The sequence below is a fragment of the Ursus americanus genome, chromosome 25 (assembly GCF_024610735.1).
Source record: "Ursus americanus isolate L20-20 chromosome 25, mUrsAme1.1.p, whole genome shotgun sequence".
NCBI lineage: Eukaryota > Metazoa > Chordata > Mammalia > Carnivora > Ursidae > Ursus > Ursus americanus.
This window is the reverse complement of record NC_142151.1, coordinates 39,551,123-39,665,176: the sequence shown is the minus strand read 5'-3', so window position 1 is coordinate 39,665,176 and position 114,054 is coordinate 39,551,123. Positions and strand designations below refer to the sequence as shown.

Sequence of the window (114,054 nt, the reverse complement as noted above, 5' to 3'; positions counted from 1 at the left end):
CACCACTTTAGCCTGTAGATTTATTTCCATTTTCCAAATTTAGCTCTAGTGCACACAGATCCCAGCCCCTATGTGTAGGGTGTTTGTGGACTTCCTAATAATATTTTGAGGCCTGGGTGAACTTTGGCTTAGGGGTAGAGGTTACAGAGGGAGGCAAGATTTTCAACTGGAAAACGGGTGGAATTTGGACTGATCAACTTGAGACTAAAAAACTGCTATTCCTTTTGTTCTTTCTAGCATCTCCCCCACCCTCTGAGCGCTCCTCAGGCTAGATAGTGAAACGATCCAATGCCAGTGTCATTTTGTACTTAAGTTCCAGAATAGGAACGTTTTATACTTTTTTCTGTATTGTAATAGGTAGTTTTGTATGAAATATTTTCTCTTCTTCCCTTGTACCCCATCCTTTCCAACATTGTGCTTTCTCTCTGGGCTTATTTGAAAATTTTACTCTGTTTTATACCAAGCTTGTTTAGTACATTTTTCTATGTTTTACCACAGGTTACAATTTGAAAAGAAAACTATTTTTTTTAAATATTCCATTGTTAACTGAATGTTACTGTTTCCACTCCAGCAACCAGATGTCCTACCTTTTTCATAACTGCCTGCCTTTTTGGGGAAGACCACCGTTCGTTCGTTCATTTGTTCGTTCGTTCTTTTTTTCTTTCTTCCTTTCTTTCTTGTGTTTTTCGATAGGAAATAAATAGCTTTCTATTTATGAGTTGCTGAGACCTTTCCCATTCTCTTTTAGAAAGCTACAGTGTGCAGGCTCATTGTAGGACTCCTGCACATGGATTCTTGGTACTTAATGTATTTCAGTGACAATTTGAAAGGTGACAATATGGCATAGATTTGGACTATAAAGCAAAAGACCTGAGGTTTTCAGGTGCTCTTGCTGTTATCTGGGGGGGATTCAGAACAAGATAGTTGTCTGTATTTATTGTTTTTCCATTTAGATAACAACATCTGTCTTACCTTCCTCACAGACTTTTTGTACAGACCAAAGCAACAAATATTTATTGCCATGTGTAACAGAAAGTAAAACATGCAACAAAAGCACTTTGAAAAATATATAAGGAACTGTTGAGCCTGTTTGAACGTGGACCCCCTTTCTGACCAGTGCATTTCTGTACAAGGCAAAGTTAGTGATCCTGAGACCACCCTACATGGGTGGACCAAGCTGAGACATAGGTTGTGGCCCAAGGAGGGTCAGTGGGAACCAAATAATAGACTTCTATAGTGGGCCATTTTTCCAGAGAACTAGCCAACAAATTCAGGACTAGCATCTGGGAACTTAGTTTCTCCTTCATTTAAGGGTGGGCTTTGACGACCAGGGAGGGGAGCAGGGGGTTCCTGCATTCCATGGCCAAGGGCATGCTATCAATATCTTAAACACTTTATACTAAAGCCTCTTGCCTTCCTTCTCTCCTGTTTTTCCTTCTTCCCTGTGTTCAGTGCTCATAATCACCTACCTCCCCTTAAAAAGTAACACTTGAGGAATGATGAACTCTGTCTAGACACAGAGCCTTCAGTAGGAACCACAGTCCCACCAATCACTCCTGGACCCAGTACGGAGAAAATCAGAACATTTGAGAATACATGGTCCAAAGCATGGAGGTTAGTTCTGTCCCATTTGCTGCCAGGGTCGGACCCACTGTTGCTCCTGGGAGTCCCGTTTGGGGTTGGATACAAGAGTACTTTTCCCTCTTCCTCTCCTTCATGGAGGCATTGTGGAAATTGACTCCTCTACATATGAGGTGCTTCATACTTCTCTGTGGTATCAACTCTTCTCTTCTTTAGCTCCTGTAATTGTGCCAGCATCTTCTACCCACTGTCCCTAGCAATGTTAGCCCCAAGTTTTAGTGCCCTGGGGTAGAAACATGTGACCTGAAAAAGTACTGCCAGCAACCCCATCCCATGGTCCGTCCGTCACCACCTGGTTTTACATGGGTTATAAAAGGCCCAAGGAGATGGAGAGGATTCACTTAAGAACCCCAGTGTTTTTAATATTTCAGCCTCTGGTCCTTCTGTGCCATCCCTCCAGCTCTCAAATATGTCTTACTAAAGTAAGAGAGACTACTGACACCTGGACTTTGTCTTCTCCCTTGCTCCACCTGGATGGGCCAGGGCGAGGTGGAATATAGACTCTCGGGCACCGTTGTTGACTCAGACAGTCTACAGGCTGAGCTCCTGGGAAAGTTACCATAGTTCCCTGCCCAGAGGGAACCTACCCATAGCTTCAACTTCATCCTAAAATGTAAGGCTCAGCCCAGCATCTTTCCTTAGAGCCTGGAGCCTTATTTCACCTGTGCTGAATCCTGACATGTCAAGAGTCCATGACTATCATTCCCAGCTTTGGAGGTGAAGAGGACCATAAGGGTATGTAGGGTCATGCTGGTCACCCACTAAGATAAGGGAGAACTTACACATGGATCCCCTGTGGGATAGAAAAGAAAAACAAAGACTTTGAGCCAGAAGATAAACCTTGAGCTACTATTAGTACAGGCTGCCTCTCTGGGCTGTCAGGGATAGGGCAAGAATAATTCTCATCGTGAGTGTTTGGACCGGATGCCTAGGGTCTTGTCAGAGTCCAAGGTTCTGAAATATGGAGAGCCATCATCCTGTTTGGAATAGAATTCAGTCAAGGTAGGGATTCAAAGTTCAAGTTTAAGGCCAGTGTTAATATGGTTTGGTCTTAGAATTAAGGCCCAGGTCAGGTCTTCCCTAATGGGACAGACCGTAGCTGTTGACTTCTCCATTCTCAGCTGACAAGTAGCCATCAACTGCTTGACTCCTGGAGATTGTCCTTCCACTCCACAGAACATCAGTATCCGGAAGGAAAACTGTGGGAAAGAGATGTGCAAGTCTTCGGTCTGCTGGGCACCCCTCATTCAGTTTACTCCTGTTTTCTTTCACAAGCATCTACAGAGCACACACACCCAAATCCCATCTCCCTGAAGCCTTCCCTGATCACATTATCTTAAAATCTCTTATCTGGACATCTGGAGCCCTTATAATCAGAAAATGTTTTAACTCTTACATGGTATTTGTAATCTGTCTTTTACATCGGGAATGGACCGAGACTGGTCGTCACAGAGGGCAGGTGAATGATTTGGTGCTTTTTCCTCTAGCCAGGAGTGCGAGCTGCTTCTCTGGCTGGCCAGTGAGGAGTAGGGGTAACTGCACTGAATATTGATTGAGAAAGACAGAATTTCGAGGGCTGGGGAAGGAGGACTGCTTATGGCAGCCTGCAGTGGGGCTGCAACTCCTTCCTGGTCCCAAACCTAATGCCCCACTCTGCCCTTAAACATCTTCCATGGCAGTTTAGCATGCCCTTCCAGGGCCTTGGTCTTTGTCCCAAGGAGCTAATCACAGTATTTTTCCCCCCCTAACCACACATCTTTGTAGTCTTCGCCATCTTTTTTATTTCCAGTGCTGTCGTTCATCCCTTGTAGATTGAGACTGAGTCCCCTTCTGCTTTGTCCTTTAAATGGACCATTTTACATGCTGCCTGTCTTGTCTGTTGGCCAGAGCTAAGTTCCTGGAGGGCATTTGCCTCATTTGGTATTCTAGGGAACCCCTTACACTGGGTGTTTAATAAGCACGTGTTTAAGCACTGGACTTGGGGGCCCTGGAGGGTGGAGTGGAAAGATGTTTGACCAAGGAAATAAAAGCCACCTGTCCTCAAGGACCTTAGAGTCTAACTAATTTGGAGGCTAGGCAGACACCAAGCAACAGACCTTACCAGGAAGGCCAGCCCATAGGCACACGGTCCAGCTGGAAGCTGGGTGTGGATGAGGGACAGAGGTGGAGATAAGTCAGGGATGATGTTGCAATTATCTACCTGTGTGTAACTCCCTAGTCCTTCAAAGTTGATTTATTTAAAATAAATTCTGTGGATTTTGCTTTCTTGCTTTGACTGGAAACTCCCTGGTAAAAAAGGACTTGGTGGTGTTTGTCTCTCTAAGACTGTCTCTCTGTCTCTTTGACTGTTTATTCTGTCTCTGTGTCTATGTCTCCTGATCCAAGTGGGACCAGTGATTGGATCCTCAGTGTGGTCTGGATTCCTGAGTCCACCCCTTAACCAAGAGTCTGAATACTGTTCATTCATTCATTTCATTCCACATACCTGGAATTGAAGCCTGGAACGCAAATAACATGCAAATCCGTGGCTCCCTGGCACTTTTTAAAACCAGACCTGTCTGTGGAGCTGGCCAGAGGGCCCTCCTGAGCCAAACACACCAGTCAGGACTTCCGGCCCACTCTGCTAACAGCATCCCTTGTCTCCTTACCCCTCTCCTGCACCGCTTCCTCCTCACACTAACCCCTCTACCTGTAAAACTCACACTCCAGAGAATAAAACAGAAGAAAGCACCAGCTTCTGAAAAAGCTTCCACTATGTTGAAATGGTTTTATCTGTGTGAGTTAGAAGAGTCCCTTGTAGTCTCCAGGACATTCTTGGGTTCTAATATTTTTCTAGGCATGGTTAAGATTTTTCGGCCATTTGAAAATGATTTGAGCGAGGTGGGAAGCCTTCAAGTTGTTCTTATTTTCTGATTCCTGAATGTGGTTAAAGATAGCTGATGATTGCCTGGATCTGCAGGTCCGTCACCAAACAGGGAGAAGACTCCTTCCAAGTGGGACCTGGACTAGATTGTGAGTTACAGTCAGCCTCTGTCCCCAACTGCTCCGGGGGGCCTGGTGTGGTCCCACGCTGCAGAAAGTTACAGAGGGCCCGGGGGCGGGGTAGGGGAAGGTGGGGAGGCTTGTCCTGTTCCTCAAGGAATTCATGTTCCAGACACTCTTCTGAACTCCAGGAAAACTGTTTTGCTTCCTTGTGTATCTGTGCCCCATTTCCCATCAGCCCATCACCGTCCAGTGATCTCTGCCTACAATGGCCAATGGGGCCCTGCATTGTGGGCCCACCACCTTTAGCAGCTTCCCTTCCCACTCATCCCAGGCTCACCACACAGGCCTCCTTGTTTGTCTAGCAAACCAAACTTGCTTCCATCTCACGGGGCTTCTACTTCCTGTTTCCTGTGTCCGGAAGGCTTTTCCCTGGATCGCTTCCTGACTGACTCCCTCATCACTCCGGGTGCTGGTGCAGTATCACCTCCACACCTCCATTCTCACACTCCCTAGCCCCATTACCTTCATTTCTTCACCGTAGCATTTCATATCTGACTATATGATTTATGATGTGGGAAACAAGAAACAAATTTCCTTACTACTTACAGCCCATTGACAAGTCCTTGAAACAGGCAGAGTGACCTTCCTCTGGGAACTCAGTGCCTTGATGTTGACACTTTGCTAAGGGTAAAAAGCAATCGGCCCGACTCCTCGGGATCCTGTGAGTCTACTCTAACATAGAGAAATTCCTTTGGAAACTTCCTTTATCTCTACCCCCCAAGATATGTGTTAGCAATCATTCTCCAAGCATGTGGCCTATTGATACACATCTGAGGGGTCTCATGACTGAGTTTTTACTAAACAGCAATAAATGACTTTTTCCTAACAGTAGCTAGCCCCCTCAGGATCCCAGAAACCTTGTTTCCAAAATACCATGGAGGCTTGTGCTATCCCTAGCCCCCTCCCAACTTGAAAGCCTATAATCAGTCACCTGTCCCAACCCCAGGGCAGCTCGTCCTGCCCACGGGTCCTGCCCCCGTGCTTTAATAAAACCACCTTTTTGCACTGAAGATGTCTAAAGCGTTCTTGACCACCAGCTCTGAACCCCAACATCTCTACCTCAAATGACTCCTGTGTTTTGTCTGTCTCTCACTAAAGTTCTGCTCAGTCCGTGTCCCACGTGTGTGTGCCTCCCTTTTTGCCAGCCTCCCCGCAGTTCCAGTCCTCACCTCATGTCTGCTTCACAGAGTGTCCTACCCGGGCTCCTTGGCTGCAAGAGCTCTTCCCTGGCAGTTAGAGCTATCTTCTTCCAATAATACTAACAATAAGAATAAATGTTTATTGAGGCCCTGGTCCCAGCCTTTTGTGCCAAACACTTTATATACATTACCTCATTTAGTCCTCACAAGTGTATGATGGAGGTACTATTCCTTATCCCCATTTCTCAGATGAGAAGACGAGGGATTGAATAAGTTAGCCCAGAGTCTCAGACTGTCTGATAAGAACAGGGACTCCAAGCCAAGAATGTATGTCTCCAAAGCCCCTAAAAGCCCCATTAGCGACTGCTTCCGCACAACTAGCATCATTTCGTCTCTAGACAGGGTGAGCACAGGATCTGGGGGCTCATGGGGGCTTTCTCAGTGTGCAACCAAAGAAGAGAACCTTTCATGAGGTCTGCAAAGGCTAACCCTCCCTCTCTTGTCTCATGAGCAGGATTGAGACCCTTGTCTCTTCATCTTAGATTGGAGGGTCAAGGAGAATGGTGGGGGCCCTCTGCCTTTGGATTCATTTCCTCTGGGCTTCTCCAGAAAGGGGTACCAAGGGATTCCCTTCACCCCTCCCACAACAACTCTCTCCAACTGTCTTTTGCCCCCCACTCTTGTCCCCAACTCTGGGCTGCCCACATTAGCAAAACTTCCTTTGAGGCCTCTGGTTCTAACCTAGGAAGGGGGAGGGCTAAGGAGGGGAGAGTGGTGCGGAGGGAGAGACCCATACCAAGCAATAGAGCTCATCCCCACAGGAGCTCGGGAATCGATGATGTGTGTGTAAGGACGTTCGGAGACATGTGCTCCACAGTGTTCCATTGTTTCTTTTCACTTCTTTCTGTGTCCCCTGCTCTGTCCCCTCCGTATGGCATTTTCTCTGCCATTCCAACTGGTTTGAGAATCTCAGGAATGCGCAGGCCTGTGCCCGCCTGCTCCCCCACCCCCACCTCGTACACAGAGCCCCTGCAGAGGTGGGACTTAGTTCAAGCTAGAGGCTGAGGGGGGAGGGTCCTGCTCGTTTACTGGAAAAGAAAACACACACTCTCAACCCTTCCTCCCACCCTCTCTCCTGTTCTTCCCCAAAATCAGTCTGCCACTTTCAGCTTCCTCTCAAACAGACTGGCCTTTCCCACCCTCACCCCTCACTAGGGGCCTCTCTTGATGGTAATTACTCCTAATTGTTTTCTCTTGGCTCACGAGGCCTTTCCTTGCCTGCCCTGAGCCAACAGTTATGTGTCTGCTCAGAAAATGGGCTCAACTCAGACTAGAGGCAAGCCTCTTTGGTCTCAAAACCCAGGCTTTCTAGATCTAATTCAGAGGGCAGCTTTGACCATGGATGTGCTGTAAGGAAAGGCTGCTGCTTGCCCTCCCTCAAGGCAAACTGCAGCAAGAAATAGTGATCAAACTTCAGGAGCATGTTCCAGTAGGAAGGCTCCTGGAAAAGCTCTAAGCATTTCCTTCCATGAAGAGCTCAGCAGCAGAGACAAACCACAGGGCCTGGCCTGGGGGGCGGGACTCCTGAATGGGGGTCTCAGGCCTGCAACTGTGGCCTTCATGGTGTGGGGTTCCCATCTTAGCATCCAAACCCTTTCTCCTCCAGAGGACCAGCCCCTGCCCCCCACCCCCAGGAGCCCCAGCCCCGTACTCCGTCCTATGCCGGGGAGGAGAGGAGGCCTTTGGCCAGAGCCTCACACACATACACACATGCACACACACATGTAAGCATGGAGGCGCTGTGTTGCTCCCTCCTGGCGCCCCCAGCTTCTGAATCAACACCAAGGTACCTGGTGGTAGGAGGGAGCATGAGAGTGACTGGGGATGGTGGGGGCGCACAAACACACATGGCCGCTTTTTCTCTCAGCGGGGCTGCTGACCCTGATTGCTTCTACCCCCGGAGGAAGGTCCTTAGTAATCCAGGGCTCTTGAGAATCCTATATGCCCCTTGGAAAAGGGTTTTGGGGTGTAAGCCAGAAAGAACAAGATGTAGAAATGTTCAATTAATTCAAAAATACTAAATGCCTACTGTATGCCAGGTCCCTGTGTTAGGTGCTGGAAATGTCCTCAATCTCCCAGTCCAAGCACATAACACTCTGCTCTAGTCCCAGCCTAAAACATTTTGTCCCCAGGCCCTGTTCCTGGCACCACCACCATCAGCCTGAACCTCATCTCTCCCCACCCTCCACTCCTCCCTGACTCATTGCCCCTTTGCTCAGCTGCAGGGCACACTTTCTAGTGAGCACAGAAGCCTCTGCAAGAAGGGGACTGAGGAATAGACATGAGCATGGAGAAGAGGCCAGTTTCACTCAATCCCAGACCTCCAGGGGAGTCTCAAAGATGTGCTATGAAGGGTCTGAGCTCAGAGATTTCCTTTAGATTCTGGGGTCACATGGCTGTACCTTCTAGACCTAGGTCTCTCCTTCCTTCCTTCCCATGACTAAGCCAAGGAATCAAATTAGGTTTAGTTTTTTTTTTTAATTAAAAAAATTTTTTTTTAAATTTTAAGTAGCCTTTATGCCCAAGGTGGGGCTTGAAGTCACAACCCCGAGATCGGGAGTCACATGCTTTACCAACTGTGCCAGTCAGGCTCCCCCTGCCCCCCAAATTAGGTTTCTATTAAAATATCTACTTGGGTCTAAGAGTCTTCATTTATTTATTTATCCATCCACCCACCTACCCATTTACGTATCTATCCATCTCTCTCTTCAACCATTCCCTCATTTATTCTTTTCGGACCTACTCTGTGCCAGGCACTGGGAAGAGAGGGATGAATATGGTATGGTTGTGGGTCTCTGTGGGCCTATTCTTTGGTCCCTAGGGTATCCTCTGTGTCTCAACTACTGCCTCAGAAGCCAGATCTCCCTTCTCCCCTCACATGGGGTGCCAGACTCCATCTGAGGAGGTCTCCCAATAGGTAACTAGGAGTCCTAAACCAGAGGCCACTGGTAATCGGGCCCAGTCAGGGGAATGGGGGCCAGGCTAGCGGTCGGAGGGATGAGGAAGGAAACCGGCCAGGCCACTGAGCCCATCAGTGTGGTTTGGCTCCTTTGGTGAAAAAATAGCCAGTTTGGACAAGTGTCTCCCTGTGTCCTGAGCTCTGGGTTGCTCCCAGACCGGAGTCGCTCCATTAAACAAACCACAGCCAAGGGCAACAGGGGCCCAGAGAGGACTAGAAGGGGGAGTGGGAACATGGGGCTCAGGACAGCCAAGCCTGTCCATCCCAGGCGTGATGGTGTAAGGGAGGCCTGCTTGGCTGGGTTGGAGATACGAGCATGTATCAGGGGACTTGCAGGTGAGACTGGAGAGAGAAGCCAAACCCAGACTCAAGACACAGACAGATACATAGAGTATATCACTGAGACAGCCACAGACGTGAATAGGGTCAGCAACCTAGAATCTGTTTGAGGGTACCTGGGTTTGAGTACCCAGATAGGTAACAGGAGGTTAACGACAGGGTGGAGGACAGAAGGTTATGCCAGCCCCAGAGAGGGTGTGTGTGCGCTGTTCATATATGAGTTTGGGTCTTTGTAATTTCTTTCTTCTATGTCTTCTACTTCATTCTAAAATCAGAAGGACTCGGAGTGGTTTGGGCTTCTCCGGGCCTCTCCTCCCCTTTCCACATGTGGCTGAGGCTGAGTTAATGGGACCTGTACACAGAGAGGCTCACACAGCCTTGAAGACAGAGGCCTATTCATACCAGGACACCGCGGCACCTCTCTCCCAGGCTGGCCTGCGGTCCCGTTCCTGTGGCACCAACACGCGCAAGTGAGAGACGTGCGCCTTTGCACATGCAGCCTTGCTCTGGAGCGCACACACAGAGCCACACTCAAGCTCTGTTAACCCTTCACTACCGCATGCAGGGCCTCTGGGCTCTTGGCACGAGCTCTGGCTTGGCCTTGCTCCATCCCTTTTAGCCAGTGCAGGACCCACCTGAGTTAACCCTTGAACAACCTGCTGGGGCCCCCAGGGAGCCCACCGTGGGCTCGCAAAGCCTACCAGTGCCCAAGGGGGAGAGTGAACACAACCTCAATCAGAGAACAAGATGGAGGCATTTCCTTCAAGAGCAAGGACTATCACAGTCTGAGTTCAAGTCACAGCTATGCCACCTGCAAGCTGTGGGTCCTCAGACAAATTATTTAACCCCTCTGAACAGTGAGACGAGTAGAGATAAACTTGAGGTCCACAGACAAGCCTACTAAAATTATATGCAAAATGTAGAATTCTACATTTTGCTGGAAAGAGGTTTTGGAAGTTTAGCCATCTTATAGATCCATCAAAACTAAAAAATCAGTGAACTTATTTATTTTATTTTTTTATCATTTTATTATTTTTTCATCATGATAAATATATCTTTAATCTCCATCCCCTATTTCACCCATCCCCCCACCCACCTCCACCCATCCCCCCACCCACCTCCCCCCTAGTGACTATCAGTTTGTTCTCTATAGTTAAGAGTCTGTTTCTTGGTTTGTCTCCCTCTTTTCTTTTTCCTTTACTCGTTTGTTTCGTTTCTTAAATTCCACACATGAGTGAGATCATATGGTATTTGTCTTTCTCTGACTTATTTCACTTAGCATTGTACTCTCCAGCTCCATCCATGTTGTTGCGAATGGCAAGATTTCATTCTTTTTTGTGGCTGAATAATATTCCATTGTGTATATACACCACCTCTTCCTTATCCATTCTTCTGTCGATGGACACTTGGGCTGCTTCCATAGTTTGGCTATTGTAAATACTGCTGCTATAAACACAGAGGTGTTTGGAAGTAGTATTTTTGTATTTTGGAGGTAAATATCCAGTAGTGGGATTACTGGATCAGTTGCAGGGTAGTTCTATTTTTAACTTTTTGAGGAACCTCCATACTGTTTTCCACAGTGGCGGCACCGGTTTGCATTCCCACCAACAGTGCAAGAGGAACCAGTGAACTTCTTGAACATTCCAGGACTCTATATGAGTTGAGTGCTTGTAAGTGAAACAAACGTGGCCATTGAAAGTCCACTCAATCATCTAAGGTCAGTGTCAACCTCACCCTGTACCTAGTGCCTGCAGTTTTCTTACATGACTTCCACTCCTGTCCCCCCAACTTGGGGGACTGCACACCCTATTCACACCTATGAAGAGCCCAGCTCAGGCTCAGCTGAGGCTTTCTCATCTGATGGACCCATTTGCTGGGATGGGGTCAGATTTGAGAGTCAAGCCTAGAAGGGGTCAAGAGGAAAGAGAAAATGGGGATAGATATTAGTAATAATAATCATGATACTGATGTCCACTGAGTGCTTACCATGTGCTAGGCATTGTGTAACCAGCCAATGAAGTGAATAATATCCTTATTCCCATTTTACAGATGAGGAAATAAGTTCAATTGAAATTGTCAATTGCTCAGGATCACTTGACCAGTAAGTGGTAGAAACTAACACTGAAAGCAAGTCTGTTTGACTCCAAAGTCTTTTAAAAGAGAAGGAATGAGAGGGCATTGAGGGGATGGCCTCATCCCTGGTGACATTTCAGGTGAATTGAGTACCTCGCTGCAGCCTCTGGGGCACAAAGCTGCATCAGAAATCCCCTTAGGGGAGAAGGGGCCAGAGCCAGCCGTCTGCCTGAGCCAGTCCTTGGGGGTATGAGGGCAGTGAGCAGGCTGGGCCCAAGGCACTGGCTCTTCAGGGCTTTCGCCAGGGCTCAAAGGCTCTTTGTTTACTGCTCCGACTTCTACAAAGAACTCTCCATCCCAGGGTCCTCAGGGACCTTCGCCTGCTCCACCAACATACGAGGGGCTCCAGCCCCTCCTCTCCCACCCTCAGCCAGAGAATAGCTAGCCCCCATGATGCCATGGGGTCTCTAAAAGGGTGGGTGGCTCAGGGACCAGGGCAGGACTGCCAGGGAGAGGAGGTGCAGGAGGGATTGGGTCAGGGAGAGTGAAAGTCTAGGGGCTGCTTGCCGGCTGTTCCCCAAGCAAACACATCTTACGTCTTTTGAGGCCGAGAATCAAAGAGCTACTAGCTGTTTATTTTTACATTACTTAAAAGAGTTTTGCACATTCTTACCAATCGCTGTTAAAGAGTTCAGAATTCGCCCAACCTCTTCTTCCCACTATCCTTCCCATTGCCCCCTCAGCCTCAGCAGTATCACAGAGAGCAGGGAAAGGGGCAGCCTGGCTGGCTCAGTCAGTGGAGTATGCCATCTTGATCTCGGGGTCAGGAGTTCAAGTCCCACGTTGGGCATAGAACCTACTGAAAAAAAAACAGGGAAAGTGGGAAAATATTCCAGTTGGATTCTTGATGGATACTCTTGCACTTAGTTCCAGCCTCCTTTTCCCAGACTGGAGTCTAGAAAGAACTGGAGAATACAAGAAGGAACCCTGGTCCCAAGGAGCTCTGGAGGATGGGTTGAGCCCCTGGGGAGGGGGACTCGGGGAATCTCCAACTTCTTTCCTTGATCCCCTGCTGGACATTCCTAACACTCCTCTCTGCCATTCTTCTCACTCTTTCTGCCTTGTCCCTTCTGGATTTCGACTCCGCCTCCTTCCTGAAGGTGAAGATGGTGGTCATTGTTGCATTTCCCAAGCCCAGGGAGAATACGGCTTACAGCTCCGTCAGAGCCTCCGTTTCTGTGGCCTTGTTTCCTTGCCTCCCCTTGCAAAGGACAGCGTGAGACTGTTTCCAGACAGCCTTCGTTCCTCCCCACTCATGGAACACCTCCCTCGGGTGCCCCGGTCTCTGCTTGCAGTCACTTCCTGCTCCAGCACAGGCATCTTCCCAGCCTGAGAGCCTGGCCCAATTTCACAGACAATTCCAGAGATTTCCTCTCAGCACAGAGCAGTGCGGCCTAGGGCCCAGGGACCTGAGATAGGCCAAAGGCAGGCTAGAAACTACTTAGGACACCAGTAGGGTGGTGACACCAAATAAAAAATCAATCATTTAATTTCCAATATTTGACTTATTTTAAAGCCTAGAAGTAATCATCATGAAGAAAGTCAAAGCTTTGATGGGCTTCTTTACATTTACTTTACCATCGTTAGAATTGCTTCTGTTCCAAATACCAGTCTTTTCAAAGCTGGCCCTTGTGATGGTTTTAATCCTGCTCCAAGGGCTCTGCATTGTCCCTAAGCAAGAAAAAAAAGCATCCCAGAAAAGTCAGCCCTCTGTGGCCCCCAAAAACAGGGGTGGAGGAATGGCAGGGTGCCCTAGGAAAAGGGCATAGTATTGGGGCCCACGGCCTCATGTTCACCCCCAGAGCCATCATCTGCCACCTGAGTGACCTTCGGCTTACCCTCTCTGAAGCTCCATTTTCTCCTCTCTCGATGGGCGTGAAATTATCCCACCGTCTACTTCAGTGGGTGGTAATGAAGGTCACACGGGGCTACAGATGTCAAAGCACATGGAGAATAGTCCCAACATCAACATAATCAGCATTAGAGCAAAGAGTGGAGGGAACACCCCAGGGAGACAGCCCAAAGCTTTATGGTGGCATCTTGTCCACCCCTGGGTGGAAGGCCCCCCCACAGCTGTGCAGGGAAGGAGAGCCCAGGCCTCCCCTCTCTCATTCAGGCCTCACAGCTTTGTGAGAGTGGTCTCTCCGTTGCCGAGTAAGCATCTTGTGGTTACACGAACAACAATGGTTTTAGTTTAACCAAGGCGCATTTCCGAAAGGCCTCCCTCTGCTAATGACAAACACAGCTCTCCCCAGTCTCCCGGGGAGGGGAACCCACGTGAGGGAGCCCTGACCAGGTAGGACTTCTTGGTCCCTGTGCTGTTGACAGGGACGGTCACGGTCACGTCCAGATTCATGTCTTCCTTCTGGCGGGGGCAGAATGCGGTTTCTATCCTGCAGACACACCATCACAGCCCACCAGTTGATAACTGGCTCTCCTTGGACGGCCCTCAAGCCCCGCATTTTTTTCAGTTGCTCTCACCAGCCCCACAAATGAATTTATCTTCCCTGCTTGCGCCGTTTGGCTGTTTCTGTTTCAGGGAACCGTGGGTTCAATAGGCCCCACTGTTCTACCCAGCTAGCCGAACAGCCTTTCTCTGTTTTCCTGGCCAGACCCTGGGGCCTGGAGTCCTGCCTCCGGGAATTCCAGAATTTGAGAATGTTAGAGCTGGAAGAGACCTCAGTCCTCACCCTGTCCTGCCCTAACCGCTGTACAGATGGGGAAACTGAGGCCCAGGGAGGGGAAGGCCTTAGAATTACGGAACATCAGCCTTTCCTTCCAGCCTCGCTCGTGCAGGCAACAGGCCTCTCCCCCAGCCCTGGCCTGCTGGCCTGCCCACCTTGGAGAGCTCAGACTCTCCCAGGCAGCCCAGCCCATTGCTGGAGCAATAGGGACGGTCTTCCTAATATTGGGCTAAAATTGGCCTCCTACCTCCCTTTAATGCTCACCTATCTGAGCAATCCCCATGGAGATATGACCAACCCGAATAAAACAACTGGAAGTCAATTCGCCCTCAAAGGGAGTGGTATAGACTGTCGGGAACCATCGTCGGGCAGCCTCTGCCCACAGGGCGGGAGAGAAGCCCAGTACCCTGACCGCTGGGACCTGGATTCAGTTCTGCTCTGTTGTTTCAGAACTGTTCGATGAGGAGCAAATGGCTTAAGCTGTTCAAGCCTCAGTTCCGTTATCTGTAAATGCAAGGATAACGGAGGCTGCCATTTCCGAAGGCTGCTGTGAGCATACAGTGAGACTCTGGGGAAAGGCATTTGGCATGGAGCTGGTGCGTGGTCAGAGTGCAGCCACTGTGGGGTTCCTTGATGCTGTTGGAAGCGCACAGGCTCTAAGTTCACATGCTTTCATTTGAGTCCCAGCTCCTTCGCTTATCAGGTAGCTTACTCGACTTTGGACAAGTGACTTAACCTCCCTGGGCCGCATATTCAGCAGCAGTTCGGATACTTTCAGTTGTAAGTTACAAAAAGAAGGAAAAGAAGGAAGGGAGGAAGGAATCCAACTCAACTATCTTAAATAATAGTGGACCTCATTAATTCACATGAAAAGCCTAAAGTCATGAGAGTTTCAGGAATAGTTTGATCAGGGCTTCTGCTTATTCTCCCTGCTTCTTTTGACTTTGCCTTCCTGATATATTGATTCATCCTCAGTATGGCTCACCTATGATCCTAAGATGACTGCCGGCAGTTCCAGGCCTCACACCTGCATATGCCACAGTCTAACATAAAAAGGAGAGAGGGGTCTTTTCTTTCCTCATTATTAACTCAAGTTCTAGTCTACAGTTGACTTGGATCAACCTGAAGGTGTTCCTCTGGCATGGGTTATGGGGTTACCCTGATTGGCTCAAATCTACCAGGGCCTACCCATGGAACTAGGACTGGCGTCAACCCTGTCCAGCCTGCAAGTCGGCTACCCAGTGGGGGTGGGGTGGGGTGTGATGGCTGCTGGGGGAGGACATTTGTAAGGACTAAATACAGTAATGCATGCAAAGCATTAGAGCAGGGCCTCGCACACAGTAAGTGCTAACCATCTGTATTAACCATTAATGTTATTAGCATCCCGAGCACATGCCATCAGTTACTTTTCAAATGCATTGCTGTCGAGGGCCAGTTGGAGGGACAGTTCCAGTTGCATCACCAAGCCCAGTCCTTTCTACTTCCCAGCAGCCACGCTGCTACAGCCCTACCCCTGTTTCTTTCTCTCTGGGCCCCTGCTCAGCCTCAAGCCACTGGGGATGCTTTAGGCCCTGCAGTGCCCACAGGCTGCTCTGGATAGTGGCTGCTGTAGCTCCCTAGCCCTCTCCCAGCCTCAGTGGACAGCTGTGCTGCCCAGCTCTGTGTCCCCAAAGTAGCGTTTCCTTTGTAGTCTCTCCCCATGTTAATTTGTACCTCTAAGAGTTGCTTTATTTTTTTTTTTTTTTAAGATTATCAAGACTCTGGCAACTTGCAGGTCAACACCAGCCTCTGGAGAAATGTGTTCAAATGGCTCATCCTTCTCATCTCGCCGGCACCATACGACTTAGAGAGCTCATGTGGATGCCCTTCCATGGATTTGCCCGATGGTGCTGCGAGGTGGGGGGGGGGGGCTTATTATTTATAGTTACAGGTGAGAGAGCCAGGCTGAAGACTTTACATAGCTCACTGGGCTAAAAAGTGGGAGAACTGGGACTTGAATGCAGGCCTCCGGAATGCAATGCTCATATTCGTTCACTGCAGCACGTTTCCTTCTTGCCTTTGCCCCTGGCCCTTGGGAAGGCATACCCTGAGAGACCCGCATCAGGCCTGTGTCTTCAGACCACCCCAGCCTGAGCCAGAGCAGGAGCTGGCCAGTGCAAATGGGCAGGGAAGCGCCCTAGAGCCCAGCTCTGACCCGGCCTGGCCTCGTGCCCCAGCAGGGAGACACAGTGGGGATCCCGGGGATTGGGCCAAAGCTTTAGCTCCATCTGTAAACCTGTCTCTTTCTGATCCCTTGAGCTCCATCCACATCTTGCTGGGTGAACAGCTTTCTGTTTTCTTTCTCCTTTGGCTTCAGTCTCTTTCCTGTGTCTCTCCTCTCTGTTGGATTTGATTTTCCTCTCTCTCCTGGCCTGTTTGTCTCTCTCTTGATATCCAGTGTATCTTGGTTGGTTTGTATCTCTTGTTGCTGCCTCCTTCCTTTCTCTGCCTCAGTTCCTCCTTCTGAACTTCCTGGGTCACGCAGGCAGGGGGGTGTGCTTCAGCAGCGCTGTGGGGGAGGGGCTGCGGAGCTGCCTCCCCCGCCCCTCCCCCACCCGCGCCCTCCACTGGCTGCCGCGGGCACACCTCACTTGGGCCGAGGCCCGTCATCCCCTTAGCCAGCTCCTCCTTGATGTGTGGGGCTGAGACGAAGGCACAGGGAGGCCGTTAGAGCCACTTCTATGGATACAAAAGCCTCTTTCTCCCCCTCGGAGATGAGGTTTCCAGGCAGGTTATTTTTATAGCAGGGCTCAGGCAGGATCCTTCAGAGAAAATAAACAAAGTCACACACACCAGTCCTTCACACCCTTCGGCCCCTTCTCTGGAGAGGGGCCCGGCCTGGCTGCGCCGACACAGGGACGCCCACCGCCCCAGAGGGGCCACAGGGGCTTCTGCGGGGCTGGGAAGAGGCCAGGAGGTCCGGTGGGGGGAGGGGCGCCTGGGAGGGAGAGAGACAAAGATCCTCTGCAGCTGGCCCCAGGGGGTTGGGGAGAGAGGGCTGGACCTCAGGGGGGCCCATCTCCCAATCTGGGCCAGGGTCTCCATTCCACATGTGCAGGGGAGGATCGAATTCAAATTCAGATTTAAGCCTAATTTTTCTAAATGCCCAGGGGCACCGCGCTTAGAGGTTTCAAACACATTTCACTTATTCCTCCTGGTGGAATCCAGTAGAATTCCGCTGGACAAGTTGCCGTTTTGTGTCCACTGCTACGCGCCCTGCTTTAGGCGCTAGAGAGAAAAGAACAAACGAGATGCATGGGGACTGTCCTCAGAGACCCTTCCAACTGGTGCGGGTCTCGACGCCTCAGTACAAGAACTTGAGGCAGGTAGTGTTATACTCATTTTGCAGATAAGAAAACTGAGGCTCAGTGAGGTGAATGACTCATCCAGGGGAAGCTTGGGGCTCAGAAGTCAAGGGCGTCACGGGTCAGGGATCCGAGATCTCTTGGGGCAGGTTTCAGCTAAGAGGCTGTGAAGGGCAAGAAGCCTGAGCAGGGACAAGGGAACACGGCACAGATCCACACCCAGGCTTCCTGGGGTCCCCGGCGCCCATCATTCCAGACCTGGGCTAGGACACACGAGGTGCCTAATCCTTGAAGGCAGCCGGGCGGACAGTGATGCCTCATCTAAGAGAGCCCCAGAAAGGAAGGCCTTTCATAACTAGGTTCCCTGGAGTCCCCTCAAAGCTCCTTTATGAGGCAGCCTGAGGTTAAAAGGACTTCATAAATCATGTGCATTCCCTGTTAGGTGACAAAAATACCCAGCCCTGCACGTCCCTGCCCAGCGGCGGCAAACAGAGCTCACTGAAGCAGAGCAGGAGTGCACACAGGCAGCCACTGTCCTCACCTCCCGGACTCAGGGCAGCCCCTCGCCCTCTGCGGACAGGGACTTCCAGACACCAGCCATTCACACTAATCACCCTTCGGGGGGAGTGAGCTTCCTCAGCCCCAGTGCTCCTTCAGCCTTTGTATGACTGATCGTGGAATGAAGGAAATGTGTCCCCGTTCCGAAGTTCCAGGTATTGGTAGGTAGAGTTCTAGAGAGTTCTTGAAGGGCCAGAGGAGCCCCAAATAACACATTCTGGTATCTATAGTTCTGTGTCTTTAAAACGGAGCCGACAGTACTTGTGTTGTCGCCTTATGACGAGCTTGTGCACAGGCAGGTTTAGCACCACGCCTGACCCGTAGTGAGCGCCCAGGAAGCCTGAGCTGTGGCTGGCCCTCCTCCCTGGGAGCAGGCTAAGCGCTCATTCGTCCCCCCAGTGTTTGCTGAGGGCCTGCATGTGCTGAGCGTGTGCTGGCACTGGGCGCTCAGAGTCTCCTGAGGCCCAGCCTCCATCGTCTGGGGGTCCACATCGTAGAGGCTGGTCAGACTTCACCCCTGGGACTCCCAGGACCAGGCAGGGCCCTCCCTTCCCGGCCTGAGCACGGGGCATCCCCTTTCCAGTCCCCGGTGTCCTTCCCAGCCCTCCCCCGGGTTGCAGTTTGTTGTTTTCGTCCTGCGAGGGGCTGACCTCAGCATGGTTTGATGGCCTCGCCTCCTGCCGCCCCTCTCAACTGACACCTGGAATGCCAGTCCGCCAGCGGCCTCGCTGTCTCTGCTAATGAGGTTTTCTAACAAAGCCCGCCCCGCTGGAGTCTGCTCGGAGGGACTGCTGGACGGCAGCCTGGGGACCCGGCTCTGTGGGAGGAAGGGGATGTGGCGAGGGGGGAGGGCCGAGGGAACACACATTTCTTTCAGAAAAGGCTGAGGACTGGATGGGGGAGGGAAGGCCCGCTGCTAGTCTAGGCCTGTGGCTGCCGGCTGGTCACTGGAAAATGGATGCTTACCCCCGGAGAGCCATCTCTGTAGTCAACCAGAGCAAGGGCTGAAGGGGCCAGGGCCAGGGGCAGGGGCCTGGGTCTCGAAGGCTGCAGCTCGCACAGTGCCTGGCACCACGGGGCCCTGGGTCAGTGTGTGCTGGTGGCCTCTCTCTAGTCTGGAAGATGGCCGTGTGTGTGCCCAGCCACTGGCCTCTCTGTCTCCTCCCGCCTGTTCTGGGGAAGCTTCACGCGCCGCCTCTGCTGGCCTTGGTGCTTCCTGGGAAGACTCTAGCTGTTCGGCCAAACTTGAAGGAAGAAGAGGCAGCTCCACAAGGAGCCCTTGAGACCAAAGAGGACTCACCTGGAGAAGAGAAGGCGGGGAGATGGCCCAGGAATCCATGCTTTTCAGGGCTGCAAGGACCCTTAGACCCAGGAAAGGCGACACAGCTCGCAGGATCCCTGGAGCCTCTGATCGAGGGAAGAATGTAGAAAGCAGCACAGAACGTCCACCATCAGTCGACAAGTATCTATCAAACACCTACTCTCTGGAAAACGAGCGCCAAAAGGCTGCTCTTAGCCAGAACTCAACCCCAAGTTCATGGATGTGCGGGAGATCTGGCTGCGACATTGATCGCCCCATTGATCGCCAGGGTTGATTCGGCTGATCTGGCTGGCTAGGCGGGTGTCCCCTTCCTCCCTCACCGCTCCATGTGCGTCCCTCCCGAAGCTGCGCGCTCGGTCGAAGAGGACGACCTTCCCCCCTAGAGGAGGACCGTTCTTCGGTCAAGGGTATACGAGTAGCTGCGCTCCCCTGCTAGAACCTCCAGACAAGCTCTCAACCCCAAGTTCAAGGAAGGTGCGGCCACCGCCATGCACTTGCTGCCACCGTGCGTCTGGTGCTGTGCCAGGCAGCATCTCGGTCAGCTCTCCCAGCCGCCCTGGGAGGAGGTGGATGTTGCTGGCAGTGCCCCTCATTTCAGATGAGGCAGTGGGGGACCAGAGAGGGCAAGTAACAGGCTCGAGGACACACAGCTGGTAAGCAGTAGTGGCAGAGTCAGAACTCACGGGCTGGCCTAGAGAGTTCTGCTGGACCGTCAGTCCTGCCTGTGCAAAGCAGGAGATGCAGGGGCCGGGGAGCAGGTCGAGGAAGCACAGGACAGGCTGGAGGTGAGTGGACAGCTCACACTGGCAGCGCAGCTGGAGCAGAGGCGACACCAAAGGGAGGACCCCAGATGTCCAGGCAGTGTGTACACGGGCCTGTGGCAGAAATGGAAAGATGGATGGAGAAGGGCTTTGAGTGCCAGGCTGAGGAGTCGGCCTCTGTCCTGTGGGAACTGGGGAGTTACAGAGGGTTCTTGAGCAGTTGGAAATATGAGAGTTGGTTTGAGGACAGCAAGGCAGGCCAGGTGTCCGTGTAGGGGACAGACTCTGAGAAGAGACTGTGACAGTCACTGGAGCTCTTTGGGCATGGAGCAGCCCTTCTCTCTGGCCAGCCCAGCGCAGGACCATCCTGTTGCCATCGAAACCATGTCCGTCAGTCTGGCATGTCCAGGAAACTTTCGGTGAGCGCTGAGAGCAAGTGCGCAGCGTTCCCAGAACTATCTGTCACGTCTGAGGACCACCTAGACTATTATTCATTTAATAGTTTTCTTAAATCAACTCTTCCATTCTCCTTTGCTTTACTCAAGTTTATTTGAACTGAAAACTCTATCGTGAGATCGATATTCTACCTTTTCGTCCAATCACATTAAAATAAATACATTTAACAATAAATATGTAACTATTAAAATGAAAAACATTTATCCAGGTTCCGCCTAAAGTCACCCCAGGGACCTCTGCACTTTGGAACTATTGCCTTGGTGACCCTCCCCTCGCTCCCTCCCCAGTTGAAATGACCTCATTCAAAGATTTCACAGTTGGAAAAAGCAAGTCAGAAGTCATGCAGAGCCAGGGGAGGGAAGGAGGTCGGGCACCAGGGGGGCCTCTGCACTCCAGGCCCAGTGGGTGTGCGACGGAGGGGCTGGGGCAGCTGAGGGAGCCGCATGGGGAAGTGAATGAGGCCTTGTTGCGAGCCGTGGCAGCTAGGCAGTGTGCAGAGGTGAGGCTGCAAACGTGTAGTTTCCAAGAACTGTTGTGGATGGTTTCTCGATAAACACGTGTGCTGTCTGTCCGGACTGGGACATGTGCTGTCCCAGGTGGCTGCCGTCTGCAGTGTCAGGCCTCGGCACCCCTCCCACCGTGTCCCCTCTCCCCAGCCCCGACTTGTCCCCTTGTTCTTTCTGCTTGTATGATTGGAGTAGCTTCCATCGGCTGAGAGCTGCCCGTGAGTTCTTTCCACATTTTGTCTCATTTAAATCCTCGTCATCACTTACCAGGCGGGCGCTAGCATCGCGCCGCTTTCGTAGGTCAGGACACGTGTCAGTGCACCGCGTCAGACAGCTGTTAGTCGGCGGAGCCCAGGTAGCCCTTTGGACCCGGACACGTGGGACCCCAGAGCCTATGCTCTGAGCCACCTGCACCCAGACAACTTGTACTCCGTCGCTCTTCATTGCCCTCGTCCACATACAGCCTTCCCTTTCCTGCTCTGCGTCTCTTCTCAGAGCCAGTCTCAGCTTGGAAACATCGCTAACGAGACCCCCCTCCGAACTGGCACCCCTCGTGAATACAGCACGCTGGGCTGCCGCTCAGTTGGCCTTTCTGAGATAGGATTGATTATTCTAATCTGAGAAACCTCTTTAGCAGTTGAAAATTATTTCGCTTATTGGCTCTAGCTTCAGATGAACAGAATAAATAGGCCTCTGCTGAAAGGGAAATGGTTTCTGTGGTCTTTCTCTGAAGCGGGTACGTCAAAGCCAAGTTCTATCTCTGGCTGGAAGCGTAAGCTCAGGGGCATCTTCCAGTGGCGTCCTTGCTTTGTTCGGTTGACCTATCGCAGGGCTCTAGGAATTGGTATTACATCTTTTTCTTTTTTTGTAATTGTAGATGCACAATGGACTCGTTGGGTCTATCCAAAGAGAGAAAGTTAAAGGAGAGGAAAATATTTCACGAAGAAAGTTTCTCGGATGTCAAGAGACAGAAATGGCGGCCTTGAAGCATTCCAGCTCCGGCCCCAGCAAACACTCGGGCCCCCGTAGCTTATAACGAATCAATCAGCATGTTGCATTAGCTCCGCTAGAATGGGCCAAACTGACTTCAATCCTCTATTTCTTGTACGGCCCCGTTGATCTGGAAATACACAATTTTCACAAACTCCCAACATGGAAGCAGTCAGCTGGTATTTATAACCCATGAAAAAGAGTTACTCTGATCTTCTGTGCACAAAAAAGTCCATTAAGATTATTCAAAACCTGGGTTAGTCGATGCATATGTGTGTTGTCGAAAGCACCCAAGTAACAGAAGTAAAGCCAAGGTATCACCAAAGTAGCAATTAGCAACCATTTACTGCGCACACACGAAACAGACAGCGAGCCAGCAATGATAGAGCCAGACTGTGGAATGAGCTGCTAAAGCAGCTTAGAGAGGAGAAAGCAGCGACTGTGTTCTTCACCATGATTGGTTACAGTATTAGAATTTTCTTTTCTTCTTTTCTTGCAATATTAGAATTTTCTTAAGATGGGGAACTGGTCAGTGGTTACCTCCTATCAACCTTGGGAAACAGTTCTTTGCCCAGGATTTCCAGAAGTTCCGGAGGCACAAGCAAGAAATAATTCAAGTCAAGTTGGGTTCTGCAAAATAAGGTGCATTCAGCTTTGCTTGTGTGAATCAACTGGTTTCCACTGCTTGGGGAGTTTTCAAGATCAGTCTCGGTGTTTTATCTGAACCGTGTGCTCTCAACCACAGCCTCACGGCCTCTCTGATTTTGTGCCTGCGTGTAGATGATAAGCTCCCTGAGGGCAGAGACCACAGACCAGGGATGGGATGTCCTTCTTGCAAGATGAAGCCTAAGACAGGGAGGCCGGCCTACTGGGGGCCTCAGGCTCCGGGGGAGCCGCGTCCACACTTCCCGCTCGGCTTCAGCATCTGACTCACAGTGCTGCTGGGCCCCTGCTTGGAGCATCACGCTTGCTCTTCTAGGAACACAAGCACGACGGCTTGCAGCTACCCGGCCGCAGCCCCGCTGCCCCCAGCCCCCATGGGCCAGCACGAGGACCCCTGGCCTCCGCCTCGATGGCCACGCGGCGGGAAGCAGCGCCCGGGCCCTGGAGGGCGTCACGGCGGGACAGAGGGCGCCTGGGCCCGGGGCTGGCGTTCTGCTGCGGGTCTCCGCACCTACGGTCATTTTTCTTCCTTATTTATGTTTCCTGTGGAAAGTCTGAAGCAAAACCGTGGAGCGTCTTTCGAGTTTGCATTTGGAAGGGAGAAAAAATGCTCCTTCTCGGCTGGGCAAACAGGGCAAACATTGGTGCTTTCACAACCCAAACACAAGCCGGTTTTCAAAGCCTCCCGCTTGGCAGCCCACGGAGCTGTTGCTGTCAGGGGGACGATGGGGCTCAGCCACCTGGGCTGGGGAGGTTTGCTTTGGGAGCCGAGCTTGGAATTTGTGAATTTTCTACTCCAAGCACATCCAAACGGGACGGCAACGGCCCCTTCTGCACCACCTCGCTCAGGCACCGGGCACCAGCTACCTGGGCTGTGGTGGGGAGCCAAGGGCCTCGGATGACCGGCTCCCTGAGCCAGGGGTTGTGGACGGACCCAGACGGCCTCAGGGACCCTGGTCCCACTCCCTGGGCCACGCTGAGCATGTGTGGTGGAGGTGACAGTGAACAGGACACGCTTCTGCCTCCACACATTTTCCAGGCTCCCAAACACTCATCAGGGCAGAAGTGGTTTCTGTAAAGCTGAAATTGTGAGAGGGCGGCTGCACACTGCGGGCCGTCTGGTTCTTTCCATTAGTGTGGAAAAGGGTTTCCTTCCTTCCCTCCTTCCCTTCTCCCTCCCTTCCTTCCTCCCTTCCTCCCTTCCTCCCTTCCCTCCCTCCCTCCTTTTCTCCCTCTTTCATGAGAGAATAATAAACTCCCAAGCACCCATCCATAGCTTTTACAATGATCAACTCCTGGCCAATCTTGTTTCATCTCTGACTACACCTACCCCCACCCACTCCCTGCGATCCGACTGGAATGTTTTGAAGCAAATTCCAGGTATCTATTTATCTGTAGATAACTAGATAACATTTTTTTAAGTATTGGATTCTTATGAACTCCAAGGACCCTCCTCTCCCACCACATAAAAAAGTGCTCCCCCAGGCTTACCTATATATTTTGCAAATCACTGCAGGTGTTCAGGAGACCTCTGAGGCACATCTGAAGACCTTGAATTGAAAATCTCTGGGATGTAGGATGATTTCTACCTCCAATGGAGAACTTTCCCTTTGGATAGCTTGGAACTATTACCTACTCCTTCTAAGGAGATTTGTTCACTTCATGGTATTTGCAGTAGTTATTTACTGATTGCATGGGGACCATGCTGGGTTAGAAAAGCGGCCCAAGGCAGCGCGACCAACTGCTGGCAAGGCGAGTATGGTCTGGTCTGGTCGGGGGCACGATGGGGAGGAGCCCAAGGGGCCGAGGGAGCGGGAGCCCCAAGAGCTCGCAGAGGGAGGGAGGACGGTGCTGCATAATCTCTCCTGGGGATTTGTTTATTGGCCGGTATTAGTTTAGTCTTTTAGTGGCTGTTAATGTGTTTGTCTAGGGTCTGCAGTCATGTCTCTAAGATAAAGACCAGCTCAATTTACACCCCACGGGCAAGGGCTGGGTTTGAGACTCGAGGAGTCTGTGGGAGAAGCCACACCGTGGTCAAAGACCTGCTTCAAGGCCTCCCCAAGCTCCTAAACTTGGAATGGAAGCCCCCCTCCCCTGAGAACAGCAGAGTGAACAGAGAAAAGGGGGGTACCCTCCAGGCTGGACAAATAGTCAATTTTTTTAATGAGGAAAAGAACTTCTTTGTTCTCTTTTTGTTTTTCTTTAGAGAGGGAGTGTGAGAGCAAAACCATTTTAGACGTGGGGAGGCTTTGGAGAAAGCCTAGAAGTTTTCTGATGTTATCCAACCCTTTTGCTATTCCTCCACCCCACCCCATCCCAGTCCAGTGTCTGCAAACCCAGGGACCTGTAGTCAAGTCCAAGTGACACCTAAAGGAAAAGAGAGGGCCCGGTTCTGGCGCACGGGTACCTAGACCAGTGAGGCACCAGAGGAAGAGCCCAGACAGGCACAAACAAACTCTGGAATTTACGACATACAGAGACGGCATTTCAACCAAAAGGAAAGTCAGACTTCTTCATAGGTATCCTGGGTAGACACTTGGGGGAGAAAATAAAGTCAGATTCATACTTCACACCTTAAAAGGAAATGAATTGCACGTGGATTAAAAGTTTAAATGTAAAAAATCGAACTCTAGAAGACCTCTGGAAGGATTTTGAAATCTGTGAGTGAAACCAGAAATCATAAAATCATGATAAATTTGATGATAGAAATAAAAAGTTTGGCATGACAAACAGACAAAGTCACCATAGGCAAAGTCAAAAGACAAGATGTCAAACCACAGAGTACTTGCCTTGCCTCTTACCACGGACAGGGTCTGACGTTCTGTACAATGAACGCACGCAAATCAGATGTTATAGCACATACAAATATATGATAGGAAAGCGGGCTGAGCCTATGAACAGAGAAGTCCTAGAAAACAAAACAAACCTGAACAGAAGGGGGAATGAGCCACGAGAGACTATGGACTCTGGGAAACAAACTCAGGGCTTCAGAGGGGAGGGGGGGTGGGGGACTGGGCTAGGCTGGCGATGGGTAGTAAGGAGGGCACGTATTGCATGGAGCGCTGGGTGTTATCTGCAAGTAATGAATCATGGAACATTGCATCAAAAACTAAGGCTGTACTGTATGGTGACAACATCATAATTAAAAATCAAAAACAAAACAAAACCCAATCTTAATAAGGGAAATGCAAACCAAACCACACTGAGATACCATTTTTCACTTTTCGGATTGGCAAAGAAAGGCTGGTGACCGTACAGGGGGCTACTGTGAGAGTTCTCCTTTAGAAACCACGGTAGGAACAGCTGGGAAAGGTGGGCTCAAACGGGCACTCCTACGCTGCTGGAGGGAATGGCATGCGCTCGGTCGAAGGGGACGTAGCAGTACCTGTCAAGCTTTTGAATGCACATCAATTCTGACCCAGTCATTCTGCTTCTAGGAAATAATCCTGCAGGTAAATGCGTGTCTGTACAAAATGCCATACAACTTTTATTACAGCACGATCTCAGCAAAACACTAGAAAGAGCCCAAACGTCCATCAAAAGGGAACTGGTTAAACAAATTGTGGTAAGCCGTACGACGGAGTACTAAACCACCGTTAGAACAGCGAGAACGCTCTCCATGGGTTGATAGGGAGTCACCTCCAAGATCAAGAAAATGAAGTCCTGTATATACCTTCCCGTTTGTGGTAAGAGAGGGGACGGAGGATTTCTACCATTTGTAATGGGAGTGGGAGATTTTGTAGACAGTTGTTTGGGTATGCTTGGACTCTCTCTGGATGGGTACCTGAGAACTGGTGAATTTGGTTCCCTCTGGAAGGGAGAGTAAGTGTCTGGGAGGAGACTACTTTCTGTACCTTTGAAATTTTGAATCGTGGGGACGAATTGCCTATTAGAAATGATATTAAAATTATGATTCTTTTTCTTTAAAAAGAGGGAGGTGGGAATGACACAATAAAGGGAGAGAAGAAAGACCTTTCTCTGTAGCCAAAGCAAGGCTGACCCAACTTGGTTCATGGTAAGATGGCTCACCACCAAACCATGATTTCCATAAATTTCGGTTTACAGGTTTTCCCTTCAAGTGGGGCAGCGTTGGCCCTCTGATGGAGGACATGAACCACAAGAAGCGCTGATTCTGGGCAAGGAACATGGACTCTATCTGAGAAAACTATGTGCATTCCATAACCCTGGAGGAAAAAAAGGGGCTTATCCCCAGCCCCAATGTTAGGGGGAGAGAAAAAGAGAGCCGGAGAGGGAAAGGCAACAGCAGGAGAGGGAAGGAGAAAACAAACAGCACAACTGAATGTCCATCAATGAGCAGCTGGTACACCATGGTAATCCACACAGAGGAATATGCCACGTCATCAGGCATGGCGCGGAAAGAAGAGGTGAGACTCGGTGCTCAGCTGCTGACTGTTGTTCATTCTTCCTGTACCTAGGGCTGTGCTCTGTGCGGGGAGCATGGAGTGAGTAACAGAACTCTTGAAGAATGTCATCACCCTGGGTTTGGAAAGAATGGAGGGGCTTCCTCAGTTGGAAAGTAGTACAGGTGAGAGAGGGTTGGGCTGGGGAGCTGGTCCGCATGTTGGCATGTGTCCCTATATCTCTAATGATCTCACTGCAATAACAATATTTTGACACTACCATCAATAGCAATCCTGTATTTAGGGAATGATTTCGCAACGTCTTGAGTTTTCAAATATTACTTCTCTGGCCGGGCAATAACCTTGCAAACATGTTATTATTCCGCCAATTCAGCTCCCTGCCCACAGGAACTCTCCACTTACTTGGAGAGATAGAACTCTGCACTTCAAGCCAACAGAAAAGAAGGAAGCTTGTAGATTTGGAAGACCCAAGTTCTCCTTTGGCCTCTGGTCAAAGGTAGTGTTGTCTTAAGTAACTCTCCACCCTTCCTGTCAGGGCCAGGCCTAGAGTGAGGTACCCACCTCAGCTAAGCTTTAAGGGGCACCAAAAAGCTCAGTAATTAAGATAAAGAGACTTTTGTTCTTCCATGATGAATAAAATATCAAACTTTTCAGTAGATATGAAATCAGTATTACTGATTTCTCCTTTAGCTTTGGGCTCCAAAAGGGCTCACAGCACTGCCCTCTAGGCCCCATTTCCCCCATCTCTAAGTCAAGAGGGTCGGACTATTTGGCCTCCAAATAGCCTCCTGGGCCCTGAAGCTTTATGACATGCTAATGAAGTGCCCCGGAAGAATTAGGGAGCTTCTGGCAAAGTGCTAATTGCACAGCCCAGACAACATGGCTGGTGGGTGACACGGACTCTTCAGAGAGACAACAGGACAGCAATAGAGTTGAGAAAGCTGGAGGTGGTGACCTTTGGCCGGATTTCTCTCATTCCACTAGGCACAACCTCACCTATGCAGCCATGGAGGGGAGAAAATCCTCCCCGGCCTCCTTTCTGATCTTCCCCAGGAAATGGGCTCTTTTCTGTCAGAGCACAAAGGGAGTCTCATTCAGATGTCGCTTGTGGCCTAGGGGCCTGCTGGCTGGGAAAGTTTTCTAAGGCTATCTGGGGATCTGCAAGACACTTGCTAACCTGCAGGTGGGCGTGGAGACAGGTGTGGAGGGGACAGCAGAGAGGCATTTGCTCTGGCTGGCCTGGGACACTCTCAGGGCTGGACCTCGCTCCTCCCTTGCCCCAACATTGGCAAAACATCACGGCTGGCTCTCTCATAGCCTGCCTGAGGGCACCCTTGTATTGACTGAGTCTCCTAAGGTCAGTGTGGAATGCATGAGAAGAGCTATGGATACAAAGCTGAAGAAATTCTACGGACGTGTCAAGACAAATGAGCTAATCGTCTATAGTTGGGGATCTCATTTCCAAAGCGAATCACTTGCGTCTCCATAGGACCCAAGTCAAGGATGATATTCCTCAGTGAGACTCTGGAAATGAACGCCCCGTGCAGGGGCTGCCGCTCCATCCCTTGAGACAGGCTTCGTGGGACCCAATGTCCTCAAAGCCTGACTTCAGACGTGCTTTTCCTGAACTTTTGCCCGCTGGGAGATGAAGACTCATCTCCGCAGATGTCACTCATCTCTAGAAAGTGGCTGGGGCCTCTCAGGTCCTGTTCAGATCAACAGGATGACAGTCTGGCTCTTCAGGAAAACCCACCTTTTCTCTTTGGCCCCAGTGACCCTGGGACACTTGCTGAGCTGCGGGAAGGGGCCGCTGAAGACAAGTTGCATTGGAAAAACTGGCCGCCTCCACCCTACATGGGAAGAATAGCTCCCTTCACGGGGCTGCTCTGGGATGCCAGGGGATCCGGGCCCCAGAGTGAGGGAGTGAATCAGCCCTTCCCAGGCTTCAGTCATCCGGCTGGCTCAACACCCTTTGGTGCTGTGGCATTTGGACGTGTTTTGTCAAAAACTAATGAACATCTCACTTAGGTGCTGGAAACAAACATAAGCCCCAGCCAGTTCTTACACTTGCCGAGAATGAATAACTCCCTTTGGCTTTCCAGCCGGCAGGGCCCAACAAGTGAATTTAGAGGCTAAGGCTGAGTGGCTGGCCCTCACATGGATTCATGCATCAGAGTGTGACCCGGGCTGGCTGCATTCGCCCCAGACAGTGGTCTCAACATTAGGTGTCCGCTGGAATCACCCAGGGGCTTAAAAACACTGGTGTCGGGGTTTCATCCCCCAGAAATACTGGTTAAATCTGTCTGGGGTACAGTCACAACATTGGGAGTTTTAAAAAGCTTCTCACTATGCAAGTGATTCTAATATGCAGTCGAGTTGGGAAGCACTGCCCTAGACTAGTTTGCTTCTCCAACTTAATGTGTAAACAGATGACCTCAGGATCTTATTAAAAGGAAGGTTCTGGGGCGCCTGGGTGACTCAATTGGTTAAGTGTCCGACTCTTGGTTTCTGCTCAGGTCATGATCTTAGGTCATGAGATTGAGCCCTGTGTTGGGCTCTGCGTTCAGCAGGAGTCTGCTTGGATATTCTCTCCCTCTATCCACCCCTGCTCTCTCTCAAATAAATAAATCTTAAAAAAAAAAAAAAAAAGAAAGGTTCTGATTCAGTAGGGGTGGGGTCTGAAATTCTGTATTTCTGACACGCTCACAAGTGATGCGGTGTTCTGGTCTGCAGAACACACTCTGAGTAGCAAGGACCTGATGTGTGGTCCAGTATGATAACTATGGCCCTTTGACTAAAATTAAATAAATTAAAATTAAATAAATTTAAAAATCCAGTTCCTCAGTTGCATTAGCCACACTTCAAGTGATCAATTACCACATGTGGCTAGTGGCCGCCATATTGAACAGCGCAGGTATAGAGTATTTCCATCGTCACAGAAAGTTCTATCAGGTAGCTCTGTCTTAGAGCAGCTCTTGGTCTGTGACACCCCATTCCAGCGGCCATCTCTTGAAATGTGATTGAAGCCTTCTTGATGGGAGGGACTAGACCACATTTCTTTTGTTCTCCTCACAGTGCCCATGCATGGGACCCGCGGTAGGTGCGCATTAATGCACGCTCGGGGTCGAGCACTGACGCTTTTGTCCACAGACTACCACTACATAAACACTGGCTGCTTAACTGATGCCTACGAGAGAGAGAGAGAGAGAGAGAGAGAGAGCGCACAGGAGTGGGGAGGAGAGGGAGAAGCAGACTCCCCATCGAGCAGGGAGCTGGACGTGGGGCTCCATCCCAGGACCCCGGGATCATGACCTGAGCTGAAGGCAGATGCTTAGCCGACTGAGCCACGTAGGCGTCCCATCAGTTGGCATTCTCATAGAGTTGTAACCAGGACAGCTCAATGGGTGTAGCAGAGGTTAATGACCGGTTGCACCGAGAAGACTTCCCTACCCCTGACTGGCCCTTGAAGCAGGCAAGAGAATGCAAGGCTCCAGCTGACCTCTGTCAGAGCATGTGTCATCATCAGTCATTATAACCCAGAAGATGGGCCGAGATGCACGGGCGCAGCGGACGGGGCTCTTCATCTCCTGAGCCCAGTTCAGAGGAGACAAATCTGGACATGTCCTGTCTCTCGAGGCCTTTTTTTCTTGGGCCCTGGGGAAAGGAGAGGGCCTGCAGACAGCCTGCTTCCTATTTCTAGGTAACCCCTCTGCCTCTCCTTGGACGACAGACATGAACCCAGGAGACAAGTGGGGCTGGGGGAGGGGTGCTGAGTCCCAGAGACAGAGGAGCTTCCCTCTGATTCAGCCACACTGGGTGGGAAAACTTTCAGCCAGTTGATCTCTTTCTTTAGTTTCGTGGTGGCTGATTTTCAGATTCAGTTGATGGGTCGTTGACAGTAAAACTAAATTCTGCTAGGATTAGGGTAAAGGGGAGAAACAAACAAACTGGAGCTAAAGCCTCTCCTCACAAAACCACACTCAGCCACCCACTTTCCCGATGGACCATCCGAGGCCCACAGAGTAAAGCTATTGGATCAAGATCACGTACCAATTTAGATGCACAGATCGGTGTAAAGTTAGAGTTCCTGACTCCAAGGCCAATATTCTTTCCACTGCTCCATGCCCAAGAGATTTGCAAGAATGTATAAGCCATTCAAGTGAAGAAATAGAATATTACATAAATCTGTGTCTCTAGTACAATACGTAATACAGGTGTTCTTGAAATGTTTGCTGGAAAAGATGGCAATGATATTGCTTTTTTCCTGCCTTCTCACTCCCACTCACCACAATCTGCTGCTGGATTCACCTTACACACACTCCTTCTGGGATGACTAGCCCCCCTCCCCCACCTCACATATCTCAGTGCTAAAGCAACGGCCTTAATGAGTAACTCACCATGCAGAGAGAAAGGAGACAGGAGGAGCACCACCACCACAGGGAATGTTTCCAAGCTGGCAAGGTAGAGAAAGGTAGCTCCCTTTGTGAGCCTACGGACGCACCACCCCGCACCTTTGCAAGCCGTGCAGCCCAAGGCACCAAAGTGGTAGATAGTCTGCTCTTAGTAAACACATGGACTTATACCCACCAGCGTGTCTAAAAATCTCCTTTCTTCCTCCTGCCCTGGCCCGGATCATGTTACTTATCAGTTCTCAGGCTAGACAACTATCCCAGAGTAATCACCACTCAGTATCACCTGCATTGGGAATCTGCGCTAGACAGAAGTAATCCCTGGCCTTTAGCTTAATGCCAAGACCAAACACACCAGAATGGACAGGCCCTCACAGGCATTAATATTAGGGGAATCTAACGTCTGCGAAGTGCTGTCATTTAAAAAGCACTTGGTAGGTGCTCAGCAAGGGTAAAGACAGTAACCGCATTCACAAGGAGAATGCTGGGTATTTACAGCCCTCACAGAAGAGTAGAGTGATGTGACATTTGCTGCGAAGTGCACTTGCCAAGTCGTGCTCCAGGTTTCTGGGCGCTTTGCCTGCAATTCAACCCTCTGCCACCAGGCGGACACTCGGTTTTGTCTGTGGACAGTTTGAATAGTCTGGCACAGGCGGGTTTTTTTTATGTAAGTCTATCTTTCCTGACAAAATAGAACCCTTTGTTAATGCGTGAAGTATAAAGATCACAGAGAATCAGAATAAGCAACTTAGAAATAAAACTACACAACTCCAAACAAGATTTGAAGACACAGAAACACCTGGCCACGAGAGGTGTCGTTTTCGTTTATTTTGAATTGTTCTCCCAGTCCGGGAAACACCACATGGGTGCTCTCCTGACCGGAGAAGCAGCGGCTTCTCCCTCTCGTGGCTTTGAGTTACATCCTCTCAAACTGCTCATCAAACCGGATCCACAAGCCTTGCACGTGGTTTCCCTCCCGTCTTTATCTTCCCACAGTTCCATTAAACTTGTGTTTTTGTTTAACCTGATAACTGTTGAGAAGGTCAGTTGCTATTTTCGTCTTCCCTGTCTCCAAGACAACGTGACGATCTCCTGTTCTCCTTCTTAGGGAAAGACTGGGCCCAAGGATCAGGTCCATGTATTCCCAGCGCCAAGGGTGCTTTTCAGGGAGTATCGAAAGTTTGTGCACCCAGAGTTTGTGTTCTTGATTTTAAAATAATTAAAATGTCTTCAACATTTTCTGTTTATGGCCTCAAATTCCAGGATCTTCATCGATCAGCCTAGATTCCATCGGTTGTCACCCGAAGTCGTGGAAACATAACGGGTAAGACAAACATGTTAATGGGACTCAATGAAAAACAAGGTGAGATTGTTTTTTCATGGTGCGGCAGGCAGGTGGGACGAGGGTCGGTAACCAGGGTGGTGACCAAGGAAAGCAGTGCTGAGGACGAGAAACACGGCTCCGAGCCTCTGTCGCGCGCCCCGCGGTTGCTCCACATCTGTGACTCCGTTTGTCCTGATGACGAGCCCGTGAGCAAATGGCTGTTATCCTTGTTTCACAGACGAGCCGGGACGCCGAGGAACTGGCCCGCGGGGAAAGGCGAGGAGGTGCGCCTCCGTGCTGAACCTGAGCCGCTGAAGGGCAGCCCTCGTTTCTTCCTTTGTTTCCGCAAGACCACAGGAAGGAAACGTGTGTTCGCAGGCACTGCAAGGACGACGCTAGACCGACATCTCGACGGGCGGGCACAGGTGGCGACACAGGTGGGACTCTTTACTCTCTGGTTCGCATGCGAAGGAAGCGCTTGTACCTCCAGCTGAGGACTCCGGGGCAGGGCTCCCACGCGACAGGGAGCAAACGCCACCGCCACCGTGGGGGCGTCGCCTGTCACATAACTAAGCTGCCAGAGGAAGAAACTTACAATCGGGGCGAAGGTGGGGGTGGAAGAAGGCAGATCTCTGGAGGGCCTAACGAGATTAGTAACACCGTGGCGCGTGTGCGGCCACGCTGTCCCCACTGCCCAAGGCCGTGTCAAGAAGGGCTCCGACAGGTAAAGGCCAGAGCCGAGTGTCTCCATATGCGGCATTGCATTGTGCCACGTCGCACCTCGTCACAGCCCAGAGCTCATTTACCTCTTAGTGTGGCTTTTTACATGAGCGGCTCCTCCGAGGGGTGGCGTTCCTGAGGGTAGGCTCCGTGCTGCATAGGCCTCTCTTTGTGTCCCCCACACCGCTTAGCGGCGCCTAGCGCATTGTGGGGGCTTAGCCCGGCCGAGCTGAAGGAATGCTGGCGAGCTGGGGAGAGACGGGAGGGGGAGGGGACAGCAAGGAGGACAGAGCCAGCCCCCCCCCCCGAAGAAGGACTCCAGAGCGCTGGCATCTGCCAGGGCCGGGTGTGGAGGGCCACGGGTGGGTGTCCGCGTGCCGAATACAGTGGTGCTCCGGCCTCCCTGGGCAGGTGCCTCGGGCAGGTCAGACAAGGTGCTCTCCCGGGTTTGCGGTGTGGAGAAGGGCAGCACACGCTGTCCTGCTCCCTCAGAGGTTGTTTTTGGCAGGGGAGCCCACGAGAAGCTCACCACACGTTCCCTTGAGCTTTTCAGGGACTTCCTGGAGGGCAGGCCCACCCCACCCACTGGGGCAGAATAAACTTGGTTTCCAGGCACCTGGCTTTCTCTGAAGGTGTACGTGCCCTGACGGGCCCAGAGGCCTCCCCGTATGGCTCCTTGCTTCCCATGATACTTCCTGGGTGAGGAAAGAGTTCCTGGGTGAGCAGCCCCGGAGAGGCAGGGCCGAGGGGCTGTTGGGAAAGAGGTAGGATGTCGGTCTCCGCTCGGCTCCCCGTTCTGCCCTGACACTGTTCCCGCAGAACCCAGGCTCTGCCTCGCGCTGATCCCATTTCCAATCGGGGAAATGGACCATAGGAAAAGTGGCCTCCCACTTACTTCAGGAGATGTCCTTCGAGAGTTCACACCCCCCCCCCCCAGCAGCAGGCTTTTCTGGGTCATGCCTCCCCTACAACCTTCTGTCCATCCCTTTCCCTCAACTCGTTTCTCCTTTCCGCCACCCTTACCTCAGCCCCCCCCCCATGCCTGCAGATGCTGTGACGTGTGACCCCAGCCATCTGTAACTGCGGACCACAGCACCCCGTTCGCCAGGGCCACAGAGAGCTGGCCAGCCACCAGTGTGTCGGCCATGAGTGATCTGGAGATCTTGGTGAAATACCAATTCTGATTTTGCAGGTTCTGCTTTTCTAACCAGTTCCCAGGGAGGGGGCCCTGCCTGTCCGTGGACCACGCTCCCAGTAGCAGGAGTTTAGAACACTTTCTCTGTGACGGCACCCTGCTACAGAGACTCGACGTGTCTCAGTTACGGGCCCTGCTCTCAAGGAGGTCTGAGAAGAGATTCACACAGCATTTCTCTACCGGTTTGAGGAACAGACCAATGGACGGAGGAACGAATGACTAAGGGCACAAGTCCGCAGTACAGGCTGCTGAAGTGTAAACTTCAAGGGAGGGAGACAGACGGGAGACAGAAGCCGGCCGCTTGCACGTGTCTGGAAGGGTTTTGGCCCCTCAAAGGGTGTCCCCGGAGCCTCTGCGCTGTGCCGTCCCTTGACATGTGCCCAGAGCAGATGCTCTCTGGCCCTTGGAGACGGGGAGATGGCGGTGGCTGGACAACCTTCTGACGTGGAAGGGGCTTCCCATGCAGCCTCTGCTGGGAGTGCTCGGACAGCTCTGCACCGAGGCTCTTATGCTTTTCCCTTCACCCCAGCACCATCAAGAGCTGATGAGAGAGACGCATGTTCCTTAAAGCCCGAATGCCATGCACTTTAAGAAAATGCAAGATTTTGGGGCGCCTGGGTGGCTCAGTCATTGAGCGTCTGCCTTCGGCTTAGGGCGTGATCCCGGCGTTATGGGATCGAGCCCCACATCAGGCTCCTCTGCTATGAGCCTGCTTCTTCCTCTCCCACTCCCCCTGCTTGTGCTCCCTCTCTCGCTGGCTGTCTCTCTCTCTCTCAAATAAATAAAATCTTTAAAAAAAAAAAAAAGAAAAAAAAGAAAATGCAAGATTTTGTATGAAAGGCTTCTGTAAAAAAAAAAAAGTGAAATGGGAAGATCATTTCTGTATTTCTTAAAAAATTAGGTCTTTAAAAAACCCAGACATCTCTCTCTTTTCCTCCCAAAGGCCTATCTACTAGGAGAGAAGTCCAAGAGGAAAAAGGAGAAGAAAGGCAGGTCTGAGCCAGACTCAGTGACAACCAGCGGCATTCATGGAAGCCTCCTATCCGGCCTTGATCTCATCCATAGGGCCACGTCTTCTTCCCAGTGGCCCCCATGGCTGACTCCACACTGTTCTGGGCCCCTCGCCCTGTCTTCCAGGTGACGGGCCTATTGGATTTGTCATGGGAGGCATCCTGTGTGCTCCAGCCCCATGCGTTTCAAAAAACCCCACCCATCCCGGAGCCTCACTTCGCCCAGGAGGCCTTCCCCAGCTCGCTCCGTGATCTTGAGAATGCTGTTCTTGCGTGCTCTGTGTGTGTGTGTGTGTGTGTGTGTGTGTGTGTATGCACACGCGTGCGTATGTGGTTTCTTTTCTTTTTTAGGAGGGTACCTTCCTTACAGCATTTTTCACAGTCTGTTTCTGTTTCTCTTACAAACTCAAAGGCAGTCCCTTACTCCTGTCTCTCTCCCCATCTGATAGGGCAGTAGGTGTTCAGTGTGAGCACTAAGCTGGGTTCGCACGGTGCTGAGACAGAGCCGAGGGGACTGAGGGGGATCCTTGACGCTGTTTGCGTTTGGGACTACATAGTGACACATTTATGCGCCTGTGCGGTGGAATGTACGCCATAAATCTGGAAACCCTTCCCGGGACAGTCCTGATTCTGTTACTCTGTCCCAAAAATGCCAAAGGAAAACATAAACACACCTTGAAAGGACGTCTGAACTGAGCCCAACCAACAGAAGCCGAATGCCACTGAGCGAGCCGGAGCCGCTCTCCCTCCACCACGGCCGTCTGGGGAGTGTGGCTGGAGTGCAGTGTGTGCATTCACCACCTGCCATATTTGGGCTGGGCTTACCTCTCTGGAATGCGAATCCTTCCTCACTCTATCACTATTTTTAAATGGAATTTGTGCAGAGGGAGAGAAAGATCTTTTCTTTACAGTCTACCTACAAATATCTTGCCCAGTGAGTCTGTGTCTGCAGAAGTCTAAATTTAATATCCCCATAAAAAGGAAAACACGGTGGAACAGTTCTTTCACAATACAAAATGACTGGTTGACTCCATCTGTCTCACTGGGTCAGTCGGATCCGAGGTAGATGCACGGATTGGGTCCGTTTACTTGCTCAATGTTCTCCCTACAGTGAGGTGTGCGCTCTTCTCAAGGGTGTGAGCAAATGATGAGGCCACGTGGGAGCTTCGTCCTCAGTCCCCAGCCACCCATGGCCCTTCCTCCACCCAGTTGAGCCCCGCAGTTCTGGATGTCACGATGCCTCCTCATCTATTCAGCACTGCTGGGATAGGAGATTTTTCACATTAAGTGAACAAACACTTATCTTCATTAAGTTTAACGCAGACCCTTCTAAAATGGAATGTGTCTTTCCCTGCCTCTTCAAAGAGACCATATTAAACTTCAATGAACATTTTATTGGACATTTAAGTTCATTGTTATGAACCACAGGACTGCAGCAGATGCTGTAAACCAGGATACTCTCTGGAGCCACTGAGGAGCACAGAGCATTCGCCCCCAGCCCTATGGGCCCTAGGCTACCATGTTGTTTATTCACTGCGTCAACTCCATATTGCTTTTCTGTCTCGTCCCTTCCTGCTGTTCTTACTGTGTTTTCATCCCACAACTGCTCTCCTATCTTACCTCTATGTTTCTGCATCTAATCGGTGAGGTCTGATGACATCGCCTGTTAATAGAATATCTAAACTATGAACCAACAGACACGGAGCAAGAGGGACTCTAGGATGCATAAAATGCGTGTGCTAGCACGTGACCTAAACCCCGCTGCTCACAGTCCTGAGTGCTGCTGCTTCTGCTCGCTGGTTTACTTCCTCTTCTTTTCAGCTTCTTGGCTGTGTTCTGCATAGTGAGATTGTTGGGTAAATAATCTCCAGATCCATGATTTTTTTTTTTTTTTGGCTACATACAGGTTCAATTCTAGTCTGAGTCACAAATTAGAGGTTTTTAAATGGTAGTTGTTTGGAATCACAAATGGGTAAAATATTAATATTGGTGTTTAGTTGACTTTAGAATTTAAATAATTTCCATAATTTATCTTGGCTTTGTTGATTTAAATTTTAAATTTTATTTTGCTTTGGTCAATTCTCATCTCTGATGAAAAAACTTTTGTTTTCCCACACAGGGAGTGGAGAACTAAACTGTATTCACAAATGAGCCATGATTACTGGGAAGAATCCAGAACTCTTACATGTAGAAAGAGTTCGCAGGCAAAGATGGGGACTCACAGAGTCAGAGGATGGAATCTAGAGCACCTGAGCTCCGAAGGATGTGGCACTTCGCTGCCCACCAAACTACGTCACTTTGAAACAGGCTTTAATTTTTTCAAATATTTTAGTGTTTTCACCAAAACTTTTTTTTGTTGTTGAATTTTTATGGTCACTTGCATTGGAGGTCAACTGTATGACTGTCTAGCTCTGTGGCTGCCTCTGTACTGCTTGTATCCTAAAAGAAATGTATTTTGCATTGACATGCACTAGTCCCCAGGGGTTTACCTACTTCCTCCTGTGGGCTGCCATTGTGCTAGGCACTGTTCTGGTCCTCACGGGGCTCCCAGGCTCATTGCTAAGATAAGACCAATGAATACAAAGGTAAAAAAAAAAAAAAAACAAAAACGAAAAGAAAAGAAAAAAAGAAAACCACACACAAAAAAGTAAGCGTAGAATATAAAAGTGGATACAGGCTACAAAATGCCAGAGGGACTCAAGCAGGGAGGCGGTGTGTTCTAGAGATATCAGAGAAGGCTTCTGGGGGGGCTTGCACTAGGGGGTCTTGAGAAACATGTGGGGTTTGGTCATCCTACCTTCCAGGTGGAAGACAGGACCCATGGCCCCAAGGAGGGCCTGGGACCCTGCAGGCAGGAGCCCTGCTTTCTCCTGGCAGCAGCTGGGGCTGAGGAAAGGCTCAGAGCTTCATGCTGGCTGTGAACAGGAGGTTGGGGAAAGAGCGAAGGCAGGCCCGTGGCAGGCAGAGCAGCTGGAAGCAGCGGTTCGATCCCTCACCCACCTCCACCCAGACTGCACAGAACATGGAGGCATCTTTTTAAACAGTGAGAGGTCTTTCTCTTTCTGGCCGGCACACGCACACAGAAGTTCTGCACACTTGGAATTCCGGGCTCCACTCTGAGAAGCTTCAAAGCATGAGGCATGGGAGAGAGGGAGGGGAAGCCCCGAAATCCCTATGGCGGCCTGAAGCCTGGGGGGTAGAAGCAGCTTCTTCCCAGTGCCCCCAACTTCCGGGAGGAAGCGCAGCAGAAACCCCACTGCCTGGAAGGGGAGATCTGGTCAAGTCAGACCCCAAAGTCGAAGTTTCATGAAAGTTTGTGTTTTTCCTAAAATTCTTTGAGGGACCCGACTGTCCTCAGGGAGGGAAGACCATTTCCTCAAGAGGAAGAAGGTCTAGCTGGAGTCCTTTCCTCTCAAATATCAAATGGAGACACCAGGAACCTAGAGAAGAACATGGCTTGCTCACCAGGGAAGGTGAGGTGAGGTGGGAAGCAGCAGAGGGCCAGGGGGCCAACTAGGAAATTCTGGCTTCTCCCCTGGCTCACAGAAGTCGGTCCAGCTGGAGCAGCCTCCCCGCGCCCTGGACAGGGCTGCAGCACTGACCAGCCATCCCTGGCCAGAGCTGCTCAACCCGGGGCGGCCGTGCCCACTCCCCCCGGGGCTCCCGGACCCTGGCCAGGAAGAGCAGACACCACGTCTGAGCCTGGAACTAGACAGTCCCCCACCTGGGCAGCGTGCACGGTTTAGTCTCGGCTCCCGCCGGCCTCTGCGGCTGCTCGAGCCCCCTTCCCGGGGCCTGCCCCGCCCCCACACCTTCACACAGGTCTCCCTCTGTGCTGTAACACACCGGCCCCTTTCCTGGCGATTGGCTCCGGCCAACGTCTGCCAAGGCTCCAGAGGACGCTCTTTCTTCGCAAAGCTGGATGGGGGAGGGGTCGGGGGCTGTTGTTCTGAACCTTCAGGTGGGAGCCCCGGGCCAGGTACTCCAAGAAGTGGCCAGAAGATAGGTCGGGGCATCTCCCCAAACCTGGCGCTGCCTGAGCTCTCCAAGATTTAGGATTTCAGATACCATCGCGAGCTCCCCCCGGGGCCATCCTTCGTGCCCTCCGCCCAAGGTCCCAACGCGGAGCCCCCCTAGCCCTCCCCCGCTGCTCCTTTCTACCACTTTGCGCGCTCCCTCCTAAGTCTTTTCCGTCCACGGCCTAGGGCTCGCGGCCTGGGCCTCTGCAAACACCCCCCGCCCCTCCAATCCGGGCAGAACTCCGAGGGGAGGGGCCGGAGGCCCCCCTTCCCGCCTGTGGTCGGAGGGGGCAGCGCCGCAGCCCTGGGTTGGGGGGAGGACAGCAGCCGTCTCTGCGCCCCGCCCGATCAGGCCACTCAGCACACTAGGGGTGGGGGGCGGGAAGCAGGACTAGCGGAGAGGGGGGTCCTGCCCAGGCAGGTGCGGGCTCTGGCTGGGCCCAGGCGGGCTCCGGGGGCGGGGTCTCAGGTTACAGCCCCGCGGGGGGCCGGGGGCGGCCCGCGGTTTGGGCGAGTTCGCCAGTCTCGAGAGGGGCCGGGCGCATATAACGGGCTCCGCGGAGGGGAGAAGACGCAGAGCGCTGCTGGGCTGCCGGGTCTCCTGCCCCCTCCTCCTGCTCCAAAAGCCTCCTGCATGAGGGCGCGGTAGAGACCCCGACCCACGCCGTGCTCCTGCCGCCTCGCTGCGCTCCGCTCCGCTCGGGCCGGCTCCGCCAGGCCCCGCGGTGAGCCATGATCCGCTTCGGGGCTCCCCAGACGCTGGTGCTGCTGACGCTGCTCGTCGCCGCTGTCCTTCGATGTCACGGCCAGGATGTCCGTAAGTCGCCCCACGCCCCTGCCTGCCACCCTTCTGTGCCATCCTTCCGCACCCTCCCCCCACGCCCTCTACCGCTCTGGAGCCGGCGGGTCCGGGTTAGAGCGGCTCCCGGGGTCACGGCGCGCCGAGACTTGGGACTTGGGTGCAAGATGCTCAGGAGCTCACCTAGCGGAGTTCTGCAAGTTAGGGGCTCTGTCCGAGGGTCCTCCCGTGCGGGTCGCAGTTGGAGGCATTTGCAGGTCTCTACATTGCGCAGGAATTTGAAACGTGCAGTGCCGGGTCGAGATGTTTGAGCACAGATTAAAGCGTGCTCTTTCCCCCCAGCTTTGAAAATTAGGCAGGCGTACACGCGCACAACTCACCTCGAAGCACTCGGAGTTCAGCAAAAACAGGTCTTATACCATCGATCTTAGGAGAAGTTGGAACGGGCACTAGCGAAGGAGTGAGGAAGCGCCAAAGGGTTGACCTCGCTATCTTGTCCAGGGGTTGGTGGCCGAAGGGTTCAAACGGGAGTTAGACAAAGGAGATGCTCTGAAACTGGTGGGCTGAAATCCGAGGCCACAAAGAGCCTTCGGAGACGCGCTCTGAGACCTCAGCGCTTCTTGCAGTTTCCTCCCCCTCCCGGCTGGCTCAGGAGCAAGGTGCAGCCCTCATTCTCATCTCGGCTTTCGCCCTGCCTCTAACGGGTACAGAAACTTCCCGTAGGGGAGGCCATCTGAAAGGCGATAACATTCCAACCAGACTGTGCTTTTCAAACGCCCCAGAAAATAGCGCCCCCTCCCCGCCGTCTTCCCCTCCAAACCCCAGAGGTACTACCATGAGTTCCTCTTCTAAGTTTCTGGAGCTCGCCAGCCAGGCTACGGGCTGTGGGTCTGTGTCTCTGTGTGTGTGGCAGGGGAGGGGGCCACAGTTGGTAGATTGCGGTAACAATTTCAACCCAATATAGTTAGAGATGGCAGTTTTACAGTCTAGTCCAAAGGCGGTTCGGATCGCACCTTTCCATCGCCTCCTTTGGTAAAGTCCCCACTGTCTGGGATTATATTCAGGATAAACGAAGCCTGGAAAGTGTATTAGGTAGAGAGGACTTTTTTTCCCCCCTCCACGTGTTTGGGCACGTTTCCGATGGCTGGGATTCCAGCCCTGTCTTTTTAAGTTACAGATTGTAAATCAATCTCAGAGGAAACTTTTTTGGGGGCGTCGGATGGGAGGGGGAATCAAAATCGCTGTGCCGACCAGGCTCTGTCTGGTCTCGCCTGCCACCAGGCTGTCTCCAGAGACGGTTTGGAAGGCTCTGGGCCCAGGAGGACTTTCCGTTCATTAGAGAAGCTGTCAGGCGGGGGCAGGACGGGCCCGCGGCGCAGCAGCAGGGAGCCCAGGGCAGGAGAGTCTGGCTGGGTGGTCGGGTGCTGCGCTGAACTGGCTGCGCGCTCCCGGACACTTGTTGGAATACGGTGTGTCTATAAGTGATCCCGGCTCGGACTGACTCTATTTTGTCGTCAATTTGCACGGACACCCACCTCTGCTTAGTGCACAATGAAATTAGCTAAGTGACTTTAAAATAATTGTCCAATTCTCCATCTGGTATTAGTGGCACTCATTTCAGTGGCAGAGGCTCTCAGCGCCGCAGCTTTGCCGGGAGTGAGTGAATTCCACAGTTTCTAGGGCCCAGATCTTCCGGTCGCTCCCCCTGCTCCCAGCGGGAGTGCATCGGGGCGGTTGACTTTGCTCCCTGGCGCATCCCAGCCCCGTCACCCCCTCCCCTGGGTCAGTGGACTCGAGAAGTGACATGGGGAAAAGCACGGTCTGCGTGGACGTCAGTGATGTCAGAAGCCTAGAGCTCGGGCACGCCCCTCCTCCCCATCTGCCCACGAGTTTGAGAAACTCATTGGAGGCGGCGTCTTTGACCCACATCTGCATTTCACAGCCCTGGCCTCCGAAAGTGCCCCTCGGCGGAGGGGAGAGACCTCAATCCTCCTTTGTGAGGCTTGTTTGCGTTGGGAGATTGGCAGCGATGGCTTCCAGATGGGGCTGAAATGCTGCCCGTATTTATTTAAACTGGTTCCTTGCGGAGACCTGTGAATCGGGCTCTGTGTGCGCTCGAGAAAAGCCCCATTCATGAGAGGCGAGGTCCGGTGGGTTCCCCCGGACTCCCCGACCCCCTCTCCACAATGCCCCCCTGTGCCCGCCCGCCGCCACCTCCGGGCTCCAGCCCTGCGCAAAGCGACGGCGAAGCAAAAACAGTTCCCCGAAAGAGGTAACTTTTTAATTGGCCTGCTACAAAGGAGCACTTTATGCCGCGCTGCGGTAACGAGGGGAACCGGATCAGGCGCGCCGGGATGCTATCGGCAGCCGCTTCGAACAGCAATTATGGTGGTGCTGGGCTCCTCCGTCCACACCTAGGGGATCCGGTTACGGGGCTGGCTCCTTTCTGGGGCAGTCATTTAATCCTACTTTTCACCCTCCCAGTGTCTGGGCGAGCCGCGGCCCGGGGAGTCATCCAACGGCTCCCGCAGCCTGAGCCGCCTGGCCCCGCCCCTGCGCATCCCTGGGCCGCGCGTCCGAGGGAAATCCGACCCGCATTCGGGTGCACCCCCTTTTCCCTGCATTTTCTTTTTTTCACCCTGAGCCCTCTTGGGTGAGAGTGAACTTTTCCTTGGTCCGGACGGGAGACCGCAAACCTCTCTTCCTGCCCCTGCCCCACCGCCGGCTTTCTGCATTTCCAGCAGCTTTAGCGGTGGGCGTGTCCCCTCACGGGAACACCGTGGACACCCTGGGATCCCCCTACCCTCGCCGGGATGATCTCGCCCAAAGGCTGAGCGGGTTCCTACTGGTGGCAAAGGAAAAATAAAAAAGGTTTATCTTTAGATTTTCAGAGTCTCCTTCCAGAGCAGCAGACAGGCCCCTTTCTTTCTCCGCCCACCTGGTTTGTGGCTCTCTCCTATGATTCATCCCCTGCAGCTGCCATTGCTTTGGGGATTTTGATGAGAAAAACAGCGCTGGGCGCTCCCTAGCACGTGGTGCGGGCTCTTCGGCCCTTGGCGCTCTCGGGAGCGCTCTTGTCAGCACAGGTTTCGTTTGCAGGGTGAATTCCAGACGGCAGGGCGCTAGTGGAGAGGGACTGGTCGTTGCCATTCTTGGTCTGCATTCTTGGACAAGGCCAGGCCTGGGCTGGCTAATCTTAGCCCAGGCCAGACGTTCAAAGCCCCCTGCGCCCTCCCCGTCCCCTACGTTGAGGTCTTGTCTTCTGATGGAGTTAGGATCTCTCCGGGGAGGGCAACGGCTGGAGGTCAGCAGGGGGGGGTGGTGTCTTGGCCCTTCCTGCCTCCCAAGGCATTCTGTTAGCCTGCTGGTGGGGTCCCAACTGTATTGTCTGAATCTGCCTATCCTCCTTCTCGAACTGGTCCTGATTCTAACAGGATTTAAATAATGGGTCATGATCCTAATTCTAACAGCTCCTCTTTTCACCCCCACCCCCACCCCATATATCCACTTTGGGAGTCTGGCTGTTTATAGATTCTAATTTTTGTGGGTAGAATTTTCTACATGCCTTCAGCATTTTAGCTGTCAGTTGTATTTAGCAAATCCCGTAATTCCCAGAGGAAGGCAGAAAAAAGGCCTCTGTTCCTGTGCTGGGGGAGGGAGGGGTCTCTCTGTTTTCTCCTCTCCTCTGTCTTTGCAGTCCCAGAGTTCCCATTCAGCGTCTCACCCCTTGCTCCCACTCCAGCTTGCCCTTGCCCCTTCACCTCTGCCCCAGGCTAGATGCTGGAAGAGAATAAACTACAGTAGCACCTCCCCCCCTTCCCTGCTGGGTCCGGATTTTCAGTGGCGAATAGAGAGCATAATTCAAGGTACACAATAAATGTACCTTGGTAACGTGGACGAATGAAGGATGGCTTAGAAAAATAATTTTCAAGTTCTCTGTGTTCGGGTGGCCGGAGCCCGCATTCTTCAGCATTTGAATTATGTCAAGTTGATTGCAACCTCTTTCTCTTTTTCTCTTCTGGCTCCCCACCCCCTCCTTCCCTTCGCTCTCTCTGCTTCCCCTGCCCGGCCCTTGGTGCAGAGAAGGCTGGCAGCTGTGTGCAGGACGGGCAGAGGTATAATGATAAGGATGTGTGGAAGCCCGAGCCCTGCCGGATCTGTGTCTGTGACACTGGGACTGTCCTCTGCGACGACATAATCTGTGAAGACATGAAAGACTGCCTCAGCCCCGAGACCCCCTTCGGAGAGTGCTGCCCCGTCTGCTCAACTGACCTCGCCACTGCCAGTGGTCGTAATTTATTTATTTCCTGTTCACATAAATAAATTACTTGCAGGTGCAGCAAATGCCCTCCCATGGATGCTGGTCCTCTCTGCGAAGCACAGGGACTGGTTATCCATGGGACCCCAGCAGCTGAGGCTGAAAGGAAAGGCCACTTCTTGCTTGCAGGTTGAAACTGAATGAGCCTGAGACACTAGAGGGGTCCCTCCTCCCCCGAAACCTCCCCCAAATGCACTTCCAACACACGGAAGGATAGATGTGATTCCACAGAAGTATCCTCTTTGGAATCACCCCTGCAAATCCCTAGAGCCACGATGGGGATCACATGCTCTGTGGGCAAGACCACAGATAACTTCCTCTGTGACCCACAGCTCGTCTTCTCTGTAGAAGACCGCTAAATATCGGGTCTTCAGTGGGGAGACAGAGGGCAGGCTCCCTCTTTGAAATATGGAAGCTCGGTGGCAGTTTCCTTTTGTTTTTACCTCTCTTGGAGTTAACTGCCAATTAAGAAGCAAGTTAATAAGAGAAGGCGGAGCTGGGTTCTGGAAGGTGGGGCTGGGCGAGCGCCCCTTGGGCCTGCACTCCGGTGGGTTTATTTACTCCCAGCCGCAACCGGTGCTGGTCCGTGTGTCCGTGACCCCTCCTCAACACTGGATACAGACCCCATCTCCCTGTAGGGTGGCGGGGTGGGGGGCACATGCCTAGGCCCCTTGGGTGGCCCTCACTCTCCCCCTCCTACTTAAACGGAGAAGAAAGTGGAAAGGGAAGCAAGGAGTTGCCCTTCCTTAACACTTTGCCAATACTGGTGAACTGCTTTTATGGTCCAGATTTCCGGGTCATTTCTGAGGCCCACGTGAGGGAAGTGTTGATTGCCTCACTACTTTGCTGCTACGGAGGGGGAAGGGGTCACTGATTTGGGATGGCCCTGGCTGCAATGCCCTCTCTAACTGTGCCCTCCTGTGTTCATGTGCTTGCTCCGAGGAGACTCAGCTTGGACGTAAGACCCTTCTGATCCCCTAACTCCTTCTGGGAGGGCTTGGGCTGCGGGAAGGGCTTCCTACCCTGTGGGGAGAGAAGAGGCTTGGACCTCCTGCCAGCTTCTGGTGCTGCCTTTCTTGGTGCTAATTAGGTCTTGAGCGTGTTTCCTCTTCATACGCCCTGCTCCATTCTTTTGCATGCTGACTGCTTTTTCAGTAACAAACTCTGGGTCAGCTCCCTTCCTCAAGGGACTTCAGCAACCCCAGGACCCCAATGACCCTAACATCCCAGCAGAGGGACAGGGAGTTGCCTCCTTCCGGGGTTGTGTCCTTGTCTTTGTTTAATCCATTAAAGAGTGTTTGAGTGACAAGAACTTGTACTTCTCCATCTCACAATTTTTCATTCTTCTCTGTTTCCATTTGCAGGGCAACCAGGACCAAAGGTAAGGGCTTTTCCTTCTTCTTTTTTTTTGGGGGGGGGGCTTTCTTCAGAAGCCGTGTTGTGTGCGCCCAGCCTGTGGCTGTTTTAGGGGCCCCTCCAGGTTTGGGCTGCAGGGCAAGGTTTTCTGCTTGGGGCTTGGTGGGCTTGTGTGGCTCCGTCCTCAGACTGTGTCATGTTGCAGGGACAGAAAGGAGAACCTGGAGACATCAAGGATGTAAGTAGAGATCATTCTCATACTGGTTGCGTCTCCTGCGCTAACGGGTCAGCTCCTTGGACTCCCGCTAATACGCCATCGTGTGGGTCTCTTTCTCTCTCACAGATCGTAGGACCTAAAGGACCTCCTGGGCCTCAGGTAAGAAAGGGAGAAATCGCTTCCTCCACCCCTTCCTCGAGGAACTGGTCTGCAGGCCCCCAGCCTTGCTGTCATCTCAACATGTTCTCCACCTTCAGGGACCTGCCGGTGAACAAGGACCCAGAGGTGACCGTGGTGACAAAGGTGAAAAGGTGAGTTGAGAAGTGCTCCCCGACCCCCCGTGGCCACCCCAGGGCCTCTGAGCATCTCCCCCTCCTCCCACCTCGTCAGGGGCAGCTGTGGATGTGTGGTTCTTGCATAAGCCCTGATTCACGCGGGTGCCCTTTTCTCTTTCTGCCAAGGGTGCCCCTGGACCTCGTGGCAGAGATGGAGAGCCTGGGACCCCTGGAAATCCTGGCCCCCCTGGTCCTCCTGGCCCCCCTGGCCCCCCTGGCCTTGGTGGAGTAAGTATCCCAATGTCCCCTTCCTTCAGGCCGTCCCTCCAGACATGCGGCTTCTAAATTGCTACTCACACGTACCTGGCTGGCTCCCAGGGCTGCCGGCAGTGTGTGCACAGCCCGTGCATGGGCTTCTCCCTGGGCCTGTAATTTAGTGGAATCACATATTAGGCCTGACACTCTGGCATGAAGGGCTGACTTTTTTCCCTCACGGGGTTTCTGCAAAGAAAGTCTTCAGTTCCCCGGCTCCCAGGCGTCTGTCCTCTGCGGTCGATTCCTGGGAGTGGGTGTGGGGGCCGAGGGAGAGGCTGACTGGGCACCTGTATTTCCTTGGAAGAAGAGTGACCACTGTCCTTGGAAGACATTTAACGCTTGTCCTTGCCAGGTACATTCCAAGCAACTATTCGTTCTCATGAAAGAGCCCCACTGAGTGCAGTTGTGCGGCTAAAGTCGTTTTTGGAATTAAGCCAGTCAACGGACTGTGTTGTTGTCCAGTTTTTGCACATTTGCCGTTTTGATATTTGTTAGGTTTTAAATTCTTGAACTTAAGTGGCCTGCAGATGCCTACCCCTTCCCTGCTGAAATATTTTAAGGCTGTTGATTTTAGTCTTTTGCTGGGCATTAAATCCCTGGGAACTAAACGAACAAACACTAATATCACTAAATATCACTAAAAGTGATATTTTGGTTCTCTTTCTCAATGTATGTTGAACAACGTATTTACTATTTTAGAATTAAAAAAAAAAAACAACTCTGTACAATGAAGTGCGAGTAACCAAAACTCCTCCAAATAGCACTTTATCTTCCAGGGAGGTGATTATGCCGCTGGCACCTCATAACACATTTCCAGAGGGATGTTTCAGGAATCATTGGCAATTCTGTTCAATGCTAGGTTAGTCTCCAACAATTAGAGTGTATCTAAAACAGAGTTTTTTGTTTTTGTTTTTCCTCTCCCGATTTATAGCTTACCTAGTTGAAAAGGAACAACCAGGGCCTCTCAAACTCCTAATGTTGTTGGGTTTATTTGCAGAACTTTGCTGCCCAGATGGCTGGAGGATTTGATGAGAAGGCTGGTGGCGCCCAGATGGGAGTGATGCAAGGACCAATGGTGAGAAAAGACACCAGTTTTTTTGGAGCCAAAATGGCAGGAGGTGGCGCTTAGCAGAGCCAGAGAATCTGACAACCTCACGTTACAGATAATTGCTTAGAGCAGCTCTTCTCCCGCAGTTATGTAACCTCCCGTGGGGTTAGCCCAAAGCCTTTGGTTTTTAATGGTGATGGATGCCAGTTCTAATGATGCGCTGGAGTGACCAAGAAGAATGAGGATGGAGAGACACATCTAGGCTGAGCTGCTAGAAGGCCGGTCGCTATTGCTCTTGGACTGAGAACTGAAGAATGCAGACAGCAGCCACTGTCCTCCAGCACCCACAGGACTTCCAGCAGGAAATGTCCGTCCTGCAGCTCCGACTTGGCACATGCTAAATGAAACTCAGACTTTAGTAAACATGGCTGCGGGCCAGGAGAAAGCAAGGCCGGCTTCTCTATCCAAGCGGTGCCTATAAATAAATAGATTGTTGCGTGGGGAGTGGGAAATGAGAGGGAGCAGCCACTGTAGGCCCCCTGCCCACAGAGTAACTTTCTGTCCTTTGTCTGGGCTGCTGGCTGGGAGGCGGGGGCATGCCGGTGGCCACTGGCGAATCATTTCCAGTAACCCTCTTCCTCTTCTGTTTCGCTGCAGGGCCCCATGGGACCTCGAGGACCTCCAGGCCCTGCGGGTGCTCCTGTAAGTACGGGTCTTTCTGCTCCGTGGCAGTGAGGATGCTTTCCAGCTCTCACGTGTCACTTTGTGGGCGAACGTGGTGTCCTCATGTTATGTTTTAGGGACCTCAAGGATTTCAAGGCAACCCTGGTGAACCTGGGGAACCCGGCGTCTCTGTGAGTACCCACACGGGCCCTGCCCTCCCCCTGGGGAGCCCTCCAGCGATGTACCATGCAGACCCCGAGACTGCCCAGAGCTTTCCCAGTGGATGGCCCCGAGATGCCACTTCTTAGCTCTGCGGGGTCTCTCCCGGAGAACCCAGGTGGCAAGGACCACCAGGAGCTCTGTCACAGCAGTCCCCTTTCTGGGTCCCCCCTGACCTGTGCCGCCTGCTGCCTGCCAGTATGATCAGCTCTGCACTCTTGCTTTCTCCCAGCACAAAGTGGGCTTCCCCTGCCCCCCACCCCCATCTTTCTTCCTTATGGGAGAACTTAGATTCCAAAGGTTACAGTCTCGAAGTTTTGTCCACTGATTAGGTATCGTCCCCCTCCAACCATCTCTTAAACTCTCTCACTTCGTTTATAGGGTCCCATGGGTCCCCGTGGTCCTCCTGGCCCCCCTGGAAAACCTGGTGATGATGTGAGTACACCTGAGCCGTCGAACGAGGGGCTGCCTCCTTTGAAAGGGTGTGTGGGGGTGTGGTAGGGGGCAGTGATGCCTAAGCGCCCTCAGCCTGGCCCAGGGTGGAGGTGTCCTTAGGGGCAGGACTGGTCAATCAGAGACTCAGACCCTGTCTATGGTCTACATTCCCACCTGCACCTTAGCTTGCGAGTGCCTGGGGACTGCTTTGGACCCATCGGGAAGGGAAATAATTAAAACATCATCAGCTCCAGGAAGGGAAATTGAGAAACAGGAGAAGAGAGAGAGAAAACACAGGGGGAAGGATGTAGAGAAGGGAAAACAAAGGGAAGATACTCAACAGCCTAACATTATCTTAATTGTAAATGAGCTGGGAACAGTGCAGCCTACGTCAGGATGCCCGCAAAGATGCAAACGGAGTGAGGAGACACGAGTTGGCTCTCGAGCTATTACGAATCCCATTAGACAGTGAACGTCTCCCGGTAAGGCCGCACTAGCCCAGTCTGCAGAGCCTAGGTGCGGAGAGAGGACTGTCCCCTGGAGAAGCCGCAGGCTCGTCGGGGCCGAGCTTGCCCATGCAATGTGCAGCTGCCCGAAAGAATACATCATGACCCAGGAAAAGCACTGAAAGTCCGGAATCCCGAGGAGGTGGGGGAGAGGAGTAAGCAGGTGGGCTAAAGGCACAGAAGACAGGGAGGAGAGACATGACCTGGAGCGTGCCAGCTGTGCTTACTTGTCTTCTGGGGAGCTGAAGTACATCTCTCTCCCTTCAGGGCGAAGCTGGAAAGCCTGGAAAATCTGGTGAAAGGGGCCCCCCTGGCCCTCAGGTAAAGTGCCCCCTGCCTTTTCCAGCCTCAAACCTTGTCCCAAGCCTCCCTCCTTGGCAGCCAAGGCAGTGGCCTCCCTCACTTCTAAATCAGAATCACAACAGCCCCTGCCTCAAGGCCTTCCCGCTCCAGTGCAGGCTCCTCGCACAGGCCCAAATGGGGGGGGGGGCGGGGGGGCTGGGGGCTGGGCAGCTGTTGTTTACACCCATTTTGCATAAAATGAAGCCAGGCTAGTGCGGTGGGGGGGGGGGGGGGCTCTGGGATCTCCTGCAGGAGCTGTCCAAGTGCTGGGCTCCTCACTGCCCTGCCGGCCCTAGGGAGCTGGCTCCGAAGGTTCTCTAGTAGAGCTGGGCAGCCTCGACTGGGCCCTCTGCTCCGTGCCTTGAACACTTCCGCTTTGCCCTGCAGGGTGCTCGCGGCTTCCCGGGAACCCCAGGCCTTCCTGGTGTCAAGGGTCACAGAGTAAGTATCATGGAGAAGGGTGTTGGAAGGAAGGAATCGCCCAGGGGAGGGAGAAGCATTTGTGGGCATGAATCTCCCTCTTAGGGTTTCCCAGAAGTGTGATGGAACATTTTCTCTTGTCCCCTAGGGCTACCCAGGTCTAGATGGTGCTAAGGGCGAAGCCGGTGCTCCAGGTGTGAAGGTAAGGACCGCGGAGCCCAGGGGGGTGGGGGACGGAGGGAGACGTCAAGCAGAGGCCCTCGAGCTGCTGGAGCTAGCACTCGGAAGAGCTTTGGTTGGGAACAGCCGGTCCGACATCCTGCTGGAAGAGCAGCAGGCCGGGAGAGCTCAGGGCGGGGTCCCTTGCAGAACTGAAGTCTGGGGGTCTCGGTGCAGCTGAGCTGACCAGAGCTTTCGGCTTCTTCCTGGGAGTTTTCTGGGGGCTGCCAGTGGGGACCCGCTCACTGACCCTGTGCATCTTTCCCCAGGGAGAGAGTGGGTCACCCGGCGAGAATGGTTCCCCAGGCCCCATGGTGAGTATGACCATCCCGCCGCTCCTCAGACACCTCGGGAGCCCAGCAGACGGTGCCGAGAATAAACACCACCGCTCGCTTTGCGCAAAGTAGATACTCGGCTTCGTAGGTCTGATCTGATTAGGATCCTACCATCGAATAGATGATTTGTTCAAGCTTCACCAACATTTCCCTGAAACAGCCTTCACGGTGTTCAGATGTGCCTCAGTTTATAAAAATTCCGCGTCTTCCCCACATCTTGGGGAGTTCGTCGACGGCACGAGGCGAGCCGCGCCGGCGACAAGGCTCCCGGCAGGAGCAGCAGCGGCTGGGTGTCTGCCTGCGCAGAAGCGCCTGGGATGTGATGCGGGGGGTCCTAGATGAGCTGGGAAGGCAGGAGCAGGGCAGCCACACCCTTGCCTCCCGGGCACACGCATGCTGCCCCCGCTGGTGTCTGGGGACGACTGGCAGAGTGTCATTGAGCCAGCTCATGCTTGTGTTGTTCCGGTGTGTTCCAGGGTCCCCGCGGCCTGCCCGGTGAGCGAGGACGGACCGGCCCTGCTGGTGCCGCTGTGAGTAATGACAAGGCCCAAGCCGCCCTTTGGCCCGCGCTTTGGTTCACGAGACACTTTCACATAGGGCTCTCCTTGACCCTCCACAACCGCACGCGGTGTAGAGAGTATTGCCGTCCTGCGGGCATGGATCCTGAGTGGGCCTGGCCCCAACTCCCAGGCCGAGTCTGCACAGATGGAGGACGGGGCTGGGCTGTGGAAGGGCCGGTTGGTGAGGGCCGGCGCTCCCTTACCAGTGTGGGTTACTCTCCTCCCTGTCACAGCCGCCACGCACCCCCAGTCAGTCCAGTTTGAGGTTATGGACAGACTCCAGTTGGCTCCAGTGCCGCGCTTTTGTTCTTCCTGCTTGTTGAGACGATGGGCTAGTAGAGCGTTCACAGTCTCCCATCAGCTCGCGGGGCCTTTATACTTGACACGCCGCGCGGCCGCCGTGGCGCAGGCACTTCCCGGGGACAATACCTCCTGTGCTTTGTCTCATCAGATCTTCCCTCAAATCCTGTGCAGTAGATTCTACTCTTCTCCCCGTTTTATTTTTTAAAGATTTTACTTATTTGAGAGAGAACACAAGCAGGGGGTGGGAGAGGGAGAAGCAGGCTCCCCACTGAGCAGGGAGCCTGATGCGGGACTCGATCCCAGGACCCTGGGACCTGAGCCGAAGGCAGATGCTTCACCAACTGAGCCACCCAGGAGCCCCTATTCTCCCCATTTTAGAGCAGAAGAAACTGAGGCCCAGAAAGGTTAAATCGCTAAAGACCGCGCATGGCCGCCTCAGACCCTGGTGGCCTCTTGTTATGTGGGAAGGGCAGGGCGCAGGGCTCCCCGGCGATTCACAGCCCGAGGAGTGAGCAGGTGTTTAGCTCTGACCCCTCAGCAGAGCGGCGTCCTTGCAGGCGCTCGGTCAGGCGAGTGATGTGATGAAAGCTGTGTGTAAGGAAGATTATGCTTTCTGTGGAGCTCATACCCCAGCCGCCCAAGCTCCAGGCCCCTCCTCGCAGGTCCTTGTGAGACTGGCCGTAGCAAAGCAGCTTCACTCGCTCTGCTGCTTTCCAGATAATGCGTCTGTTTGGCAGAAATTTCCCTCAAAAGCAGATCAGTGAAATAACAGGCAGCCTTGACCCTCATTTGTCAGCCTGAGCTGCTGAAGGGCCTTGTCCCGGAGTCACTTTGTGTGAGGGAATTAGAGAGTGCCAGGGCTGCCAAGACACACTGCTGTTTCTGCAGACTATTCGGGACTGGCTTGTGGCTTTTTGGCCAGGCTTGGAGCCACGGTGGTTGCACCATGGTGGTTGCCCCTCCGTGAGGGGCAAAGATGAGCGGCATCCCTCTTCTTCCTCCTTCCTGGCCATGGCAGGCCCAGCTTCTTGCTCCTCCTTGCTGGTTCCCGTCCCCACAGTAGTCCGGCTGGCAGGCCGTGCATAGGTTTTGGCATAGAAAGTTGACAACGTCACATAGTTCCAATGCAGGCCTGGTGTCAAGGCTGGGCCCGGGGCTGAGCTGGGTTGGCCTCTGCTGGCTGTGGTCACGTGCCCCCTTGGGCCAGACGGTGCCCTCTCCCAGCCGTGCTGCCGGCACAGCCACGGATGCCAGCCCAACACAGGCCTCCTGGAGCAGCGTTCAGCTTCCCTTTGCTCAGCCTGGGCCCCAGGCCTCTCCTGTGGCCAACCCCTGGAGGGAGGGTGCTCCAGAGTTTCCCGAAGCAGCCAGCCTGGCCCAGAAGGGGCTCTGGCCAGTGCTGAGGCTTTATGTGCCCTATGACGTTTTTTCTGTCAATCTTGTTTTCCTGTTTAATGCCAATCTGGAGAGTCTCCATCAGGAGAAATGGACCATAGCCAGGAAGAAGATCTGAGTCTTATTTAAAACATGAGCTCCCCCTAAAGCAACCTTCTTCAGCATCCCAGAAGAGGCAGAGGCAGGCAGGCGGGGCTCACCTTGGGAAAGGTCGCCTTCTGGCCTGCTCTGGTCCCCTGACAAGGCCCAGGGGCCAGGCCTAGCTCCGCCTGGCCTAATGGTTCCAGGAGTTTGGGTAAAAGTTCCCTAGATCCTGAGGGGCTTCAAGAGAGAAACTGGGGAATGCTTACCACAAACCTGGGGGGGAGAATCCTCAAAACTGGTCCTACGGGTGCCTGGGTGGCTCAGTCAGCTAAGCATCTGACTCTTGGTTTTGGCTCAGGTCATGATCTCATGGGTCATGAGATTGAGCCCCATGTCAGGCTCCTCACTGAGCAGGGAGTCTGCTTGAAGTTTCTCTCCCTCTGATCCTCCCCCCACTCACGTGTGGTTTCTCTCTCTCTCTCTCTCTCTAAATCAATCAATCTTTACCAAAGAGACACAAACTAGTCCTAGAGAGAAAGAACTGGCAGCCTTGTCTTACAATGTAAAGGACTCTCAGGGGTCATGAGCTCCGATGTGGTCCTCAGGCTGTGCCCAGTGCCCTGTCCCCATCACAGGGCTTCTTCCCAGCCAGAGGCAGACATCCTGTGGGCATCTGTGTTTCCTTAGGAACAGGTTGTCTGGAGCAGGTGGGGAAGGGGGCGGAGCGCAGAGGCATCCTGGAGCTAACCAAGGGGAGGCCTTCACCAAGCCTTAACTAAGGAGGTTAACCAAGCCCCCGAAAATGTTTCCCACCGAGAGCAGGTGGGAGGAATTGAGTTAGGTGTGCTGCTTGGCTCTTTCATTTTTCTTTGGCTCAGTTCACTGTCTTTAAATGATAACTTGGCCTTGAAGTTGGGGATATTTGGAGTCTAAACGAAAGTTTCAGAAATGATGGAATAGCAATGAAACCACCCGAGCTTTGCCCACTGCTGCCCCCCAGCACGCTTCCTTGCAGCCACCACGGAAGGGTTCCAGGCTGCTCCACCCCATGGGGCTGTCCTGCCCTGGTGCCCGGCGGCCTCCCCCTCCTCCCTGGGGCCCAGCGCTGCCCGAGTTTTCTGTGGGGGTGGACTGTGGGTGGGAGGGCCTGGCCGTGCGGGGCTTCTCACCGTGCCTGCTTCCTTCTCCCCGCTCACAGGGTGCCCGGGGCAACGACGGCCAACCAGGCCCCGCAGGCCCTCCGGTAAGTGCCTCTCACCCGTGGCCGGTTCTCCTGGAGCGGGTGGGAGGAGGAACGCTTTCTCCGTATTCCCTAGCATGTCGGTAATGAGCTTTGAAGCGGTGGCTCGTCTTTCTCAGCCACGCTTTCGGCATTTTTTTGAGGAGGGACCGATAGGGAGGCGGAAGAATCATCTGCTTCTCACCGTGTGTATAGTTAGATACTTCGCCTGGGGAAGCCAGACTCAGGGACACTGGCCGTGGGGACAGTTTCCATCCAGGGACCCGGAGGCACAAGGGATGCAGAGCCAGATCAGTACAAGGGTGGGGAGGAGTGTGAGGTGTGGGGTGGCTCACTCTGGGGGCTGGAGAAGTACTACCCGGAAACGGCATTCACCATCCCCCTCCTTCCTTCCTCCAGGGTCCCGTGGGTCCTGCCGGCGGTCCTGGCTTCCCTGGTGCTCCCGGGGCCAAGGTACGTGCCCTGCCCCTTTTCCCATGTTCTTGCCGACTGCCCCTGGGCGGCCCCCCTGCCCTTCTGAGGGGTGTCTCCCAGCTCCACCCACCGCTGCTCTCCATGGAGGCGGGGAAGGGCCAGGCGTTTCACAGCCCCCCCTGGCATGATACAGAGCTGGGGGTACAGTTACAGCTTGAGATTGGGGGAAGGCAGAAAACGATGGGGAGACACGGGAGATCTGGGAGGGAGCAGAAGACCAGGACCCAGAAGGGAGAAGGCAAAGCTCAGCAAACTCTAGAACCAGGAGGGAGCTGGAGGACGTGGGCAAGGAAATGGCTCCGAGCGTCCCCGTCCCCTGCATCAGTGTGGGGGAGTGGGGGTTCCCTAGGGTTCATAGGGGCCAGTGGGAGGCCAGCCAGTCCAGGAAAGGCCCCTGTGGCCCAAGCGGGGTGCCGGCACTCACGTTCCCTGGGAGTCCTCTCTGGAGACCGAGGCCGAGCCCCCATGTGCTCACTGGCATCGGGTTGCCTTCCCTCCCCGGCGTTTCCACGGCAACCAGACAGTGTCTGAGGCCCGGGAGCTGGGTGAAGGAGACCCATTGTGAAGGGGGACAGCGGAAGGTGAGGGGGCCCGACCTTTAGAGAGAATAATTACACAAGCGAGGGGAGCATGCTCCCAGGAGAAACCCGAGGAGGCTCTGCCCTGCCTCCAGGTCGGTGGTGCTCCCCAGGGCCCTCGGCGGGTCACACGCCGGAGTCGGCCACTCAGCCCTTTCAGGACAAAAGGGAAAGGGGAAGCAGGGGCCAGTTTGGGGATTAGAACCGGACCGTGGCAGAGCCGGGCCATGGCGAGTGTGGCGCTCGTCCCAAGTGTGGCTTGCTTTTGCCCTCCAGCCGCCCAGGCCCAGCCTGACGCCAGCGGCCTCCGTGTCCTCGGGAAAGGCACTAGGTGGCCGGGGGAGGTGACGGCTGCCCACCTTGGTTGCCCGTCCATCAGCCCACCCCCAGCACGGCCTGCCTGAGGGGCGCCCGGGGTGGAGGAGGAGGGGTGGGGGCAGGGGCGAGCTCACTCGGGGGGCTCTGTGGGAACACGCGGGGAGCACGCCTGCACACGGCACGGTGGCTGCCCCTGTGTGACTCAGCTTGCCAAGGCGTGCCTGTCGCTGGCCCATGAGGGGTCTGTGCCCCCGTCTTCTCCTGCTTCCACTCCTCTGTCTCCGCCCAGGGTGAAGCTGGCCCCACTGGTGCTCGTGGTCCCGAAGGCGCTCAAGGTCCTCGTGGCGAACCTGGTACTCCTGGGTCCCCCGGGCCGGCTGGTGCCTCCGTAAGTGCGGCTTCCCTTTGGCCCGGAACACCTGGGGTCGGTGGCCCAGGCACTCTTGACTCTGTTTACCTCTGAGAGAAGTGGGGCCCTGATCAGAGCCCCACCCACCAAACCTTCATTTTGGCCCAGCACTTGCATCCTGAGCTCCAGGGACACATCTCCCTTCAACCCCGACCTCCCCTTGACACAGCCAGCAGGACCACGTCTACAATGCACGGCCCTGGGAGGGCTGGGGGGTGGCTGGGGCGTATTCTTTGCTGCTTAGTTTATAATGACACCAACTCCTTTTCCAGGGTAACCCCGGAACTGATGGAATTCCCGGAGCCAAAGGATCTGCTGTGAGTGTGGCCCTGGGACTTGGCTCCCGCAGGTAGCGTCCGTCCCTCCTTGCCCCCTCCCCTGATGCCCCTCTCTTCTACTCATGCTGACAGGGTGCTCCTGGCATTGCTGGTGCCCCCGGCTTCCCTGGGCCCCGTGGTCCACCTGGCCCTCAAGGTGCAACTGGGCCTCTGGGCCCGAAAGGTCAGACGGTAAGGGCCAGAATGAACCCCAAGGCCTACCAATACCCCTGGAGTCAAACCCCGCCACCCTTCCTTCCTGCTCTCACACCAGTGTCCTTTGCGGGGGGGGGGGTGCCTTTAAGGGTGTCTGGGGTGGTGGGGGCAGGGTCTGTGGGGAAAGCCCAGTGCGAGAATCTGCTCTCTCTTTCCCCAGGGCGAGCCTGGCATTGCTGGCTTCAAAGGTGAACAAGGCCCCAAGGGAGAACCTGTGAGTATCTGCCCCCAGCTCTCGGGCCCAGGGCCACCCCCAGCCCACGGCCCTACTCCTCTGTAGCCCTGTCCCCTAACCTGGGACCTCTCAGGTTGTGCCTGGAGGAGGGGCAATAACAGCTTGAGAAACCGATGCAGCTTAAGTCCCATCTTTGGTTTGACCAATCTGAACAGCTTCAGCTTTCCACCCTCTCTCTTCCCACCGGCCACTTCTACTCTCCCTGGGCCGATCCTTTGTGGCCCCTCTTCCCCAGTCCCCCAGCTCTGAAACAATAGCCAAGGCTGCTTCCTCCACCTGCCAGGCCAGCGACGGACCGGGCGCCAGGTGAAGACTCACGCTGTTTCTCTTTTGTGTTGGTTCACAGGGCCCTGCTGGTCCCCAAGGAGCCCCTGGTCCTGCTGGTGAAGAAGGCAAGAGAGGTGCCCGTGGAGAGCCTGGTGGCGCTGGGCCCGTTGGTCCCCCCGGAGAGAGAGTAAGTGGGCTGGGAGTCCCCACTGTCTGTGGGGTGTGTCCTGGATGTGGACGCTGAGTCTCCATGGCTCTGTGTTCTGGCCAAGTCCGGTGGCCTTTCTGAGTATCAGAGTCCTCTCTTCTCCACTCACCGCCATGGGGACAGGAAGCCCTCCTTATTTGTGCCCCCCACCCCAGGATGGCATGAAGCAGTTTGAGCTACTGCCCGGGACAGGCCCGAGAAGTTAATCTCTCGGCGTCTCGCCGGCCGTGGCTACTGCCCCACAGAAATGGTTTGTGGGTTGGTGGGATGGATCCCCTGAAGCCGGGCGAGGCTGTCTGTATGGCTGGGTTAGGGCCATTTTAACTCACTACCCGTCCTCCTTCCCCTTCCTTCTAGGGTGCTCCTGGCAACCGTGGTTTCCCAGGTCAGGATGGTCTGGCAGGTCCAAAGGTGAGTGGGGGAAGAGGGACTGGGGTCCCTGCGTTGTTGGTCCAATGGCCTCCTGCTGACTCCCCGCCTCCCCTTGTGTAGGGAGCCCCTGGAGAGCGAGGGCCCAGCGGCCTTGCTGGTCCCAAAGGAGCCAACGGTGACCCTGGCCGTCCTGGAGAGCCTGGCCTTCCTGGAGCCCGGGTGCGTAACAGAGCTGCTTCTGCTCTGGGCTCTGAGCCAAGTCCTCGTACCCTCCCCCACCTGCTCCCTCCAACCCTGTGCGGCCAGGGTTGGGAGGACCTGGGGCCTTCCCTGATAACCACCCTCTCTCTCTCCCCTGAACAAAGGGTCTCACTGGTCGCCCTGGTGATGCTGGTCCTCAAGGCAAAGTTGGTCCTTCTGTAAGTCTCCCGTCTGGGGCTGTTGGGAGAGTTGGGCGGGCGATACCCGTGGGGAGGCAGGTGGTACGGGAGACAGGAGTTTGGGTGGGGGCAGCGTGTGAATTTTGAGAACTGGGGAGAGGGGCAGATGGTAGGCATCGGGCCAGGTGTGGAGCTCAGAAGATGCCACCCTCTTGTGCATTTGGGCCTTGCCTTGGAGGAAAGCAAAGCCTGGGGTGCGCTTCTAGGGGTAACACTTCTCATTTAAGCTGCACCTTGCTGCTCCCAGGGCCCGCATGTGTGGTGTGGGCTGCTGGTCAAAACCTTGGTCAAGCCCACATGCCGTGCGTCTGGCTGTTGCCCCGCCCTGTGCCTGCCGATGCTGTGGGCACTTAGGAGATGCTGGATGGACGGATGTGGTCGGAGTGTCTGTGTTCTGACAACGCTGTCCTCTCTTTCAGGGAGCTCCTGGTGAAGACGGTCGCCCTGGTCCTCCAGGTCCTCAGGGCGCTCGTGGGCAGCCTGGTGTCATGGGTTTCCCTGGCCCCAAAGGTGCCAACGTAAGTCACAACCTGCCCTTCCATTTCCTTCCACACTGTGCTACCTCCCTCCCCGCCCCCTGGAGAGAGGATTGGCTCCTTAATAGAGTTATCCCACAGGCAGTGACAAGCAGAAGCCCTAGGGCCATGGGCAGCTTGGGCCTCCGTGTCCTGCAGGAGTGCATGTGATCTGGGGAGACTGGGGCCCCCGAGAGCTCAGGGCCTCAGCCATAACATCGTCCCCCGGGGCAGTGCTGTCACACTCCCGAGCATAAGAGAGGGTGCGGATACTCGGCTCGAGCTTTCGCTGTCCATCGGGCTATGGCCCCAAGCCCCGTCTCCCCAGCCCGCTCTGCCCCCCACCCCCAAAACCCTCCCGTCATGGTCCTGCCCTCTTTCCTCCAGGGCGAGCCTGGCAAGGCTGGTGAGAAGGGACTGCCCGGCGCTCCTGGTCTGAGAGTAAGTAGCCTGCCTCGCTCCCTCCTGGCCGGACACGTGCGAGGGGAGCCGCATCCCTCGGCATGCTCCTGGGGCCCCTCGTCAGCAGCGGGGATTCCTGGGGCTGAGCCACACAGAGAGTCCACACGGAGAGACTTCTAGCTGCTGTAGGTCAGCAGCCCAGGGAGAGGAGGAAGCCTCCCATGCTGAGGAAGACTGGGAAAAGGAGGGGCCCAGGGAAAGAAGGGGGTAGAAATGGAATTCGGGTTGGGGGATCATGGAGGTCTGGAATCTCTGGGCCACCAAGTGTACTTGCTCAGCCCTGGGGTCTGCAGAACGGAAGGACGTGTGTCATGCCATCCTCCTTCATCTCCCCTCCAGGGTCTTCCTGGCAAAGACGGTGAGACAGGTGCTGCAGGACCCCCCGGACCCGCCGTAAGTACCTGGTAGCCTCTCAGGCCGCCCTGTGGGCATGGGGGTGGTGGCACGAGGCCGGGGCGCCTCAGGCCCGCCTCACATCGGGCTAATAGCTGAGGATCTGGGCTCCTCTGGGACACCAGACCCACCCTCAGCCAAGGCAGTGTGGACCCCACGCTGTCCCAGGGGTGCAGGCCATTGGTGGGAGAGCAGCAAGGGAAGCACGCGTACGCTGTTTCTTGGGCAGTGCCGGACGGGGTCTGGGCAGCCCTCCTGCTGCCACCGCAGTCCCCTCTGGCCGAGGCTCTCCGATTCTCCGCAGCACTGGCTCAGGTCACCTTTGCCTCTCTCTGCAGGGACCTGCTGGTGAACGAGGCGAGCAGGGTGCTCCTGGGCCATCTGGGTTCCAGGTAGGTGGCTGCAGTGGGCCCACTCTTCAGTTCCTTCCATGCCCAGGCCGCTGTGGGCAGCAGCGGGCGCTCCTCCCGAGGGGGACGGGGGAGGGGGCTTCGCTACAGGCCTGGCTCCTGTCCCCGTGCTGGGGCTCCCCGGGGGGCTGGGGCAGTAAACTCTGCTAATGCATGTCACTCTGCCCTCTAGGGACTTCCTGGCCCTCCTGGTCCCCCAGGCGAAGGTGGAAAACCAGGTGACCAGGTGAGTACGGGGCTCTTTGAACCTGCAAACCGTTCAGATGGGAAGATCTCTTCTGATGCCCAGGAGACGAGGGCAGGAGGGCACTAGGGGCCCCGTGAGGCTGGGAACGTCTGGGGCCACATTCCAGCTCTCCACGGAGAACAGTCTGAGCTCAGCCTCCAGTGCGCGGGGCGGGGGGGGGGGGGTGGGGGGGGGGTGGGGTGGGGGGTGGGGTGGGGGGGGGACAGAAAAGCTTATGCTCTCTCACACATCTTCCTTTGTTCCCCAGGGCGTTCCCGGTGAAGCTGGAGCCCCCGGCCTCGTGGGTCCCAGGGTGAGTGTCGGCCACTTCCGGTGGTCCCCTCGGGCCTGCCCTTTCCCTGTGCCCTTCTGCCAGTGCACCCTGTAGCGCTCTACCCGCCACCCCCCTGCTTTTCCCTGGGCCTCTGCCCCCTCTCTCTTGCTTGATTGCTCCACGGTCTCTGTCACAGGGCGAACGAGGTTTCCCAGGCGAACGTGGCTCTCCCGGGGCCCAGGGACTTCAGGGTGCCCGTGGCCTCCCCGGCACTCCTGGCACGGACGGTCCCAAAGTAAGTGAGGCTGTTGGGGTTGTATGGGCCAGCCTAGGAGGCCTGCTGAGGGAGGGGGAGGAGGAATGGGAGGGGCTCAGGAGGAATGAAGATCGGAGGGGCGCAGGTAGAAGACAAGACAAAGGTGGTCTGGCAGAGGAGGAAGGGAAGGAAAGAGGGCGTGGGTGCTGGGGTCCTAGGCAGGTGCTGCCCACCACAGACTCCCTCCCCCCCACCCGACAGGGCGCATCTGGCCCAGCTGGCCCCCCTGGGGCTCAGGGCCCTCCAGGTCTGCAAGGGATGCCCGGTGAGAGAGGAGCAGCTGGCATTGCTGGGCCCAAGGGAGACAGGGTGAGTACCAGCTTGACCGTGTCGCCCCCAAAACTGCGCTTCCCCACCCACACTCCCCCTCCACTCTCCCCGTAGCACCCAGGTGGGGAGGTCCCTAGCTAACCCTCTTGAGGATCTTGGAGACCCCTCTGGGCTTCTGTTTGCCTCCCCCCGCCCCCATCTCACTCCTCTCTCTCACCCTGAACCCACAGCGAATCCTGTTGGGCGGGGGCTGAGCTCTGCCCGGAGCCTCAGGGAGGGTGAGGCTGAGGCTGACTGGAGTCCTGAGGTGGCCCGTCTTCTCTATCCCACAGGGTGATGTTGGTGAGAAAGGCCCCGAGGGAGCCCCTGGAAAGGACGGTGGACGAGTAAGTGGATGCCGGTTGTGGGCGCCCCACAAATTCAGCGGGCTGCTGGGTCTCTAGCCCGGCACTCTGGGGACAGGAGGGCGGTGTGTGAGTGCAGACTGGGCAGCTCTGGGGACTCTCCCAACAAAACTGGGACAACAGGGCGAGAGGGCATTCTGGGGGCCGTGGGAGGGTGCGCCAAGGTCCACTGGGTGCGAGGGCCTAGACTCCGTGCCGGGCTCCCAAGGCCCTGGTCAACTCTCTGTCTCCCTCACCTTGGTCTCCTTTCTCCCCAGGGCTTGACTGGTCCCATTGGCCCCCCTGGTCCCGCTGGTGCCAATGGTGAGAAGGTGAGTTCCTCTCTCTGGCCCGCCTCCCCCTCATCTCCTGCCAGGGGTGCTGTCTCTCGTCCTCACTCAACAACTGGCACACTCCTGCCCACTGGGGGCTGCGAGCAGTGAGGGGCAGGGGTCTTCTCGAGAGCAGAGTCACTGGCTGTGCGCCCTGTCCCGTGGAGCCCAGGCGGGGAGCGGGCTGGGCGGCAGAGCTCCTGGGAAGGCCAGCCTAAAGCAACAAGGCGAAAACAGGCCATCCCTTGTGAGCCCTCCGGGATGCACTTTGCTCTTGAAGGGCCCCGCCCTGACCCCCATCCCTTATCCGTTGTCCCCCCCCCCCCACCTCAGGGAGAAGTTGGACCTCCCGGTCCTGCAGGAGCTGCTGGTGCTCGCGGCGCCCCGGTGAGTCTCTGCCCTGGAACCTGGCCCGCTGCGTCTGGGGGTGGGGAGGGGAGATGAGAAGGAAGGGAGAAGGCCTGTCCTCTCCATGGTGTGGTCGAGGTAGAGGGCCTTCGGGTCGCCAGATCCTCTGACCAAGAGAGGCTTTCTGACTCGGGTCCCTTGCTTAGGACAGGGCTTCCCGGAGGCTACTTTTGGGGGTCCTCCCTCTGGGGTGGCTCTGCAAGGGCTGGGCGGGGCCAGAGGGCTCTGGCTTAGAGGAGGGGACAGAAGCAGGCGGGCGTGGGGCCTTACCTCTCCTGGGCCCCTTCTCTCACAGGGTGAACGCGGAGAGACTGGACCCCCTGGGCCCGCTGGATTCGCAGGTCCTCCCGTGAGTGTCCACCCACCTTCCCAGCCCTCCACTCAGGCCAGCTCGAAACATGGCGGCACCTTCCAGCCTGTGGGGGCGGGAGGGGCAGAATCTAAAGAAGATGGAAGCGGCCTCTTCCTTCTCTCCTTGCACCTCCACTCTGACCTCACAATCCCATCTTAGAGCAGCCTTCAGGCCATGGTGGACACCTGCTCGCTGGCTTGCTCACTGTCCCACCCACTCACACACCCAGGGCTGCTGGCCCTTTTGGAAGAACCTGGAGTATTTGTCTTGCCTCTCATTCTCCCGCTTCCTCCTTCTTGGAACAGGGTGCTGACGGCCAACCAGGTGCCAAGGGTGAGCAAGGAGAGGCTGGCCAGAAAGGTGATGCTGGTGCCCCGGGTCCTCAGGGCCCCTCTGGAGCTCCCGGGCCTCAGGTGGGTAGCAGTGAGCTCCCCCAGGAACTATTCCCATGGGGCAGGGATGTCTGGGTGCAGGGTGAGGGGTGCAGACAGGCAGAGAATGGCCGGGAGGCCTGGGTGTAAGCCCCCCCCGAGTTTCAGCCTCTCGGCCTGGCAGACGCTGCCCCAGCCACAGAAGGGAGAGGCTGTGGGCAGGAATCTCTACTCAGGGACAAAGGTTCTAAAGTAGCTAAATTGACCTTCATTGTCTTGGGGGTAGGGTGTGGGGGCCAGCAGACAGACAGAGGGTGCAGGCTGAGGACAGAGAGCCTGGGACCCAGCAGCCAGGCTCCTGGGGAGGGACTGGGGAGACGTTGGCCCAGCTTTGCAGATGCCAGATGGGCCTTTCCTCCCTGAGGTCTCCTAGAACGTGAGTCTCTCTCGGAGGGGGTGGCAGGCCCATCTGTGACGGCTTCTCCAGGCTGGGCTTTTAGTGCCAAGAAGGCTACATCTTTGAAAACCTAGCCCTCAGGAGTCCGTTGTTGGGGGTTCCAACAGGCCCTACGCCCAGAAGCCCATAGCCCCTCTCTGGGTGACCGGTCCTCACTGTGTCCCTCCCTCCTTCCTTCCCAGGGTCCTACTGGTGTGACTGGTCCTAAAGGAGCCCGAGGTGCTCAAGGCCCCCCGGTGAGTGAGGTCCCCATGCCCACCAGGTGGGGTGGAAGGTACTGTGGGGACAGCAGGGTCTCATGCCTCCACTCTGGCCTCATCTCACGAAGAACGCCTGGCCAGAGGCTCCCACGCTGGTGTTCTGGGATTGGCTCACCTTCTTTCTCAGCATTGCTTTTGCCCCAAGGCTGAGCCCATCCCACAGCCTCGTGGGGGACAGGAGCCCTCTCTGCTGGTGTGCAGTGGTCCTGGGAGGTCTCTGGCCCTAGGCAGCCCCCTGCAGGAGCTGGAGGCAGGGAAGCTGCAGCTTCCGGACCGAGGGCCAGACCCACGGGCCCTCTTCCTTGCTAGCTCTCCTTGCCCCTTTCCATACCAGCCTCTGAGACCCTTCTGCCCTTCTGATCCATGGGCCTCCTGAGGGCCTGAGGGATTCAGGGCCTGTCTTGTCCCCACATAGGGAGCCACCGGATTCCCTGGAGCTGCTGGCCGCGTCGGACCCCCAGGCTCCAATGTAAGTGGCGTTCCTAGCTGGTTCCTACCTGCCTCCTGGCACGAGAGGCACAGATGGGGGGTGAAGAGTCTGGTACAGCCCCCCCAACAGGGACCCAAAGAGCCCAGGTCGGCTTCCATCCCTTCGTAGCTGTTCCCACTCCTGGGACGAGTAGTTAATTGGTCACGGGGACCTGTTCTCCTTGTAAACAGCTGGGAGCAGAGGGGCTGTGACCCTCTTGCTGGCCAAGGGCAACCGTCCCTGCTGACTTGGGCTCGAACCTTCAGACTTCTGGCTCGGGGGGCAGGACAGGCTGGCACCATTGCCTTGCACGTTCTTGAGCACGTTCCGTGTTCCTGGCCTGTACAAACTCTGCACCTCGCCCCGCGGGCTTTTGCTGCGGAGGGAGGAGCGACGGTGAAAAAAAGTCACCCGGCTTGCCACCAGCGAGTGCAGAGGGAGCGGGGCGGGGGGGGGGGGGGGCAGAGGCTCAGGGGTTAGTGCAGCCAGGTTTGAGCGGTTCCTCCGGCACAGTAGGATTGAGGCCGAGAGAAAGCAGGCAGGAGGAAGTCCAAGTAGATCAGAAACAGCAAATGCAGGGGCTGGAGAAGCCAGGGCTGGCCGCTCACAGCTCCACAGGGGAGAGAAGATGGAAGAGGTGCACTGGGGTGGAGGTCAGGCTGTCCTTCACGTGGGGGGAGCCCCGGGGGATCTGCTAGCCCTGGGCCACAGCAGCTTTGGCAGCCTGGATGGAGCAGGGTGAGAGTTCTCATTTCTTACATCTGCTCTTCTAGGGAAACCCTGGGCCCCCTGGGCCCCCTGGTCCTTCTGGAAAAGATGGTCCCAAAGGTGCTCGAGGAGACAGCGGCCCGCCTGGCCGTGCCGGTGACCCTGGCCTCCAAGGTCCTGCTGGACCCCCTGGCGAGAAGGGAGAACCTGGAGATGATGGTCCCTCTGTAAGTCCCTCACAGGCCCGGCCCAGGGAGTCTTTGGAGCTCACAGAGCCCGGAGTGGAAGGGGACGCCGGGGAGGGGCTGCTGCCGGGCGGGAAGAGGGCTGGTTCCTGCGGATGGCAGCCAGGCTGGGTGTGGATGGCTGAGCCCCTCCAGGTCAGAGCTCACATTCTCACTCCTGCCTCCCCTCTCTTAGGGTCCCGATGGTCCTCCAGGTCCCCAAGGTCTGGCTGGTCAGAGGGGCATCGTCGGTCTGCCCGGGCAGCGTGGTGAGAGAGGATTCCCTGGCTTGCCCGGCCCATCGGTGAGTGGAGGAGGCCCCTTCCTCTGGGGAGCCGGGGCTCTGCACGCCGTGCTCGTGGGGCGGTGGCCTGGCCTCCGCAGAAGCAGCGCTGCCCTCTGAGGCTTCCACCCACTCGGCACCCTCCGAACTCACCCTCTGTCAGCCCTTTCTTTAGAAAGGCTCAGCAGGTCCTGGGCCGGGGTTCTTTGAGTGCACACTCATCGTCCCTGTCGCTGTCCCTCCAGGGTGAGCCTGGCAAGCAGGGAGCTCCTGGTGCATCTGGAGACCGAGGTCCCCCCGGCCCCGTGGGTCCTCCTGGCCTGACCGGTCCTGCTGGCGAACCTGGACGAGAGGTGAGCAGCGGGAGCCGTGGTGGGTGACCCTTACCAGGGAGAGGAGTGCCGGGCCAACCAGGCCCAGTCCTGGTGTCCTGGAGGGGGGGATGGCGGGACGGCCTGCTAGGCCCAAGTGCCTGGTTGCGATGGGAAGTTGTGACGGTGGGAGGAGAGGGCACGGAGACTAAGAACCGGTGCAGGGGGAGGAAGGCAGAAGGAAGCTTCGGCAGCTGGATGGAAGGGCACAAGCCTGGGGCTCCCGAGGCAGGGATGGGCGAGCAGGATGGGAGCCAGGCAGGGGCAGCTTTCATGGTGTCTTGTTTCCCCTTACCCAGGGAACCCCTGGTGCTGATGGTCCCCCTGGCAGAGATGGTGCCGCTGGAGTCAAGGTGAATATTGGGGTGTCTCTGTGTGCAGTGGGGCAGGGAGGACATTCTGTCAGACCTACCAGGTCAGGCTGGGGTGGCAGGTTGGAATCAGAGTCTTGTCTCGGTTTGGAAGGACATTTTCTCCATGTCTCTCCTGGAACATTCCGCTCTAAGCCTGTGACCTCTCTCCTGACAGGGTGATCGTGGTGAGGCTGGTGCTGTGGGTGCCCCCGGAGCCCCCGGGCCCCCTGGCTCTCCTGGCCCCGCTGGCCCAATTGGAAAGCAGGGAGACCGAGGAGAAGCTGTGAGTATCCTTAATTCAGTAAAAGCTGGAAGTGGAAGAGGGTGGCCAAGTGAGCTGGGAGCTCACCCACTGTCTGATCCCCAGGCCCTGGAGGCACCCCTGGGCCCGGGAGGTCTCTGGGCCGTGGGAGCAGCAACCTCAGTGCCCAGCCCAGGACAGATGCAGAGGGGGCCCTCCCTGTCCTGGCTCTGCTCTGACGCGTTCCCACTCTCTCCCTCACAGGGCGCACAAGGCCCCATGGGTCCCGCAGGACCGGCTGGAGCCCGGGGAATCCCAGTGAGTATCTGCACGTCCTCTGTTGGGCTCTCGACGGGTGCAGGTTTGGAGGGCAGTGGGGGTCCCATGGATCCGGGGACTCCTTGGCTCAGGGGAGGCCAGCAGCCTGCTCCTGCCTGGCCAACCTGACCCGACCTGTGTCTGTCTTGTTCCCAGGGCCCTCAAGGTCCCCGGGGTGACAAAGGAGAAGCTGGAGAGGCTGGCGAGAGAGGACTAAAGGGACACCGTGGCTTCACCGGTCTGCAGGGTCTGCCCGGCCCTCCTGTGAGTGTTGCTGTCTGTGCATAGCTCCCCAGGCCTCCTGCTGCTCAGAGCCCACTTGAGTGTACCAGGGGCTAAGTCAACTTGGGATCATCCTGGGAAATTCCCAGGACTTCCTCCTCCCTCCAACCTTGAGGAAGTGGAAAGGGAATGGAGTAGGACATGTCACATGTATATTCGAGAAGGCCTCTTACCCTGGAAGATGGGGCCCTGTCTGTGCTGACCTCTGACCTTTGCCTCTTCCTTTTGCACAGGGTCCTTCTGGAGACCAAGGTGCTTCTGGTCCTGCTGGTCCTTCTGGCCCTAGAGTAAGTGAGATGGAGTGAGCCCTTCCTCGGGGGGTGGGGAGGGCAGGCACTGGCCAGGCGTTCTGGCGGGGAGGGAAGACTCAGGCTCAGGGGGTCTCACTCGGCAGCGGGGACAGTACTGGCTCGGGGTCACCGGGGCCAGAAAAGCACCAGAGTCCACAGGCTGGGTGAACATGACAACAGCTCCTGGCTGTCAGGCCCCCTGGGAATGGGATTTGACAAGGAGGAGCTCGGGATGGTAGGCGAGCTGCGAGGCCGCCCTGCTGGTTCTTAGCCAAGCGGAGACCAGGCTGGGCTCTGTGAGGAGAAGCGTGAAGCTGCGGGGCTTCACGTCAGGACGGCTACCTGAGTGGCCACTCCCAACCGCCCCTTCGGTGACGGCTCTTCTCTCCTGGTCTGCAGGGTCCTCCTGGTCCCGTCGGTCCCTCCGGCAAAGATGGTGCTAATGGAATCCCTGGTCCCATCGGACCTCCTGGTCCCCGTGGACGTTCAGGCGAAACTGGCCCCGCGGTAAGTGTCCCGACTCCTTCCCCGCTCTCTGGGCTGTCCCCAGCATCCAGGAGGCTTGCGTTCTCTGGGGCCAAGGGCCTCTTTCAGGGCATCAGCCGCAGCTAAGGATGATGGCGTCCTTTACCCTGGGTCTTCCTGGGAGGTTCAAAGGGTCCGTGCTTGGTACTGAGACACAGAAGAGAGGGGCTGATGCAGAATAGGGAAGCTGCAGGATTTTCTTGGTCCTGGCCTGCCGCACCCCTCCCCCGCCCACAGGACTGGAAGAAGACACTCTAGCATATTCTAGCAGGTGGAGATGTACCCAGGAGGGGCATATCCCCACAATTCCCGGCTGATTGTTATGTTTCCTGCTGCAGGGTCCTCCTGGAAACCCCGGACCTCCTGGCCCTCCAGGACCCCCTGGCCCTGGCATCGACATGTCTGCCTTTGCTGGCCTTGGCCAGAGAGAGAAGGGCCCTGACCCCCTGCAGTACATGCGGGCTGACCAGGCAGCCGGCGACCTGAGACAGCATGATGCCGAGGTGGACGCCACGCTCAAGTCCCTCAACAACCAGATTGAGAGCCTCCGCAGCCCCGAGGGCTCCCGCAAGAACCCCGCTCGCACCTGCCGGGACCTGAAACTCTGCCACCCTGAATGGAAGAGCGGTGAGCCTGCCGGACGGGACCCCTGGCCCCAGAGAGCAGGAAGTCAGCCCACGGGGTGGGTGGGAGGAGGCATCGCTTAGCATAGAGCAGAGCCAGGCCTGGAAGGTGCCAGCAGATGGCCACTCCTCCATCCCACAGCAAAGAAAGTGCAGCCCTGGCTCCTGTCCTGCCATGGCCACAGGGCAGATGTGACGTCAGGGGAGAGCTCCGTCCACCAGGCAGGCCCTGCTCCTGCCCTTTGGCTTGCACCCCTGTTTAGCCCTGGGCTTTCCCGCCCAGGTCTCCTTACTCCTGGATCCCTGCATCTCCCCTCCCTTTGGCTACACGTGGCCCTCACCACCTGTGCCTCTGCCCCTTGTGTCCCCGTAGGCCTTTCTGTCTCTCCCAGGCAGCCCTGGCCCTCTTGGTTGGGTCTGCCTAGCTGAGTCCTCATGGGGTATCGCCTCCTCCCCCTGCAGGAGACTACTGGATTGACCCCAACCAGGGCTGCACCTTGGACGCCATGAAGGTTTTCTGCAACATGGAGACTGGCGAGACCTGCGTCTACCCCAACCCAGCGAACGTTCCCAAGAAGAACTGGTGGAGCAGCAAGAACAAGGACAAGAAACACATCTGGTTTGGAGAAACCATCAATGGTGGCTTCCACGTGAGTGCCTGGCCGCTCTAGGCCAGAGACGGCGCCTCGAAACCTTTCTCTTCATGCTCCCTCCGAGTTGATGGCACCCCACCCACACTCTCACCCGCTTTCTTTGAGGCTTAAGAGGAAGGAGAGGGGAGGGACAGTAGTTCTAACCGTGATCCCAGTGGATGCTGCCCCTGGGCCTCTCACACCACTGCTCTCTGCCCTAACAGTTCAGCTACGGTGATGACAACCTGGCTCCCAACACTGCCAACGTCCAGATGACCTTCCTGCGCCTGCTGTCCACCGAGGGCTCCCAGAACATCACCTACCACTGCAAGAACAGCATCGCCTACCTGGACGAAGCCGCCGGCAACCTCAAGAAGGCCCTGCTCATCCAGGGCTCCAATGACGTGGAGATCCGGGCCGAGGGCAACAGCAGATTCACGTACACCGTCCTGAAGGATGGCTGCACGGTGAGTCAGGCTGGCTGGGGCCTCCAGAGACGGGCTGCCTGAGGCCTGGGGCTCGGGCTGCGGCAGGCCAAGGGCGGGTCCACAGCTGGTGTCAGGCCCAAAGTGATGGGACCCTCAGAGGTGTGAGCGTGAGGGGTTAGTCAGAGAAGACAGGCAGAGTGACCAGTGAGGGAGGGGTGCTGTTCCATCTTCTTCACTCCCTTGGCTCAGGGGAAAGAAGCCCTACCCGGCATGTCCAGTTACCCTTGTAGGAGTGTATTCATGTGGCGTGTGTGGGTCGGCCCACGGGCTGGAGGAAGAGAGGCTCGCTGTGGGGGAGGGAAGGACAGCGTGGAGGGGGCCTTGCTGGCAAGAACAGGAGTTGTGGAAGGGGCTCTGGCAAGCCAAGGAGAGGTCAGGGGAGCCCCTGAGCGTGTTTCATACTTTGTGCTCCATGAGGCTCAGCTTTGGGATCCTGGGCAGCTGGCACTGGACAGTGTCTCCTCTCTTTTTTCCCTAGAAACACACCGGTAAGTGGGGCAAGACTCTGATCGAGTACCGGTCACAGAAGACCTCGCGCCTCCCCATCATTGACATTGCGCCTATGGACATAGGAGGGCCCGAGCAGGAATTTGGTGTGGACATAGGGCCTGTCTGCTTCTTGTAAAAACCCGAACCCACAAACAACACAATCCATTGCCAACCCAGAGGACCCAAGTACTTTCCAGTCCCAGTCACTCTAGGGCTCTGCACTGAATGGCTGACCTGACCTGATGTCCATTCATCCCACCCGCTCACAGTGTGGACTTTTCTCCCCTCTCTTTCTAAGAGACCTGAACTGGGCAGACTGCAAAATAAAATCTCGGTGTTCTATTTATTTATTGTCTTCCTGTAAGACCTTTGGGTCGAGGCAGAGGCAGGAAACTAACTGGTGTGAGTCAAACGCCCCCTGAGTGACTGTCCCCAGCCCAGGCAAGAAGAGCCCCTTCAGGTGCCGGGCGCAGGAACTGTGTGTGTCCTACACAATGGTGCTATTCTGTGTCAAACACCTCTGTATTTTTTAAAACGTCAATTGATATTAAAAACAAAAAAATTATTGGAAAGTACATATTGACCTGTGTTTTGTTCTTTATTTTCCCTTAGTCTTTGATTCTGTAGGCGTGACCATTTGGTCATCCTAAGGCCTTCTTTTATTGACTTCTCAGCCAGGAGGGAGGACCCTAGAGTCATACTGCCTGGTTTAGGGACCTCACACGCGCACGCACACACACACACACACGCGCGCGCCTCTTTTTGTAACCTTCGCACTGCATGGAACCCAGGAGGGTACCGGGACCAGAGGCCAAGATTTGGGAAGGGGGGCAGAAAATAGAGGACTGGCCTTGTTCTTGAGTAAACACAAAACACAACTCTAGGGCCTGGAGATGGGACACTGTGTGGGCTGCCTCTTGCTGGACGGGGGAGATCAGAGATGCTCCCGAAGGAGGGGGGAAGGTGGGGAAGATGGGTAGGGAGCAAGTCCACAGGGACCTGGGATAAGTGCATGCGATTGGCCAGTCTTGGTGATCTGTTCGTCTGTGTCTTCCTCTGAGACTTTTAGGTCAAGGAGAGGGGGAAGTGTTACATGCTTGCCCCCACCCCTTATTCCATTTTCCTGCCCCCTCCTCTGGCCCTCCTCTACTTCCTGGGCCTGCACTTAAAGCTTCCATGGACATCCTCTCAACACCAGCCCTATGAATGGATAGCCTCCCATTTCTCCCTACCATCAGGAGTCCCCTGCTTTCCAATGACTCCTGTGTGGCACAACGAGGAAACAGTCACCTTCCCTACCAGAGGGCACGATGGTGATGATGTGTGAAGTGCGTGGGAGACACGAAACCTATAAAAATCAACACCAGTAGTTCATAAAATTCATTTCAAAAGTTACCTGGCACTGCTGATAAACCAGAGGACCATCTCTTTCTCTGCCCATCCCTGCCTCTCCGTTCCTCCAGGTGAAGATAGATGGCTTTCCTATTAAAGAAACAAGAAAAAAATACTTAAGACATTTTTGTTGGACTTGTTTGTATTAATATTCAACTTATAGTGTAAACTGTGTTCAACGAAGTATCTTAGGGCTAATTCATGACAAACTAAGAGAGTAAGATGAAAACGTAAGTGAAAATACCAAACTAGAAAAACCATCTCATAACTTAACCCTTCCAACCTGCCAAGAGAGCTAACGCGGGCAAGGGGAGAGCAGTGGGGTATCCGGCTGCTTCTGAAAACTTCTTAGACAAAGGTGGAGCTGAGAGGCGGCACTGGGCCCCACCCTGTAGCTGCCCTCCATGAACTCACACTGAAAGCCTGTGCCGGCTTCATCTGTGGTCGAAGCAAAATGTACAGCCTTGGCTGCCAGTGCCGTGCTACCTACCCCTGCTCCCTCGTCCCAACTTAGCCTAGAGGGAAGGTGAGAAAAACCAGCTTTATTACTAATTCCCATGATCCCTGATGCCCCAGGAAAGGCAAAAGCTCTCTCTGCTGAGAAGAGCCTCTCCTGACCCCGGCACAATTGAGTAGACAGACCTGGCTTACTAAGATGAGATCCCTCGTATCCATAAAAATGTATGGCATTAAAAGGCTTTAACTAGGAGCTGAAGCTCAGACTTCCTCAAGTCACCTGGATCCTGGGTAAATTACAGTTTCTGAAATTGGTTCCCCTTCTGACCATGTGAAGGAACGCAGAATGTTAAGAGTGCTGTCAAGGTGAGGAAGAATCTTCCTTATAGTTACTTCTGGGGAAGACTGCAGAGTAAGAGGACCCTAAGCTCACCCTGTCCCACAGATACATCTAGAAACACCCACATCACTGTAAATAACCCAGAAAATGACACAAATAGCAGAAGAAGAGACTCTCCATAGCTAAATGGAAAGAGGCCACATCGGAAATGGTAGAAAGGGCCAAGATGTGGTCCAGAGCTAAACAGATTTATAGGACTGTCCATGGGAGGGAGGGACACCAGGGGCATGGACAGGGGAGAGAACAGACCCTCACATCAGAAATCCCAGGCAGGGGAACTTGCAAAGGGAAAACAAATTCCCATAACATTTGGCTTTGAAAACCACAGGGGCAAAACTTTGTAGTTCTTACAAAGAACTTAAAGAGACACCCTTAAAGAGACAGCACACAAACAGCCCTGCTGAGATACAGCATAGAAGCAGTAGTTTGAAAGATGCCTGGGGTATATGGGAGGGAGATTTGTTCACTAATCTCAGAGCATGTGCTGGCAGAGCGGGGATCTTTGGGAGACTTCTCTAGGAACAAAGGAGCTGGCAGGCAGCAATTCCTTCCCCTGCCTCCCAGCCTAGACACAAAGACACCTGAGGGAACCAGTGTGACATCAACATTCTCCACCCAGCTTGCTAACAATGTCCCCACCCCAGTGTTCTCCTGTGGACATGCCCCCTCCAACCTGGCTGGCCTTGGCCAGAGTTTTGGGCAGCTACATATCCTCTCCCACAGTGGAAGGGTGGAAAAGTTACTGGCTATGAGCCCTGCTCCCATCCTGTCCTGTGGACCTGCCCCCTCCAATACACCCTTGGCCAGAGGCCATCCAAAGTGGTGCCTCAAGCCTGGCAGTGTGCAAGCAGTGCCCACAGGGCCCAGCATCACTCCAGAGTGACTCCTGCTCTGGGGGACGGGGAAGATAACCACACACACCAGTCCTACTGTGGCCTCAGTAGTGGGTTGGGGGCAGATAGCTGATGTGATTGCTGACCTCACCCACCAATGAAAGCTTCTCAAGGGACAACACAAGGAAAACACCCTGCAGTCTGGTGCTATGACATCTCTGCAAACATCTAGACTAACTTAAGGCCAAGGTGGCCCCAGACTGGCCCACTAACAACGCAGGGACCAAACCCTACCCATAACAGGCAAAGAGAGACATTGCAGATGACTGGGCTGAAGGCAAACGTGGCTCAGCCATAACAGCAGGACTCATGTAAAACACATAGGAGAACGCCCCCCCCCCCCCATGAAGCACCAGGTTCTGGTGAACAGAGGACATTGCACTGCAGGGCACTATAGGACCTCTTCTTCATAAGGCCACTCCTTTCAAGAGCAGGAGACGTAGCAGAAACAGACACAGACAGTTAGACAAAACGAGCAAAGGGATATGTCCCAAATGAAAGATCGGGACAAAATCACAGAAAAAGGGCTAAACAAAATAGAGATAAGTAGTATGACTAAGAGAGAATTTTAACTAATGGTCATAAAGATACTCACGTACTGAGAAAAGAGTGAAGGATCTCAGTGAGACCCTTAACAAAGAAATAGAAAACATAAAAAAAGAACCAATCAGAGTTGAAGAACTCAACAACTGAAATTAAAAATACACTACATGGAATAAATAGTAGACTAGAGGAAGCAGAAGAAAGAATCAGCAACCTGAAGGAAAGAGTAATGGAAAGCAAGAGAGCTGAATGGGAGGGGGGAGTGAGTGGGGGGGAGAGAGAGAGGGAGAGAAAACAGACTTAGGGAACTCAGTGACTCTGTCAAGCATAACATTCGCATTATAGGTATTTCAGAAGGAGAATAAAGGGTGCAGAAAAGATGAAGAAATAGTAGCTGAAAACATTCTGAATCTGGAGGAAGGAAACAGAAATCTAGATCCAGGAGGCAAAGAGAGCTCCCAACAAAATCACCCAAGAAGGTCCACACTGAGACACGTATTAATTAAAATGGCAAGAAGTAGTAATAAAGAATTTTAAAAGCAGCAGGAGAAAAGCAAAGCTATGTACAAGGGAAACCCCATAAGGCTATCAAGGGACTTTTCAGCAGAACTTTTGTAGGCCAGAAGGGAGCAGCATGATATATTCAAAGTGTTGGAAGAAAAATCCCTGCAGCCAAGAATATTCTATACATCAAGGCTATCATTCAGAATAGAAGGAGAGATAAGGAGTTTCTCAAAAAACCAAAAGTTAGGGGCACCTGGGTGGCTCAGTCAGTTGAACATCTGACTCTTGGTTTTGGCTCAGGTCATGATCCAGGGTTGTGAGATGGAGCCCTGCGCTGGGCTCTGTGCTCAGCAGGGAGTCTTCTTGAGATTCTCTCTCTCTCCCCCTTTCCCTCTCACCCCCACTCTCTCTCTCTAAAAAAATAAAAATAAAAATAAATCTTAAAAAAAAAAAGCCCAACCCAAACCCCAAAAGTTAAAGGAGTTCATGACCACTAATATTACCTATATAATACATTAGGACCTATAATAAATATTAAAGGGAACTCTTTGAGTGGAAAAGAAAGACCATAAATAGGAATAAAAAAAGTAGGAAGCACAAAAGCAATAAAAATAGGTATATCTGTAAAAATCAGGCGATTCACAGAACAAAAGAATACAAAGTAATGACACCATAGACCTAAACTGTGGGGTCTGGGGAGAGGAGTAAAGAATGTGTCCAAACGTAAGCAAACATCAACTTAATATAGACTCCTATATGCACAAGACATTACAGACAAACCTAATGGTAACCACAAATAAAAAACTACTGACAGATACACAAACAATAAAGAGAAAGGAATCCAAGTATATCATTAAAGAATGCAAGCAAACTGTGAAAGAGAGCAAGAAAGGAACAGAGAAGAACAACAAAAATAAATATAAAACAAGCAACAAAATGGCAAAACGTATATGCCTATCAATAATGACTTTGACTATTAACGGACTAAATGTTCCAATCAAAAGACATAGCGTGATGGAATGGTTAAAAAAGCAAGACCCATCTATTTGCTGCCTACAAGAGACTCAGTTCAGACCTAAAGATACATGCAGACTGAAAGTGAAGGGATGCAAAAGCATTTATCAGCCAAATGAAAGTGAAAAGAAAGCTAGAGTATCAATACTTATATCAGACAAAATAGACTTATGAACAGACCGTAACAAGAGACAAAGAAGGACGCTACATAATCATAAAGGGAACAATTCAACAAGAAGATACAACAACTGTAAATATTTATGCACCCAACACACAAAGTAGCTCGTAACAAACGTACAGGAAGTAATTAAGAGTAAGACAATAATAGAGGACGTTAACAACTCACTTACCTGAATGAACAGACCGTTCAAACAGAAGATCAACAAGGAAACAGCTTTGAATGACATATTGGACCAGATGGGTCTACCAGATATACTCATTACACACCATCCTGAAACGGCAGAACACATACCCCTTTCCGGTGCTCAAGGAACATTCTCCAGAACAGGCACATATTAGGCCACAAAGCCAGCCTCAATATAGTCAAGACCAAAGTCATGCCATGCATCTTTTCTGACCACTTTGCTATGAAACTAGAAAGCAACCCCAAGAAAAATATCTGGAAAGAACACAAATACATAGAGATTAAATAACACAGTACTAAACAGTGAAGGGTCAACCAAGAAGTCAAAAAGGAAATAAAAAAAATACATGGAGACAATCAAAACACAATGGTCCAAAATCTCTGGGATGTGGCAAAAGCTGTTTTTAACTTTTAAGATTTTATTGATTTGGCGGAGGGAGAGCATAAGCAGAGGGAGAGGCGGGCAGAGCAGGCGAGGGCCAAACAGGCTCCCCACTGAACAAGACGCCCAATGTGGGACTTGATCCCAGGACCCAGGGATCATGACCTGAGCCAAAGGCAGACACTTACCTGACTGAGCCACCCAGACATCCCCGCAAAAGCTGTTCTAAGAGGGAAGTTTATAGCAATACAGGCCTACCTCAAGAAGTGACAAAAATCTCAAATAAACAACCTAACCTTGTACCTAAAAGAGCTAGAAAAAGAAGAAAAACCCAAAACCAGCAAAAGGGAGGAAATAATAAAGATTAGAGCAGAAATAAATGATATAGAAACTAAAAAAACCCCAACAGATCAGTGAATTCAGGAGCTGGTTTTTTGCAAAGATCAACAAAACTGATAAAACCTCTAGTTAGAGTCACCAAAAAGGGAGGGAGGGAGGGAGAGAGTGACAGGCAACCTAAATAACAAAATCACTAATGAAAGAGGAGAAATAATGACCAACACCACAGAAATACAAACAATTGTAACAGAATATTTTGAAAACCTATATGCCAAAAAAATGGACAACGTAAAGAAATGGATAAATTCCTAGACACACATAACCTCCCAAAACTGAAGCAGGAAGAAACAGAAAATTTGAACAAGCCAATTACTAGCAATGAATTGAATCAGTAATAAAAAAACTCCCAAAAAACAAAAATCCAAATAACCAGACAACTTCATGGGTGAATTCTACCAAACATTTGAAGAAGGGTTAATATCTATTCTCAAACTATTCCAAAAACTAAAAGAGGAAGGAAATCTTCCAAATTCATTCTGTGAGGCTAGTATTACCCTGATACCAAACCCAAATATAGACACCAGAAAAAATGGGAACTACAGGCCAATATCTCTCCTGAATATAGATGCAAAAGTCCTCAACAAAATATTAGCAAACCAAATCCAACAGTACGTTACAAAAATACACTACGATATTTATTCCCAGGGTGCAAGGGTGGTTCAATATTCACAAATCAATCAAGGTGATACATTACATCAACGGAAGAAAGGATAAAAGCCATATGATCATTTCAATAGATGCAGAAAAAAAGCACATGACAAAGTATAACACCCGTTCACGATAAAAATCCTCTGCAAAGCAGGGCTACAAGGAACATACCTCAATTTAATAAAGGTCGTATATGAAAAACCCTTAGCCAACATCATACTCAATGGGGAAAAACTGAGAACATTCCCCCAAAGGTCAGGAATAAGACAAGGATGTCCACTCTCAGCACTTTTCTTCAACATAGTACTGGAAGTCCTAACCACAGCAATCAGACAAGAAAGAGAACTGAGGCATCCGTATTGGTAACGAAGAAATTAAACTGTCACTATTTGCAAATGACATGATAGTGTATACAGAAAACATGAAAGACCTCACCAAAAAACTACTAGAACTGATAAATGAATTCAGGAAAATCACAGGATACAAAATCAATGTGTAGAAACCCATTGTATTTCCTTTTTTTTTTTTTAAGATTTTATTTATTTATTTGAGAGAGTGAGAGAAAGCGCAAGCTGGGGGAGGGGCAGAGGGACAGGGAGGAGCAGACAGGGACCCCGATGTGGAACTTGATTCAGGACTCTGGGACCATGACCTGACCTGAAGGCAGATGCTTAACCAACTGAGCCACCCAGGTGCCCTGCCGTTGCATTTCTATACACTAATAATGAAGCAGCAGAAAGTGAAATTAAGAAAGCAATCCCATTTACAACTGCACCAAAAAAAATAAAACATCTAGCAATAAACTTAACCAAAGAGATGAAAGAGCTATACTCTGAAAACTATAAAGCACTGACAAAAGAAATTGAAGATGACACAAAGAAATGGAAAGATATTCCATGCATAGATTGGAAGCACAAATATTCTTATAATGTCTGTACTACCTAAAGCAATCTACAGATTTAATGCAATCTCCATTAAAATACCAATAGCATTTTTCACAGAACCCGAACAAACAATCCTAAAATGTATATGGAACCACAAACGATCCCAAACAGCCAAAGCAATTCTGAAAAAGCAAAGCAAAGCTGGAGGTTTCACAATTCCAGACTTCAACTCATATCATAAAGCTTGTAGTAATCAAACCAGTATGATACTGGCAGAATAACAGACACAGAGATCAATGGAACAGAATAGAAAACACAGAAATAAACCCACAAATATATGGCCAATTAGTCTCTGACAAAGGGGGAAGGAATATCCAACGGGAAAAAGACAGTCTCTTCAACAAATGTTGTTGGGAAAACGGATCAGCGACATGCAAAAGAATGAAACTGGACCACTTTCTTACACCATACACAAAAATAAACTCAAAATGGATTAAAGACTTAAGTGTGAGACCTGAAACCATAATCATCCTGGAAGAGAGGATAGGCAGTAATTTTCTCTGGCATCGACTGTAGCAACATTTCTCTAGATAGGTCTCCTGAGGCAAGGCAAACAAAAGCAAAAGTAAACTATTGGGACGACATCAAAATAAAAAGCTTCTGCACAGTGAAGGAAACAATCAACAAAACTACAAGGCAACCTACAGGATGGGAGATATTTGCAATGGCGTATTTGATAAAGGGTTAGTATCCAAAATATATAAAGAACTGATACAACTCAACACCCAAAGAAAAAATAATCCAATTAAAAAATGGGCAGAAGGCATGAACAGACATTTCTCCAAAGAAGACATCTGGATGGCCAACAGACACGTGGAAAGATGCTCAGCATCACTCATCCTCGGGGAAATGCAAATCGGAACTACAATGTGATATCACCTCACGGCTGTGAGAATGGCTAAAATCAAAAACACAAGAAACAACAAGTGTGGGTGAGGATGTGGAGAAAAAGGAACCCTCTTGCACTGTTGGTGGGAATGCAAACTGCGGCAGCCACGGTGAAAAACAGTAGGAGGGTTCCTCAAAAATTAAAAATGGAACTACCATATGATCCGGCAATTGCATGACTAGGTACTTACCCCCAAAATACAAAAACACTAATTCAAAGGGATACATGCACCCCTACACTGATTGCAGCATTATTTACAAAAGCCAAATTATGGAAGCAGCCCAAGTGTCCACTGACTGAGGAATGGATAAAGAACATGTGGTCTACATACACAATGGAATATTATTCAGCCACAGAAAAGAATGAAATCTTACCATTTGCAATAACATGGGTGCAACTAGAATAATGCTAAGTGAAATAAGTCAGAGAAAGACAAATACCATATGACTTTGCTCAGATGTGGAATTGGAGAAACAAAACAAACAAGCAAAGGAAAAGAGAGAAAGCAAGAAACAGAGAACTACAGAGAACAGACTGATGGTTGCCAGCACGGAGACGGGTGTGGGGATGGGGGAACAGCTGAAGCCGGTGAAGAGCACCTAGGCTGGGCACTCAGTAACGTATACAAGTGTTGACTCACTGCTAATGTCCACCTACAACTATTATAACACTGCCTGTTAACCCTACTGAAATTAAAACAAAGAATCTGACTTAGAAAGGGAAAGAATAAGAACTACTTTGCCCAGAGGAAGTATTTGGGGCCCTTTAGATTCACGTAGAGCTTTTATAAATAGGCTCAGCCTTTTATTTTCATTATTTTTTTTTTTTAAGGAGGCTCTCCACCCAATGTGAGGCTTGAATTCATGACTCCGAGATCAAGAGTCGCATGCTCTACCAACCGAGCCAGCCAGGGCCCCACCGAACAGGCAGAACTTTTAAAATAATTTGGTTCACACCTGAGGCTAGAGTTCCTGGAACAGCTGATCCAGGGATCTCGGGGATCCTGCTTTGGGGAAACTGGGGTTGCAGAATGGACTGTAAGCCAAACTGTGGCCTATAGGGGGCCTGGCAAATGTCAAAAGCTTGATAAACTTCTAGCTAGGATTCTCGACCAAATGCTTCAGACGAAACCCCGTCCTTGGTGAAAAGCAGGTGCTCAGTAAACATTTTTCTGGCTTGAGTAAGTGAATGGAGAGTTCCACCAGGTGACACGGAAGTAGTTTGAGAGCAAAAAGATCAGAGCATAGGCCAAGCCAGAAACTACAGAGTAAAGCCTAGTAAAGCCTCATCTCTGAGAAACATGTGCTCTCCAAATCTCAGCGCACTAGAGAAACAATAGTGACAGCAGTGATACCCTTCTATTTTGGTGTTGCTGACAGCAAATTATATGCATCTACTCAGTAACTGACAGACGGCATAATGAAACTGTGCAGAACATCCCGAAGGGTCCTTTGGGACGCCAGGGATAGAAATAGGCACGAGAACCACACCGCACTATGCAGTCAGCTGTGTTTAAACCTTGTAAGTGCTCTCATTTGAATATTGTCGCTGAATTGTAAGATAGTATGTAGTAGAAATGCTACTGAGGCACATGGCCAGAAAATGTGACTCAAAACTGAGTAACCTTTTCAGAATTACACGAAAAATATGCTAGAGGCTGTTTGGGAAACGGGAAGACGAAAGAGAAGACGTCTAACTGCGAACGTCTTCGTGTGTGCAGGGTGCGCTCTGTTTGGCCAGTGTTCTCGGATGGAGACGTGCTCCCGCACCCCTGCGCAGGGCAGACCTCACTACCCCGTAGGCACACAGCACTGAAGGATCCGGCAGAACGCGCAAACTCGGCTTCCAACACTCAGCTTTGGGTTACTCAGTCACGGTCAACATCAGCCAAACGGTCATGAAATGTAACCGTTCTCTGAAGATCCAGAGTGCGAAAATCATTAAGCAAATACTGAGCAGCGAGCTACAGGAATGGGGACAAAAGGGAGCCCACCTCTGCCGAGTTCTGGAACCTAACTACTCAACGGGATTCGCTGCTGTCACGGGGCTGTAGCCCACTCTTGGGGCGCCAAGGGGGTGGCCACACGTCAAGGAACTTTCAGCCTCAAACCAGCTCCCCTTAGCGCTACAGCTAGTTGGTGGGGGGTCATCCCTTCTTAGGAAAGCAGCTTCTCGCTGTCAGGCGTCTGCCCTACCGCTAGCCACCTCCAGGGGGAGCTCGGCACTCTGCCCCGGAAGAGCAGGGGGGGCCCCGCCTGTCACCACCAGGGCCCGTCGGAGACAAGCAAGGCTGCCGTGGCGGGAGGCTGCTTTCTGGGAGGGGAGCTCACGGGGACAGGGCAGTCAGGGCTCCTCTTCCTCCCTCCCATCCTGTGCTGACCCACTTAGCAGACAACTATTCTAGTCCCCCGGAGGTGGCTCCTAAGACATCCAGGCAATCAGAGGAGACGCAGGCGAATCAAAAGCCGGGTTTATTTTTCTACCAAATCCCCAATCCATGTTCCAGCCAATGGATGAAGGGTAAATCAAGCCTCACGTAGACTCTTGGTAAAAACAATTGTAACTTTCTACAGGAAAAAAGTTGTTTTTTTTAAGTTCCTAGGCATTTGTGAGCCGGTGAAAAAATCTCCCCAATTCAACGGTCTGTGCTTTCTTATGTATTCAAACGTTCCCACCCTGCTGCCTCTTCTGCGCAGATGAGGGAGACCATTCCGCAGCTGCCCTAACAGTCCACGCCACTCCATGGTCTGCTAACTAGAACCTCGGTAGGATTTCAGTGCATAATGCCCCACGAACAGCTGAAAAGATCGGAATTCAATTCTTCAAACTGGCTCTGAGTGCCTACTATTTGCTGGGCACAAGCCAGGCACTGGGCAGTGCTTCTGCTGGTTCTGAGAAACACAGACGGTGCTACAGAGAGGAGCTCTTCCCCCAAGTGGCAGGAGGATGTTTGCTGGGGATTAAGAGAACCGATTTCTCCTCTACTTCTACCACCCGGGACAGGTAGGACACTCGGGCCCTGGGAACAGATGCTGTGTCTCTTCTGGCAGGTGCTGCCACGGAAGAACCGAGAGCGGTTTCTAAACAGCTGTGGAATTTGCTCCACAATCCACATAGTGATGTGTCTCCAAGGAGCTCTGGGTCATGTGGCCAATGTAGGATATCTTCACCGAAGTTCTGGGGGGAAAAAAAAACAAACCAAGAAAAATAAATTCTGTTTTTGTGATGAAGTAGGAAGAATTGCCTAAATAACTTCTGGCAACAGCTCAGGCAACAGTATCCATGGGTCGCGGGCGCAGAGCTTCATGGTTACATAAGCAGGAGGCCAGAAGATCTCCGTACAGTCACAGAAAGGCTGTGCCATTTCTATCGCAATAAGCGACTCTCCACCCAGGACAATTCTACCCCACAAGAAACTTCTGGCACTGTCTGGCGACATTCTGGGCTGTTAAACTGTGGGCGGGGCGAAGTGGTGACTGGTGGTTGGCAGGTAGAGGCCTGGGATGCTGTTAAACATCTTGGAATGCATAGGACAGTTCCTCACAACAACGGGTTGTGAATCCTTTGCCGAGGCCGAGAAACCCTGCTCTAGACCCTCGTATTTCAAATGCCTGCAGCGGTGCTTCTCATTCTGCCCATTTAACAGTCATGGCTCTAGGCCAAACCCTAAAGATCCATGACATAGGGTAATTTATGTGGCTAGAAAGTAACCTAGTCAAATGCTCGGTACTTACACCTGAGAAGTTTTTCCATTCTTTACTAGTCTCATTAGGATTCTAAAGGGATCACAAAACTAGAACCCACTCCATGGAGAAAACTATCTAACTGCTGACTGTGAATCTGGAGATTTGTGACTTGGGTTCTGCATCTAGAGGATGCCCAAGGGTCCACTGTATCTGCGCCTGTAAGGCACTGGGTGTCCCTCTTTGGTTAGGTGCCTCTGCCTTGAGGGTCACACAGCACCCCCTGAGCAAAGGTGGTGAGGTCACACTGCCTGATGGTCCAGACGCAAACACAAAAGCCATGGGGACAGGGAGGAGAGCCACATACCGCATGAAGACCACTATGTTGTGCACCAGGATATCGGGCAATGTGCAGAAGAAGCTACCAGACCGCAAATAGGGAGACAGTTTGGTTTAAAAAAAAAAAAAAAAAAAAGACAAGAAAGAAAAGAAAAGAAAAAGAGATCATCAGAAGAGTGCTGAATTACAGGGTCAGTCCTGCTTGGGGCCCCTCCCCTCCCCTTCTGACCTAAGTGCTGCCAGGGCTCACTAGCTCTGTGTCCCCACAGTGTCCACACACCCTCCCACGTCATGATCCTTTTCGTTTTTTTCAGACCTGCCATATAAATGCTGGAACTTGGAAATGTTTCTAGTGGCTTAATGTTCTCTTAGAAATTCTAGCACATCAGCCGCATATCTAACAACACATCCCCCAAATAACCCTCAAGATGGCCAAAGCTCAGGGGACCTACGGGCCTACGGCTGGGACTTAAGGTAGGAGCAGCCCCAATCAACTGAGTACGCTGTGAACCCCTTTCACCCAGCAGAGAGCGCACATAGAGAGAACACTGTCCTTACTACACATAGGAGAACGGTCCTCCCATCTCGGCCTTCGCAGTAAAATTCACCTGAAATTAAGACACCAGAGTCAGTCTGTGGTCAGGCAGGCTTGACACAGAACAGTATTACTATCAGCAATCCATGGACCTGGGAGCATTCTTCTATCAGATACGAAATACTTCCCCAAGACTGTCCCTGACGCAGACTAGGTCCCTCTAACGATGCCTGCAACCTCTTCTCTTCTGAGAGGCCAACGAGCCTCAGACTGTAATACCTCCTCTTCCTGATTTGTAGCAAATCGTTTGCTCTCACACATTCTTGTGTCCCCCTAATACTTAAATGCCGATTTTCCCCCTAATTTCTCATAATTACAGGGCGTGTCAGATCTTCCTCACCAACTAGTTCCTACCAGTGGGAATGACAGGGAAAGCAAAGTCATGAGGCTACAGCACCCCACAGCCCCTACTCCTCCCTGAAGCCCGTGGAGCAAGGACCCTAAGAAAACAGCATACCAGTTGCTCGCTCCGAGGTGGAATGAGGGAGATGTTAGCGGTCACGTATGTGCCAACCACTGTGTTCATGTACTGAACCTGGCTGGACAGGCTGGTCACTGCCACTGAGTAGAAGTTGGAGTTCCTGATTTTCAGGGTGGCCTACATCAGGGCAAGTGAGGAAACAAGGATAAGTGTCCTGGGTCCAAGGCCTGCAGGTGCACGACCTGGGAAACAAAGCCCTCCGTCTTACCGTGATGGCAAGGATGACAAGGGAGTCCTGCTTATTAAATGTGACTTTCACCACTTTGATGCCATCATCATCCACAAGGACTGAATGTGGAAACAGGAAGAAAACCACCAAACCAGATGCCAGGAGACAGAGCAGGACAGACAGGAGGACGTACTGCTTCCTGCAAATGACACAGCACATGATCAGCCAAGCAGTCAGATATCAAGGTCCAGTTAGTCAAGATTAAATGCAAAAGCAGGAATGAAGGGAAAGGGAAAGTACAAAGAGCCAGGAACCAGAAACCAGGCAAGAATGAGTGGAGTGGGAGAAGACTTTAAAAACCCACTATGAATGTTGTCTGTCATCTGGGAAGAGAAGCTGAAGAGAAGAGCTCTGAGGACAGAAACATTCCCTCACCTCCCATGCACGATACCCCTGTTCTCCAACGCCTTCCAAGTTAACTCTTGCACTTGGCCCTTAGAATGTTTCTAGCAGTTTCCTTCCCCAGACTGTGATGGGGCAAACATATCTTGCTTGAGTACATAGTATTAAAGGAAATGGGAAATTCACAAGAACAGATAAAAGTTTTCCAAAAGTTGGCTGGAGCTCATAAATATACAGGACTAGGGGCAGAGGGCAGAAGTATGTATTGGAAGGAGAGAGGCACGAAACTCACGTTCTCTGAGGGCGCAATCTCTGATCACTGTGTGGGATCAAAGCCACCAACTCGTTTACTTGCTCTAGGAAAGAACCGAACAATTATTTTGGTATAAAAGTAAATTCCATGTGCTGGTGGCACTCTCCCTTACGTCGCACATCAAGCTGCCGCAACACACGCTTGTCTGGAATTAGACATTTCTATGATACAGGTTTCACAGTCTGGGCCTAAGGAACAAGAAACAAGTAAATCTATAGAGTATGCCAGAAATTACAAAACATCTATCAGTCCTACCAGGACAGTGACACTGAGGTTGAGAAATCTAGGATCCTGTTTTAATATTACTACGTGGCCTGGAACTGCCGGATGGCCTTGGGAAAGTAGTCACTACCTCTCTAGGCCACTGTCTCCTCATGTGTCATATGAAGGCTTGGGAGTAGATGGTTTCTAGAGTTCTCACCAGCTGTAAACAGCTGTGACTCTCCATCTAAACTGTTAAGACTTTCTGAGGTCCAACTTAGTGACAGGTGATCCTGTCCTTAATCCAGGCTCCACTCCTGAGCATATGTTTTTCTGTCCCCACTTGAAATATTTTCCAGACCTTAGGCGGTTAATGATTTACTACCTGCTTCCTTGAAAAGAAGCTTCCAAGATGGTTCCCCTGCAAAGCTGTGCCAGGCCTCAGGAGTGAGAGCAATAAAGAGATGTGCCTGTCAACAAACCCCACAGCGCAGAGCAAACTGAATGTTCCAAAGCAAGGAAACAAAGAACAAAAGAGTGGAAGTGAAGAAAGGCTTTCAGGTATAAGGAGACCAACAGAAGTTGTGGAACCTACCCAAATTTATCAAGTCAGCTCGACTGGCTCCTGTTCAGGGCACTGTCTCTGACTGTGGAACTACTGCCTAGAAGAAAAGCTCTGTCTGGGAGACAGGAGAAACCCTGTAGGTACCTTGGGAGACCTTCCCATGATAACCAAAGATTCTCACCTGTTGGAATGTAGCCTGTCCCCTGGCATGTGAGACAGGTGATGCTATCTCGACCAGTGAACTCCACATATGGGAACTGAGCAATGGCTTCTTCCTGCTCCCTGTCGGCCAGCAGATCCTCCCTGTCCTCTTTCTTTCGCCTGCAGTAAGAGGGGCGAGCAGAGGTGGAATGCTGGGACCCCATGGCCGGGATGTGCCACTGGTGTCATGTCCTAGGAGGTACAGAAGCAAGTGAAGGCAGGTTAGTGGACACACCGCGCCAGGAGAGAAGAAACTGCATCTTTCTATGAGAAAAGTGAAAACAAAAATAACCAAACTGCCGTCCCGTAATTTCAAACACCTGCACCATTTCTACCAGGATCATTATTTTGTAGCAATGTTCCCCACCTCCCTCCCACCCGCTACATAAAGCCAGAGGAACAACAGCCCCCTCCGCCAACCTGCCCAGCTCCTCACGGCCTGGGGACTCGGCGCACCCCAGCTCCCACCTGGTCCCAGCCTCACCCCTTCCTGTCCACTCTCTGCAAACTCTGTGCTCTCCTCGAGAAAACCCGACAAACAACAGGCACCAAATCAATAACAGGCCTTCGAGCTCCCCATCCCCCTCCTCTCGCAGCCCCGGGAGGCGGGCTCGGGTCACGCCCCCTGGCAGAGTGACGCTCCGAGCCCACCACAGTCGCCCAGGCGTGAGCGAACGCCAACGTCCCCGGACCTGCAGGGCGCCAACTCCTGGCAGCTCCTCTCCGGGCCGCACCCGCCGCCACCTGCCCGCTCCGGCAGGTTTACCTGCCTCTTCAGCCCTCGCAGCTGCCAGCACTCGCTGCGCACGCGCCGAAGGACAAGCTGCGCGGGGACTGGGACTGGGCGGAGAGGGGGAGGTGCCGGCGTGCGCGCGCGCATGCGCTCTTCGCAACCCAGCGGCGGCGCCGGCAGAGGGCGGCGGAGAGCGGCACCCTGAGCTGTTCCGGGGAGGCGGACTCGGAGAGGGGGCGACGCTCCGCCGTTCCTCAGAAACGGCAGGAGGGGCCCGAGTTAAGTTTCCGGAGTCGCGTAGTCTCTGCCTGGGGACGAGGAAGGACGCTGCGGCGGCCAGAGCCATTCTCAACTCCTGTTTGAGCGCAGGGGCTGTGTGGACGCGGAGGTTACAAAGATGCGGAAGACACGGAACCTGCCCCTCTGCTGCTCGTGGTCCTCCCGTTCGCTAGCCGTCCACACACACAAAGGCGTGCACAGAGGGATGAGAGTACACGTTTTAAAGGGTGGGTTTCTTTGTACGGACTACCAGGTTGAGCTTACCCTGCAGCGGAGGGCAGACATTAAGCAGGTGACATTGCTTAAGATGATGCTGGAGAGGAGAGATTCTGAACTGGGTGGCCATGGGGAGTGAAGCCTGCGACGTCCGAGGTCCGCCACCTCCCTCTCTCTCTCCTCATTCTATAGGGAAGGCTGGGTGCCCCTTCTGTTTTCTAGTTGCCTGCCCGGCTGCTGGTCATAGTCGGTCCGCTGAGCCTTTAGAGTAAGAAGGGCTGAAAAAAGACATATTGAATGACACTTGTTAAAAACAATAAGGCAGACTTTACTAAAGGGGGCCATGGGAATAGGTGTAGGGACTGCTGCAACGGGGACTTGCTGCGGGGTTGGGGGGGGGCTTGGGCACAGCTCTGTATGGGCAAGTAGGAATTTAGAGCCAAGGAGCAGGTTGGGAGTCAGTGGATGGAAAATTACTAAGAGGAAACATCAGGGGTAAGGAGGATTCTGGCTAAACCGACCTAACAGGATTCTTGCTAAAGACGGGCCAGGGTGATCAGACATTTACCTGGGGGATGGTGGAGAATGATCAGGTACCCAGGGTTGGGAGTTTTCTTGCTAAAACTGGATTTTACAATAAGCACACAGATGGGCCTATGAGAAGTTTTAGGAGCCTGACTAAAGTTTGGTCAAGCAAAGAATCTTTATCAGAAGCAGCAAGGAGCCATTGTTCCTCTTTTTTTACCTTCAGCCCATACCTTCTCCTTCTTGGAATCGGGTCTTCGCTTCTCTCTTTGCAAGCTCTATACCAATTTATATTCTTTATTTATACAAATCTGATTTTGTTTGGGACAACAATATTCTCAATTAAAAATACATCTCCCAACCTTTCTTGCCATGTGACACAGTTTGAGCCAATGAGATATAAACAGAGGTTGTGTGGCGCTTCCTGGAAAGCTCCTTAAAAGGGACGGAAACTCAACTGGTCCTTTGACTTTCCTCTTCCTGTTTGTAATTTGGGCTTGGTATTGGATACGGGGCAGCCATCTTGTGACCATGAGGCAAGAAATGCATGCTATGGGAGGCTGGGTAGAAGCATACAAGGAGCCTTGGTCCCTGTGGCATTTGGAGCCACATTCAAGCCCTGGACTACCTATCTTTTTTTTTTTTTTCTAAAGATTTTATTTATTTGACAGAGAGAGAGACAGCCAGCGAGAGAGGGACACAAGCAGGGGGAGTGGGAGAGGAAGAAGCAGGCTCATAGCGGAGGAGCCTGATGTGGGGCTCGATCCCAGAACGCCGGGATCACGCCCTGAGCCGAAGGCAGACGCTTAATGACTGCGCCATCCAGGCGCCCCTGGACTACCTATCTTATGACTTCTCATTACATGAGAAAAATGAGCACTCCCCACCAAAATTGTGTTTTTTGGCATGTCTCTCACCGTGTGATGTAATCCTAAAAGATACAGACACAGAGCTAGTTTAAAGCCTGGGTTTTAACACAAGCAGCGTGACAGCTTTAATCACACACTACGTAGGCCACGCTCTTCTAACGTCTGCTCTTAGTAGGAGGGAGGCCTCTTTCCTGTGTGAGGCCTTTCTTCCGAGTTCAGCTTTCTTGTCTGAGAACCTGCTTCTGACAGGGAATTCTCCTGAGGAATCCGGGGAATGAGTCCATCCTCTTGTCACACGGGTGTTGCCTCACCTTTCCACCTCTGTTGGAACCCTGCCAAAGACTGATGTCCACACTACAGCTGGACATTACAGAGGGTCCAGGCTGTCCCGGGAGCAGGGACGGTGAAGAGGCAGCAGCCTGTTTTATACGTGGAGACCAGAGGAAGACGGAGGGCTGTGGATGCCTTGAAAAGGGAAGGGAACAGGCTAAGCGCTTGGGTGAGGATGGAAAGGACTTTGGGTTGATAGGGGCTGTGAAGGAGGCCTGGGAACTTAACCAGCAGAACCCCTGAGGCGTCTGACAGTCTGCTTCTGAAGGTGGGTCTGGGACAGATAGACTACTCTCCAGTGTGGCTCGTCTTCTCCTCACCTCCCCAGCTCCCAGCTCCACACCAGCGTGGTAGGCTCTCAATCAATGCTTGCAGAACGGCTCAGCCTGAAGGCTGTGCCATCCGGGGGGCAGTTTTAATTGGGCAGCACATTCCTGAGGAGACACCCATCACTTCTCACCTTTGCCTGGCTTCCAGGTTTGTCTCACCGTCCTGGTTATGAGCAGTGAGGTTGCTGCAGACATGAGCTCACTGGGGCTCTCCGGGTGGGCCAGGGCAGAGTGGGGCCGCCTGGGGATCCCTGCACTTCCAGCCTCTTCGGTGTCTCCCTGTGCTCTAGGTAGCCCTGGCCTCCCAGGCTGAGAGCAGTAGAGTCCCAAGGGCTGCTGTCCTGAAAGGCCCTGAGGGATGGGGGGAGGGACTGGCTCTGCTCAGCTCCATACCCTCCCCTCACACCCAGGGCCAAGACTGTGCAGGCGAGCGTTTAGGACTCTGGTAACCTCCCTCCTCACTGACATGGAGGCTGAGGGGGTAGAGCTGGGAACGCTCTTCAAGGTCTTCATTCTGCTACCTTTATTCCACACTCGGGAGAACTTGCTTGAAGCTAAGTGACACCTGGTATGTAAAAGAGTTGGCACTTGCTTCTTTGAGCCCGGGAAGCAGGCCACCACTGTGTCATGCTCTCTTGTCCTCATACAGTGCACCACAGGCCTCTGGTTTGGGGATGTGACTGCTTTCCTGGGGCCCAGGAATCTTGGCCTGGACTGGCAGGGCTGGTGCCCAAGGACCGGCATGCCCGGGCACAGTGCAGCCATTCCCTACAGCGATGCCAGGACCAAGGTCTCAAATCCTCAGGGACCCTCCAGCGGGTGGGCCTGCAGGAGCTCCCTTCCCTGCCTGGCACAGGCCGCGTCTCTCCCTGCTCTCCCCGTGTTTTCCCCTTTCTCCTCAGTGGTACTTCAGGAATACCCGGTGTCATCTCTCCGGTGAGCTGAGCCATTGAATAAAGACAGTTGAGGAGATTTGCTTAAAGCAATCTTTTAAGAAATATTTCCACCCTACAGTAATCAAACCCAAAGGACTATTATCTCTTTGGAAGGCGGGACTGTCACACAAGGAAAACCAGAACACAAGCTAACATCTTAAAACAAACACCAGAACCAGATCCTCTTGTAGGGGGACTTGCAGATTGAGGAGACGAATACCTGGCCCCCGAACACTGGTAACACCTGTCCCCAGGGTCCATGTGATGGCTGTGCAGGCCTTGGGCCTTCGTAAACGCCAAAAGCCCCTCCACCGCTGACGACCTCCGAGGAACACGTGTGCTGAGTCACACCCGTGTGCCCGCTATTCACATGTGACGTACACTCCCCCCCGCCGCCGCCCCCGTGCCAGCCTCAGGGACAAACCTGGTGGCCAAACAGACCCGCACCTGATTGTCGTCAAAACTGCCATTACACTCTTGTCTGCATGTGGTGCTGTGCTGGGCGTTGGGCTTCTGCCCCCAGAAGCCTCTATCTGAGACCCACCAGACGAGTGGAAGAGGGACAAGCAGGGTATGAGTGGATACCCCGTGCAGAGCAGGCAGTGAAAACCGTGGGTGAGGAATGAGGGAGCCACAGGGCGGGTCCCGAGGACAGACGGCAGAGGTGACCTCCAAGAGGATTTGCATCCTCACCCCCATCCCGCAAGTCAGCTGTCTCAACTAGCTCTTGGTGTCTTCTCTTCTCCATCTACAGTCAGGCCATGTCCATCTTTGCTGAGGCGATGCGGTGGCCTTCTTAGTCGGTTTCTCGACTTAAACAAAGGAACAGTTTCCTGAGTATCTGTTATGAGTCAGGCAGTGTAGAAGGCTCTAGCTTCACATTTAGTTCTCTCCACAGCCTCTCTCTCTACAGCCTGGGTCTCAACACCCCCATCTGATGGATGGCGCATCCATGGCTCAGAGAAGTGGAGTGACCTGCCCAGTGTCACACAGCTGGGATACGAATACCACACCACCTACGGCCACCTGCCCTTCTGGCTCTTCCTTCACACTCGATTGAGGGAGTGGTCTAGTCTCGAGGCCCTTTAATAAAATGCAAATGGAGTCATATCATTCTGTTTCTTAAAACCTTCAGAGGCTCCTCACAGGCTTCAGGAAAAGACCCAAAACCCTTCCAAAGCTTGCAAGGCCCTTTCCACTCTCCTGCTGCTCTCTTCCCACTAACCACACGCTCCGACCACAGAGGACTATTTGCAGCTCCCTGAACACGCCGGCAACTACTCGTGCTTGCTCATTCTGTCCTCTCTGGGTAGGACATTCTTTTCTCCCTGCCCCACCCCACCCCACACCCCATTTCCTGCACCCAGAGAGTTCCTACACAACCATCGAAGCCTAGCCCGGATGCCACTCTGCAATCTTCCCTGCAAACCGATCTCCTGCTGTCCCTGCACACACACCGCTCAGCGTCCGGGCAGGTGCCGTCACATCCGTCCGTTGGACTCATGTCTAGCACCTGTGCTCTCCCTGCTGTTACACCTGCCTGTGAACCAGAGCGACTGTCCTCTTAGACTATAAACTCCCCGAGGGCAGGGATGGTGTCCCTGGAGCCTAGAAGAAAGCCTGGCAGAGAGTAGTTGAGTGAGTTGAGTGAATGAATGAGGGGGTACCTTAGGGCAGGGACAGTGTCATAGTCACAGGACACATTGTGTGTCCCCACCTCATGGCATGTGCTTGGTACCCAGTGGACGTGAAGTTATGGTGAGTGACTAGAGGCTGGAGGAGAGAGGACAGAGGGCAGGAGAGGGGAGGGAAGGCTGGACTTAGGTGGCAGTACAGGCCTGTGCACAGCTCTGTTCCTTCCGCCAGGGGGCGTGGGAGGCCCAGCACCGGAGGCCTCCACCCTGCAAGTTCTCTTCCCCTTGAGGCTCAGCCTTAAAACCTGCAGAGGTTTGGGGTTTTTCCTGTCCACAGGAGGGTCCAGGAGGTGGCCAGCTTCTAAGGGAAGGAGCCCACCCAAAGCTGGGTTACTGCAGCAGCAGGCCTGGGACTGGCTGGCCGGCCCTTGCCTGGTGGGACAGGAAGCAGCCAGCTCCTGGGATCTGGATGCCCACAGGCGAGGCCCACCTTGGAACAGATAGGAGCTTGCAGCTGGTGGCTCTGGCTGGGGCCGAACTGGTTCAGAGCTGGGAATGGGCTCAGAGCCCTTCACGCCATGGGCATGGGGGCATCTAGTTTATGGAAATTCCTGGACACTAGCAACTCGTTAGGACTCACAACGCTGTCTCCCGGCTCTACCCCATGCCAGTCAAGGCCAGCCCAATCTTTCAGGGAGTCTGGGCTCTAGCAGAAAGCGATGAATAGAACATAGTCCCCTCCCTCCAGGGGCTCCCCACGTCCTCCATGGAAGCTCTGCACCTGCCATCTTCCAGTGGCTTCTGGAGCCAGACTGCTGCATGGGAATCATGGCTCAGCCTGTCACTAGCTGTGTGACGTTGGGCACTGACCTTAACCCCTTCGGTACCTCGGGTTCCTCATGTGTGACATTGTTAAAATGATGGAATAATTTATTCCATGACAGCCTCTTAGAAGAGTGCCTGTCAGGTAGTAAGCATTCAATACACCACAGCAATCATCACGATAATGGTTCCCTATCAACCGGCGCTCAGAAGCTTACAGTTGAAGGCATATGGGAGAATAGCCAGACCAGTGACCTGGCAGTATTGTCACCATCTTTGAATTGGCTTTGAGCACCCCCAGCTGGTCATTCCAAGTCCTTAGGTGTGGAGAAGAGGACCCAGCAGGACTCAGAGGCTCTCAGCTCATGGGGCTTTTGGATCTGAAAGGGAGCACGCCAGACAGATCCAGAGAGGACTGAGGCCCAGAGACGCCCAGTGACCTGGTAAAGGTCACAGAGACAAGAAGAGGCAGGGCAGGGAGAAGGGTCCAGTCCAATGACCCACCACCGTATCTCTTGGGGTCTTTGGGCCACATGGCTGTGTGGCCACTCTAGTGGGCCATCCATCCCAACCGAGATAGCTTGGTGATTTTTGTCCAAATTAAATTGCACCAAACATTTGTATCAAAGAGAGTTTTTGAGTGTTCTTGTTTTGTCTTTCCCCCGTCCTTATGGACAGGTTTGTAGGGGACAGTACCAACAGTAAGAGTGAGAGAACTGGGCAGGTAAGGGAGGCGTCAGAGGTGAGAAGCAGCCGAAGGTGCTGGAGAGATGGAGCGTGAATCCAGATGACTGTCCACAGTGGCGGCCTGGCATCTTCCTCCTCTCCGCGCTGGCTGCTGGGAGGACAGCCTCTTGCGTGATGGGCGCCATATGTTGGGAGCTGGGCCTCTGGGGTCCTGTTTCTGCCCCTGCTTCTGCCTCAGCTTTCTCTGCTCTTACGGTTGTATCCCTGCCACTGAGCTTAGGCCCTCAATCGCCACTCCCCTTCCAGAAGCAGCACATATGTTACTTCCTCCATGAAGCACTTCTGTCCTGACCCTCTGCCGGGGACCATCTCGTGTTACTTTGTTTGTACTTCTCTCCCTGGGGTGGGGGGTGCCTCTCCCCTTGCATGATCCTAGAGAGGCAGCATAGCCTAGGGGCTGAGAGCCCGACTATTATACCAGTTGTATGGTGGTGTGTGAGTTTCTTAACTTCCGTGTGCCTCAGTTTGCTCCTCCGCAAGACGGGGATAACAACAGTACCTTCCTTACAGGGTTGATAGGGCTTTGAGTGAGTAGGTGTGTGTCAAGACCAGCACCTTTGGGTGGGAAATCCTCTCTCCGTGGAGGCTGTTGTCATTGGTACATTCGTGTCTGTGCCCTACTTCCTCCTTAAGCCCACGGCGCCTTGAGGGGAGGGTCCCTCTCTTTTACTTTAGCCGATTTGTGTCCCCCGCACGGTGGGTCCTTGCAGACTGTTTGTGGGACGAGGATGGGACCCAAGTGCCCTCTCCCCTGGTCCACAGCCCCACCCCCGGGGCCCCTGCAGAGCGGGGCTGTCTCCGTGGCTGGGGCCCTTCCTCTCACAGCCCCGCCTGAACTCCGGCAATTTTCCCTGGCAGCTCCCACGTTCTCCTCTAACTTTAGGGTTGGTTTCCAGCTGTGGTTGGATTTTTCTGTTTGAAAAAATATTTTAAGCAGCTGGTGGGGAAGGGGTGGAGAGGTGGGAAAAGAATAATAAATAAACTAGTGAAAGGAAGATTGTCTAAGTGATTTGAAGCTGCCACTGCCCACAGCTCGGTCCCCGGGTTGTGCCAAGGACTGGGGCGCCATCAGGTGATGGGGGGTGGGAGGGGACACCCTGGTGGCTTCCCGGGCTGAGGAGAGAGCCTCTCTGCTGCTCACAAGTGCCTCTTGCGCTCTCTTTCACTTTATGCCGCACGTGAATTCTGAAGATGCAAGAAGCAAACAGATGGAAAGGGTTGGCTCTGCAGCAGGCAGGATTGAGGTTAGACACTGAAAAGAACTTAATATCAGAACCGATCCCTGAAATCCACCTCTATTTCCCCCAAGACCTGTTTTTCTCCAGAACCCGACGTCCTTCTTAGCCTTTATCATACAATACCTCAGAGAGCCCCCGTGCACCCCAGTTGCTTTTCATTCCCCCAACACCACCCCACGCTCCTGAACTTCAAAGAGAAGTGCCTTCCTCCCGCAACCCCAACTTCATCAGCAGTCTCTTTCCTCTCAGTTCTGTTCTGCCTCTGAGGCCCGCAGGCTTTTTTCCAAAATTGTCACCTTAGTCACCTCCCCACTGGGGGTGGGGCCTCAGCCAGGGAGACCCCCCCCCCCCAGCTGGCAGAGGCCCAGGCCAAGGGCCAGGAGCAGGGGCCACGGGCTGCCCCCCCCCACAGAGGGAAGGTCCACTCTGCCCCTGTGCTGGCCGGGGAAGATTGCTGAGACAGAGACCCACAGAAATTCCAGGATGGGAGAGAAAGTAAATCATAGAGTCGAACAGAAGCCGAGTCAGAAGGAGACAAGGAGCAAGTCAGACGTGGGGGTAGGGAATTGACAGTCACTAGGCAGTGCCCCTGGCCAGAGCCACATGGAAATTCCTGTGGCCTCTGATGGCAGGGTGGGCTCAGCCCTGAGGGCTGCCTGGTGCCATCGGGTGCGGGGTGGGGGTGGGGGGACCCAGCATGGGGTCTCATGCCTGGGCCGGCAGGGAGGTCCTGCCCTCCACGCCACGTTCTCTGTTCTCCGGAAGGCTCCCTCCACTGGAGTCAGAGCCCGGAAGGGGGGTGATGCCCCCATGCAGACTGGGCTCTGGAGCCTGGAGAAGCTGTGGGGGGCAGAGTGCCTTGCAGTCTCGGGGAGCCAGTAGCAAGGGTAGGACAGGCTGGGAATCGGGGGGCTGACTTTTCAGGCATGAGGTGGGGTGCCAGCCTAGCCGGAAATGGCTGGGCCTGAGGACCAAGGAAGTGGCCGAGCTGTTGAGGAATAAGGGGTGGTGGGTGGGGGTGGAAAGGAGGCCGTCTGGGTTTCAGAGCACTTCGCTCTTTGCAGGGTGAGGAGTACTCTGGCCAGGAAGTCTGGGTGGGAGGGTGTGCCTGCAGTGCTCAGCAGTCTGCAGGGCCGAGGAGCCGGGGAAGAGCCGGCTCAGGGTTGTGCATGGACTGACAGCTGTCTTCGAGGCCTCCCTCATAATGATGCACACCCCTGAGGCCCATCTGCAGTCCTAGGTCTCCCCCAGTAAGGAAAGCAACACAGGTCTAAATTTATGACTGAAATTGCTGCTTATTAGGTGATCCTTACAGCCGGCTAACTTGGACCACAGCAAAATTTAGAGTCCCAGAGGCTTCTCAGAGGGTACAAATGGGAATTTGTACTTCCTAATATAATTTTACATTTACGCTGAACATGAAACTTGGCATTTTTTTCTTATTGAGAGAAGAAATATACTTCTATTAAACATATATGTAGAGTTTAATAAATAATTTAAATCATACACCCACATTTCCGCAGGCCAGGTCAAGAAATAGAATACCATCAACGTCCCAGAAGTCCTGAGTGCCTCCCTCATCAGCCCCACCTCTCCACCCCGGAGGGAACTGTCTCCTGACTTCTGTGATCGCCACTTCCTTGTTTATCTTCCAAAGCATTTAGTCTCTTAGATAGTATCATTTTTGAGTTTCACAGCAACCTTATTATTCCCACTTTACAGATGAGAAAACTGAGGCTCAGAAAGGTTAGATAACAAGTCCAAGGCCACCCAACCAGTAAACGGACAACCTGGAACATATTTGGATTGGCTGATGCCTGGGGCAGTTTCTTATCAAATCAGAATCCCCAGGACAACCCCTGTGTTGGAGAGCAGCACCCTAGTGCCCAGAGAAGGGGGAGGCCCTCTTCGCGGCCAAGCCAGATGTTCCCCTCCTGGATTTGTTGACTCACCTAGGGCCCTGCTGTTTGAGTACCTGGCAAGAAAGGATGGAGGCCCAGCGGAGAGTACCTGGAAGATAGGAAAGATACCCTCTAGCTAGAAGGAGCTAGAAGCCCATCTGGGATGGGATGGATGCCTAGAAAGGGCCCTGCCTGACACATGCCAAGCAAGCCCGGGGCCATGAGGATGTGCCTGAGCAAGGTGTGGCCCAAATTTTTGCCAGACCTACCAGGTGTGTCCTCCTCGGTGGGCCAGGTGCGGTTGGCGTGAGCACGCGTGTGAGTATGTGTGCCCCTGGCAGGTCACCTTTTGACCTGCCCAGCTCTATCTGCACACTTGGACTGCTCAGAACCATTCCCCCCGCCCTCAGCTTTTTTTTTTTCATTAAAAATTATTCATTGTTGTCGTAGGAATTTCAAATACAAAGTCTTTCCTTTTTTCTGTGATCCCAGACATAATTTCTTTGAGCGATTTGGCAGGTGTCCTCTGCACTTCTTTCTAAGCACATTCAAATGAACAGTTACTTAGCTATACATATCTAAAGGCAACCGTTAATTACTAGTTGCTGATTAAACGTAATTATTTCTAACAAAATAGTATCAGATTCTGCGTATTGTTTTTCAACTTCTTCTCACTCACGGTACCTCGGCCATCGTCCCTGTCAGTCTGCGTGGATTTCTTCCACTTTTTATTACAGCTGAGGAGCGCTCCACTCAACAGGTACCATCGCGTGTCTGACGGGTCGGCCCCTCTGGTTCTCAGCTGCCCCAGTCTTCCTGAGGTGGACAGTCTGGTGCGTGGGGAGCAGCAGGACAGAGACTGGCCTGACCCTGGGAGGCAGCCCAGTCCCGCTGCCTTTTGACCTCCAGCCGCCCCACCACCCCACCTGCCGCAAAGTCCACACTCCCTTCTCCTGTGCTCTGTCTCAATCTCCTTCCCTTTCTCCCTCCTGAGCCTTGACCTCTCCTCGCACTGCAGGCTCAGCGGCTGCTGGCTGAGCTCCGGGCCCCTGAGGCTGTCCATCCGTCCATCCCCGAGAGCCACTGGGGCTGGAAAGGCCTAGAGTTCAGAAGCCTGTGCGCGGACAACCTGCAAGGCCAGCAGCTCGCCTCCTGCCAAGGCCGCCCCAGGAGAGGGCGCCGCGCCCATGGTGAGGCTGGCTGTGCCCCATGCCCGCATGGTGGCTTCCTGCTTCCCAGAGGGCACGGGCCATGGGAACCGTGCCAGAGAGGCCCGGTGCCCCCGCCCCTGCCCAAGTGTCATGGAAAATCCGAAGCCTTGATCTTTGTTCTTGATGGCTCCTCCCCGATTTTTACAACTGGAAACTTGCGGCCGTTTTGTTCCCATCAGCTTGGGAGAGAGGTGTCCTGGGGGGGGGGGGGGATGGCTGAGTCAGCAGCTGGTACAGATCTCGGGGCTCCCAAAGACCCCATGGCCCCTCCCCTCTCACTCACACTCACATAAACAGACCACATTTTGTGCTGGGAGGCAGAGGGGACGGGGATGGGCACAGCCTTTGTGTCTGACCTGGGCAAGCTGCCTCCCTGTCGCCCAGGATCCACACCCCAGTGGTCCAGGCCCATGATCCCCCTTGCTCTACCTCTTATGATGTCCCGGTGGTGAGCGGTGCCCAGCCCTCCTCATTGCTCAGGGCCCGTCTAGTGGATCTGTTTACCATGGGATCCAATTAGAAGTTTATGGTAAGGAAACTACTTTGCGAGGTTGCTTCCCTCCCCCTGTTCTTGGCTCTGCTCCTGCTGCCCTCTCCCTCCCTTCTCCCCCATAGCCAGAGTTCATGGAAACTTCCCAGGTCAGTGATTCTCACCTGCTTTTCCTCCTCAGCAGAGAGGGGCCCAACCCCCTTCTCTGGAGCCTGGCACCTGCTTTCCCTCAAACCCCTGTTTTCCTCGGACAAGGCCCACTGCGGAGGAAGAGCAGACCTGGGAGCTGAACCCAGAACAGAACTTCCCCTCAGGCCTTGCTCATCTCCCGACATCGGCCCATGAGATGTGATCTTAGCGGTGAGCCCGGGCAGCCTGCACCCCAAGGTGAGAGAAGACAGAGGTGCTGAAGCTACGAGGGAGAAGGCCCAGATCCTGTCAGCAGCTTCTGCACTCCGGAAGCGGCCCACCGCTCCATCCACTCACAGCTGCTGTGAGGAGCCGGGAGGAAACTGCAGTCTAGCTGGGGGGCGGGAGGTACGTAACACAAGCTCAGGACCTCAGAAGACGGAGGCCTGTCTGCTGGGAGTTAGGACTTGAGCAGCTGGGGTGATTGGAGAGCAAGTGGCCGGGGGGGAGGGGGGTTGAGGGGTGTAGGGAACCGGAACCCTGTGCTTAGGCTCCTCTGCCTGGCCAGGGCTCAGGGCGGCTCTGCCCTGTCTATCGGTCTGTCCATCTGGGTGGCACGCTTGCCTGGGGTCTGGAGCAGGCAGTGGCTGTAGGGGCAGAGGGAACTGAGCTGGCTGGCCTAGGCACTGAGTGCGTGACCTTGGCTTGACGACGCTCTGCCTGCCAGGCCCCATCGCTTCTGGGGGCGGGGGGCGCAGAGTAAGACTGAGAAGAGCAGTGCTTGCCCTGTGGGCCGAGGAGGGATGCTGGGGGCTGAGCGACCGCAGGCTGGGCCTCTCCACCCCGCATCGGATCTGCCTCACTGCCCAAGCGGGACAGATTATTTCTGCCCCTTCGGTGCCTTTGCTCCCTGTCCAGGAGTTACTCAGTTACTGGTGTCGGTTTTCTATTTCCAGAGCAAGACAGGCCTTCCCTCCCAGCTTCCTTTACCCCAAGCCTTGGGCATTGCCCGTCCATCCAACTCCGGGGAGGGACCAGGTACCTGGGTCTGGGTCCAGGGGCAAGGTCGCCCTCATCTCGGTTGGGGAAGCCAGGGGTGTCTGAGGGCGGGTTAGCCCCTCTCTCCTTTGCATCTTTCCTCTCCAGCTTCCCGCCAGGATGTTCCCACCAGCATGCAAACATGCTGAACACACTGTAGCTCTCATCTTTAAAAACCCCTCCAAGACCCATGCCCTTCCAGCCACAGCTGCACGGCCCTGCTGCTTTCACGGCCACACTCCTCCCAAGAGTGGGTGACACTGGCTCTTCTTACCTCCTCTCTGCCATTCCCTCTTCACCCTCCCCCCAAATCTGGCTTCTGCCCCACCACACCCACTTGTAAGAAAGTCGCCAAACCCAGCTTCTTGGCCTCGCTTCCCCTCTGTGTGCAGCTTGAACTCAGCCGGCTCCCCTCTCTGGCTTACCATACATGGGGCTCTCCTGGTTTTCTTCCTGCAGGTTCCTCTCCAAAGTGGCTTTAATGCCGATGACCTTGGACTCGGTCCTGAGCTCCTCCCTCCATGGGTGCATTGCCGTAGGCACTGCCATGTGGATGCCAGTCCATGACTGGCCCATTCCTCCTCTTTGAGCCCTGATTCCTAGAAACAGACTTGACATTTCTTCTTGAGGACTCCCAGATGTTTCCAACATAACCCGTTGCCAGAAGAACTCTTGATTCTCACCCTGTTATGCCCCAGTCTTGCCTGCATCCTCTTCACCTTCCTAGTTGCGAAAGACTGCAGTCCTTGAGTCCTCTTTACCTTTTACACCCAATTCTCAGCAAGTCCAGCAAATCCTTCCTCCAAAGCGGGTTCCTCCTCTTCGAATTCCACCATGTCTCTCAACTGCCACCACCCCGTTTTCATTCAAAGAAACTACCATCCTCTCTTACCTGGACTCTGCGATGGCCTTGTAACTGGTCTGCCTGCTTCCAACTGAGGCTTCTAGTTTCAGTCTCAAGGAAGCAGTAAGAATCATCATTCAGACTATAAACCCTTTCCCCACAAGCCTGTCAATGTGCATGTGTGTGTGCGTGCGTGCGTGCGTGTGTGCGTGTTCAGAACAGGACCAGAGCCTCAAAGGCCTTAAGCATTGTTTTGTTTTGTTTTTCTCATTTCCAGCTTTGTCTTGTGTCCTCCCCACTGCCCCAGCACCTGGGGGGGGGGTGTCTTATTTGAGTCCGTGATGGTCGAAGTTCTTTTCCTGCCTCGGGGCCTGGAATCCCCCACCACACACACAGCCAGCCCCATTCTCATCCCTCAGATTAGCCTGAGTGTCTCCCCAGGGAGATTTTCCTGTCCTGTCGCCCTTTCCAAACCAGCCCTCCTCCTTTCATTTCAATTTCAACCCTCTCCTCAGTTTCTTTTCCTAATCCCTGGCTTACGACACTTGTAAACATTTTATTGCTTTGTTTAGCCTAGAGTATAAGCTCCATGAGGGCAGGGACTGTGGTGTTGTCACCACTGAGCCTCCAGCGCTTCGCAGAGGGCTGGGGGCTCGATAGACAGACGCTACTGTCTGCTGAATGAGGGGCTGAGTGTGTGAGTGGGTGGTCTCGGCTGCTATCGGCACTGGGGTTCTGGTGGGCCTGGAAGGAGGGTATAGAGGATGGGAAGCCTGCGGTTGGTGGAATGATCCTCCCTACCTAGCATCGCCAGATTAGCAAATAAAAATATGGAACACCTGGTTAACTTTATGTATTTATTTATTTATTTAAAGATTTTATTTATTCATTTGACAGAGAGAGACAGCCAGTGAGAGAGGGAACACAAGCAGGGGGAGTGGGAGAGGAAGAAGCAGGCTCCCAGCGGAGGAGCCTGATGCGGGGCTCCATCCCATAACACCGGGATCACGCCCTGAGCCGAAGGCAGATGCTTAACGACTGAGCCACCCAGGCGCCCCCACCTGGTTAAATTTAAATTTCAGATGAACACCAAATCATTTGTCGGTGTATGTCTGAAATGACAATGTAATTGGGCATCCTGCATTTTATCTGGTAACCTGGTGAGTGAGGAGGGGGGGTATGGAAGTGGGGTCAGAGCCTGACGGTACCATGGGGCCAAGGGACAGTGGGCAGAGTGGGGGGCAGGGGGTCAGCTGGAGCTGTCTGAGACCCCGTCAGGCAGGAGCAGAGCACGTCCGCAGCACACCAGCATGCAGCACCCTTGGACGGAGGTAGAGAGGAAGCTGGGAGAGACATGCACTGAGGTCTGGGTGGGGGGTGGGGGAGCTGGGTCCTGGCATGGCCGTGGGGACTGAGGTCCTTGACCTTTTAAGGTTGCAGGCAGAACCTGTCAGACCTTTCCTTTTCCATGACCTTCTGACTTGTCCTCAATTTTTGTTCATTTCAACACACGCTCTCCGGATACCCTAGGGCTCGCTGGGCGCGGGGCCAGGTCCTGAGGGCATAAAGATGAGTAAGACTTGTCCCTGAGGACTGGATGACATGATCTGGCCCTGGGAGGAAAGCCATCACCAGTACCCGCTGTCCCCAGACACAGGGCTGGGTGCTGTCCCTGTTCTGCCTCCTTTAATCCTCCGGACTCCCCCACGAGGTAAAGCACTATTGCTGCCATTTCATAAACACGGACACACATGTTCAGGCAATTCTGTAACTTAGCAAAGGTCACAGAGGAAGAAAGTGATGGGGCTGGATGCAGTCTGGGTTTTCTAATCCCCTGGAGAAGGATTCATCCCTCTTGGAGTGTCTCAGCCGGCAGAACCAGACCAGAGGCTAGTTGGGCAGGAGGAGGCGATGGGAGGGAGGACTCACCCAGACAACACTCCCCGCAACAGGGGGTAGGGCACAAACTTTCTAACAGCTTCTTTACACCGAGGCCCAGGGGAGCTGCCTGGACACATGATAGGGCAGGCCGTCAGCACACGGCCACTGGCATCCTGGTCTCACCAGCCTCTCCTAGTGACATTAAACATACTGTCTAGTGACCTCATTCTCCAGAGGTAAGTAGGCCCTGGAGGGTAGAAGCAGTATGGGAGAAGGGGCTGGTGAAATGTCAACCCCACCCTGACCTCTCTTGCACTCTGAGGGTCCTGTCCCTTCTACCTTGGGCCACAGCTTAGGCTCACATTTCTTTCCCTGAAACCCATGTGTCATAGATTCTCGGCTCAGGTTGGGTTCCAAGAGGGCATTCTTGCCTTCCTTCCCCCTCTGGGAAGGCCAGGCCCTTCCCCCACTTTGACAAGGAGGCTCTGGGGGCATCAGAGATTCCTGGGAAGGACAGACAGCACAGTCCATCTTGCTCACCCTCCCCAGGGCCTTCTATGCCTAAGGAGTAGAAACTTCCATCCAGCTTTTTCCCTCCCAGTGACCTTTGAGGCAGGTTGCTCTAGCCCAGGTCTCTGAGAAGCAAGATGACCTTGGAACCTGCAGTTCCACTCATTCTTTTTGTCTTTCCCGTTTCCCATGGTTCTACCTCTTTACTTTCCTTTGTGTCTATGTTGCCCCAAGGAAATACAGCTTGGATGTGGGGAATCCCGTCCTTGAGTCCTTTATGGGACTGACACATGGAATTTCCCAGCATCGACTCCGACACCTGATGAATGGATCTAGATGCACCTGACACATTTTCCTAATTGCCTTTGGTCTGATTCCCAGGGCTGCTCCCCACCTGTGCGTGCACACAGTCACACACGTGCACCCGTGCGCATGACCGTCCTCTCACTCATGCTTGCATGTACATTCACCCACACACTAACACCCGGACGCTGTCCATCTCTCTATTCTGTAACAGAAGGCATTGATGGCATCGGGAGAGGGTCCACGGTCACTGACAGTCTGCGGGAGAGTACATCCCGGGCCCTTTGTTGAACAAACATCATGACAGGCCATCTGGGTGGTGGAGGCAGTCGTGGAATGGGATGGCTTGCACTGAGACAAAGAGAACCCAGAGAGGGATTTGTGGGGGAGAGCTGTTTATCTTAGATGGAACTTGGCTGAAGAAGGAACCAAACATGGTAGGAGGTTGAGCCCAAGTCAAGACAATTCCCCACGGTGGGAATGTGGAGAAAGGGAAGAGCTGCAGGACTTTTAAGGACAGAGATTCTAGTAAATCACCATTATGATCTATTCTCTTGTGCAGCAAAGAGCTGCCCCTCAGTCGCTTCCACGTCTGTAGGGAAAGTCTACTACATCCAGCGGTCTTGGTGAGTGATGTTTTGGAGAAATCATGGAAAATGGATTAAATTAGATGTTTGATTCAATGCAAGTAGGGAGTGGAAATGTGCACAGGAGACAAGACATAAGAAGGAGAGAAACTGCCACAGAAGCAGGGACTGGGAGCCAGAAGTGACTGGGTAGGTAGGGGGACGTAAAGCCACCCCCAGTGCTATCCCAAACATTCCTGGCAATATTGAGAGGGACCCTGGGTATCCCACCAGCTGTGGGATGGGTGTTGGAGTTGATATTATTTCCTCTCAAAGAGCAAAATGACCTAAATGGAATTACATGTAAATGTATGTATTAAAACCAGCGTGCGTTCACACTCACATGAGCATTTCTTTCCCCTCGCTAGGGCTCACACTCGGTGATTTGGCAAGTATCAGGTTAACTTTGTAAATGGAGACAGCCAAACCAGAATATTTAGGTTAAAAAATCGACCACTGGCCTGAATTATCTGGTTTGGCCATCTAGACTTAGTAAATTAACTAGAAAATTGCCGAAGTCCTGCACTTGTGTTGGACAGACACAAGTTTTAGGGTGGCCCACATCTTTCAGATACATAGATAGCTCTTCACACATTATTATTAAGTGTATGTCTCCACATGTTATTATCTCTAATGTATATTTGTAACCAACCCAGTGATCGCCCCAGCTTCCCCAGGACCAATCCCTCATACCGGGCTGGTTTTCTACAGCCGCCAAGCATGTGACTGAACTATGGGTACAAAAACACTGAAAATTTAGTAGCACATACCAAGCAAAGAAAACACCATCATTGCTTTTGTTCTTGTTCTTGTTTTCATTTTCTAACAACATATGCTCCGGAAACGCAATAAAGTTTACCATTAGCCTAAATTGCACATCATTGGTGAAGAAAGCCTGCTTTTGAAACAGAACCCCAAATGGAAAACACCAGATATGAAAACTTAAGAAAGTAATAAAGAAATAGGAAGAGGGCAGGTGTAATGGAAGCCTTTTGAGCCCAAAGAGAGGAGACTCGGGTTTGTCACCTCATAGTTGCTGGGAACTGGCTTCTGAAAACACGTCCGTGTCATCAGTTTCACCTGGATGGAGTAGGGGCAGGTGCTTTTGAGAAGCGCCTTCCAACTCAAGACCACCGAGACTTCCCAAGCGTGTAGAACTCAAGCCGATCCTCAGGTGTTCAGGTGTTTATGAGGAATGGTCTGATAGGGTGGAAATAGTATTTCTCACATTTTCATGTGCATATGGCATGTGAATATCCTGGGAAGATACCGATTCTGATTCGCTACGTCTGGGTTTGAGACTCCCTATTTACGCTCCCACGGTAGGCTGATGCTGCTGGTCCTGGGACCACACTCCGAGAAGCAAAGGCATAAACGATGGGCGGCTCAGTGAGCAGTCCCAGCTCTGCCATAGTTTCTTATCTTTGCTGAGCCTCAGTTTCCTCTTTTGCAACGTAAAAACAGTCTTAAATACATACTTCCAGAGGATGTTGTGAGGCTTGAGCCGATAACGCATTTGAAAGCCCTGTCTCTGTTGTAAAGTGCCTTTCAAATGCGTGTTATTACTGTTTTGGGGTGGCTGGGCTTTACCTTCAAAGACTCCCCGCTGCTGCTGACGGGGCAGGTAGATGATGGAGAGATAGCTGCTTGCGCAGCCTGTCCACAGCGCACTCACGTGCGGCCGCTTCCCTGGAAGCTGTTATTTGCAGAGCCAGATGTTCTGTGTGTGTCTCCCTCCGCTCTCTGATTGCTGGTTTGCTTGTGCTCCTGGCCCTTGACCCAGAGAGGCCACAGGCTTCCAGCAGCACTGGGGCATCCGGATGGCATCTGGCTCCCAGCCTGTGGGCTCTCCCTTCAGCTCACTGCAAGCTCAGGACTGGCCCTGGGCAGAACACTGTGTTAGGTGGTTTTAACGCCCTCTTTTTCCCTCAGGCAGCCAGTGTCCTCACAGCCTCCTGCCTGCCTGCCCTCAGCTCACTCCACCCAACCCGCCCCCATGAAACCTCAAGTCAGGAAAGCATCCGACACATGAATTCACAGAGTTCACAATGGCTGATAAGGCTTAGGGGTGACCTCGCTTTAGGGGACAAAGCCAAGTTGGGGGTTAGAGCCACAAAGGAGTGGTTCAGGCCTCCGTGCCTGGAAAGGGTGGTGTTTTTGGAAGGGGTTAGGAGGCCTCCCTACTACCTCTGAAATCCTAGACCTCAGCGGCCTGCATCCTTGCCATTTTCCATTTCCAGCCAGAAATATTCCATCCTTACCCTGAGCGTTCTCGATCTTGCTCCTGACCCACTTTTGGTGTTTGTGCGAGCTGAGACCAACTCTTTGATTTCACAGACTGCTGTGGAAATCCGGCAGATCAAGGTCTCTTGGCCATACAGGGCTCAGGCACAGCCATCATTAACAACCAGGGGTCGTCAACCTCCTTGCCCCCGCAACAGCTTGGCAGACACGTGGGACACAGTCTCCCGTGCATCCTGGGTGAAGAACGCCACGCCCTCCCCCGCCCCCGCCCCCACCCCTGCCCCAGCCAGACGCGACCCATCTCTCCCTCATTCAGGTCGGTCTCACCCAAGCAGGGGAGAAGATTATTACAATAAGGATAACTTTGATTTGATTATTTTTTTTTAAGTATTCCTAAACTTGGGTGCTTTATTTAACATTAGGAACAGCCGAATGTTATCCTAATGCGATTCTCTGTTGAGAATTCTGTCCACAGACTCTGTTTGCTCCAGCACTGGGGCCAGGGACTGTCTGCTCCAGAATGGGATTTGATTTTAGGCGCAGACCCCCTGAATATCTATTATGTGCTAGACAGCCAACCTGTGAAGATACGAAGATTGAGAAGACGTGCACAACATGTGGCCAGCTGGAAAGCAGAGGGAGATGTGCTTCCCCCGCGGCCAGGAGAGTCCTGCAGGCTTTTGTCGCATCCACACCACCGCTGGTCGACCTGAAGGCTGTTTCTGCCACCGGCTCGTTTTTTATCCCTGGCTGCATCTTGCTATTTTATTTTTCTTTTTAAGTCTGTCAGGTCTAATAATCTCAGAAACCAGCTTTTGAGTTTGTCTCCCGATTCATTTGCTTTTGCTTTTATTTCTGCTTTTACTCTCTTTGAATGTCCTCTTGAGTCTTTCACTGACTATGTAGTTCGTTAACATTCAATCTTATGTGATTATCAGTGTATTTCAAACTGCACGTTTTCCAATAAAGACTATTTTGCTGCATCCACGAATTTTGATGTGTATCGTTTTCATTATTATTTCGTTATAACTTTCATGACTTTAATTATTTTTCTTTGACCTATAAATTATTTAGGAGAGTACTTGAAGTTTTCCAGACAAGATTTTATTTCTCCTTTTGAGATTGGATTTGTATTTTACTTCGTGGTGGTCACAAAATATATAAAAAATTTTGGCCTTTTTTGAGACTTGCCTTATAAAGGCCCATTTTTGTAAATATTTTGTCATGTGTTCTTGAAAAGGACGTGTATTCTCCAGTTTGGGGATGCAAAGATTTTATATAAATCAAGATTTAAATTCTATTTTTGTGATTTATGATTTATGTTCTTTTTCAATTTTTTTCTCTTTTTCAATTTTTGACTTCTTTTTAAAGATTTTATTTATTTCTTTATTTATTTTGAGAGAGGGAGAGAGAGCATGTGTGCAAGCAGGGGGAGGAGCAGAGGGAGAGGGACAAGCAGACTCCACGCAGAGTGTGGAGCTCGATCTGGGGCTCAATCTCACGACCCTGAGATCACGACCTGAGCCGAAACCAAGAGTCAGATGCTCAACTGACTGAGCCACCCAGGGGCCCCATCAATTTTTGACTTCTTTTTTTTTTTTTTAAGATTTTATTTATTTATTTGACAGAGACAGAGACAGCCAGCGAGAGCGGGAACACAAGCAGGGGAGTGGGAGAGGAAGAAGCAGGCTCCCAGGGGAGGAGCCTGATGTGGGGCTCGATCCCATAACGCCGGGATCACGCCCTGAGCCGAAGGCAGACGCCTAACCTCTGTGCCACCCAGGAGCCCCAATTTTTGACTTCTTAAGCTTTGAGTTTCTGGAAAAGATGAATGGAAACCTCCCACCCTCACTTTGGATAGTTTAATTTCTTCTTGTAATTCTGTTCATCTTTGCTTCATTTATTTCCAGACCATATCGCTAACTGCATGCAGATTTAGTTATTAGTGTGATTTCCTGGTATAGTGTCTTTAAGTGGTGATCCTCTTGGTCCCTGTAATGCTTCTATTTTTTTCTTGCTTTAACATCCATTTGAGGGGTGTCTGGGTGGCACAGCGGTTAAGCGTCTGCCTTCGGCTCAGGACGTGATCCCGGCGTTGTGGGATCGAGCCCCACATCAGGCTCCTCCGCTGGGAGCCTGCTTCTTCCTCTCCCACTCCCCCTGCTTGTGTTCCCTCTCTCACTGGCTGTCTCTATCTCTGTCAAATAAATAAATAAAATCTTTTTTAAAAATCCATTTGAGATTAATTATTAATTAATGTTATTATTATTGCTGATATTAATATTGTTATCCCAACTTTCTTTTTGTATCATTTCACTTCCAACATTTTTGTGTTGTTATGAATTATGAACAAAATATAGATTGACTTTTAAAACTCGTAGAGTCTCTGTCCTTTGGCAGATATGCGATGTCTGTCAGCATTGTCCACTTTTACTTTACTAGGGTGCCTGACTGGTAAGGCCAAGGTGTCCAGAAGAACTCGGAACAACCTTGCCATTCCCAGGAAAGCCAACGTGAATTACTCTCTCACAAATGTCCTGAGTCCTGGCCCTGGAAGTTACCCTCTCTGCACCTTTATCTTCCGCGTAAGACGCAGTCATGCTCACTGCCAGCTGCATCTGTTGACCCTAGGTCTGTCCTGTGTATCTCTGTCCCCCGCTGCTTCGCTCACACAATCGACAGGAAGGCTTTGTACTGGGGGAGACCACTTCCTTCAGCACCAGTGTGTGGACTTGTTTCGGTACCGGCACCTTCAAGTCTGAACCAAACCCTCTGTTCTCCCAGGCTTTGTCCACTGGGATCTTCCTCTGTCCTCCTGTCCTTGTGTCACTGTTTCTCCTATCTGATATTTCCCTCCACAACTCCCCCTTCTTGCACGCACAGGTGCCCATGCACACGCACACACGTGTGCACGCACACACACACACACAGGTTCCTATGCTGGCTCCAGCAGAAACTGGTTGGGGCGAATTTTGCTCTGATGTTTGGGGTAAGAGTGGGGAGAGGGGAAGGGCAGGTAGCAACACTGATCCGGTGCCCGAATGGTGTCAGTGAAGGAGCTTCACAGAGCCATAGTTACTTCGTGGGGAGTCTTGTGTTTCCTGCCCGCGACAGGGTTGGGCTTGAGGTGTCCAGGTTCTCTCCCCATCCAACCAGAGGTTAGACCTCAAAAGGCTGAGTTGAGTGTGAGTGGAGAGGAGGCATCATTTCTGAAAGTCCCACCCTCGTGGCTTAGGGGTTGGAAACGAGGCTGTGTCTGTGGTCTGGGGAAACCCTGACAGGTGGGAGGCAGGGGCCCCGCTGTGCCTGAAGCAGATTGGGAGTCTGCAGACGGTGCCCTGTGGACCAGTCGAGGGACGCCCCAGGAGACCTTGTGAGCAAAAGAGCGCCTCACCTTTCCACAGTGCCACGCTACCCTCTGGCTCAGCAAAAGGGGGCACCCTTGTAGGGCCTGACTGCATGCCAGGTGAAGTACAGAGACCCAGGGAGGTGGGGTGACAGAGTCTGGGGGTGGAAGTGATAAAGGGGACTTTATGAGTATCATCAGGGCCATGGCCACCATCCAATCCACATCGAACTTGCAGGATCTGAAGACCAGATCATCAGAGGCGCTACTGTGGGTGGAGGCAGGGGATGGCTGCCATTGTTTGAAAGCCTTCCTGCTGGGGTGGGGGAAACAATCGAAGGGCTCAGGTTTTCTTGGTAACAAAAGGGTTCTCAGAAACTATAATCTATGCTCAGGAACCAAACAACCCCATTAAAAATACATGTTCACATAAATCAGTGACCTTTGGGTACATTGAAACAATTTCTAAACAATGACTTATGGCCAATAAACCAATTTTTCAGTACTCAGGGTGGGATAAAAGGCAGTAACTGTGTGGGTGGACCCATCCATACAAGACCTTGCACTAATTAAGCCAAGAGATCAAAGCTTCCACAAGTACTAATCCCAAGTGAGCTTTTTGGCTCTCAGCTACAGTGGGAGTGCGAGCATACTCTCACCTGGCAACTTCCTCCTCTACTTCTGTTCATACCCAAGCACATGCAGCTATAACCAAGCTGCTGAGCATCAGTTGGTCCAGGCTGACCTGGAGGGACAGAGCTAGATAAGGAGAGCGTTCCTGGCCATGGGAGCAGGGCAGCAAGAGCCCCGGGCTGGGCGCAGCAGCCCGCGGCATAGGGTGGTATGTGTCTTGGGCAGCTCAGCACAAACCCAAATCTTCTGGTGGACTCCGTGCGGACATCACCGCTGTGCTGCCCCCGTGCTTGGCTGAGACAGAGTCAAGGTCTGTTTGTAGCATCTTGGAGACAGGGAGGAGCTCTCTGCCTCCCTTGACTTGCCTTGAGCCCTACCTGCTCTGGTGGGGTGGGGACGGAAGTCTTTGGGAACAGAGGGCACACTGAGTTCCCAAAAAGCACCCAGGTGTCAGTCCCACTCGGAGGAGGGAAACAACCCTGGAAGAAAGTATCTCAGCAGCGGGTGTGTAGGCGGGTCCCTTCCTCCTGGCACCCGGCAGTTAGAGTAATTGCCCGATTACTGATTCCCGCCGTGGCAGGTGAGGTGTATAATTGGGCGGGGGTGTGCGTGGTGGGGTGACCTGAACTTCACAAAGTGAGGTTAGGAAATTGAAAGCTGGTTTGTTGGCAAGAACACCCCAGCACCTGGTGCTTCCAGGAGAAAGAATCTATTCCTCGGGGACCTTAGGGGCTGGTGTTGGGGGGTTAGGGCAAGGATGGAGGCCCCGACGGTCCCTGGAGAGCTCCAACTTTTTTCCCAGGGGGTTTCTCTTGCTCACAGTGAAGCTGATAAACTCTAAGCCACGTCTGGCCCTTAGTTTATCTTTGGACATCAAACCAGGGAAGATCTGATGATGGCTGCCATCCCTGGTCAGCCTCCGTCCCCCTACCCATCTCTCCAGCCTGAATTGAATGAATACAGAGTCTGGCTGAGGGCTTCACGCCAAGTGCATGGACTCCGGGAGTCCCTGGGGAGCCATAGAGGGCCGGATGGCAGGGGCTATGACGCCTCTGTGTGTGTCTCGCCTGCGGTCTCAGGCAGGCTGCAGATACCACACGGCAGCGTGGTCTTGGGTTCAGCTTCCACTCTCCCCACTGGCCATGCTGACCCGGGCCTCCCACCCCCGTCTTGGCCTGGTCCCCCTGTGTCTGCGGACCCAGGGAAGAGGGCCCGATTGTGTAAGTTTTGGGGCCAGACCTCTGCTGTCGCGGCTTTCTTTGGGCTCGAGAGGGAATTGGGGCCATGGGGGTAGAGTAAACAGGCTGTGTTCCTGGGAAGAACTGCCCTGGCCAGCTGCTTGAGGTTGAGGGAGAGGGCCCAGTGTCCAGACCCAGAGTCGGTGGGCCAGGCCACACGGAATCATCTGGAAGGAGGAGAGACCGTACTCAGCCAGGGGTGAGTCCTCTCCTGTTTTCCCTGCCCCTTCATCTGGGGTTTCGGTCTGCTTTAGTTTTGCTCGCAGTCACGCACCTGGTCCTTCAAGTCCCACGCAGTAGAGAAGTCTGCCTCAGTGAGCCGGGCGACTGGGCCAGCTGTGGGGTTAGGCCAGAGGTGAGAGATAGTACTTAACCTTTCTGAGCTGAATGTTTCAAGGGAGAAGAGGTTGTCCAAACCGGACAAGGAAGCCTGGTGGTAGGTGTAGTAGGATTTGGGTTTGCTCCAAGACCCCCTCTGTCCCAACAGCACTGACTGTGGCTCTTCACCAGAATTAATTTTAAAGTCTCTGGCTGGTCAGAAACTTTCCTAGCATCATTCTAAGCCCAAGGAGAATATTTTGGGAAAAGAAAGTCCTTATTTAAAGCTGAAAAAAAAAATAAATGTGATTCTTGCTGTTCTAGTAAATTTATCAATTCCCTATAATTTTCTTGACCCAAAAGATAACAAGCTGGGCCCCAAAAGAAGGACTTAACCACATCCTTCCCCTATGTGATCTCTTTGCTGCCCCTCTCCCTCCAAAACACAGCCTTACAGCCCTGGCAGAACTGGCCAGTGCAGCCCGCAGCTCTACACATGGTTTCCCACCACTCTGAGTATGCAGACCCTGAGTAGTTCAGGCTGGGATCTCTGGGAAGCCCCTGATGTCCTTGGGCTATAAGCTCCCACGGTGACATATGATACCCCCGTATTTATTCCCCCAAACCTTCTCCTGTTGTGGGAGGTGACTGCACTCACAGAGGGGCCCTGAGCTAGAGGGCCAAAATGTGAGATTTGCTGTCATGGGATCTTTCCCCCTTTCAGATTGTCCCTCCTGTGGGCCCCACCAACACACAGAGAGGATCCCGGGGTTCAAAGTGGTTATGACTGAGACCATACATGGCCCAGGTCATGGCAAAGTCAATGTCACAACAAGGCCAATGAGCTTCTTGGCCCCCTTCACAGCATTCTCTGTTCCTCACTCCTACCTGTCCCCCAGATCCGTTCTCCGTCTTTGTTCTGTTTTATCCCCAGGAGGCTGACCCCCTGGACCTCGTTTCCCTGGGCTCTTTTGCCTACTGGCTTCTGACTGGGTCCAGCTGGAGAGGCATTTTCAAAGGATCAGAGGGAGAAGAAAGAGCCTGGGTATTTCTCCCTGCTCCTTTCTACTTCAAAGTACTTCTCTGGCAAGAGCTCCATGCCTTTGTGGCTTTCAGTTCCCACCAGGTGGCTGGCTCTTCATGGTTCCAGCTCATTGGGCTCTGCTTACTATTTCTTCCCTTATCCCTTGGGCCACGGAAGTCACAATGGTGATGATTTCCTGCCATTTCCACACTCCATTTTTGTCCCCTTCACCTTGCCCACACATCTGCCAATTGACCTTTCTTCAACGTCTCTTCATTTGACCCTGTGGGGGTGAATTACATTTCCTATTAGGGCCCTGACTAATGCAACTCACCTTCCCAATTTTCTTTTTCTTTCTTTTTTTTTAATTTATTTTTTGACAGAGAGAGAGGGAACACAAGCAGGGAGAGTGGGGAGAGGGAGAAGCAGGCTCCCCGCTGAGCAGGGAACCCCATGCGGGGCTCGATCCCAGGACCCTGGGATCATGACCTGAGCCGAAGGCAGATGCTTAACGACAGAGCCACCCAGGCGCCCCTCTCACCTTCCCAATTTTCTGAACAAATAGCACTTCTCTGACTAATAGGAGGCTTGAGTCAGTGTTCAGAGCCTTGCTGCCCATACTTCTTCTGTTACTGTCTGAGTGAGACCCGCAGGTTCTGGTCCACGCTGTTCCTTCTGTTTAGAGAAGCTGATCTCACTCCCTCTCACCATCAGCCAGTCCCCGTCATAAGGGCCTGGTGGTGGACGTTGGTGGAGTTGGGCAGGAGGACATTGTCAAATCTATGGCCACATAGTTATGTCTTCTTCCTACCACATCGTCAGGCAGGACTCCCGGACACCCTCCCACCTGAAGAGGAATAGCACGAAGACTGAAGAGCAAGTGCATATTCCACAGAAAAGGAAGAGAAACGCATAAAAAACTGTATGGACATCCCAGACATTAGTCCAATAAGAGGAGTATTTTCATGCTGGGCAGATGACATGGCTGCTGGGGGGAAAGGGGAGGAAGAAAGTGGTGCTCGAGAATAAAGCCCAAACTCCTTGACGGGCATGGAATTCCATGACTTTCCCAATCGGGCTCAAACTCAACTTTGTAGACTTCCCATGCCCCTCTGTGCACTCTCGCACCCTGTCTTTCTGAGCTATTTGCTCCGTCCTGCTCCTGCTACTCCCTTTGAATGGAAGACTCTCCTCTTTTAGATTTCTCTTGATGGATAATAAGTATCATGTATGCAACCACTTCAAACAACACCCACTAATGATCTCCCTGTTCCTCAGGTCACAAGTCCAGGTGGCTCTACTGGGTTCTCTATTTAGAGCCTCACAAGGCCAAAATCAACCTGTCGGTCAGGGTGGGCTCTTATCTGGAGGTTCTAGGCGAGAATCTGCTTCTGGGTTCCTTCGGGCTTTTGGGAGAGTTCATGTCCTTGTGGCTGCAGGACTGAGGTCCCCATTTCCTGACTGGCCGTCAGCTGGGGGTCTCATAGCTCCTCAAATCCACCCACATTCTTTCTTCCATCCCCCATCTTTGAAACAGCAAAGGCATGTCAAGTCCTCCTTGTGTCTGAGCAATCGCTCAGACCTATTCTGCTGTTGCTAGCTGGATAAAAGCCTCTGC

The 114,054-nt window shown here is 53.1% G+C and overlaps 2 protein-coding genes and 3 long non-coding RNA genes across 9 annotated transcripts; 2 read left to right on the top strand and 3 right to left on the bottom strand.

Annotated features, from left to right (window-relative positions):
* Positions 1–40,213: 40,213 nt before the first annotated feature.
* COL2A1 (collagen type II alpha 1 chain) lies at positions 40,214–70,402 on the top strand. 2 transcript variants are annotated; one of them, XM_045801185.2, is made up of 54 exons: positions 40,214–40,475; positions 44,539–44,745; positions 46,140–46,156; positions 46,337–46,369; positions 46,475–46,507; positions 46,606–46,659; positions 46,810–46,911; positions 47,936–48,013; positions 48,644–48,688; positions 48,787–48,840; positions 49,250–49,303; positions 50,077–50,130; positions 50,539–50,592; positions 50,720–50,773; positions 51,060–51,104; positions 51,602–51,655; positions 54,666–54,710; positions 55,107–55,160; positions 56,367–56,465; positions 56,759–56,803; positions 56,897–56,995; positions 57,180–57,233; positions 57,601–57,708; positions 58,087–58,140; positions 58,222–58,320; positions 58,467–58,520; positions 58,961–59,059; positions 59,444–59,497; positions 59,858–59,911; positions 60,250–60,303; positions 60,494–60,547; positions 60,816–60,860; positions 61,018–61,116; positions 61,339–61,446; positions 61,740–61,793; positions 62,069–62,122; positions 62,456–62,509; positions 62,826–62,879; positions 63,188–63,295; positions 63,893–63,946; positions 64,386–64,439; positions 65,213–65,374; positions 65,568–65,675; positions 65,900–66,007; positions 66,325–66,378; positions 66,554–66,661; positions 66,884–66,937; positions 67,094–67,201; positions 67,453–67,506; positions 67,909–68,016; positions 68,373–68,661; positions 69,120–69,307; positions 69,514–69,756; positions 70,256–70,402. In XM_045801185.2, the coding sequence occupies exons 1-54, from the start codon at positions 40,391–40,393 to the stop codon at positions 70,400–70,402; spliced, it is 4,464 nt and encodes a 1,487-aa protein (XP_045657141.1). In that variant the 5' UTR covers positions 40,214–40,390. The 2 variants fall into 2 exon arrangements, with proteins under 2 accessions (XP_045657141.1, XP_045657140.1); XM_045801184.2 differs by lacking the exon at positions 44,539–44,745.
* On the bottom strand, positions 65,884–73,733 carry LOC123794805 (uncharacterized). 2 transcript variants are annotated; one of them, XR_006780247.2, is made up of 5 exons: positions 71,663–73,733; positions 69,637–70,251; positions 67,852–68,181; positions 66,438–67,501; positions 65,884–65,996 (listed from the first exon to the last, which is right to left on the bottom strand). It is a non-coding gene; the product is annotated as an uncharacterized LOC123794805 (long non-coding RNA). The 2 variants fall into 2 exon arrangements; XR_006780246.2 differs by lacking the exon at positions 71,663–73,733 and having other exon boundaries at positions 66,438–66,686; positions 67,393–67,501; positions 69,637–69,702.
* A 7,814-nt stretch (positions 73,734–81,547) lies between these two features.
* TMEM106C (transmembrane protein 106C) lies at positions 81,548–86,882 on the bottom strand. Of its 3 annotated transcripts, none has more exons than XM_045801187.2 (8): positions 86,736–86,882; positions 86,024–86,235; positions 85,056–85,119; positions 84,401–84,560; positions 84,169–84,309; positions 83,675–83,724; positions 83,145–83,198; positions 81,548–82,271 (listed from the first exon to the last, which is right to left on the bottom strand). In XM_045801187.2, exons 2-8 carry the CDS (start codon positions 86,205–86,207, stop codon positions 82,175–82,177), a joined length of 750 nt encoding a protein of 249 aa, XP_045657143.1. In that variant the 5' UTR covers positions 86,208–86,235; positions 86,736–86,882; the 3' UTR covers positions 81,548–82,174. The 3 variants fall into 3 exon arrangements, with proteins under 3 accessions (XP_045657143.1, XP_045657145.1, XP_045657144.1); XM_045801189.1 differs by having other exon boundaries at positions 86,810–86,828; XM_045801188.2 differs by lacking the exon at positions 86,736–86,882 and adding an exon at positions 86,528–86,636.
* Position 86,883: 1 nt separating this feature from the next.
* Positions 86,884–100,144, bottom strand: LOC148107814 (uncharacterized). The gene is made up of 3 exons (XR_015721685.1): positions 99,895–100,144; positions 97,286–98,008; positions 86,884–87,549 (listed from the first exon to the last, which is right to left on the bottom strand). It is a non-coding gene; the product is annotated as an uncharacterized LOC148107814 (long non-coding RNA).
* Positions 97,953–106,861, top strand: LOC123794807 (uncharacterized). Its single transcript, XR_006780248.2, has 3 exons — positions 97,953–98,341; positions 98,484–98,839; positions 106,448–106,861. It is a non-coding gene; the product is annotated as an uncharacterized LOC123794807 (long non-coding RNA).
* Positions 106,862–114,054: the final 7,193 nt, after the last annotated feature.

What these genes read in the sequence shown, in the direction of transcription:
- COL2A1 (XM_045801185.2), top strand. Translation starts at nt 40,391, where the DNA reads ATGATCCGCTTCGGGGCTCCCCAGACGCTGGTGCTGCTGACGCTGCTC. An exon ending in CTGGCCCCAAAGGTGCCAAC is followed by an intron (nt 59,060 to 59,443) that starts GTAAGTCACAAC and finishes TCTTTCCTCCAG; the next exon opens with GGCGAGCCTGGCAAGGCTGG. An exon ending in CTGGAAAGGACGGTGGACGA is followed by an intron (nt 61,794 to 62,068) that starts GTAAGTGGATGC and finishes CTTTCTCCCCAG; the next exon opens with GGCTTGACTGGTCCCATTGG.
- TMEM106C (XM_045801187.2), bottom strand. Translation starts at nt 86,207, where the DNA reads ATGGGGTCCCAGCATTCCACCTCTGCTCGCCCCTCTTACTGCAGGCGA. An exon ending in GACAGGCTACATTCCAACAG is followed by an intron (nt 85,120 to 86,023) that starts GTGAGAATCTTT and finishes GTTCTTTCCTAG; the next exon opens with AGCAAGTAAACGAGTTGGTG. An exon ending in AACATAGTGGTCTTCATGCG is followed by an intron (nt 82,272 to 83,144) that starts GTATGTGGCTCT and finishes TTTTCCCCCCAG; the next exon opens with AACTTCGGTGAAGATATCCT.